Source organism: Hyperolius riggenbachi, chromosome 1, assembly GCF_040937935.1.
Source record: "Hyperolius riggenbachi isolate aHypRig1 chromosome 1, aHypRig1.pri, whole genome shotgun sequence".
In the NCBI taxonomy this organism is placed as follows: Eukaryota; Metazoa; Chordata; class Amphibia; order Anura; family Hyperoliidae; genus Hyperolius; species Hyperolius riggenbachi.
Genome location: NC_090646.1, coordinates 1,324,943 through 1,467,976, shown reverse-complemented (window position 1 = coordinate 1,467,976; position 143,034 = coordinate 1,324,943). Strand labels below are relative to the sequence as shown.

The window sequence follows — 143,034 nt, the reverse complement described above, 5'->3', positions numbered from 1 at the left end:
TCACAGAACAGGTATACAGTGGCGGGTCCACTGAACAGAACAGGTATACAGTGGCGGCCCTGGCGGGTTCACAGAACAGGTATACAGTGGCGGGTCCACTGAACAGAACAGGTATACAGTGGCGGGTTCACAGAACAGGTATACAGTGGCGGGTCCACTGAACAGAACAGGTATACAGTGGCGGCCCTGGCGGGTTCACAGAACAGGTATACAGTGGCGGGTCCACTGAACAGAACAGGTATACAGTGGCGGGTTCACAGAACAGGTATACAGTGGCGGGTCCACTGAACAGAACAGGTATACAGTGGCGGGTTCACAGAACAGGTATGCAGTGGCAGGTTCACTGAACTGAACAGGTATGCAGTGGCGTGTTCACTAAACAGGTATACAGTGGCAGGTCCACTGAACAGAACAGGTATACAGTGGCGGGTCCACTGAACAGAACAGGTATACAGTGGCGGCCCTGGCGGGTTCACAGAACAGGTATACAGTGGCGGGTCCACTGAACAGAACAGGTATACAGTGGCGGGTTCACAGAACAGGTATACAGTGGCGGGTCCACTGAACAGAACAGGTATACAGTGGCGGGTTCACAGAACAGGTATACAGTGGCAGGATCACTGAACAGGTATGCAGTGGGCTGAGGGCTCACTGAACAGAACAGGTATGCTGTGGCAGGATCACTGAACAGGTATGCAGTGGCAGGATCACAGTACAGGTATGCAGTGGGCTGAGGGCTCACTGAACAGAACAGGTATGCTGTGGCAGGATCACTGAACAGGTATGCAGTGGCAGGATCACTGAACAGGTATGCAGTGGGCTGAGGGCTCACTGAACAGAACAGGTATGCTGTGGCAGGATCAATGAACAGGTATGCAGTGGCAGGATCACTGAACAGGTATGCAGTGGGCTGAGGGCTCACTGAACAGAACAGGTATGCTGTGGCAGGATCACTGAACAGGTATGCAGTGGCAGGATCACAGTACAGGTATGCAGTGGGCTGAGGGCTCACTGAACAGAACAGGTATGCTGTGGCAGGATCACTGAACAGGTATGCAGTGGCAGGATCACTGAACAGGTATGCAGTGGGCTGAGGGCTCACTGAACAGAACAGGTATGCTGTGGCAGGATCACTGAACAGGTATGCAGTGGCAGGATCACTGAACAGGTATGCAGTGGGCTGAGGGCTCACTGAACAGAACAGGTATGCTGTGGCAGGATCACTGAACAGGTATGCAGTGGCAGGATCACAGTACAGGTATGCAGTGGGCTGAGGGCTCACTGAACAGAACAGGTATGCTGTGGCAGGATCACTGAACAGGTATGCAGTGGCAGGATCACTGAACAGGTATGCAGTGGGCTGAGGGCTCACTGAACAGAACAGGTATGCAGCCAGGAAGAAGTTAAGCCTAACTAATCTTTCCCTATATGAGAGACTGCAGCAGCTCGCCCTACTCTCACTAATGCAGGCACACGAGTGGCCGTAATGGCCGCCGCTGCCTGCCTTATATAAGGGGGGGTGGGGCTCCAGGGGCTAGTGTAGCCTAATTGGCTACACTGGGCCTGCTGACTGTGATGTAGAGGGTCAAAGTTGACCCTCAGGTGCATTATGGGGCGAACCGAACTTCTTCCGCAAAAGGTTCGCGTGCGGTACCCGCACGCGAACCACCTAAGTTCGCGCGAACCACGTTCGCCGGCGAACCGTTCGGCCCAACTCTAGTCACAGGAAGCGAGATCAGAGGAGATCCCGGTACGCAGTGGAGAGGCAGTGATAAGACTTACTGCCCGCTCCGACCGCTGCCCATATTACTCTGCGGGGGGGGGGACGCTGGGGGGCATATTAGGAGGGAGGGAGGGAGAAGTGTAATGGCGGCGGCCATCCATGCCGCATACGCTTCCCAGGCTGGTGCCTCGATCGTTTTTTTTCCCCCCCTCACTCCCCAGTGGCCGGGATCAGGGGGGGGGGGGGGGGGGGGGGCATCGGGGCGGTTGGGGCCCCTGCTACACTGGAGCCTCTCTGCCTGGCCCTGTACAGTATTATGGTGTGTGATGTTATTGGGAGGGAGGAGACAAGACAAGACAAATAACATTTATATTGCGCTTTTCTCCTTGCGGACTCAAAGCGCCAGAGCAGAGCAGCAGCCACTAGGGCGCGCTCTATAGGCAGTAGCAGTGTTAGGGAGACTTGCCAAAGGTCTCCTACTGAATTAGTGCTGGCTTACTGAACAGGCAGAGCCGAGAATCGAACCCAGGTCTCCTGTGTCAGAGGCAGAGCCCTTAACCATTACACCATCAGCCAACTGCTGAGTGTGATGGGAGTGATAGCTGAGTGAGTCGTGTGCCCCCTGCTACACTGCGCCCTGAGGCTGGAGCCTCTCTGCCTGGCCCTGTACAGTATTATGGTGTGTGATGTTATTGGGAGGGAGGAGGGTGATGGGAGTGATAGCTGAGTGAGCTGTGCGCCCCCTCCTACAGTGTGCCCTGAGGCTGGAGCCTCTCTGCCTGGCCCTGTACAGTATTATGGTGTGTGATGTTATTGGGAGGGAGGAGAGTAATAGCTGAGTGAGCTGTGTGCCCCTCCTACACTGTGCCCTGAGGCTGGAGCCTCTCTGCCTGGCTCTGTACAGTATTATGGTGTGTGATGCTATTGGGAGGGAGGAGGATGATGGGAATAATAGCTGAGTGAGTTGTGTGCCCCCTTACACTGCGGCCTGATGCTGGAGCCTCTCTCGCCTCTGCCTCGCCCCTTCCTACACTGCGCCGAGGCTGGAGCCTCTCTCGCCTCAGCCCCGCCCCTTCCTACACTGCGCTGAGGCTGGAGCCTCTCTCGCCTCTGCCCCGCCCCTTCCTACACTGCGCCGAGGCTGGAGCCTCTCTCTCCTCTGCCTCAGCCCCGCCCTTTCCTACACTGCGCCCTGAGCCTGGAGCCTCTCTCGCCTCTGCCTCGGCCCTGGTGAGGGGCACAGGATGAGGTGGGTAGTGAGGGATATCGGTGGGGTGGGCAGTGAGGGACATAGGACAGGGTGGGCACAGTACAGGGCCCTACAGTCTTCATGTGTGGTATGGCCTCATACACTGCAGTATTGATATAGTCGGGCACAGGACACGCTCTGTACAGAACATGGAGGAGCCATCAGGAAGCATCAGCCACAGAACTGCAGACGCCTCCACTACAAACACACAGGAACTGCTCACAGCAATTAAACACTGACAATCTGGCCGCTTGCCACATCCAGATGGTCACAAGACAAGGAGTACCGACAAAGCAGCCCGCCTCTGCCAGCTAAACACAGCACAGTAACCCTATAATTGCCGGGGAGATCACCTGATCACTACACAGTAACCCTATAACTGCCGGGGAGATCACCTGATCACTACACAGTAACCCTATCCCTGCCGGGGAGATCACCAGATCACTAAACAGTAACCCTATCCCTGCCAGGGAGATCACCAGATCACTACACAGTAACCCTATCCCTGCCGGGGGATCACCAGATCACTACACAGTAACCCTATCCCTGCCAGGGAGATCACCAGATCACTACACAGTAACCCTATCCCTGCCGGGGATCACCTGATCACTACACAGTAACCCTATAACTGCTGGGGAGATCACCTGATCACTACACAGTAACCCTATAACTGCTGGAGTGGGGAGATGACCAGATCACTACACAGTAACCCTATCCCTGCCGGGAGATCACCAGATCACTACACCGTAACCCTATCCCTGCCGGGGAGATCACCAGATCACTACACAGTAACTCTATAACTGCTGGGGAGATCACCTGATCACTACACAGTAACCCTATAACTGCTGGGGAGATCACCAGATCACTACACAGCAACCCTATCCCTGTTGGGGGATCACCAGATCACTACACAGTAACCCTATCCCTGCCAGGGAGATCACCAGATCACTACACAGTAACCCTATCCCTGCCAGGGAGATCACCTGATCACTACACAGTAACCCTATCCCTGCCGGGGAGATCACCAGATCACTACACAGTAACCCTATAACTGCTGGGGAGATCACCTGATCACTACACAGTAACCCTATAACTGCTGGGGAGATCACCAGACCACTACACAGTAACCCTATCCCTGCAAGGGAGATCACCAGATCACTACACAGTAACCCTATAACTGCCGGGGAGATCACCAGATCACTACACAGTAACCCTATCCCTGCCGGGGGATCACCAGATCACTACACAGTAACCCTATCCCTGCCAGGGAGATCACCAGATCACTACACAGTAACCCTATCCCTGCCGGGGAGATCACCTGATCACTACACAGTAACCCTATAACTGCCGGGGAGATCACCAGATCACTACACAGTAACCCTATCCCTGCCAGGGAGATCACCAGATTACTACACAGTAACCCTATCCTTGCCGGGGGATCACCAGATCACTACACAGTAACCCTATAACTGCTGGGGAGATCACCTGATCACTACACAGTAACCCTATAACTGCTGGAGTGGGGAGATGACCAGATCACTACACAGTAACCCTATCCCTGCCGGGAGATCACCAGATCACTACACCGTAACCCTATCCCTGCCGGGGAGATCACCTGATCACTACACAGTAACCCTATCCCTGCCGGGGAGATCACCAGATCACTACACAGTAACACTATCCCTGCCAGGGAGATCACCAGATCACTACACAGTAACCCTATCCCTGCCAGGGAGATCACCTGATCACTACACAGCAACCCTATCCCTGCCGGGGGATCACCAGATCACTACACAGTAACCCTATCCCTGCCAGGGAGATCACCAGATCACTACACAGTAACCCTATCCCTGCCGGGGAGATCACCTGATCACTACACAGTAACCCTATAACTGCCGGGGAGATCACCAGATCACTACACAGTAACCCTATCCCTGCCAGGGAGATCACCAGATTACTACACAGTAACCCTATTCTTGCCGGGGGATCACCAGATCACTACACAGTAACCCTATAACTGCTGGGGAGATCACCTGATCACTACACAGTAACCCTATAACTGCTGGAGTGGGGAGATGACCAGATCACTACACAGTAACCCTATCCCTGCCGGGAGATCACCAGATCACTACACCGTAACCCTATCCCTGCCGGGGAGATCACCAGATCACTACACAGTAACTCTATAACTGCTGGGGAGATCACCTGATCACTACACAGTAACCCTATAACTGCTGGGGAGATCACCAGATCACTACACAGCAACCCTATCCCTGTTGGGGGATCACCAGATCACTACACAGTAACCCTATCCCTGCCAGGGAGATCACCAAATCACTACACAATAACCCTATCCCTGCCAGGGAGATCACCTGATCACTACACAGTAACCCTATCCCTGCCGGGGAGATCACCAGATCACTACACAGTAACCCTATAACTGCTGGGGAGATCACCTGATCACTACACAGTAATCCTATAACTGCTGGGGAGATCACCAGACCACTACACAGTAACCCTATCCCTGCAAGGGAGATCATCAGATCACTACACAGTAACCCTATCACTGCCGGGGAGATCACCAGATCACTACACAGTAACCCTATCCCTGCCAGGGAGATCACCAGATCACTACACAGTAACCCTATCCCTGCCGGGGAGATCACCTGATCACTACACAGTAACCCTATCCCTGCCAGGGAGATCACCAGATTACTACACAGTAACCCTATCCTTGCCGGGGGATCACCAGATCACTACACAGTAACCCTATCCCTGCCGGGGGATCACCAGATCACTACACAGTAACCCTATCCCTGCCAGGGAGATCACCTGATCACTACACAGTAACCCTATCCCTGCCAGGGAGATCACCAGATCACTACACAGTAACCTTATAACTGCTGGGGAGATCACCTGATCACTACACAGTAACCCTATAACTGCTGGGGAGATCACCAGACCACTACACAGTAACCCTATCCCTGCAAGGGAGATCACCAGATCACTACACAGTAACCCTATCACTGCCGGGGAGATCACCAGATCACTACACAGTAACCCTATCCCTGCCAGGGAGATCACCAGATCACTACACAGTAACCCTATCCCTGCTGGGGAGATCACCAGATCACTACACAGTAACCCTATCCCTGCCGGGGGATCACCAGATCACTACACAGTAACCCTATCCCTGCCAGGGAGATCACCTGATCACTACACAGTAACCCTATCCCTGCCAGGGAGATCACCAGATCACTACACAGTAACCTTATAACTGCTGGGGAGATCACCTGATCACTACACAGTAACCCTATAACTGCTGGGGAGATCACCTGATCACTACACAGTAACCCTATAACTGCTGGGGAGATCACCTGATCACTACACAGTAACCCTATAACTGCTGGGGAGATCACCTGATCACGACACAGTAACCCTATAACTGCTGGGGAGATGACCAGATCACTACACAGTAACCCTATCCCTGCCGGGAGATCACCAGATCACTACACAGTAACCCTATCCCTGCCAGGGAGATCACCAGATCACTACACAGTAACCCTATCCCTGCCGGGGAGATCACCTGATCACTACACAGTAACCCTATCCCTGCCAGGGAGATCACCAGATCACTACACAGTAACCCTATCCCTGCCGGGGAGATCACTTGATCACTAAACAGTAACCCTATCCCTGCCAGGGAGATCACCGGATCACTACACAGTAACCCTATCCCTGCCGGGGGATCACCAGATCACTACACAGTAACCCTATCCCTGCCGGGGAGATCACCTGATCACTACACAGTAACCCTATCCCTGCCAGGGAGATCACCAGATCACTACACAGTAACCCTATCCCTGCCGTGGATCACCTGATCACTACACAGTAACCCTATAACTGCTGGGGAGATCACCTGATCACTACACAGTAACCCTATAACTGCTGGGGAGATGACCAGATCACTACACAGTAACCCTATCCCTGCCAGGAGATCACCAGATCACTACACAGTAACCCTATCCCTGCCGTGGATCACCTGATCACTACACAGTAACCCTATAACTGCTGGGGAGATCACCTGATCACTACACAGTAACCCTATAACTGCTGGGGAGATGACCAGATCACTGCACAGTAACCCTATCCCTGCCAGGAGATCACCAGATCACTACACAGTAACCCTATCCCTGCCGGGGAGATCACCAGATCACTACACAGTAACCCTATAACTGCTGGGGAGATCACCTGATCACTACACAGTAACCCTATAACTGCCGGGGAGATCACCAGATCACTACACAGCAACCCTATCCCTGTCGGGGGATCACCAGATCACTACACAGTAACCCTATCCCTGCCAGGAGATCACCAGATCACTACACAGTAACCCTATCCCTGCCGGGGAGATCACCAGATCACTACACAGTAACCCTATAACTGCTGGGGAGATCACCTGATCACTACACAGTAACCCTATAACTGCCGGGGAGATCACCAGATCACTACACAGCAACCCTATCCCTGTCGGGGGATCACCAGATCACTACACAGTAACCCTATCCCTGCCAGGGAGATCACCAGATCACTACACAGTAACCCTATCCCTGCCAGGGAGATCACCAGATCACTACACAGTAACCCTATCCCTGCCGGGGAGATCACCAGATCACTACACAGTAACCCTATCCCTGCCGGGGAGATCACCAGATCACTACACAGTAACCCTATCCCTGCCAGGGAGATCACCAGATCACTACACAGTAACCCTATCCCTGCTGGGGAGATCACCAGATCACTACACAGTAACCCTATCCCTGCCGGGGAGATCACCTGATCACTACACAGTAACCCTATCCCTGCTGGGGAGATCACCTGATCACTACACAGTAACCCTATCTCTGCCAGGGAGATCACCAGATCACTACACAGTAACCCTATCCCTGCCAGGGAGATCACCAGATCACTACACAGTAACCCTATCCCTGCTGGGGAGATCACCAGATCACTACACAGTAACCCTATCCCTGCCGGGGAGATCACCTGATCACTACACAGTAACCCTATCCCTGCTGGGGAGATCACCTGATCACTACACAGTAACCCTATCTCTGCCAGGGAGATCACCTGATCACTACACAGTAACCCTATCCCTGCCAGGGAGATCACCTGATCACTACACAGTAACCCTATCCCTGCCAGGGAGATCACCAGATCACTACATAGTAACCCTATCCCTGCTGGGGAGATCACCTGATCACTACACAGTAATCCTATCCCTGCCGGGGAGATCACCTGAAAGGGTCACTACAGCCACGATGTATGTATCTGAGCTCTGTAACGGCTGGAGAATCAGAATCATTTATTTCGCCGTGTACAGACAGGTGGTTGTAGCCGGAATTGGTTTTGGCTCATACAGCTTCTGGAAGGATGGGGGGATAATGTCTGAAAGCCAAGCGCTTAGGCTGCCATACTGCAGCGCCACCATGTGTTATCTGGGGGGGGGGGGGGGGGGTTGCAGGTGGTGAAGGTCCAGCAGTGATGGCCCAGTTCTTCATAAAGCAGGGGGCACACTGTAAATTGGTAGTGGTTGCTGGAGGGGAGCCAGGGGCATAGCAATAGGGGGTGCAGAGGTTGCGACCGCATTGGGGCCCAGAGGGGCTCTCCCTACACTGCAGTATCAGCTCTCTGTTGGTCCTGTGCTGGTAATAATCACTTCTATAGACACTTTCAATAGTGGTAATCGTTAACACACTGTACCCAATCCCCTTCTTGCACCTCTGACACTGTAGTTGCCATTGGCAGGGATTGCTATGTATAGAGTGCTTGGGGGTAATCAGTAACAAGCTGCTCCCCATCCCCTTCTTGCACCTCTGACACTGTAGTTGCCACTTGCAGGGACTGCTATATATAGAGTGCTTGGGGGTAATCAGTAACAAGCTGCTCCCCATCCTCTTCTTGCTCCTCTAACACTGTAGTTGCCATTGGCAGGGATTGCTATGTATAGAGTGCTTGGGGGTAATCAGTAACAAGCTATTTCCCATCCCCTTCTTGCACCTCTGACACTGTAGTTGCCATTGGCAGGGATTGCTATGTATAGAGTGCTTGGGGGTAATCAGTAACAAGCTGCCCCCCATCCCCTTCTTGCACCTCTGACACTGTATTTGCCATTGGCAGGGATTGCTATGTATAGAGTGCTTGGGGGTAATCAGTAACAAGCTGCTCCCCCATCCCCTTCTTGCTCCTCTGACACTGTAGTTGCCATTGGCAGGGATTGCTATGTATAGAGTGCTTGGGGGTAATCAGTAACAAGCTGCTCCCCATCCCCTTCTTGCACCTCTGACACTGTAGTTGCCATTGGCAGGGATTGCTATGTATAGAGTGCTTGGGGGTAATCAGTAACAAGCTGCTCCCCCATCCCCTTCTTGCTCCTCTGACACTGTAGTTGCCATTGGCAGGGATTGCTATGTATAGAGTGCTTGGGGGTAATCAGTAACAAGCTGCTCCCCATCCCCTTCTTGCACCTCTGACACTGTAGTTGCCATTGGCAGGGATTGCTATGTATAGAGTGCTTGGGGTAATCAGTAACAAGCTGCTCCCCATCCCCTTCTTGCACCTCTGACACTGTAGTTGCCACTTGCAGGGACTGCTATATATAGAGTGCTTGGGGGTAATCAGTAACAAGCTGCTCCCCATCCTCTTCTTGCTCCTCTGACACTGTAGTTGCCATTGGCAGGGATTGCTATATATAGAGTGCTTGGGGGTAATCAGTAACAAGCTGTTCCCCATCCCCTTCTTGCACCTCTGACACTGTAGTTGCCATTGGCAGGGATTGCTATGTATAGAGTGCTTGGGGGTAATCAGTAACAAGCTGCTCCCCATCCCCTTCTTGCACCTCTGACACTGTAGTTGCCACTTGCAGGGACTGCTATATATAGAATGCTTGGGGGTAATCAGTAACAAGCTGCTCCCCATCCCCTTCTTGCACCTCTGACACTGTAGTTGCCATTGACAGGGATTGCTATGTATAGAGTGCTTGGGGGTAATCAGTAACAAGCTGCTCCCCATCCCCTTCTTGCACCTCAGTAGTTGCCATTGGCAGGAATTGCTATGTATAGAGTGCTTGGGGGTAATCAGTAACAAGCTGTTCCCCATGCCCTGCTTGCACCTCTGACACTGTAGTTGCCATTGGCAGGGATTGCTATGTATAGAGTGCTTGGGGGTAATCAGTAACAAGCTGCTCCCCATCCCCTTCTTGCACCTCAGTAGTTGCCATTGGCAGGAATTGCTATGTATAGAGTGCTTGGGGGTAATCAGTAACAAGCTGCTCCCCACCCCCTTCTTGCACCTCTGACACTGTAGTTGCCATTGGCAGGGATTGCTATGTATAGAGTGCTTGGGGGTAATCAGTAACAAGCTGCTCCCCATCCCCTTCTTGCACCTCTGACACTGTAGTTGCCACTTGCAGGGACTGCTATATATAGAGTGCTTGGGGGTAATCAGTAACAAGCTGCTCCCCATCCTCTTCTTGCTCCTCTGACACTGTAGTTGCCATTGGCAGGGATTGCTATGTATAGAGTGCTTGGGGGTAATCAGTAACAAGCTATTTCCCATCCCCTTCTTGCACCTCTGACACTGTAGTTGCCATTGGCAGGGATTGCTATGTATAGAGTGCTTGGGGGTAATCAGTAACAAGCTGCTCCCCCATCCCCTTCTTGCTCCTCTGACACTGTAGTTGCCATTGGCAGGGATTGCTATGTATAGAGTGCTTGGGGGTAATCAGTAACAAGCTGCTCCCCATCCCCTTCTTGCACCTCTGACACTGTAGTTGCCATTGGCAGGGATTGCTATGTATAGAGTGCTTGGGGGTAATCAGTAACAAGCTGCTCCCCCATCCCCTTCTTGCTCCTCTGACACTGTAGTTGCCATTGGCAGGGATTGCTATGTATAGAGTGCTTGGGGGTAATCAGTAACAAGCTGCTCCCCATCCCCTTCTTGCACCTCTGACACTGTAGTTGCCATTGGCAGGGATTGCTATGTATAGAGTGCTTGGGGTAATCAGTAACAAGCTGCTCCCCATCCCCTTCTTGCACCTCTGACACTGTAGTTGCCACTTGCAGGGACTGCTATATATAGAGTGCTTGGGGGTAATCAGTAACAAGCTGCTCCCCATCCTCTTCTTGCTCCTCTGACACTGTAGTTGCCATTGGCAGGGATTGCTATGTATAGAGTGCTTGGGGGTAATCAGTAACAAGCTGTTCCCCATCCCCTTCTTGCACCTCTGACACTGTAGTTGCCATTGGCAGGGATTGCTATGTATAGAGTGCTTGGGTGGTAATCAGTAACAAGCTGCTCCCCATCCCCTTCTTGTACCTCTGACACTGTAGTTGCCATTGGCAGGGATTGCTATGTATAGAGTGCTTGGGGGTAATCAGTAACAAGCTGCTCCCCATCCCCTTCTTGCACCTCAGTAGTTGCCATTGGCAGGAATTGCTATGTATAGAGTGCTTGGGGGTAATCAGTAACAAGCTGTTCCCCATCCCCTGCTTGCACCTCTGACACTGTAGTTACCATTGGCAGGAATTGCTATGTATAGAGTGCTTGGGGGTAATCAGTAACAAGCTGCTTCCCATCCCCTTCTTGCACCTCTGACACTGTAGTTGCCATTGGCAGGGATTGCTATGTATAGAGTGCTTGGGGGTAATCAGTAACAAGCTGCTCCCCATCCCCCTCTTGCACCTCTGACACTGTAGTTGCCATTGGCAGGGATTGCTATGTATAGAGTGCTTGGGGGTAATCAGTAACAAGCTGCTCCCCATCCCCTTCTTGCTTCTCTGATACTGTAGTTGCCATTGGCAGGGATTGCTATGTATAGAGTGCTTGGGGGTAATCAGTAACAAGCTGCTCCCCATCCCCTTCTTGCACCTCTGACACTGTAGTTGCCATTGGCAGGGATTGCTATGTATAGAGTGCTTGGGGTAATCAGTAACAAGCTGCTCCCCATCCCCTTCTTGCACCTCTGACACTGTAGTTGCCACTTGCAGGGACTGCTATATATAGAGTGCTTGGGGGTAATCAGTAACAAGCTGCTCCCCATCCTCTTCTTGCTCCTCTGACACTGTAGTTGCCATTGGCAGGGATTGCTATGTATAGAGTGCTTGGGGGTAATCAGTAACAAGCTGTTCCCCATCCCCTTCTTGCACCTCTGACACTGTAGTTGCCATTGGCAGGGATTGCTATGTATAGAGTGCTTGGGTGGTGATCAGTAACAAGCTGCTCCCCATCCCCTTCTTGTACCTCTGACACTGTAGTTGCCATTGGCAGGGATTGCTATGTATAGAGTGCTTGGGGGTAATCAGTAACAAGCTGCTCCCCATCCCCTTCTTGCACCTCAGTAGTTGCCATTGGCAGGAATTGCTATGTATAGAGTGCTTGGGGGTAATCAGTAACAAGCTGTTCCCCATCCCCTGCTTGCACCTCTGACACTGTAGTTACCATTGGCAGGAATTGCTATGTATAGAGTGCTTGGGGGTAATCAGTAACAAGCTGCTTCCCATCCCCTTCTTGCACCTCTGACACTGTAGTTGCCATTGGCAGGGATTGCTATGTATAGAGTGCTTGGGGGTAATCAGTAACAAGCTGCTCCCCATCCCCCTCTTGCACCTCTGACACTGTAGTTGCCATTGGCAGGGATTGCTATGTATAGAGTGCTTGGGGGTAATCAGTAACAAGCTGCTCCCCATCCCCTTCCTGCTTCTCTGATACTGTAGTTGCCATTGGCAGGTTTTGGTGCGCCGTATGAATTGTTATGTATAGAGTGCTTGGGGGGCCCCATTGTAAAACTTGCATCGGGGCCCACAGCTCCTTAGCTATGCCACTGGAGCAGAGGGCACACTGTAGTGTTGCCCGGATCATGAACGATTCGGATCTTTGATCCGAATCTGTTTTGTGAGTCGAATCCGAATCATCACGGCAGGGGGTGTCCTGGAAGCAGAGCAGAGATGGATCGCTCAGTTGGAGGGGAGCCAGCCTTGGAGGGACAGCAGGTAGATGAGAGAGAGGGGACATGGGTGCCACTGCCAGATATGTGTAGAGCACACATACTGGCTGCAATGTGCTGCTGATTTTAGGCTGTCTGTTCCGTAGTTGTGCTCAGTGAACAAATGGGAAAGTTTTGGCTCAGCACAGCTCAGTAACTCTGCAGACAGTGTGCTGGGCTAGGACAGGACAGGCACTGTGATTGCTGTGCAATATGATCCTCCTGCACTGCTCTAAACAGCTTCTCCCTAAATTTATGATGAGTGTTGGAGGTGAGAAAAGGACACATTGGGGAATGCTTTCTTTCACTGTGCGACGTTTGCATTCAAAGTATACAGATGAACATATAGGTGAAATACATGTAAAGCATATGATTGCAGCATGTGGGTAGTGTGTGCAAACATTTCTGCTCTCTGCTCGTCCCTTCTCCCTTCTCTGTCCACTCCCTGCCCTCTGTCCATCTTCTCCCCTTCTCTGTGTGGCCACCCCCCCTCCCCTTCTCTGTCCACTCCCTGCCCTCTGTCCATCTTCTCCCCTTCTCTGTGTGGCCACCCCCTCCCCTTCTCTGTCCTGCCCCTCCCCTTCTCTGTCCACTCCCTGCCCTCTGTCCATCTTCTCCCCTTCTCTGTGAGGCCACCCCCCCTCCCCTTCTCTGTCCACTCCCTGCCCTCTGACCATCTTCTCCCCTTCTCTGTCTGTCCACCCCCCTCCCCTTCTCTGTCCTGCCCCTCCCCTTCTCTGTCCACTCCCTGCCCTCTGTCCATCTTCTCCCCTTCTCTGTGAGGCCACCCCCCTCCCCTTCTCTGTCCACTCCCTGCCCTCTGTCCATCTTCTCCCCTTCTCTGTGAGGCCACCCCCCTCCCCTTCTCTGTCCTGCTAGTCCTTTCACCCCCGAATGCTTCCCTTGTAAAATGATCCGAGATTCAGATCAAAGATCCGGATCTTTTCAATGATCCGATTCGAATCATCCGGATCATTGAAAAGATCCGGACTTCCCATCTCTACTTCACACTGGGGTGGGAGGGGGGCCCCGCCCACTTACAATGCGTTCCTCCATCTCCGCTCTCCTCCCCTCATACACCTCACAAATATGCTGCAGTGACGCCTCCTCACCACCAGGGGGACACATCTCCCGCCATCCATCCAGCAGCGCCTCAGGAGAGGGCGGGGACACCTGACGTCATCATCTGCAGCTCTTAGGAGAAGGCGGGGCAAAAGAAACACCGGAAGAAAGGAGCTGTGCAGCAGGAATGACTTCCCTCCGGAAACAGGTACACAAGTGAAGGTTCCGGAGGAGGACAGTGTATCCGGCAGAGGAGGCATGGACGGCTCAGGTACGCCTTACACTATTATCCAATATATACAATATATAATAATCATCACACAGAGCTCCTCCCAGCCAGAGACCCCAACACCAGCCCCAGCCAGCCAGCCAGCCACAGGAGCCCAGCATCCAGCCCCAGCCAGCCAGACAGACACAGGAGCCCAGCATTCAGCCCCAGCCAGCCAGACACAGGAGCCCAGCATCCAGCCAGCCAGACACAGGAGCCCAGCAGCCTGCCCCAGCCAGCCAGACACAGGAGCCCAGCATCCAGCCCCAGCCAGCCACAGGAGCCCAGCATCCAGCCCCAGCCAGACACAGGAGCCCAGCATCCAGCCCCAGCCAGCCAGACACAGGAGCCCAGCATCCAGCCAGCCAGACACAGGAGCCCAGCAGCCTGCCCCAGCCAGCCAGACACAGGAGCCCAGCAGCCAGCCCCAGCCAGCCAGACACAGGAGCCCAGCAGCCAGCCCCAGCCAGCCAGACACAGGAGCCCAGCATCCAGCCCCAGCCAGCCACAGGAGCCCAGCATCCAGCCCCAGCCAGACACAGGAGCCCAGCATCCAGCCAGCCAGACACAGGAGCCCAGCATCCAGCCAGCCAGACACAGGAGCCCAGCATCCAGCCCCAGCCAGCCAGACACAGGAGCCCAGCAGCCAGCCCCAGCCAGCCAGACACAGGAGCCCAGCAGCCAGCCCCAGCCAGCCAGACACAGGAGCCCAGCATCCAGCCCCAGCCAGCCACAGGAGCCCAGCATCCAGCCCCAGCCAGACACAGGAGCCCAGCATCCAGCCAGCCAGACACAGGAGCCCAGCATCCAGCCCCAGCCAGCCAGACACAGGAGCCCAGCATCCAGCCGCAGCCAGCCAGACACAGGAGCCCAGCATCCAGCCCCAGCCAGCCAGACACAGGAGCCCAGCATCCAGCCCCAGCCAGCCAAACACAGGAGCCCAGCATCCAGCCCCAGCCAGCCAGCCAGACACAGGAGCCCAGCATCCAGCCCCAGCCAGCCAGACACAGGAGCCCAGCATCCAGCCCCAGCCAGCCAAACACAGGAGCCCAGCATCCAGCCCCAGCCAGCCAGCCAGACACAGGAGCCCAGCATCCAGCCCCAGCCAGCCAGCCAGACACAGGAGCCCAGCATCCAGCCCCAGCCAGCCAGACACAGGAGCCCAGCATCCAGCCCCAGCCAGACACAGGAGCCCAGCCCCAGCCAGCCAGACACAGGAGCCCAGCATCCAGCCCCAGCCAGCCAGACACAGGAGCCCAGCATCCAGCCCCAGCCAGCCAGCCACAGGAGCCCAGCATCCAGCCCCAGCCAGCCAGACACAGGAGCCCAGCATCCAGCCCCAGCCAGCCAGACACAGGAGCCCAGCATCCAGCCCCAGCCAGCCAGACACAGGAGCCCAGCATCCAGCCCCAGCCAGCCAGACACAGGAGCCCAGCATCCAGCCCCAGCCAGCCAGACACAGGAGCCCAGCACCCAGCCCCAGCCAGCCAGACACAGGAGCCCAGCATCCAGCCCCAGCCAGACACAGGAGCCCAGCATCCAGCCCCAGCCAGCCAGCCACAGGAGCCCAGCATCCAGCCCCAGCCAGCCAGACACAGGAGCCCAGCATCCAGCCAGCCAGACACAGGAGCCCAGCATCCAGCCCCAGCCAGCCAGACACAGGAGCCCAGCATCCAGCCAGCCAGACACAGGAGCCCAGCATCCAGCCCCAGCCAGCCAGACACAGGAGCCCAGCATCCAGCCCCAGCCAGCCAGACACAGGAGCCCAACATCCAGCCAGCCAGACACAGGAGCCCAGCAGCCAGCCAGCCAGACACAGGAGCCCAGCATCCAGCCCCAACCAGACACAGGAGCCCAGCATCCAGCCCCAGCCAGCCAGACACAGGAGCCCAGCATCCAGCCCCAGCCAGCCAGACACAGGAGCCCAGCATCCAGCCCCAGCCAGCCAGACACAGGAGCCCAGCATCCAGCCCCAGCCAGCCAGACACAGGAGCCCAGCATCCAGCCCCAGCCAGCCAGACACAGGAGCCCAGCATCCAGCCCCAGCCCCAGCCAGCCAGACACACGAGCCCAGCATCCAGCCGCAGCCAGCCAGCCACAGGAGCCCAGCATCCAGCCAGCCAGCCAGACACACGAGCCCAGCATCCAGCCAGCCAGCCAGACACAGGAGCCCAGCCCCAGCCAGCCAGACACAGGAGCCCAGCCCCAGCCAGCCAGACACAGGAGCCCAGCCCCAGCCAGCCAGACACAGGAGCCCAGCCCCAGCCAGCCAGACACAGGAGCCCAGCCCCAGCCAGCCAGACACAGGAGCCCAGCCCCAGCCAGCCAGACACAGGAGCCCAGCCCCAGCCAGCCAGACACAGGAGCCCAGCCCCAGCCAGCCAGACACAGGAGCCCATCCCCAGCCAGCCAGCCACAGGAGCCCAGCATCAAGCCCCAGCCAGCCAGCCACAGGAGCCCAGCATCCAGCCCCAGCCAGCCAGACACAGGAGCCCAGCATCCAGCCAGCCACAGGAGCCCAGCATCCAGCCCCAGCCAGCCAGCCACAGGAGCCCAGCATCCAGCCCCAGCCAGCCAGACACAGGAGCCCAGCATCCAGCCCCAGCCAGCCAGACACAGGAGCCCAGCATCCAGCCCCAGCCAGCCAGACACAGGAGCCCAGCATCCAGCCCCAGCCAGCCAGACACAGGAGCCCAGCATCCAGCCAGACACAGGAGCCCAGCCTCCAGCCCCAGCCAGCCAGACACAGGAGCCCAGCCTCCAGCCCCACCCAGACACAGGAGCCCAGCCAGCCAGCCACAGAAGCCCAGCCACAGGAGCCCAGCCCCAGCCAGCCAGCCACAGGAGCCCAGCCCCAGCCAGCCAGCCACAGGAACCCAGCATCCAGCCCCAGCCAGCCAGCCACAGGAGCCCAGCATCCAGCCCCAGCCAGCCAGCCACAGGAGCCCAGCATCCAGCCCCAGCCAGCCAGACACAGGAGCCCAGCATCCAGCCCCAGCCAGCCAGCCACAGGAGCCCAGCATCCAGCCCCAGCCAGCCAGCCACAGGAGCCCAGCATCCAGCCCCAGCCAGCCAGACACCGGAGCCCAGCATCCAGCCCCAGCCAGCCAGACACAGGAGCCCAGCATCCAGCCCCAGCCAGCCAGACACAGGAGCCCAGCATCCAGCACCAGCCAGCCAAACACAGGAGCCCAGCATCCAGCCCCAGCCAGCCAGACACAGGAGCCCAGCATCCAGCCCCAGCCAGCCAGACACAGGAGCCCAGCATCCAGCCCCAGCCAGCCAGACACAGGAGCCCAGCATCCAGCCAGCCAGACACAGGAGCCCAGCATCCAGCCAGCCAGACACAGGAGCCCAGCATCCAGCCAGCCAGACACAGGAGCCCAGCATCCAGCCAGCCAGACTCAGGAGCCCAGCATCCAGCCAGCCAGACTCAGGAGCCCAGCATCCAGCCAGCCAGACACAGGAGCCCAGCATCCAGCCAGCCAGACACAGGAGCCCAGCAGCCAGCCAGACACAGGAGCCCAGCATCCAGCCAGCCAGCCACAGGAGCCCAGCATCCAGCCAGCCAGCCACAGGAGCCCAGGAGCCCAGCATCCAGCCCCAGCCAGCCAGCCACAGGAGCCCAGCATCCAGCCCCAGCCAGCCAGCCACAGGAGCCCAGCATCCAGCCCCAGCCAGCCAGCCACAGGAGCCCAGCATCCAGCCCCAGCCAGCCAGCCACAGGAGCCCAGCATCCAGCCCCAGCCAGCCAGCCACAGGAGCCCAGCATCCAGCCCCAGCCAGCCAGCCACAGGAGCCCAGCATCCAGCCCCAGCCAGCCAGCCACAGGAGCCCAGCATCCAGCCCCAGCCAGCCAGACACAGGAGCCCAGCATCCAGCCAGCCAGACACAGGAGCCCAGCATCCAGCCCCAGCCAGCCAGACACAGGAGCCCAGCATCCAGCCCCAGCCAGCCAGACACAGGAGCCCAGCATCCAGCCCCAGCCAGCCAGACACAGGAGCCCAGCATCCAGCCCCAGCCAGCCAGACACAGGAGCCCAGCATCCAGCCAGCCAGCCACAGGAGCCCAGCCCCAGCCAGCCAGCCACAGGAGCCCAGCCCCAGCCAGCCAGCCACAGGAGCCCAGCCCCAGCCAGCCAGCCACAGGAGCCCAGCCCCAGCCAGCCAGCCACAGGAGCCCAGCATCCAGCCCCAGCCAGCCAGCCACAGGAGCCCAGCATCCAGCCCCAGCCAGCCAGCCACAGGAGCCCAGCATCCAGCCCCAGCCAGCCAGCCACAGGAGCCCAGCATCCAGCCAGCCAGCCACAGGAGCCCAGCATCCAGCCCCAGCCAGCCAGCCACAGGAGCCCAGCATCCAGCCCCAGCCAGCCAGCCACAGGAGCCCAGCATCCAGCCCCAGCCAGCCAGCCACAGGAGCCCAGCATCCAGCCCCAGCCAGCCAGACACAGGAGCCCAGCATCCAGCCCCAGCCAGCCAGACACAGGAGCCCAGCATCCAGCCCCAGCCAGCCAGACACAGGAGCCCAGCATCCAGCCCCAGCCAGCCAGACACAGGAGCCCAGCATCCAGCCCCAGCCAGCCAGACACAGGAGCCCAGCATCCAGCCCCAGCCAGCCAGACACAGGAGCCCAGCATCCAGCCCCAGCCAGCCAGACACAGGAGCCCAGCATCCAGCCCCAGCCAGCCAAACACAGGAGCCCAGCATCCAGCCCCAGCCAGCCAGACACAGGAGCCCAGCATCCAGCCAGCCAGACACAGGAGCCCAGCATCCAGCCAGCCAGACACAGGAGCCCAGCATCCAGCCAGCCAGACACAGGAGCCCAGCATCCAGCCAGCCAGACACAGGAGCCCAGCATCCAGCCAGCCAGACACAGGAGCCCAGCATCCAGCCAGCCAGACACAGGAGCCCAGCATCCAGCCAGCCAGACACAGGAGCCCAGCATCCAGCCAGCCAGACACAGGAGCCCAGCATCCAGCCAGCCAGACACAGGAGCCCAGCATCCAGCCCCAGCCAGACACAGGAGCCCAGCATCCAGCCCCAGCCAGACACAGGAGCCCAGCATCCAGCCCCAGCCAGACACAGGAGCCCAGCATCCAGCCCCAGCCAGACACAGGAGCCCAGCATCCTGCCCCAGCCAGCCAGACACAGGAGTCCAGCATCCAGCCCCAGCCAGCCAGACACAGGAGCCCAGCATCCAGCCCCAGCCAGCCAGACACAGGAGCCCAGCATCCAGCCCCAGCCAGCCAGACACAGGAGCCCAGCATCCAGCCCCAGCCAGCCAGACACAGGAGCCCAGCATCCAGCCCCAGCCAGCCAGACACAGGAGCCCAGCATCCAGCCCCAGCCAGCCAGACACAGGAGCCCAGCATCCAGCCCCAGCCAGCCAGACACAGGAGCCCAGCATCCAGCCCCAGCCAGCCAGACACAGGAGCCCAGCATCCAGCCCCAGCCAGCCAGCCACAGGAGCCCAGCATCCAGCCCCAGCCAGCCAGCCACAGGAGCCCAGCATCCAGCCCCAGCCAGCCAGCCACAGGAGCCCAGCATCCAGCCCCAGCCAGCCAGCCACAGGAGCCCAGCATCCAGCCCCAGCCAGCCAGCCACAGGAGCCCAGCATCCAGCCCCAGCCAGCCAGCCACAGGAGCCCAGCATCCAGCCCCAGCCAGCCAAACACAGGAGCCCAGCATCCAGCCCCAGCCAGCCAGACACAGGAGCCCAGCATCCAGCCCCAGCCAGCCAGACACAGGAGCCCAGCATCCAGCCCCAGCCAGCCAGACACAGGAGCCCAGCATCCAGCCCCAGCCAGCCAGACACAGGAGCCCAGCATCCAGCCCCAGCCAGCCAGACACAGGAGCCCAGCATCCAGCCCCAGCCAGCCAGACACAGGAGCCCAGCATCCAGCCCCAGCCAGCCAGACACAGGAGCCCAGCATCCAGCCCCAGCCAGCCAGACACAGGAGCCCAGCATCCAGCCAGCCAGACACAGGAGCCCAGCATCCAGCCAGCCAGACACAGGAGCCCAGCATCCAGCCCCAGCCAGCCAGCCACAGGAGCCCAGCATCCAGCCCCAGCCAGCCAGCCACAGGAGCCCAGCATCCAGCCCCAGCCAGCCAGCCAGCCACAGGAGCCCAGCATCCAGCCAGCCAGCCACAGGAGCCCAGCATCCAGCCCCAGCCAGCCAAACACAGGAGCCCAGCATCCAGCCCCAGCCAGCCAGACACAGGAGCCCAGCATCCAGCCCCAGCCAGCCAAACACAGGAGCCCAGCATCCAGCCAGCCAGACACAGGAGCCCAGCATCTAGCCAGCCAGACACAGGAGCCCAGCATCTAGCCAGCCAGCCAGACACAGGAGCCCAGCATCTAGCCAGCCAGCCAGACACAGGAGCCCAGCATCTAGCCAGCCAGCCAGACACAGGAGCCCAGCATCTAGCCAGCCAGCCAGACACAGGAGCCCAGCATCTAGCCAGCCAGCCAGACACAGGTGCCCAGCATCCAGCCAGCCAGACACAGGAGCCCAGCATCCAACCCCAGCCAGCCAGACACAGGAGCCCAGCATCCAGCCCCAGCCAGCCAGACACAGGAGCCCAGCATCCAGCCCCAGCCAGCCAGACACAGGAGCCCAGCATCCAGCCCCAGCCAGCCAGACACAGGAGCCCAGCATCCAGCCCCACCCAGACACAGGAGCCCAGCCCCAGCCAGCCAGCCACAGGAGCCCAGCCAGCCAGCCACAGGAGCCCAGCCCCAGCCAGCCAGCCACAGGAACCCAGCATCCAGCCCCAGCCAGCCAGCCACAGGAGCCCAGCATCCAGCCCCAGCCAGCCAGCCACAGGAGCCCAGCATCCAGCCCCAGCCAGCCAGCCACAGGAGCCCAGCATCCAGCCCCAGCCAGCCAGCCACAGGAGCCCAGCATCCAGCCCCAGCCAGCCAGCCACAGGAGCCCAGCATCCAGCCCCAGCCAGCCAGACACAGGAGCCCAGCATCCAGCCGCAGCCAGCCAGACACAGGAGCCCAGCATCCAGCCGCAGCCAGCCAGACACAGGAGCCCAGCATCCAGCCCCAGCCAGCCAGACACAGGAGCCCAGCATCCAGCCCCAGCCAGCCAGACACAGGAGCCCAGCATCCAGCCCCAGCCAGCCAGCCACAGGAGCCCAGCATCCAGCCCCAGCCAGACACAGGAGCCCAGCATCCAGCCCCAGCCAGCCAGACACAGGAGCCCAGCATCCAGCCCCAGCCAGCCAGACACAGGAGCCCAGCATCCAGCCCCAGCCAGCCAGACACAGGAGCCCAGCATCCAGCCCCAGCCAGCCAGACACAGGAGCCCAGCATCCAGCCCCAGCCAGCCAGACACAGGAGCCCAGCATCCAGCCCCAGCCAGCCAGACACAGGAGCCCAGCATCCAGCCCCAGCCAGCCAGACACAGGAGCCCAGCATCCAGCCCCAGCCAGCCAGACACAGGAGCCCAGCATCCAGCCGCAGCCAGCCAGACACAGGAGCCCAGCATCCAGCCGCAGCCAGCCAGACACAGGAGCCCAGCATCCAGCCGCAGCCAGCCAGACACAGGAGCCCAGCATCCAGCCGCAGCCAGCCAGACACAGGAGCCCAGCATCCAGCCCCAGCCAGCCAGCCACAGGAGCCCAGCATCCAGCCCCAGCCAGCCAGACACAGGAGCCCAGCCTCCAGCCCCAGCCAGCCAGACACAGGAGCCCAGCCTCCAGCCCCACCCAGACACAGGAGCCCAGCCAGCCAGCCACAGAAGCCCAGCCACAGGAGCCCAGCCCCAGCCAGCCAGCCACAGGAGCCCAGCCCCAGCCAGCCAGCCACAGGAACCCAGCATCCAGCCCCAGCCAGCCAGCCACAGGAGCCCAGCATCCAGCCCCAGCCAGCCAGCCACAGGAGCCCAGCATCCAGCCCCAGCCAGCCAGACACAGGAGCCCAGCATCCAGCCCCAGCCAGCCAGCCACAGGAGCCCAGCATCCAGCCCCAGCCAGCCAGCCACAGGAGCCCAGCATCCAGCCCCAGCCAGCCAGACACCGGAGCCCAGCATCCAGCCCCAGCCAGCCAGACACAGGAGCCCAGCATCCAGCCCCAGCCAGCCAGACACAGGAGCCCAGCATCCAGCACCAGCCAGCCAAACACAGGAGCCCAGCATCCAGCCCCAGCCAGCCAGACACAGGAGCCCAGCATCCAGCCCCAGCCAGCCAGACACAGGAGCCCAGCATCCAGCCCCAGCCAGCCAGACACAGGAGCCCAGCATCCAGCCAGCCAGACACAGGAGCCCAGCATCCAGCCAGCCAGACACAGGAGCCCAGCATCCAGCCAGCCAGACACAGGAGCCCAGCATCCAGCCAGCCAGACTCAGGAGCCCAGCATCCAGCCAGCCAGACACAGGAGCCCAGCATCCAGCCAGCCAGACACAGGAGCCCAGCAGCCAGCCAGACACAGGAGCCCAGCATCCAGCCAGCCAGCCACAGGAGCCCAGCATCCAGCCAGCCAGCCACAGGAGCCCAGGAGCCCAGCATCCAGCCCCAGCCAGCCAGCCACAGGAGCCCAGCATCCAGCCCCAGCCAGCCAGCCACAGGAGCCCAGCATCCAGCCCCAGCCAGCCAGCCACAGGAGCCCAGCATCCAGCCCCAGCCAGCCAGCCACAGGAGCCCAGCATCCAGCCCCAGCCAGCCAGCCACAGGAGCCCAGCATCCAGCCCCAGCCAGCCAGCCACAGGAGCCCAGCATCCAGCCCCAGCCAGCCAGCCACAGGAGCCCAGCATCCAGCCCCAGCCAGCCAGACACAGGAGCCCAGCATCCAGCCAGCCAGACACAGGAGCCCAGCATCCAGCCCCAGCCAGCCAGACACAGGAGCCCAGCATCCAGCCCCAGCCAGCCAGACACAGGAGCCCAGCATCCAGCCCCAGCCAGCCAGACACAGGAGCCCAGCATCCAGCCCCAGCCAGCCAGCCAGACACAGGAGCCCAGCATCCAGCCAGCCAGCCACAGGAGCCCAGCATCCAGCCAGCCACAGGAGCCCAGCCCCAGCCAGCCAGCCACAGGAGCCCAGCCAGCCAGCCACAGGAGCCCAGCCCCAGCCAGCCAGCCACAGGAGCCCAGCCCCAGCCAGCCAGCCACAGGAGCCCAGCATCCAGCCCCAGCCAGCCAGCCACAGGAGCCCAGCATCCAGCCCCAGCCAGCCAGCCACAGGAGCCCAGCATCCAGCCCCAGCCAGCCAGCCACAGGAGCCCAGCATCCAGCCCCAGCCAGCCAGCCACAGGAGCCCAGCATCCAGCCCCAGCCAGCCAGCCACAGGAGCCCAGCATCCAGCCCCAGCCAGCCAGACACAGGAGCCCAGCATCCAGCCCCAGCCAGCCAGACACAGGAGCCCAGCATCCAGCCCCAGCCAGCCAGACACAGGAGCCCAGCATCCAGCCCCAGCCAGCCAGACACAGGAGCCCAGCATCCAGCCCCAGCCAGCCAGACACAGGAGCCCAGCATCCAGCCCCAGCCAGCCAGACACAGGAGCCCAGCATCCAGCCCCAGCCAGCCAGACACAGGAGCCCAGCATCCAGCCCCAGCCAGCCAGACACAGGAGCCCAGCATCCAGCCCCAGCCAGCCAAACACAGGAGCCCAGCATCCAGCCCCAGCCAGCCAGACACAGGAGCCCAGCATCCAGCCAGCCAGACACAGGAGCCCAGCATCCAGCCAGCCAGACACAGGAGCCCAGCATCCAGCCAGCCAGACACAGGAGCCCAGCATCCAGCCAGCCAGACACAGGAGCCCAGCATCCAGCCAGCCAGACACAGGAGCCCAGCATCCAGCCAGCCAGACACAGGAGCCCAGCATCCAGCCAGCCAGACACAGGAGCCCAGCATCCAGCCAGCCAGACACAGGAGCCCAGCATCCAGCCCCAGCCAGACACAGGAGCCCAGCATCCAGCCCCAGCCAGACACAGGAGCCCAGCATCCAGCCCCAGCCAGACACAGGAGCCCAGCATCCAGCCCCAGCCAGACACAGGAGCCCAGCATCCAGCCCCAGCCAGACACAGGAGCCCAGCATCCTGCCCCAGCCAGCCAGACACAGGAGTCCAGCATCCAGCCCCAGCCAGCCAGACACAGGAGCCCAGCATCCAGCCCCAGCCAGCCAGACACAGGAGCCCAGCATCCAGCCCCAGCCAGCCAGACACAGGAGCCCAGCATCCAGCCCCAGCCAGCCAGACACAGGAGCCCAGCATCCAGCCCCAGCCAGCCAGACACAGGAGCCCAGCATCCAGCCCCAGCCAGCCAGACACAGGAGCCCAGCATCCAGCCCCAGCCAGCCAGACACAGGAGCCCAGCATCCAGCCCCAGCCAGCCAGCCACAGGAGCCCAGCATCCAGCCCCAGCCAGCCAGCCACAGGAGCCCAGCATCCAGCCCCAGCCAGCCAGCCACAGGAGCCCAGCATCCAGCCCCAGCCAGCCAGCCACAGGAGCCCAGCATCCAGCCCCAGCCAGCCAGCCACAGGAGCCCAGCATCCAGCCCCAGCCAGCCAGCCACAGGAGCCCAGCATCCAGCCCCAGCCAGCCAGCCACAGGAGCCCAGCATCCAGCCCCAGCCAGCCAAACACAGGAGCCCAGCATCCAGCCCCAGCCAGCCAGACACAGGAGCCCAGCATCCAGCCCCAGCCAGCCAGACACAGGAGCCCAGCATCCAGCCCCAGCCAGCCAGACACAGGAGCCCAGCATCCAGCCCCAGCCAGCCAGACACAGGAGCCCAGCATCCAGCCCCAGCCAGCCAGACACAGGAGCCCAGCATCCAGCCCCAGCCAGCCAGACACAGGAGCCCAGCATCCAGCCCCAGCCAGCCAGACACAGGAGCCCAGCATCCAGCCAGCCAGACACAGGAGCCCAGCATCCAGCCAGCCAGACACAGGAGCCCAGCATCCAGCCCCAGCCAGCCAGCCACAGGAGCCCAGCATCCAGCCCCAGCCAGCCAGCCACAGGAGCCCAGCATCCAGCCCCAGCCAGCCAGCCAGCCACAGGAGCCCAGCATCCAGCCAGCCAGCCACAGGAGCCCAGCATCCAGCCCCAGCCAGCCAAACACAGGAGCCCAGCATCCAGCCCCAGCCAGCCAGACACAGGAGCCCAGCATCCAGCCCCAGCCAGCCAAACACAGGAGCCCAGCATCCAGCCAGCCAGACACAGGAGCCCAGCATCTAGCCAGCCAGACACAGGAGCCCAGCATCTAGCCAGCCAGCCAGACACAGGAGCCCAGCATCTAGCCAGCCAGCCAGACACAGGAGCCCAGCATCTAGCCAGCCAGCCAGACACAGGAGCCCAGCATCTAGCCAGCCAGCCAGACACAGGAGCCCAGCATCTAGCCAGCCAGCCAGACACAGGTGCCCAGCATCCAGCCAGCCAGACACAGGAGCCCAGCATCCAACCCCAGCCAGCCAGACACAGGAGCCCAGCATCCAGCCCCAGCCAGCCAGACACAGGAGCCCAGCATCCAGCCCCAGCCAGCCAGACACAGGAGCCCAGCATCCAGCCCCAGCCAGCCAGACACAGGAGCCCAGCATCCAGCCCCACCCAGACACAGGAGCCCAGCCCCAGCCAGCCAGCCACAGGAGCCCAGCCAGCCAGCCACAGGAGCCCAGCCCCAGCCAGCCAGCCACAGGAACCCAGCATCCAGCCCCAGCCAGCCAGCCACAGGAGCCCAGCATCCAGCCCCAGCCAGCCAGCCACAGGAGCCCAGCATCCAGCCCCAGCCAGCCAGCCACAGGAGCCCAGCATCCAGCCCCAGCCAGCCAGCCACAGGAGCCCAGCATCCAGCCCCAGCCAGCCAGACACAGGAGCCCAGCATCCAGCCCCAGCCAGCCAGACACAGGAGCCCAGCATCCAGCCGCAGCCAGCCAGACACAGGAGCCCAGCATCCAGCCGCAGCCAGCCAGACACAGGAGCCCAGCATCCAGCCCCAGCCAGCCAGACACAGGAGCCCAGCATCCAGCCCCAGCCAGCCAGACACAGGAGCCCAGCATCCAGCCCCAGCCAGCCAGCCACAGGAGCCCAGCATCCAGCCCCAGCCAGACACAGGAGCCCAGCATCCAGCCCCAGCCAGCCAGACACAGGAGCCCAGCATCCAGCCCCAGCCAGCCAGACACAGGAGCCCAGCATCCAGCCCCAGCCAGCCAGACACAGGAGCCCAGCATCCAGCCCCAGCCAGCCAGACACAGGAGCCCAGCATCCAGCCCCAGCCAGCCAGACACAGGAGCCCAGCATCCAGCCCCAGCCAGCCAGACACAGGAGCCCAGCATCCAGCCCCAGCCAGCCAGACACAGGAGCCCAGCATCCAGCCCCAGCCAGCCAGACACAGGAGCCCAGCATCCAGCCGCAGCCAGCCAGACACAGGAGCCCAGCATCCAGCCGCAGCCAGCCAGACACAGGAGCCCAGCATCCAGCCGCAGCCAGCCAGACACAGGAGCCCAGCATCCAGCCGCAGCCAGCCAGACACAGGAGCCCAGCATCCAGCCCCAGCCAGCCAGCCACAGGAGCCCAGCATCCAGCCCCAGCCAGCCAGCCACAGGAGCCCAGCATCCAGCCCCAGCCAGCCAGCCACAGGAGCCCAGCATCCAGCCCCAGCCAGCCAGCCACAGGAGCCCAGCATCCAGCCCCAGCCAGCCAGCCACAGGAGCCCAGCATCCAGCCCCAGCCAGCCACAGGAGCCCAGCATCCAGCCCCAGCCAGCGAGCCACAGGAGCCCAGCATCCAGCCCCAGCCAGCCAGCCACAGGAGCCCAGCATCCAGCCCCAGCCAGCCAGCCACAGGAGCCCAGCATCCAGCCCCAGCCAGCCAGCCACAGGAGCCCAGCATCCAGCCCCAGCCAGCCAGCCACAGGAGCCCAGCATCCAGCCCCAGCCAGCCAGACACAGGAGCCCAGCATCCAGCCCCAGCCAGCCAGACACAGGAGCCCAGCATCCAGCCCCAGCCAGCCAGACACAGGAGCCCAGCATCCAGCCCCAGCCAGCCAGACACAGGAGCCCAGCATCCAGCCCCAGCCAGCCAGACACAGGAGCCCAGCATCCAGCCCCAGCCAGCCAGACACAGGAGCCCAGCATCCAGCCCCAGCCAGCCAGACACAGGAGCCCAGCATCCAGCCCCACCCAGACACAGGAGCCCAGCCCCAGCCAGCCAGCCACAGGAGCCCAGCCCCAGCCAGCTAGCCACAGGAGCCCAGCCCCAGCCAGCCAGCCACAGGAACCCAGCATCCAGCCCCAGCCAGCCAGCCACAGGAGCCCAGCATCCAGCCTCAGCCAGCCAGCCACAGGAGCCCAGCATCCAGCCCCAGCCAGCCAGCCACAGGAGCCCAGCATCCAGCCCCAGCCAGCCAGCCACAGGAGCCCAGCATCCAGCCCCAGCCAGCCAGACACAGGAGCCCAGCATCCAGCCCCAGCCAGCCAGACACAGGAGCCCAGCATCCAGCCGCAGCCAGCCAGACACAGGAGCCCAGCATCCAGCCGCAGCCAGCCAGACACAGGAGCCCAGCATCCAGCCCCAGCCAGCCAGACACAGGAGCCCAGCATCCAGCCCCAGCCAGCCAGCCAGCCACAGGAGCCCAGCATCCAGCCCCAGCCAGCCAGCCACAGGAGCCCAGCATCCAGCCCCAGCCAGCCAGCCACAGGAGCCCAGCATCCAGCCCCAGCCAGCCAGACACAGGAGCCCAGCATCCAGCCCCAGCCAGCCAGACACAGGAGCCCAGCATCCAGCCCCAGCCAGCCAGACACAGGAGCCCAGCATCCAGCCCCAGACACAGGAGCCCAGCATCCAGCCCCAGCCAGCCAGACACAGGAGCCCAGCATCCAGCCCCAGCCAGCCAGACACAGGAGCCCAGCATCCAGCCCCAGCCAGCCAGCCACAGGAGCCCAGCCCCAGCCAGCCAGCCACAGGAGCCCAGCCCCAGCCAGCCAGCCACAGGAGCCCAGCCCCAGCCAGCCAGCCACAGGAGCCCAGCCAGCCAGCCACAGGAGCCCAGCCCCAGCCAGCCAGCCACAGGAGCCCAGCCCCAGCCAGCCAGCCACAGGAGCCCAGCCCCAGCCAGCCAGCCAGCCACAGGAGCCCAGCATCCAGCCCCAGCCAGCCAGCCACAGGAGCCCAGCATCCAGCCCCAGCCAGCCACAGGAGCCCAGCATCCAGCCCCAGCCAGCCAGCCACAGGAGCCCAGCATCCAGCCAGCCAGCCACAGGAGCCCAGCATCCAGCCCCAGCCAGCCAGCCACAGGAGCCCAGCATCCAGCCAGCCAGACACAGGAGCCCAGCATCCAGCCGCAGCCAGCCAGACACAGGAGCCCAGCATCCAGCCGCAGCCAGCCAGACACAGGAGCCCAGCATCCAGCCGCAGCCAGCCAGACACAGGAGCCCAGCATCCAGCCGCAGCCAGCCAGACACAGGAGCCCAGCATCCAGCCGCAGCCAGCCAGACACAGGAGCCCAGCATCCAGCCGCAGCCAGCCAGACACAGGAGCCCAGCATCCAGCCCCAGCCAGCCAGACACAGGAGCCCAGCATCCAGCCCCAGCCAGCCAGACACAGGAGCCCAGCATCCAGCCCCAGCCAGCCAGACACAGGAGCCCAGCATCCAGCCCCAGCCAGCCAGACACAGGAGCCCAGCATCCAGCCCCAGCCAGCCAGACACAGGAGCCCAGCATCCAGCCCCAGCCAGCCAGACACAGGAGCCCAGCATCCAGCCCCAGCCAGCCAGACACAGGAGCCCAGCATCCAGCCCCAGCCAGCCAGACACAGGAGCCCAGCATCCAGCCCCAGCCAGCCAGACACAGGAGCCCAGCATCCAGCCCCAGCCAGCCAGACACAGGAGCCCAGCATCCAGCCCCAGCCAGCCAGACACAGGAGCCCAGCATCCTGCCCCAGCCAGCCAGACACAGGAGCCCAGCATCCAGCCCCAGCCAGCCAGCCACAGGAGCCCAGCATCCAGCCCCAGCCAGCCAGACACAGGAGCCCAGCATCCAGCCCCAGCCAGCCAGACACAGGAGCCCAGCATCCAGCCCCAGCCAGCCAGACACAGGAGCCCAGCATCCAGCCGCAGCCAGCCAGACACAGGAGCCCAGCATCCAGCCGCAGCCAGCCAGACACAGGAGCCCAGCATCCAGCCGCAGCCAGCCAGACACAGGAGCCCAGCATCCAGCCGCAGCCAGCCAGACACAGGAGCCCAGCATCCAGCCGCAGCCAGCCAGACACAGGAGCCCAGCATCCAGCCGCAGCCAGCCAGACACAGGAGCCCAGCATCCAGCCGCAGCCAGCCAGACACAGGAGCCCAGCATCCAGCCGCAGCCAGCCAGACACAGGAGCCCAGCATCCAGCCGCAGCCAGCCAGACACAGGAACCCAGCATCCAGCCCCAGCCAGCCAGCCACAGGAGCCCAGCATCCAGCCCCAGCCAGCCAGCCACAGGAGCCCAGCATCCAGCCCCAGCCAGCCAGCCACAGGAGCCCAGCATCCAGCCCCAGCCAGCCAGCCACAGGAGCCCAGCATCCAGCCCCAGCCAGCCAGACACAGGAGCCCAGCATCCAGCCCCAGCCAGCCAGACACAGGAGCCCAGCATCCAGCCGCAGCCAGCCAGACACAGGAGCCCAGCATCCAGCCGCAGCCAGCCAGACACAGGAGCCCAGCATCCAGCCCCAGCCAGCCAGACACAGGAGCCCAGCATCCAGCCCCAGCCAGCCAGACACAGGAGCCCAGCATCCAGCCCCAGCCAGCCAGCCACAGGAGCCCAGCATCCAGCCCCAGCCAGACACAGGAGCCCAGCATCCAGCCCCAGCCAGCCAGACACAGGAGCCCAGCATCCAGCCCCAGCCAGCCAGACACAGGAGCCCAGCATCCAGCCCCAGCCAGCCAGACACAGGAGCCCAGCATCCAGCCCCAGCCAGCCAGACACAGGAGCCCAGCATCCAGCCCCAGCCAGCCAGACACAGGAGCCCAGCATCCAGCCCCAGCCAGCCAGACACAGGAGCCCAGCATCCAGCCCCAGCCAGCCAGACACAGGAGCCCAGCATCCAGCCCCAGCCAGCCAGACACAGGAGCCCAGCATCCAGCCGCAGCCAGCCAGACACAGGAGCCCAGCATCCAGCCGCAGCCAGCCAGACACAGGAGCCCAGCATCCAGCCGCAGCCAGCCAGACACAGGAGCCCAGCATCCAGCCGCAGCCAGCCAGACACAGGAGCCCAGCATCCAGCCCCAGCCAGCCAGCCACAGGAGCCCAGCATCCAGCCCCAGCCAGCCAGCCACAGGAGCCCAGCATCCAGCCCCAGCCAGCCAGCCACAGGAGCCCAGCATCCAGCCCCAGCCAGCCAGCCACAGGAGCCCAGCATCCAGCCCCAGCCAGCCACAGGAGCCCAGCATCCAGCCCCAGCCAGCCAGCCACAGGAGCCCAGCATCCAGCCCCAGCCAGCCAGCCACAGGAGCCCAGCATCCAGCCCCAGCCAGCCAGCCACAGGAGCCCAGCATCCAGCCCCAGCCAGCCAGCCACAGGAGCCCAGCATCCAGCCCCAGCCAGCCAGCCACAGGAGCCCAGCATCCAGCCCCAGCCAGCCAGACACAGGAGCCCAGCATCCAGCCCCAGCCAGCCAGACACAGGAGCCCAGCATCCAGCCCCAGCCAGCCAGACACAGGAGCCCAGCATCCAGCCCCAGCCAGCCAGACACAGGAGCCCAGCATCCAGCCCCAGCCAGCCAGACACAGGAGCCCAGCATCCAGCCCCAGCCAGCCAGACACAGGAGCCCAGCATCCAGCCCCAGCCAGCCAGACACAGGAGCCCAGCATCCAGCCCCACCCAGACACAGGAGCCCAGCCCCAGCCAGCCAGCCACAGGAGCCCAGCCCCAGCCAGCCAGCCACAGGAGCCCAGCCCCAGCCAGCCAGCCACAGGAACCCAGCATCCAGCCCCAGCCAGCCAGCCACAGGAGCCCAGCATCCAGCCTCAGCCAGCCAGCCACAGGAGCCCAGCATCCAGCCCCAGCCAGCCAGCCACAGGAGCCCAGCATCCAGCCCCAGCCAGCCAGCCACAGGAGCCCAGCATCCAGCCCCAGCCAGCCAGACACAGGAGCCCAGCATCCAGCCCCAGCCAGCCAGACACAGGAGCCCAGCATCCAGCCGCAGCCAGCCAGACACAGGAGCCCAGCATCCAGCCGCAGCCAGCCAGACACAGGAGCCCAGCATCCAGCCCCAGCCAGCCAGACACAGGAGCCCAGCATCCAGCCCCAGCCAGCCAGCCAGCCACAGGAGCCCAGCATCCAGCCCCAGCCAGCCAGCCACAGGAGCCCAGCATCCAGCCCCAGCCAGCCAGCCACAGGAGCCCAGCATCCAGCCCCAGCCAGCCAGACACAGGAGCCCAGCATCCAGCCCCAGCCAGCCAGACACAGGAGCCCAGCATCCAGCCCCAGCCAGCCAGACACAGGAGCCCAGCATCCAGCCCCAGACACAGGAGCCCAGCATCCAGCCCCAGCCAGCCAGACACAGGAGCCCAGCATCCAGCCCCAGCCAGCCAGACACAGGAGCCCAGCATCCAGCCCCAGCCAGCCAGCCACAGGAGCCCAGCCCCAGCCAGCCAGCCACAGGAGCCCAGCCCCAGCCAGCCAGCCACAGGAGCCCAGCCCCAGCCAGCCAGCCACAGGAGCCCAGCCAGCCAGCCACAGGAGCCCAGCCCCAGCCAGCCAGCCACAGGAGCCCAGCCCCAGCCAGCCAGCCACAGGAGCCCAGCCCCAGCCAGCCAGCCAGCCACAGGAGCCCAGCATCCAGCCCCAGCCAGCCAGCCACAGGAGCCCAGCATCCAGCCCCAGCCAGCCACAGGAGCCCAGCATCCAGCCCCAGCCAGCCAGCCACAGGAGCCCAGCATCCAGCCAGCCAGCCACAGGAGCCCAGCATCCAGCCCCAGCCAGCCAGCCACAGGAGCCCAGCATCCAGCCAGCCAGACACAGGAGCCCAGCATCCAGCCGCAGCCAGCCAGACACAGGAGCCCAGCATCCAGCCGCAGCCAGCCAGACACAGGAGCCCAGCATCCAGCCGCAGCCAGCCAGACACAGGAGCCCAGCATCCAGCCGCAGCCAGCCAGACACAGGAGCCCAGCATCCAGCCGCAGCCAGCCAGACACAGGAGCCCAGCATCCAGCCGCAGCCAGCCAGACACAGGAGCCCAGCATCCAGCCCCAGCCAGCCAGACACAGGAGCCCAGCATCCAGCCCCAGCCAGCCAGACACAGGAGCCCAGCATCCAGCCCCAGCCAGCCAGACACAGGAGCCCAGCATCCAGCCCCAGCCAGCCAGACACAGGAGCCCAGCATCCAGCCCCAGCCAGCCAGACACAGGAGCCCAGCATCCAGCCCCAGCCAGCCAGACACAGGAGCCCAGCATCCAGCCCCAGCCAGCCAGACACAGGAGCCCAGCATCCAGCCCCAGCCAGCCAGACACAGGAGCCCAGCATCCAGCCCCAGCCAGCCAGACACAGGAGCCCAGCATCCAGCCCCAGCCAGCCAGACACAGGAGCCCAGCATCCTGCCCCAGCCAGCCAGACACAGGAGCCCAGCATCCAGCCCCAGCCAGCCAGCCACAGGAGCCCAGCATCCAGCCCCAGCCAGCCAGACACAGGAGCCCAGCATCCAGCCCCAGCCAGCCAGACACAGGAGCCCAGCATCCAGCCCCAGCCAGCCAGACACAGGAGCCCAGCATCCAGCCGCAGCCAGCCAGACACAGGAGCCCAGCATCCAGCCGCAGCCAGCCAGACACAGGAGCCCAGCATCCAGCCGCAGCCAGCCAGACACAGGAGCCCAGCATCCAGCCGCAGCCAGCCAGACACAGGAGCCCAGCATCCAGCCGCAGCCAGCCAGACACAGGAGCCCAGCATCCAGCCGCAGCCAGCCAGACACAGGAGCCCAGCATCCAGCCGCAGCCAGCCAGACACAGGAGCCCAGCATCCAGCCGCAGCCAGCCAGACACAGGAGCCCAGCATCCAGCCGCAGCCAGCCAGACACAGGAGCCCAGCATCCAGCCCCAGCCAGCCAGACACAGGAGCCCAGCATCCAGCCCCAGCCAGCCAGACACAGGAGCCCAGCATCCAGCCCCAGCCAGCCAGACACAGGAGCCCAGCATCCAGCCCCAGCCAGCCAGACACAGGAGCCCAGCATCCAGCCCCAGCCAGCCAGACACAGGAGCCCAGCATCCAGCCCCAGCCAGCCAGACACAGGAGCCCAGCATCCAGCCCCAGCCAGCCAGACACAGGAGCCCAGCATCCAGCCCCAGCCAGCCAGACACAGGAGCCCAGCATCCAGCCGCAGCCAGCCAGACACAGGAGCCCAGCATCCAGCCCCAGCCAGCCAGACACAGGAGCCCAGCATCCAGCCCCAGCCAGCCAGACACAGGAGCCCAGCATCCAGCCCCAGCCAGCCAGACACAGGAGCCCAGCATCCAGCCCCAGCCAGCCACAGGAGCCCAGCATCCAGCCCCAGCCAGCCAGCCACAGGAGCCCAGCATCCAGCCCCAGCCAGCCAGCCACAGGAGCCCAGCATCCAGCCCCAGCCAGCCAGCCACAGGAGCCCAGCATCCAGCCCCAGCCAGCCAGCCACAGGAGCCCAGCATCCAGCCCCAGCCAGCCAGCCACAGGAGCCCAGCATCCAGCCCCAGCCAGCCAGCCTCAGGAGCCCAGCATCCAGCCCCAGCCAGCCAGACACAGGAGCCCAGCATCCAGCCCCAGCCAGCCAGACACAGGAGCCCAGCATCCAGCCCCAGCCAGCCAGACACAGGAGCCCAGCATCCAGCCCCAGCCAGCCAGACACAGGAGCCCAGCATCCAGCCCCAGCCAGCCAGACACAGGAGCCCAGCATCCAGCCCCAGCCAGCCAGACACAGGAGCCCAGCATCCAGCCCCAGCCAGCCAGACACAGGAGCCCAGCAAGTATTAGAGACACAGGATCAGCAGGAGAGTCAGGCAACGGGTATTATTTTAAAAGGAAAGATCCACATCCTTCTCAGTTTAGGTTCCATTTGAACAATACCAGTTGCCTGGCAGCCCTGCTGATCTATTTGGCTTCAGTAGTGTCTGAATTGCACCAGAAACAGTTGAGGTATGCGTTGGGTTGCAATATCCCACCTGTCGCAATGCACAGCACACCGACGGTCATTTGCATAGTGCCGCTGCCCTGCGCCCTGGACAGATCACATCACTGGGATTTCCCGGGAATTTCTGCACAAAGTTAAGCGTCCCCCTTTGACTTACATTACCTCCCGGGGCTGCAGCACGCTGTTCTCTCTGCGTCGGACGAGGGGGGATCGGAACCTTTCCAGAGCACCATGACGGCCCGCAATAAGTGCAAGGCTCCCTAGCCTTCCATTGCCTTTGCGACCCCTCGCATCAGTTTAGGTTTCCCTTTAAACAATACCAGTTGCCTGGCAGTCCTGCTGATCTATTTGGCTGCAGTAGTGTCTGAATAATGCCAGAAACAAGCATGCATTTCCCGCTCGATCGGCGGGATCGATTATTTCTGACATGTTTGATCGGGTTTCGATTGATACAGCTGTCGATTTTGCATACTTAACATGAGTAAATTGAAGGCTGTATCGATCGAGACCCGATCGAACATGTCAGAAATAATCGATCGACCAATCGTTCAAGTGGGAAATCGCATCGTGTGTAGTCAGCATAAAATTGATTGCATCATCAGGAACAATTTCAACGTCAGCACATGATGCAACTTCCTATCAGATCACCTGTCGGTCTGAGGGAAAATTGTACATTGTGTACCAGGCTTTACGGCCAGAGGATCAGCAGGACTGCCAGGAAACTGGTGAATTCAGTGCATTCATGTTTTTATCTGTGTCTCTCACTCTCTCATCACCTATCTCTGTCCCTATTGGTCGTTCTCAGTATGTGTTGGCGCAGGAAGCCTGCCGAGCAGTGTCTTCCTGTAGATTGTCAGCTCCTCAGACCACGGCTCACCCATCTCTCTCCGCAGGTGATGGGGAGGACCTGTCCTCGCACAGCGCTCATAAGAAGAAGCATAAGAAGCATAAAAAACACAAGAAGAAGCATCACCAGGACGGCAACAACAGCAGCGCCACCATCTACTCGCAGCACCGCCACACTGACCCCGCCCACCACCGCCTCCCAGAGCCCTCCCTCCAATCACCGCACAAACCACAGCTGAAACTCAAGATCAAACTGGGAGGGCAGGTGCTGGGAACCAAAAAGTGAGTGACGCCCCTCCCCCCCCATGACTCTCAGCCCCCGTCTGTGGCCGGCCTCTGTCGCCCCCCCCCCCCCCCCCCCGGTCTGTGGCCGGCCTCTGTCGCCCCCCCGTCTGTGGCCCCCTAGTGGTCGGACCGCACAATGCCTTCCAATCGGTTTTAGCACACAAACCATGCAATCTGTGGTCGCAATCAGTGCACAGAAACCGCTGGAATTTTGGCAGCGAACAGACCAGAGGGAGGCGTGCGATCTATAAAACACAAAATACTAGGCTGCCACCATCTCTGTTACCATGGGACAGAGAATCCCACTGACTGGCTGACTCTAGACCTGCAAATAAAACGGTTAAACACACTCCTTTATCTAGCTATCAACAATAGTAGCAACTCTTCAGAAGCTAGGGTACCGGTGGTGCGGCTGAATAGCAGGGTAGCTGAACAAATAAAATGACTTTTTAGAAGTCTTTATTATAAATGCAATAAAAAATAATTAATATATACAGAAATTAATTAAAATCAACAATTATAGAGACATTAGTAGCGCAGTATGAAAATAAAAATAGGGGTAGAAATACATGGATACTTAAGCTCAGGTGAAATATGTCCTTTCTGGGAAATCTGAGCACATGGAAAATGTCCTTTGTTTCAGTTCAGGCAATGGCCGCCAGCCACATGGTCCTCTGCCTGGCCTTATCAGGTGATGCTACACAGGGGAGGACTGCCCCTCCTTGTTTGCTTCCTGGTTTTATGGAAGCTAGTTTTGGGGTGGGACCAAGCCCGCCCCTCTGGTGTACAAACCAATCACAGTTAAAGTCCTTGGAGAGAGATTTAGGTTTAAACGTATAAAACGCTGTAATTCAGAACCGATAAATGCCACATGTGCGCTGATAACAGATTAATACACAGTGGATTCTGGGAATCATACAGAGACCAAAAATCCTGAGTCTAGCCCAAGTGGTTGCACCAAAATTAATAACTCTGCTTAGGAATGGGCTAAGAACTCCCACGCTCTCTTAAAACGTGCGCAATTTCAACTGCACCTAAATGTGTTATTTTAGTAGAGATAGTCAGTGGCATGCTGCTACAAGCTTACCAAAAAATGACTGGCTATATTTTCACTTTGGGCTGTCCATATGACAAAGTCATGCTGTGTTGCTGCCCTTCCGTCTGGGGGACTGCAGTTTCTGAATAGGCCCCCTGCTGTGGCTTTTCCTGACTATTTCTGTGTATGCTGTCATTCACAGGTAACTGTGATGAGGTAATTACCTGGCCAGAGTTGTGACAGGTACGTGTGAACTGTCTTCTGGGCTCCCTGCATTCTGAAGTAGCTTAGGCCAAATGGTGCTGAAACACACTCAGCTGTAAGTTTCTTTTGAACCAGCTAATTACACCAACATTAACTTCACTGGGCAACAAACATACTTCAGGAAAATAAAAAATGTCATTCTAATCGCTGAAATGACTGCGCGAATCTTCCCGATTCGCCTGCGTTTCTCATGGCCGTTCCTCTGTCGCCCCTGTCCGTGGCTTTCCTCTGTCACCCACCATCTGTGGCCGTTCCTCTGTCGCCCCTGTCCTCCCTGCCTCCCTCTGTCACCCACCATCTGTGGCCGCCCTCTGTCGCCCCGTCCGTGGCTTTCCTCTGTCACCCACCATCTGTGGCCGCCCTCTGTCGCCCCGTCCGTGGCCTCGCTCTGTCACCCACCATCTGTGGCAGTCCTCTGTCGCCCCTGTCCTCCCTGCCGCCCTCTGTCACCCACCATCTGTGGCCGCCCTCTGTCGCCCCGTCCGTGGCCTTGCTCTGTCACCCACCATCTGTGGCAGTCCTCTGTCGCCCCTGTCTGAGGCCGCCCTCTGTCACCCACCATCTGTGGCCACCCTCTGTCGCTTCGTCCGTGGCCTCCCTCTGTCACCCACCATCTGTGGCTGCCCTCTGTTGCCCCGTCCCTGGCCTCCCTCTGTCACCCACCATCTGTGGCCGCCCTCTGTTGCCCCGTCCCTGGCCTCCCTCTGTCACCCACCATCTGTGGCCGCCCTCTGTTGCCCCGTCCGTGGCCTCCATCTGTCACCCACCATCTGTGGCCGCCCTCGGTCACCCCCCTGTCCGAGGCCGCCCTCTGTAACCCCCCCCCCCCCCCCGCGTCCGAGGCCGCCCTCTGTCACCCCCCCGTCCGAGGCCGCCCTCTGTCACCCCCCCCCCCCGTCCGAGGCAGCCCTCTGTCACCCCCCCCCCCCCCCCCCGTCCGAGGCCGCCCTCTGTCACCCCCCTGTCCGAGGCCGCCCTCTGTCACCCCCCCGTCCGAGGCCGCCCTCTGTTGCTCCCATCCGTGGCTGCCCTCTGTGGCCTCCTTCGGTATCCCCCCCCCCAGTCTGTGGCCGCCCTCTGTCACCCCGCCTGTGGCCGCCCTCTGTCACCCCGCCTGTGGCCGCCCTCTGTCACCCCGCCTGTGGCCGCCCTCTGTCACCCCGCCTGTGGCCGCCCTCTGTCACCCCTGTCTGTGGCCGCCCTCTGTCTCTCCACCATCTGCCCCCCCCCAGTGGACTCCCTTTGTCACCCCCCCCCCCCCCCAGTCTTTGACCGCCCTCTGTCACCTCATGTTTCTGTATGTGGCCGCCCTTTCTCTCACCCCCGTCTGTGGCCGCTCTCTGTTCCCCCCCCCCCAGTCTGTGGCCGCCCTTTCTCTCACCCCAGTCTGTGGCCGCTCTGTCCCCCCCCCCCCCCCCCAGTCTGTGGCCGCCCTTTCTCTCACCCCCGTCTGTGACCGCCCTCTGTCTCCCCCATCTGTGGGCGGCCTGTTACCTGTCTGTGACCGCCCTCTGTCCCCTCATGTTTCTGTATGTGGCCTTTCTCTCAGTGGTCACTCCTTGTCACACTACACTGCTGGTTCTCCTGACCTGTGTTTGCTCTGGTCCCGCAGTGTCCCCACCTTCACTGTGGTGCCGCAGGTTCCGCAGTCTCCCCTGATGGTGGACGATGAAGATGAGGAGCCACTGGAAGGAGTCCCGATCGAGCAGTACCGAGCCTGGCTGGGTAAGATGCTGATGCCACTGAAGGGAAATGCCTCAGGAGAGGAAGCCCCTCATTTCTCTACCCAGCTGTTCCTGCACCCCCCAAAGCCAATTACGCAGGCAATACTTGTAGAGGGACCCCGCAGGGGAAGAGCCTTGAGTGGTGACAGATATCGGGGGAGCACCCTCCTGTGGTGACAGATATAGGGGGAGGGGCCTCCTGTGGTGACAGATATAGGGGGAGGGGCCTCCTGTGGTGATGGATATAAGGGAGGGACATTCTGTGGCGATGTATATAGGGGAGGGGCCTCCTGTGGTGACGGATATAGGGGAGGGGCCTCCTGTGGTGACGGATATAGGGGAGGGGCCTCATGTGGTGACGGATATAGGGGAGGGGCCTCATGTGGTGACGGATATAGGGAGAGTTGCCTCCTGTGGTGATGAATATAGGGGAGGGGCCTCCTGTGGTGATGGATATAGGGGAGGGGCCTCCTGTGGCGATGAATATAGGGGGAGGGGTCTTCTGTGGTGACGGATATAGGGGGAGCGGCCTCCTGTGGTGATGGATATAAGGGAGGGACCTCCTGTGGTGACAGATATAGGGGGAGGGGCCTCCTGTGGTGACGGATATAGGGGAAGGGGCCTCCTGTGGTGATGGATATAAGGGAGGGACATTCTGTGGCGATGTATATAGGGGAGGGGCCTCCTGTGGTGACGGATATAGGGGAGGGGCCTCCTGTGGTGACGGATATAGGGGAGGGGCCTCATGTGGTGACGGATATAGGGGAGGGGCCTCATGTGGTGACGGATATAGGGGAGGGGCCTCATGTGGTGACGGATATAGGGAGAGTTGCCTCCTGTGGTGATGAATATAGGGGGAGGGGCCTTCTGTGGTGACGGATATAGGGGGAGCGGCCTCCTGTGGTGATGGATATAAGGGAGGAACCTCATGTGGTGACGGATATAGGGAGAGTTGCCTCCTGTGGTGATGGATATAGGGGAGGGGCCTCCTGTGGCGATGAATATAGGGGGAGGATCCTTCTGTGGTGACGGATGTAGGGGGAGCGGCCTCCTGTGGTGATGGATATAAGGGAGGGACCTTCTGTGGTGATGTATATAGGGGAGGGGCCTCCTGTGGTGAAGGATATAGGGGAGGGGCCTCCTGTGGTGATGGATATAAGGGAGGGGCCTCATGTGGTGACGGATATAGGGAGAGTTGCCTCCTGTGGTGATGGATATAGGGGAGGGGCCTCCTGTGGCGATGAATATAGGGGGAGGGGCCTTCTGTGGTGACGGATATAGGGGGAGCGGCCTCCTGTGGTGATGGATATAAGGGAGGGACCTTCTGTGGTGATGTATATAGGGGAGGGGCCTCCTGTGGTGAAGGATATAGGGGAGGGGCCTCCTGTGGTGACGGATATAGAGGGGCCTCATGTGGTGACGGATATAGGGAGAGTTGCCTCCTGTGGTGACAGATATAGGGGTAGGGGCCTCCTGTGGTGACGGATATAAGGGAGGGACCTTCTGTGGTGATGTATATAGGGGAGGAGCCTCCTGTGGTGACGGATATAGGGTAGGGGCCTCATGTGGTGACGGATATAAGGAGAGTTGCCTCCTGTGGTGATGGATATAGGGGGAGGGGCCTCCTGTGGTGACGGATATAGGGGGGGGCCTCCTGTGGTGACGGATATAAGGGGAGCGGCCTCCTGTGGTGATGGATATAAGGGTGGGACCTTCTGTGATGTATATAGGGGAGGGGCCTCCTGTGGTGACGGATATAGGGGAGGGGCCTCATGTGGTGACGGAAATAGGGGAGGGGCCTCATGTGGTAACGGATATAGGGAGAGTTGCCTCCTGTGGTGATGGATATAGGGGAGGGGGCCTCCTGTGGCGATGAATATAGGGGGAGGGGCCTTCTGTGGTGACGGATATAGGGGGAGCGGCCTCCTGTGGTGATGGATATAAGGGAGGGGCCTCATGTGGTGACGGATATAGGGAGAGTTGCCTCCTGTGGCGATGGATATAGGGGAGGGGCCTCCTGTGGCGATAAATATAGGGGGAGGGGCCTTCTGTGGTGACGGATGTAGGGGGAGCGGCCTCCTGTGGTGATGGATATAAGGGAGGGGCCTCATGTGGTGAAGGATATAGGGGAAGGGCCTCCTGTGGTGATGGATATAAGGGAGGGGCCTCATGTGGTGACGGATATAGGGAGAGTTGCCCCCTGTGGTGATGGATATAGGGGAGGGGCCTCCTGTGGCGATGAATATAGGGGGAGGGGTCTTCTGTGGTGACGGATATAGGGGGAGCGGCCTCCTGTGGTGATGGATATAAGGGAGGGACCTTCTGTGGTGATGTATATAGGGGAGGGGCCTCCTGTGGTGAAGGATATAGGGGAGGGGCCTCCTGTGGTGACAGATATAGAGGGGCCTCATGTGGTGATGGATATAGGGGGAGGGGCCTCCTGTGGTGATGGATATAAGGGAGGGGCCTCATGTGGTGAAGGATATAGGGGAAGGGCCTCCTGTGGTGATGGATATAAGGGAGGGGCCTCATGTGGTGACGGATATAGGGAGAGTTGCCCCCTGTGGTGATGGATATAGGGGAGGGGCCTCCTGTGGCGATGAATATAGGGGGAGGGGTCTTCTGTGGTGACGGATATAGGGGGAGCGGCCTCCTGTGGTGATGGATATAAGGGAGGGACCTTCTGTGGTGATGTATATAGGGGAGGGGCCTCCTGTGGTGACGGATATAGGGGAGGGGCCTCATGTGGTGACGGATATAGGGAGAGTTGCCTCCTGTGGTGATGGATATAGGGGGAGGGGCCTCCTGTGGTGACAGATATAGGGGAGGGGCCTCCTGTGGTGACGGATATAGGGGGAGGGGCCTCCTGTGGTGACGGATATAAGGGGAGCGGCCTCCTGTGGTGATGGATATAAGGGTGGGACCTTCTGTGATGTATATAGGGGAGGGGCCTCCTGTGGTGACGGATATAGGGGAGGGGCCTCATGTGGTGACGGATATAGGGGAGGGGCCTGTCACAGGAGCCCTAGTGGCTGACCGCAATTGGCCTTCTAAACGGTGCCAGCGCACAGATCGTGCGAACTCTGGTCGCAGTCAATGCGCAGGAACCGCTAAGAATTAGCCGCAGACAAACCAGAAGGGAGCCTGTGAGATATGGGTAATTACAACGTACACACGATTCCAGGGTATCTGCCACCACCACTGGTATGGGCCAGTGGACCCGATTTACTGACTGACTAGTCCTGCGAATAAAACGGTTACACACACGGTATTCTGTCTAGCCAACAACAAACAAACAGTAGCGTCTCTTCAGAGACCCGGGATCAGTTCTGTGTGTGCTGATAAGCAGGGTAGCGGACAGTGAATGACTTGGATAAAGTCGTTTATTCACAGCAATATAAATAATTAATATATACAGACAATTATTAAAATCAACAATTATTAAAACAGTAATAGCCAGTATAAAAAATAAAAGAAGGGAGAAAAATACTTAGTTCCTGGAAAGATGTCCTTTTTGTGGGAAAAATCAGAGTTCTGGGTTTCAATCAAAGTTCAGAGTTCAGACCAGGTGGATGCCAGCATATCCTCAAGCTGGCACCGATGAGTTCAAGATGTTTTCAGGGTGGAGGACACTGAGTTTCCTCCGTTTTGAAGTGTGTCGCTCAGTCTCGGCCATATTGGAGGGGGCGTTTTGTTCCATTTATATGAAGCCTTTGTAGCTGTGGATGTGACAGTTTGAGTGTCTGCCGGTGAGATTGGGATATTCCCGTTTATTAATTGAATGTGATTCCACCAACAGACGAGGACAGTAACCTAGACCCCCTGCCCTCCCCTGTGGGGGTCCGAGAGGCCGAGCAGGATGAGGAGAGCCGCTGGCTGGATGCTCTGGAGAGAGGAGACCTCGATGTCAACGGAGATCTGAAGAGGGAGATCGATGAGAGTCTGCTAACAGCCCGACAGGTGAGAGCGCTGTACAAATCTGGTCTGTGCTGTACAAATCCCTCCCCCAACACACAAGAGCGGGGTCTGTGCTGTACACATCCCTCCCCCATCACATGACAGGTGAGGAGAGTGCTGTACAAATCCCTCCCCCATCACATGACAGGTGAGGAGAGTGCTGTACAAATCCCTCCCCCATCACATGACAGGTGAGGAGAGTGCTGTACAAATCCCTCCCCCATCACATGACAGGTGAGGAGAGTGCTGTACAAATCCCTCCCCCATCACATGACCATTGAGGAGAGCGCTGTACAAATCCCTCCCCCATCACATGACAGGTGAGGAGAGTGCTGTTCAAATCCCTCCCCTATCACATCACAGATGAGGAGAATGCTGTACAAATCCCTCCCCCATCACATGACAGGTGAGGAGAATGCTGTACAAATCCCTCCCCCATCACATGACAGGTGAGGAGAGTGCTGTACAAATCCCTCCCCCATCACATGACAGGTGAGGAGAGTGCTGTACAAATCCCTCCCCCATCACATGACAGGTGAGGAGAGTGCTGTACAAATCCCTCCCCCATCACATGACAGGTGAGGAGAGTGCTGTACAAATCCCTCCCCCATCACATGACCATTGAGGAGAGCGCTGTACAAATCCCTCCCCCATCACATGACAGGTGAGGAGAGTGCTGTACAAATCCCTCCCCTATCACATCACAGATGAGGAGAATGCTGTACAAATCCCTCCCCCATCACATGACAGGTGAGGAGAGTGCTGTACAAATCCCTCCCCCATCACATGACAGGTGAGGAGAGTGCTGTACAAATCCCTCCCCCATCACATGACAGGTGAGGAGAGCGCTGTACAAATCCCTCCCCCATCACATGACAGGTGAGGAGAGCGCTGTACAAATCCCTCCCCCATCACATGACAGGTGTAACAGCTCCTTATAGGCTGAGAAGGGTGTGTCCTGTATGAAATATATTTATACATTTATTAGGGTGGACCGGGGTTCTCTACCACAGGAATAATGTTTTGTAGGTTTTCTTTTGTACTTGGAGAATCTGTACTGTAAAATTCTTACAATAAAAAGCACACCATTCTCTTCATGATGTTCTCCTGGGCCCTCTGTGCTGTTTCTGCCACTCCCTGCTGCAATCCTGGCTTGTAATTGCCAGTTTTAGGCAGTGTTTACAAACAAAAGACATAGATGCCAACAGCTTGTGATAGGCTGAGAGGAGCTCAGTCTGTGACTCACACAGAGCCTGCAGGGGTGTGGAGAGGGTGTGTATAGCTTCTACCCTATCACAGCAGAGCTGCACATTCCTGCCTGAGTGCCTAAGCCCGACAAAGCCGTCAGAGGAAAGAAGATTAGATTATACAACAGAGATAATACAGCCACTGTGCAACTAGGAAAGGCTGCAGTTAGACAGCACATTAGAACAGGTATAGGAACTTATAGGATGGAAGAAATAAGGCTGAACATTGTGTTACAGAGTCTCTTCAAGCAGATTGAAGTTTAGGGAGCATTTGTCCAGATTTTAGACCACGAGTCCATTGAGGTGACTGCTTAAGTCTTAATCCCAAAACTGCATGTATTCATGTACTTACGCTGAACATGGCTATTTTGTGGGTAAAGTGGGTGGACAGATCAGTGGCTGAGAGGGCAGAGGTAGGGGGAGGAGCGGTGGGGTTAAGGAGGGAGTTGAAGGTGGCGAAGAGGCGCCGAGGGTTGGAGGCTTGGGATCCGATCAGGGCAGCAAAGTCATTTTGTTTAGCATCAGTTAATGCGGAATAGAACAGCTGCAGGTTGGCCTTGTACTCCAAGAAGTCGGAGTTGAGGCGGGATCTCCTCCATTTGCGATCATAGGCGCGTGTCTGTTTTTGGAGGTTGCGAGTGTGTGCGTTGTGCCAGGGCTGGGGGTTGATGGGGCGGCTGGGGCGGAATGTGGGGGGTGCAGCAATGTCTAGGGCTCCTGAAAGGGCCTGGCTGTATTGGGCCACAGCTTGGTTTAGGCAGGTAAGGTTGGGGAGGGAGTGGAGGGGGTTGGCTAGTGTAGCTGGGTCGGGGTTACGCAGATCTCTCTGCCAATGACCTGCGGGTGGTGGAGGGTGGGAGGAGCATGATGGGGAGATGGAGAAAGTGAGAAGGTGATGGTCTGAGAGGGGGAAGGGTGTGAGGTCCAGGTTGGGGAGGGTGGCGGATTTTGAGAAAATGAGGTCTAGAGTGTGGCCAGTGTGGTGGGTGGGGGCATTGGTGTGTTGGCCAGCGTGGTGGGTGGGGGCATTGGTGTGTTGGCCAGTGTGGTGGGTGGGGGCATTGGTGTGTTGGCCAGCGTGGTGGGGGCATTGGTGTGTTGGGAGAGGCCAAGGGAACTAGTGAGGGAGAGCAGTTGAGAGGCTGCGGGGGAGTAAGGATTGTCCATGGGGATGTTGAAGTCCCCAAGTATGATAATGGGGAGGTCAGAGGAGAGGATGTGTGGGAGCCAAGAGGCCAGGTTGTCCAGGAATTGTGTAGTGGGGGTGGATGGGGGGCGGTAAAGGACTGCGATGACTGCCGGAAGGGGATGGTAGAGGCAGATAACATGGGTCTCAAAGGAGGTAAAGTGTAAGGAAGGGGGTGGCGTGAGGAAAGTGCAGGATGGGGGGAGGAGCAGCCTAAGAGAACAATATAATCAGAATACAATAAGCTGAAGTCATCATACACATATATACAGTGTATACTACACTGCTGTATTAGGGCCTGTTTCCACTTAAAGTGGATCCAGGATAAACTTTTACTCATTGCATAATTGTGTTCCTTTCATATAGTTTAGGGCATTCCTCAAGCCAAATACTTTTTTTTATACCCTAATTCCCTATAAACTAAACAAGCCTCGCCCACAGCTTCTCCAGTGCCTTGGCACTCTGAGACCCATGTAGCAAGTGCTCATGGGAGCTCAGTCTGGGCAGGAGGTGTTACTAGCCAGAGATCTCGGATCCGCTATAAGTAAGTGTAATACGCAGTGTTCTCTGCATCTGAGTCAGGCGGGGAAACGCTGCCCATTCCAGCCGGTGCAATTCTGCACGGCCCTAAACCACTAAAACTTTCTATGCTGAATAGGTGGAAGGGGGGTAGTTTTGGAAGTGGGTGGAGCTTATTGTGGGTGGGGCCTAACATGCTTGCCTGCCATATGTACAGCTGTTATGTGTTGCTGTTCAGTTTGGAGCCTTCTTATAGATGGAATGATCTCTATTCTGCATAGGACAGTCTGTCGGTGTGGATTGTGGACTGACATTCTCTCTTCTCCCTCCAGAGGGCGCTCCTCCAGAAACAACAGACTCCGACCATCCCTCTCTACACGCCCCCCGCTTATGCCCGCCCCTCACCAGAGCTCTCCCAGGAGATGATTGTGAAGCGGGAAGAGAAGGCGCGGAAGAGGCGTCTGCAGGCAGCAAAGAAGGCTGAAGAGAGCAAGAAACAGACCATCGAGAGACTGACTAAGACCTCCAAATCCCGAGGCGCTAAACCCAGCCAGGGGAGGAGAGGACGGCAGCCACCCTGTCCCACCATCCGCTACAAGCACACCCTGCACATGATCACCGTGTCCTACCCTGTGGGCGTTCCATGCCCCGCCCCTGCGGAACCTCCACCAGCACTGCCCGCCCCACAGCTCTGTGGAGTCCCCGGCTGCGGCAACCTCAAGAAGTACGCCTGTTCTAAGACTCTTGTCCCGCTCTGTAGCTTAGAGTGCTACCGCAAGAACCTGCAGAGCCTCAGCCGGCCAGAGAGTGGCGCACTGGCAGAGGACACCGGGTCCACACAGACAACCATAAAGAGCACAGCATGACAAATACAGAGCTGGGTACAGCGGACAGTTACTATAGACATGCAGGTCTCCAGCCGCGGGAATAGTTATTACTGCGGTGGAGGATGCGGGCCCACAAGGACACCGGCAGAGAGAAGGGCATGTTGTGGACACTTACAGACTGCTATATGGATATAAAGCTGTACAAATCCAGAGATGTACAGGATCACGGGGAGGACACGGACACATGCAGAGAGCAGGGCGTGTTGTGGATATAAACGTGTACAGAACCACGGCCGGATGGGGGGAGGACACGGACACATGCAGAGAGCACGGCATGATGGGGATGTGTACAGACTAGTACTACGAAGGGGGGACATGCAGAGAGCACGGCATGATGAGGACGTGTACAGACTAGTACCACGGGGAGAAGGGGGACATGCAGGGAGCAGGGCGTGATGGAGACGTGTACAGACTAATACTACGGGGGGAGGGGGGACATGCAGAGAGCAGGGCATGATGGGGACGTGTAAAGACTAGTACCACGGAGGGGGCAGACATGCAGAGAGCAGGGCGTGATGGAGACGTGTACAGACTAGTACCACGGAGGGGGCAGACATGCAGAGAGCAGGGCGTGATGGAGACGTGTACAGACTAGTACCACGGAGGGGGCAGACATGCAGAGAGCAGGGCGTGATGGAGACGTGTACAGACTAGTACCACGGAATGGGCAGACATGCAGAGAGCAGGGCGTGATGGAGAAGTGTATAGACTAGTACCACGGAGGGGAAGGGGGGGCAGAGAGCAGGGCGTGATGGAGACATGTACAGACTAGTACCACGGGGGGGGGGGGGGGGGGCAGACATGCAGAGAGAAGGGGCGTGATGGAGACGTGTACAGACTAGTACCACGGAGGGGGCAGACATGCAGAGAGCAGGGCGTTATGGAGACGTGTACAGACTAGTACCACAGGGGGGGCAGACATGCAGAGAGCAGGGCGTGATGGAGACGTGTACAGACTAGTACCACAGGGGGGGGGGGCAGACATGCAGAGAGCAGGGCGTGATGGGGACGTGTACAGAGCTGTTAGATACAGGACGATATGCAGCTGCCTGCGTTCTGCCACATCTCCAGGACTTCGGACATTACGCAGGTCACATGACCACAGCAGCTGGAGTCCCGCCCTCAGTAGACAGTTGGCTCAGCTCTTGTGACTGAGACAAAAATGGTATTTATTTTATTTTTTTATTGCACATAATAAAATGGGACATTGATCGCCACATGTAAGTGCTTTCTGAGTCATCAACCATTAGCTTATAATTCCAATGATAATGGTATGTTTTTCAAAAGTAAAAAATGAAATAAAATGCACTTGTTCCATATTATTACACACAGAGTTTCAAAAACATTTATAGGCTGTTAAGGGCTGAAAATGTCATTTGTTGAATTTGCAGCATTCGGAGGTCAGAATTACTGAAATCAAAAGCTATTTTAAGCAAAAACATCTTAACTGGTCGTTATGTAGTAACATACATAAACCCCTTATTTGTTAGCAGCTGCACAATTCTTGCATCCATTGCACTTGTGAGTTTTTTGAGATTCTGCTTGAATTTTTTTGCAGGATGTCAGAATAGCCTCTCAAAGCTGCCGTTTGGATGTAAACTGCCTCCCACCCTCATAGATATTTTTTTGCTACAGGTTGCTCCAAAGATTCTCAGTAGGATTGAGGTCAGGGGAGATGGGGGCCATTCAAGGAGTTTCTCTCCTTTAATGCCGATAGCAGTCACTGATGCAGAGGTAATGCTTGCATATGAAATGGCACACTGTCACGCATGAAGAGGATTTTATCACAGAAAATATGGTTCTTCTTTAACTACTTTCACCTCCTGGACGTAGAAGCTACGTCCAGGAGGCCATGTGCGCTTCCGGCCGTGGATCGTTAGCCCAGGAATCAATGAATCGGGCCTTGGTGCCCGATCACTGATTCCTCTCCCCCGCAGAAAAAGCGACGGCTTTTCTTGGAAGCCTTGCTTTTTCTGCCTTCTATGTCCCCCTAAGCGTACATGTTACACTTAGAATGACGTTATGTAAACAAACCTAAGGTTGCTATCTTGTGGCCAAAAAGTAAAACTACATCTACATTAAAAAAAATGAATATATATTTACATTAAAAAAATTACTATTTACATCCCACCCTCCCAAAAATACCCAAATAAAATGTTAATTAAAAAAAAAACATTACAATAAAAAAAAAACATAAATATTTACCTAAGGGTCTAAACTTTTTAAATATCCATGTAAAGATGAAATATTTCTATTTTTTTTATTATAAGCTTGTAAATAGTGATGGATGCAAAACAGAAAAAATGCACCTTTATTTCCAAATAAAATATTGTCGCCATACATTGTGATAGGGACATAATTTAAACGGTGTAATAACCGGGACAAATGGGCAAATACAATACGTGGGTTTTAATTATGGAGGCATGTATTATTTTAAAACTATAATTTTTAATTTTTTCCGTTTTTTTTCTTAATCTTACTGTTAAAATGCATTTACAGTAAAGTGGCTCTTAGCAAAATGTACCACCCAAAGAAAGCCTAATTGGTGGCGGAAGAAACAAGATCTAGATCAGTTCATTGTGATAAGTAGTGATAAAGTTAGAGGCTAATGAATGGGAGGTGAACATTGCTCGGATGCATAAAGTGAAAACTACTGAGAGCTGAAGTGGTTTAAGTACCATGGAATAAAGTGGTCAGTCAGATACTCTACATACTTTTCAGAAGTCATTTTCACACCTTCAGGGACCTTAAAGAGAATCTGAACTGAAAATAAAAAGTCGAAATAACAATACACAGGTCATACTTACCTCCTGTGTTGTCTACTCCCCAATCTCTTTCTCCTCTCCTGTGTCCCATTTGTCCACTGTGAACAAAGGAATTCTCCGTCCTCCATTTTGAAAATGGCCATTACCCCATAACAGCTGTTACACTGTAATATCACCCACTTGAGTCATAGGGAAACATGGACATTACCTTGCACATTCAGTTGTAACTGACAGCAGCTGATATATAACTAACAGAAACTGGTATATTTCAGTTCTGACAAAATATTGTCAGAACTGGAAGGGATCACTTTAAGAAGAAAATGGTGAGCTACTGAGAGAAACTGACGGCGAGGTAAGTATGCAATATTCATTTGCAGCTACGTCGTGTTTATTTTAAATAATTTTACTTGCTGCAGGTATCCTTTAACCTTTTCAGGACCACAGGCTTTACCTCCCCCCCTCCCCCCCCCCCCCTTCCCCAAAGACCAATCCATTTTTCCATTTATTGTTAAATAGGCCACTACAGCTTTAAGGCCTCGCTGCAGGGTCGCTCAACACAGCTCACTAGTGATCCCCCCCCCTTTTTCTCCCCACCAACAGAGCTGTCTGTTGGTGGGGTCTGATCGCCCCCAGGTTTGTTTGTTTTAAATTAATATTGTATTTTTTTCAATTAAATTTCAGGTTTTTTTTTATTATTTAAATTAAGCTCTTTTCCCCCATCTGCCTATCACAGCGATCACAGCGAGTGGCTTAGCGCCCATTTTTTTTTTACTAGTACCGTGTATATCTCTTGCTGTTTCTATAGAAACTCAGCTGAAGTGTGATAATTGTCAGGAACATAAACCCAGGAATATGACTGACACACATGCATCTGCTCTGGAGGAGTAGCCCAGGGGCGGAGCCAATGCTGGTCAGGGGTGGGGACAGAAATTACACACATCTGGAGAAGCCCAGGGGCGGAGCCAGCAATGTGGTGACATTTCTACGTTAGAATTCTTCACACAGGCTGCACAATGGCCTCAGTTCACTAAGGACAGTTCGGGAAAATATTTTAGGTCGGTAAAATACAGAATTCTGTATTTTACACTTTTTTTTCCCATATTTACTAAGATTTCCCCCATGCAGTAGTAGTACTTCAATAATTTACTGAACAACAATACCTGAATTGACTAAGCCCTGCTCAGTGTCTTTTACCAGCTGTGGAGCAGGGCAGCAGCCAGCTGTGAGCCTGTGTGTAGGAGTCGGTGGGTTTCCTGTCCTATGCATCCCCGCCATCCCTTTAGATGTGCTGCAGCCACCAGGGGGAGCTCTTCTGTATAAACAGTATACTGATTTTCACATCCAAAGGGATGCAGAAAAGCCTCCTGTCTGAGATGTCACCTTCCCTTGCTCTACCAGAATGAAGTCTTGCCCTCCAGGGTATCGGACCAAATCAGGTGGGAAACAGGGCTGTGCAGGGTTGCCACCTCATCCCTTTAAATACAGACACATCTAAGTTATACAGGTTCTGGGGCTACTCACACACATAATCAGTGTGTAAACTGCATCTAACTAGCCACAAGGCATGAATAATTCATATGTGTCGGTATTTAACCTCCCTGGCGGTGCATTTCTGTCTGGAATTATGAGTCAAAAACGCTACATTTTTTCCAAGCATGTTAGGCCTCCATAACCCTAACTCACCAAAATATGTCAGAATAAAACAACAGACAAATGACGGCGCTCATAGGCTGCAACTGAAATGTGACCAACAGAGGCATGCAGAGCCCCACAGGGCTAACTACATGCCTTGAATGCAAATCAGATGCAAATCATGTACTAGTCCTAATCTATAATTTGAATGCAAATTGAAGCACATGGATGCAGCTAGCCATAAGTATACTTACAGGAGTTTTTTACAGCAGGAGACATTGACAGCGCTTCCAAACAGAGGCTGCACCCGAATTGACTACCTGCAATAGATGTGCAGAGCTCCACAATGGGCTCTATTCATAGAACATTTGCGGGGGGGAAAAAATCTTGGAGGGAAAACACCGCATGGGTATTTTAGACTTTTGTGTGGTAATTCATAGAAATGTTTACACTTGTGATAATAGGCCGGGGAATTCCCGCACTAAACTGGCGGTACTGCTGAGTTGTTACATTTTCTCTGTGCAGAGACAGAGTTACAATAGAAGAGGCAGCCCCAGCATCCCTTTACATGTGCATTTTTTTAAAAACTGCCTCTCTTTGCCCTGAATCTTCTCTGAATCTGTCTCTGTACACACTGCTGCGCTTGCGTTGCGTTTTTAAAAACGCAAGGTCTTTTGAAAAAGAATGAAAATCGTGATGACTTGTACACACTGGTGCGATGCGTTTTTAGAAAAACGCAATCGCAGTGCCTGCTGCGCTTTTTTAAGCGCAACGCATGAAAAACGCATTAAAAACGCATGCGCTTGCGTTTTTGCCTGCGTTTTTCAGAAGTCAGTATCCCAGAAGACTCTGCAATCTCCTGATTCCTGTTGAAATGTAAACTAGAAAAAAAACAAAGGATTCTTTAGCCAATCAGCAATTACAAGAAAAACGCAAACGCATCAAAAACGCAGGCAAAAGCGCATGCGTTTTTAAAACTACATGCACTTTAAAAACGCATGCGCTTGCGATTTTGCTTGCGTTTTTCAGTGTGTACAGGCCCTTATGCTGGGCATACACTATACCTTTCTACGGCTCGATTAGCCGCCGGATCAACTCCCGCCGCGTTCCCGCTCCTCCCCGCGCGCCTGGATCGATTCCCGCTCGTCCCCACGGGCGCTTCATTATCTTGCGCTCGTTTGGTTCCACTGTCCTGCCCGCGGGTATCGAGCGCGGAATCGATCCGGCGGGCAATCGGACATGCCAGAACTTATCAATCAAGCCATCAGCGGCTCGATTGATAAGAAAAAACGTATATTGTATGCCCAGCATAATAGTCTTTCTAAACAATCTATTTAATTGCTGCAGCTTAGAAGAACTTCAAGAAATGTTACACATGCAGGCTTTCTGATGTGACATGTATCTGAAAACAGGTACCCAACAGGTTAAAAAACACAGCCTTGGTATTCCAGGATGCCTTGTTTGTTCTGCTTTCTAGGGATGATCGGAAAGAGCAAATTCCGTTCCACCGGAAATCGCGGATTCCGTCAGCGTTAAATTCCGTCGCTATGAAAATTCCGCCGGATTTTTACGAAGTTCCGCGAAATTCTGGATTCCGCCGGAAAAATTAAAATAATTGCAAAAGTAACCTTGTTTATTCTATATGGTAGCCCATAGACCCTATTGACTGTTCCCTTAGTCCTTTTCCTCCTCCCGGAGGGAGGGGGGTCTCGTCTTCCAGGGAATTGTAGTATTTCAAAAGCCAGCTTACATACCTTGGCTGGGAATTTAACCCAGGTTTGAGTGCGTGGTAGGTAGCTCACTTCACCACTATACCACCACCAACACTACATGCTGAAGCCAGCCTAGCATGTACCATTATGATCAATCCAAGAGAAAAATGAGCTTGCTTAAGGATTTGTAGCATGTCAAAAGCCAACTCACATTGGCCAGGAATAGAACCCAGGCCTACCGCTCTGTAGGCTGCTATCCTAACCATTATACCACCAACACAACACACTACAATGCATCATGCTGAAGCCAGCCTAGCATGTACCATTATGATATATCCAAGAGAAAAATAAGCTTGCTTAAGGATTTGTAGCATGTCAAAAGCCAACCCACATTGGCCAGGAATAGAACCCAGGCCTACCGCTCTGTAGGCTGCTATCCTAACCATTATACCACCAACACAACACACTACAATGCTACATGCTGAAGCCAGCCTAGCATGTACCATTATGATCAATCCAAGAGAAAAATGAGCTTGCTTAAGGATTTGTAGCATGTCAAAAGCCAACTCACATTGGCCGGGAATAGAACCCAGGCCTACTGCTCTGTAGGCTGCTATCCTAACCATTTTACCACCAACACAACACACTACAATGCTACATGCTGAAGCCAGCCTAGCATGTACCATTATGATATATCCAAGAGAAAAATGAGCTTGCTTAAGGATTTGTAGCATGTCAAAAGCCAACTCACATTGGCCGGGAATAGAACCCAGGCCTACTGCTCTGTAGGCTGCTATCCTAACCATTATACCGCCAACTCTACATGCTGAAACATAGGGGATGGTAGGGATGGTCACCGCTTTCCGCGGAATTGTATTTTCTGCAATTTTAGGCGGAAATTGGTCATTCCGTTCCATTTGGTCGGAACGGAATTGCTTTTTCAATCTGGCGGAATTCCGAAATTGCCTGTGAAATTCTGCCGGTATCCGTTGATGGTTTCAAGCTGAAAATTCAGTTCAATGGCATCAAGTCCTAGAGAGAGAGAGAGAGAGCTAATTTTTCTCTTGGGTATATCACAATGGTACATGCTAGGCTGGCTTCAGCATGTAGCATTGTAGTGTGTTGTGTTGGCGGTATAATGGTTAGGATAGCAGCCTACAGAGCACTAGACCTGGGTTCAATTCCCGGCCAATGTGAGTTGGCTTTTGACATGCTACAAATCCTTAAGCAAGCTCATTTTTCTCTTGGATATATCATAATGGTACATGCTAGGCTGGCTTCAGCACGTAGTGTTGGTGGTGGTATAGTGGTGAAGTGAGCTACCTACCACACACTTAGACCTGGGTTCAATTCCTGGCCAAGGTATGTAAGCTGGATTTTGACATACTACAAATCCTTAAGCAAGCTCATTTTTCTCTTGGATATATCATAATGGTACATGCTAGGCTGGCTTCAGCACGTAGTGTTGGTGGTGGTATAGTGGTGAAGTGAGCTACCTACCACACACTCAGACCTGGGTTCAATTCCTGGCCAAGGTATGTAAGCTGGCTTTTGACATGCTACAAATAAATAAAGAGACACTTAAGCCAGAAAAAAAAATGAGTTTTACTCACCTGGGGCTTCTACCAGCCCCCTGCAGCAGTGCCCTCGCAGCCACTCACTAATCCTCTGGTCCCCTGCTGCCAGCTAGTTTCGTTTTTGCCGACAGGCCTGTCAGGACTGGCCACGCGTAGCTTTTTCAGCATTCCCGACTGTAATTAGCACTATTGCGGGCCGCAACGCGTACAAAAATACGCTTTGCCGCATTACGCACGCATAGATATGCGGCAACGCGTATTTTTGTACACGTTGCGGCCCGCAATAGCGCTAATTACAGTCGGGAATGCGGACAAAGCTATGCTAGGCTGGCTTCAGCATGTAGTGTTGGTGGTGGTATAGTGGTGAAGTGAACTACCTACCACGCACTCAGACCTGGGTTCAATTCCCAGCCAAGGTATGTAAGCTGGCTTTTGAAATACTACAATTCCCTGGAAGACGAGACCCTCCGGGAGGATACAGGTAGGAATTAGTTAGGTGTGGAAATAAATTTAAATTCCGTAAAACTCTGCGGAATTTAAAAATTTTCCGCGGAATTCCGTTTTAGAGCTATAGCAATTCCGTTCCGTCATATCGGAACCGGAATCACCAAATTCCGGCCGGCGCGGAATCCAGCGACCATCCCTACTGCTTTCACTGCTGCTGCCTGGGAGGTCTGTCCACATTAGCTTGCCTGTTATCCGCTGGCTTATAGCATTATCTAAACAGCCGGTATTCTCCGTTCCCATTCCGCCTGCTCTTATCTTTATGAATTAACCTTCAGTGACATGTGTTGTGATAATCTCCGCACAAGGCAGTAATTTCCAGCACTGCTCAGGAATTGTAGCTTTTCATGCGGAAACAGCTTTTATGAATAGAAACTTTGCTAAATGTGGCTAATGTGGACTAAAATACACAACTTGCATTGAAAACAAGCACAGCAAAGGAGGATGTTAGCTTCAGTATAAATAATATGTGCACAAATTATTCCCTACTAGACTCCCCCACGGTGATGACGGGTCCTCTCAGGGAAGACCTACTGCTAGTCTAACGATACATTTATATATATATTTATCGATAGACTAGCGGTAGGTGTTCCCTGAGAGGACCCATCATCGCCGTGGGGGAGTCTAGTAGGGAATAATTTGTGCACATATTATTTATACTGAAGCTAACGTCCTCCTTTGCTGTGCCTGTTTTCAATGCACGTTGTGGATTTTTGTCCACAGTGTGGAACTCTGCACATCTATTGCAGGTAGTCAATTCGGGTGCAGCCTCTGTTTGGAAGTGCTGTGTGATGGATTGCGGAGAAGCCGCCGCGCGTTCTGACAGTGAGGCGGCGGTATCCGCGCACAGAGCGCCGGTTTCCTTGCAGCAACATGCGTCTGACTCGTCTGGACCTAGTAGTGCACACAGATGGAGAGCTACGCGCGCGCGCGCCGCAAGACAGGCTCTTTATGCCAATAGGAGAAGGGTTAGCTGATCGAGGCGGTCAGCTGATCCCAGCTCAGCAGGTGATTGGTTGATGGGAGCTGGGCGGCGCTGGGGAGCGCTTCACTATATATATCTCTTGCTGTTCAGTTGTAGAGATGGGAAGTTCGGATCTTTTCAATGATCCGGATGATTCGAATCGGATCATTGAAGAGATCCGGATCTTTGATCCGAATCTCGGATCATTTTACTACCGGAAGCATTCGGGGGTGAAATGAACAGCAGGACAGGTCTGTGGACAGGAGAAGGGGAGGGGGGTGGACACACAGAGAAGGGGCGAAGATGGACAGAGGGCAGGGAGTGGACAGAGATGGGAGGAGGGACGAGCAGAGAGCAGAAATGTTTGCACGTAATACCCACATACTGAAGTCATATGCTTTACATATATTTTCACCTATATGCTCATCTGTGTACTTTGAAAGAAAAGGTCGCACAGTGAAAGAAAGCATTCCCCAAAGCATTCCCAGAAGATAAGTGCAGCTGTATAGAGCGAGTGCAGGGGGATCATATTGCGCAGCAATCACAGTGCCTGCAAAGTTACTGAGCTGTGCTGAGCCAAAAGCTTCCAATGTGATCACTGTGCAGCACTACGGAACAGCCAGCCTATAATGGGCAGCAGTTACAGCCAGTATGTGTGCTCTACACATATCTGGCAGTGGCACCCATGTCCCCTCTCTCTCATCTACCTGCTGTCCCTGCAAGGCTGCCTCCCCTCCAACAGAGCGATCCATCTCTGCTCTGCTTCCAAGACCCCGCTGCCCGCTGAGAGGGGGCGTGTCGCTCCTGGCCCCGCCCCTTTTGCGATCCGAATCACTCATTTTGATGATTCGGATGATCGACTCATAAAATAGATTCGGATCAAAGATCCGAATCGTTCATGATCCGGACAACACTATTCAGTTGCTGGTTGTCTGGTGTTGTGAATACCTATGTGTTAGCACTCAGACCTTAGTCAGATCCTTCAGTGTGGTGGAACCAGGTGGACCTGGGAATCCACACTTAGCCAGTTTACTGTGTATCATCTGTGTTATTCTCTAGCATAGTTCCAGGGTGTAGAGACCACGGACCTCACACCCCAGACTAGGAATACTGTGTATCATCTGCGCTATTCCTTAGACCAGTTCCAGGGTGTAGAGACCACGGACCTCACACCCCAGACTAGGAATACTGTATATCATCTGTGTTATTCCTTAGACCAGTTCCAGGGTGTAGAGACCACAGACCTTACACCCCAGACTAGGAATACTGTATAACATCTGTGTTACTCCTTAGACCAGTTCCTGGGTGTGGGACCACGGATCTCACACCCTAGACCAGGCATTATTGGTTATCTGTTTATGAATATACCCTGCCTGTCCCTGGTTACCAAATCAGTCTCCTGTCTCTGTACTTTATCTGCTTGTGTGTGGCCGACCCGGCCTGCCCGACCTGTCTGGCTGTCACCCTCTCCTGGGGTGCTCAGCCCTCCTGCAGGGGTCCCCTGCTCCTCAGAGGGGGCGCTGCTGCAAAACAGTCAGGGACTCCCCCTCCTGGAGTCCTTGACCACAGTAGTGTCTCTCTCTACTTATTGGACCACCTGCTACCCCGGTGGTCCAATTTCTACCGTTACACCAAACACTTACACGCTTCAGGTGTCCAGAGGTTAGCAATATATCTGTATTATCGGTGATACTGCAGATCATCAATAATCAGGTATATATCTGTATTCTTGGTGATACTGTAGATCACCAATAATCAGATTCTCTCTGCGTGCTGACACCGATCGTTACACGCTGCCAAGGTCTCCTGCTGTACAAATGCCAGAATAAAAACCTAGTAGACATTCTGCATATAAATAAAAGACTGGAACACAAATTTGTTGATTTAATTAAATTTATGAGTAAACTTTAAAAATTGTGAAACCGTACAAATAAGGCAGGCAGAGAGAAGTCAAAATCCTGGCAGACGTTGGTAACAGTAATTGGCTATATTGTCATCCTGTGCTTTCAAATGTCAGGTGACACAGGGGAGAGATTGAATTATAACTTGTGATTAGAGACAAATGAGGAGAAATTAGAAACACTAATGTATATACACATGTATATGTATGTACATATGTGTGTGTATATATATATATATATATATATATGTATATATATATGTATATATATATATATGTGTATATATACATATATATATATATATATATATATAATTTGTATATATACAAATGCCCTGATGGCCCGGGTATGTATTTGGCCGCTGTTGGCTCCGCCCACTTTTCCTAACCCTAACACACAATTACTTAATGACCAAGTTTGTGAGCTTTGCGGTCTTTGGTATCAATAATCTGCATTGAAATAAAATAAATCTGATTGGCTGTGGCTCCACCCCTTTTCTGAATTTGAACCCCAATCACCCAATGGCCAACTGTACCAGGTACAGGTGATTAACAGCGCAAGATGCTTGTGCCATTAACAGTGCAAGAATGGCATCAATTACATATTCCCCTTAAAAATCAATAGGTAATTTTTGATTGGCTTTTGTAGGCTCCACCCACTTTTCTGAATATTAATCCCAGTCACCCAGTGACCAACTGTGCAAAGTATGAGAACCCTACCATTACCAGTGTAAGAATGGCTGCAGTTTACATTTTCCAGTGAAATTTGTATTTGTCTCCGCCCACTTTTTGGTTATGGGAATAAGAAGCATCCTATATGTTATACCAGGTCATGTACTGTTACTTCTGTTGTGTTGTGAAACTGGGAAAGCCATCAGCTGCAGCCTCACTTCCGGCATACATGCCCCGCCCTCAGCCCCACCCCGTGTGGGCGGAGATGTAGCGGGAGGATTTGGGAGTCGCTTATTCCCGCTGAGAAGAAGGGATGTGACGTCACACAAGCAGCAGCGGTTGGTGTAGAGGCGGTTGCCAGGGGTGACGGCTGTGTGAGGTGGGCGGGGATAACGCGGCGTGGCTCTCGCCGAATCAGCTGTCAGCCCCCACAGGCCGGTGGTCACGTGATGCATCCCCGCGCATTGATTGTCCCGCAGACACGTCACTCAGAGGTCACGGGGTGAGTTAGCTCCGCCCCACCGCGTCATTGGCCGGCAGATTTGTGAGAGACGAAGCGGCCAATCAGCGCACGCGTCCTCTAACGGACGTCCGTGATTGGCGGAGGGGCGGGGCCGGCGCTGTTGCTATGCGAGCGGTCGCCGGGCGGAATAAGATGGCGGCGCTGGAGCCGGAGGCCGGGGAGATGGGCGGCTGCGGCCCGTGGTGACAGCATGGAGGAGGCCGGGAGCAGCGCCGGCTTGTGGGAGAGGAGGGGAGCCGCCACCCCGGTGAGGAGAGGGGGAGGAGGGGAGATCAGTGTCGGCTCTGAGCCTGACCTGAGGCTGCGCCACAGACCCCGCCCGCTCATACAGGAGGCCCCGCCCACCACACCCACCTGAGGCTGCACACCATGACAGGAGAGCTCATACTCCCTTATTACAGGAGGCCCCGCCCACTATTCATGAGACCCCGCCCCTCATACAGGAGGCCCCGCCCACCACACCCACCTGAGGCTGCATACTGACAGGAGAGCTCATACTCCCTTATTATAGGAGGCCCCGCCCCCTCACACGCCTGACACCCCGCCCACCACACAGGAGGCCCCACACCCACCTGAGGCTGCACACCATAACAGGAGAGCTCATACTCCCTTATTACACGAGGTCCCTCCCACCAGACAGGAGGCCCCGCCCACCAGACAGGAGGCCCCGCCCACCACACTTACCTGAGGCTTCCCACCACGAAAGGAGAGCTCATACTCCCTTATCACAGGAGGCCCCTCCCACCATTCATGCGACTTTGCCCACCACACACCTGAGACCCCTCCCCCTACACAGGAGGCTCCCCTTCACACACCTGAGACTCCACACACCTGAGACTCCGCCCACCACTCCTGAAACCCCTCCCCCTTCACCTACCTAAGACTCCCTGCCATAACAGGAGAGGAGAGCTAATACTCTCCTATAACAGGAGTCCCTGCCCACCACTCCTGAGGCCCCACCCACCTGAGTCTTCCCACCATGGCAGGAGAGTGGTGCTAATGCTCTCCTACAAGGCCGTTTTTAACCACGTCACCCCCAAGTGGTTTTTAACCTAACGGACAAGCAATTTTTACCTGTCGGTGCTCCTCCTTTTTGTTTCCTAATAACTTTATTACTACTTATCACAACAAAATGATCTATACCTCTCTTTTTGCCATCAATTAGGCTTTCTGTGGGTAGTACATTTTGCTAAGAATGTTTTTTATTCTAAATGCAGTTTAACGGGAAACATAAAAAGAAAATGGAAAAAATTTATTATTTCTCAGTTTTCGGCCATTATAGTTTTAAAATTAAACGTAGATAAAACTGACACATTTTATTTGCCCAGTTGTCCCGATTATTAAACTGTGTAAATTATGTCCCTATCACAATGCATGGCGACAATACATTATTTGGAAATATAGGTGTTATTTTTCTGTTTTTTGTTTTGGTCCGGTCCATAATTACAAGCCCCACATAATGAAGTTATAGTAATATTTGTTCATAAAATATACATTAAAAAAGAGGAGTCCCTAAGACAACTATTTATGTATTTTTCCTGTTTTAAACTGATTTTTTTTTTTCCTTGGGGGGGGGGGGGGGGGGGGGGGGGCTTTGGAAGTGTAAGTTGTTAACCTTTTATAGATATTTAATAAGTGTATGTGCCTGTATGTGTTATTTTACTTTTTGGCCACAAGATGGCGCTAGTGAACACTCTCCTGTTTTATAAGTGTACTGTCACTGAACTGTGACTGTTTCCTGTTTTGTGAATGGACGTGGCCGCTGATGTCCATTCATTCCAGGCATTGCGATTGGGTAGCTCGGTCCTCTTCCCCAATCACGGAATACGGAGTACCGACGGTAAAGGCGGGGGGGGGGAGGCACACGTGCGGAGCGAGCGACTTATTAAAACATCCTGTTGCCGTTGACAGGCTCGAACAGGACGTTTTAATAAGTCAGTTTGCCATTAACTTGTTAAGCAAAGACATTCCAGGCCATTGCTATTGGTCTGCAGGACTCCCTCTGTCCTCCTTTGTGCCTCCCTCTAACCTCCTTTATGCCTCCCTCTAACCTCCTTTATGCCTCCCTCTGTCCTCCTTTATGCCTCCCTCTGTCCTCCTTTGTGCCTCCCTCTGTCCTCCTTTGTGCCTCCCTCTGTCCTCCTTTGTGCCTCCCTCTGTCCTCCTTTGTGCCTCCCTCTGTCCTCCTTTGTGCCTCCCTCTGTCCTCCTTAATGCCTCCCTCTGTCCTCCTTTGTGCCTCCCTCTGTCCTCCTTTGTGCCTCCCTCTGTCCTCCTTTGTGCCTCCCTCTGTCCTCCTTTGTGCCTCCCTCTGTCCTCCTTTGTGCCTCCCTCTGTCCTCCTTTGTGCCTCCCTCTGTCCCCCTTTGTGCCTCCCTCTGTCCCCCTTTGTGCCTCCCTCTGTCCCCCTTTGTGCCTCCCTCTGTCCCCCTTTGTGCCTCCCTCTGTCCTCCTTTTGTTCTCCTTTTGTCCTCCTTTGTGCCTCCCTCTGTGCTCCTTTGTGCCTCCCTCTGTCCTCCTTTGTGCCTCCCTCTGTCCTCCTTTGTGCCTCCCTCTGTCCCCCTTTGTACCTCCCTCTCTCCCCCTTTGTGCCTCTCTCTGTCCCCCTTTGACATGGGACTTTTTGTCTGGGATGACAAAAATGCTAGAAATGGCCCTTCTCCCCAATTACAGGATAATTCTCTTATTACACCAGAGACTCCTCCCTATTACAGGAGGCTTTTTTTCATAGAGGGCTCCTCCCACCACAACAGAGCCTGGTTTGGTCAGGCAGGTGGGTGGGCTCTGGGTAGGGTGGTGTCACATTGTGTGAGCTGGTTTGGTCAGGCAGGTGGGCTCTTGGTTGGGTGGTGTCACTCGGTGTGTGATGGTTTGGTCAGGCAGGTGGGTGGGCTCTGGGTTGGGTGGTGTCACTCGATGTGTGCTGGTTTGGTCAGGCAGGTGGGTTTCGGATCTGCTGGCTCTGGTTGGCTGATGTCGCATGGTGTGTGATGGTTTGGTCAGGCAGGTGGGCCCTGGGTTGGGTGATGTTGCATGGTGTGTGATGGTTTGGTCAGGCAGGTGGACTCTGGGTTGGGCGGTGTCACTGGGTGTGTGCTGGTTTGGTCAGGCAGGTGGGATGAGGTGGGTTTCGGGTCGGCTGGCTCTGGTTGGGTGGTGTCGCATGGTGTGTGATGGTTTGGTCAGGCAGGTGTGCTCTGGGTTGGGCGGTGTCACTGGGTGTGTGCTGGTTTGGTCAGGCAGGTGGGATGAGGTGGGTTTCGGTGCGGCTGGCTCTGGTTGGGTGATGTCGCATGGTGTGTGAAGGTTTGGTCAGGCAGGTGGGCTCTGGGTTGGGCGGTGTCACTGGGTGTGTGCTGGTTTGGTCAGGCAGGTGGGATGAGGTGGGTTTCGGTGCGGCTGGCTCTGGTTGGGTGATGTCGCATGGTGTGTGAAGGTTTGGTCAGGCAGGTGGGCTCTGGGTTGGGCGGTGTCACTGGGTGTGTGCTGGTTTGGTCAGGCAGGTGGGATGAGGTGGGTTTCGGGTCGGCTGGCTCTGGTTGGGTGGTGTCGCATGGTGTGTGATGGTTTGGTCAGGCAGGTGGGCTCTGGGTTGGGCGGTGTCACTGGGTGTGTGCTGGTTTGGTCAGGCAGGTGGGATGAGGTGGGTTTCGGGTCGGCTGGCTCTGGTTGGGTGGTGTCGCATGGTGTGTGATGGTTTGGTCAGGCAGGTGGGCTCTGGTTGGGCGGTGTCACTCGATGTGTGCTGGTTTGGTCAGGCAGGTGGGCTCTGGGTTGGGCGGTGTCACTCGATGTGTGCTGGTTTGGTCAGGCAGGTGGGCTCTGGGTTGGGCGGTGTCACTCGATGTGTGCTGGTTTGGTCAGGCAGGTGGGATGAGGTGGGTTTCGGGGCGGCTGGCTCTGGTTGGGTGATGTTGCATGGTGTGTTATGGTTTGGTCAGGCAGGTGGGCTCTGGTTGGGCGGTGTCACTCGATGTGTGCTGGTTTGGTCAGGCAGGTGGGCTCTGGGTTGGGCGGTGTCACTCGATGTGTGCTGGTTTGGTCAGGCAGGTGGGCTCTGGGTTGGGCGGTGTCACTCGGTGTGTGCTGGTTTGGTCAGGCAGGTGGGCTCTGGGTTGGGTGGTGTCACTGGGTGTGTGCTGGTTTGGTCAGGCAAGTGGGCTCTGGGTTGGGTGATGTTGCATGGTGTGTGATGGTTTGGTCAGGCAGGTGGGCTCTGGGTTGGGCGGTGTCACTGGGTGTGTGCTGGTTTGGTCAGGCAGGTGGGCTCTGGGTTGGGCGGTGTCACTCGATGTGTGCTGGTTTGGTCAGGCAGGTGGGCTCTGGGTTGGGCGGTGTCACTCGATGTGTGCTGGTTTGGTCAGGCAGGTGGGCTCTGGGTTGGGCGGTGTTACTCGATGTGTGCTGGTTTGGTCAGGCAGGTGGGCTCTGGGTTGGGCGGTGTCACTCGGTGTGTGCTGGTTTGGTCAGGCAGGTGGGTTGAGGTGGGTTTCAGGGCGGCTGGCTCTGGTTGGGTGTTGGTGAGAAGACTGTAGAATGTTACTTTGTGTTGACAGTAAATAGATGAGGGAGGGTGACATTCTATTGCGCGTGTCACTGTGTGTTAGTTGGCTGGGTGGAGATGGCTTTACCAGGACTGTACGACGTTCACATGCTGTCTGCTGAGCACTACTTGCCCCTCGTTCCCTCCAGCGCTTCGGTGAGTCCCCCTCTACAATCATACTACTTAATAATCTGCTTTTCTCCAGTGATTCCTCATTGTACAAGGTCCCGGCTTTCTGCCCATATTTTCGCATGTCCATTTGTGGCGTCTCCAGGTCGGGCACAGAACTCACCGGAACTCTGCCGGCTGTAGAGTAATAGGCTCAGAGTAGATCGTAGCTGCCAGTATTTGTTATGAGTTGAGGTTATAAGTGAACGCTGCAGTTATTATAACTGTTGTGTATGTGTATTACTATAATCAGGGGTTAATGATTAGCGGTTAGGCAGGAGGGATGGTGAACTGCTTAGTATTGATGGTTAGGTTGTGGATTTGTGGGGAGGTCGGAGGTAAGAGGCAGGGCTGTGGAGTCAGAGCAATTTCTGGGTATCTGGAGACTGAGTCATACAAAAATGCACAGACTCCGACTCCTAAAAAATGTACACTGTAATTAACCTCCATGGCGTTTAGTTTCTGCTGGATTTCTGTGCAAAAAGTGATTCAATTCATTTTCATAACCTTTTTTCCTGTAACTTACCACAATGTGTCAAGCAAGGCTCTAGTGTACACTTGGAGTTTAAAGGAGTTGTTAGGGGAAATATAAAATGAATGGTACTTACCGGGGGCTTCCTCCAGCCCCAAGCTCCCAGGACCTCCCTTGCCGCAGCTCAGCCCGCAGCTGTTTGCCGGAGCTCCGACCCGGTCCCCGGCGATGACGTCAGAGCGACCTGGAGGTCGCTCTGTACTGCGCCTGCGCGATCGGCGCTGTCAATCACCGCCACGTGGGCTGGAGTGGACTGCGCAGGCGCATTAGTTCTGCGCCTGCGAGTCCGCTCCGGCCCACGTGGCAGCGGCGAGGGAGGTCCTTGGAGCTTGGGGCTGGAGGAAGCCCCCGGTAAGTACCATTCATTTTACTATATTTCCCCTGACAACTCCTTTAAATTTACCAGGGCTGTGGAGTCGGTACAAAAATCCTCAGACTCCTTAGGTTAGGATTCCGCCGGTTCTGACTCCTTTAATTTGCATATTACAATTTTGTTGATTAAAAGTATGGAACATGAAATGCATCTCTTAACTGCCAACGCTTCGGAACTTTAAAAGGCAACAGAATATGGAGGCTGCCATATTAATTTCTTTTTAAATAATACCAGTTACCTGGCTAGCCGGCTGATCTTCTGCCTCTAATACTTTTAGTCACAGACTAAAACGAATCCTTCATAAGAGTACTTGTAGAAGACAGTAACAAAGAACATCTATCAGGCCCTAGGCAATGTAACTGTGGGTACATGTAAGAGTGATGTGCAGGTACTCTGCAGGGGAATGAGGGGATTCTTCCTCTATTACACATTCTTCATGCACAATCTGAACATGGATCAGGCCCTAGGCAATGTAACTGTGGGTACATGTAAGAGTGATGTGCAGGTACTCTGCAGGGGAATGAGGGGATTCTTCCTCTATTACACATTCTTCATGCACAATCTGAACATGGATCAGGCCCTAGGCAATGTAACTGTGGGTACATGTAAGAGTGATGTGCAGGTACTCTGCAGGGGAATGAGGAGATTCTACCTCTATTACACATTCTTCATGTACAATCTGAACATGGATCAGGCTCTAGGCAATGTAACTGTGGGTACATGTAAGAGTGATGTGCAGGTACTCTGCAGGGGAATGAGGAGATTCTTCCTCTATTACACATTCTTCATGCACAATCTGAACATGGATCAGGCCCTAGGCAATGTAACTGTAGGTAGATGTAAGAGGGATGTGCAGGTACTCTGCAGGAGAATGAGGAGATTCTTCCTCTATTACACATTCTTCATGCACAATCTGAACCAGGTTTATGGGTGACAGACAACACCTCTGTGTTCAATGGGCACAACATTCTCAGTGGAGTCCCTGCAGCTCTGTGGGGAGTGCATATGTAGAGTATAGTACTACTGTGTAACAAAGTAAACCTGAGACAGATGAAATTAAAGTTTTATACATACCTGGGGCTTCCTCCAGCCGCCTTCAGGATAATCAGTCCCTTGTTGTCCTCCTCCACCACCTGGATCTTCTGCTATGAGTCCAGGTACTTGAGCGAGTCGGGCGTAGTGCGCATGCACACACTCCGCCGCCAGGAACGTACTACACCTGTGCAGCACTATTGCGCAGGTGCAGAATGTTCCTGGCTGTGGGAGCGCCATGCGGCCGGACAGCGCTGACTGGCTGAATTACCAGGACTCATAGCAGAAGATCCGGGTGGTGGAGGACAGAGAGGGACTGATTAGCCTGAAGGGGGCTGGAAGAAGCCCCAGGTATGTATAAAACTTTTCTTTTCATCCGTCTTAGTTAGCCTTTAATTTGTAGTCACCAAACCAAATTTTAACATACCAAATGATTTGGTTTCATGAGCAAAAGGAGTGCATACATTTGCATTTATGGGTAGCCAGTGTAGTGAGCAAAGGATTGGTGTTATGTGGCAATAGCGGGATTGACTTGTTAGCAGTCTGGCGGTGGCATTCTGTACTGGCTGCAGGAGATGTAGGTGTTTGTTTGGAAGGCCTGCATAAGACAGCATTGCAATAGTCCACCTGTGATGTGATGAAGGCATGAACTATGTTTGGAAGATCCTCTGGAGGTGTGAGGTGTTTAATCCTTGCAATATTCCTTAGGTGAAAGAAATAATGTTTCACCACAGCTGAGATTTGATCCCTGAAGTATAATTCCCCATCAGTCAGTACACCCAGGCTGTGCACAGTGTTGGAGGCAGTAAGGTCGGAGTTCCCTGCTCTCAGTGGTGGTGACTGTGTCTGGGGCTGCTTTGCTGTTAGGCTCTGACCTCAGATGACAAGGACCTCAGTTTTCTCAGCATTCAGTGTAAGGCAGTTGTCCTTCATCCACTCCTGAAGCTCAGCTAAGCACGTGTTTATTTTTGGGATGGGGTCTGTCTCATATAGCTGGGTCTCATCTGCATAGCAGTGTTTTTGGATGATTTTTTTTTTTTCTAGTGGCAGCATGTGTATGGTAAACAACAAAGGGGATAGTATCAAGCCCTGGGGCTTACACAGGAAGCATGTCTTACCAGTAGATGCAGTACAAAGGCCTAGTGCACACCAGAGCGTTTCCGCTGCGGTTTGCGATCCGCCTGCGGGTGCGGATCCGCTAGGGTAATGTATTTCAATGGGCTGGTGCACACCAGAGCGGGAGGCGTTTTGCAGAAACGCATACTCCCGGGCTGCTGCAGATTTTGGATTGCTGAGGCGTTTCTGCCTCAATGTTAAGTATAGGAAAACCGCAAACCGCTCTGAAAAACGGCACTTCAGAGCGGTTTGCCAGGCGGTTTTTGTTACAGTAGCTGTTCAGTAACAGCTTTACTGTAACAATACAGGAAATCTACTACACCAAAACCGCTAGACAAAACCGCAAAACGCTAGCCGAAACGCTACAGAAAAATAAGAAAAAGCGTTTCAAAATCTGCTAGCATTTTGCGGATCTGTTTTGGTGTGCACCAGGCCTGATAGTGTGCTCATCTGTCCACATGTCTGTGCAGCTTGGATGGTGCTGTAGCGTTGCAGCCATGCACTAGCAAGTTACAGATGACAGGCAATTCCCTCAGTAATCAGGCAGCAGCTTACACAGGAAACATATGCCTCACCAGGTAATGCAGGTACAGTACTGATAGTGTGCTCATCTGTACACATGTCTGTGCAGCTTGGATGATGCTGTAGCATTGCAGCCATGCACAAGCCAGTCACGGATGACAGGCAATTCCCTCAGTAATCGGGCAGCAGCTTACACAGGAAGAATAGGCCTCACCAGCTAGTGCTTATGAGGTGATCCACGTGAGCCCAGAGTAGTGTGGCTGCCAGCCCCAATCCCCCCCCACACACACACACACACACACACACTGATCACGACTTACGGGTCTCTGACTGACGTATGGTGCATGCCCCGCCCACTTTCCATTATACACAAATACAGAATCCCGCAGGAACCAAAAAAACAGGTTTCCTGTAACAGAAGTTATGATTATTTATTCCGTAGCTCTGCACAAGGTAGGAAAACAAACCAGGGATACATAATGATACAGACAATGCTGTACATCAGATATGGACACTAATACACAATACAGCACTGCTGATTACACTGACAGAAGTAATATGATGACTAAAATGTCTAACAGAGTGCAAGCTATGAAATGTATAACATTCCAAGACACAAAAGGGTGAGAGCCCTGCCCTTGTGAGCTTACACTCTAAAGAAGTTCTATTATATCAGAGTTTACGATACCAGGCGTTACTCCCATATATGTATAATGGTGCTTGGCCGAGACCTGGACATTTAGATTACTATACCTGAATGTTTACTATATAAGCGTTTACTATGACAACATTATCCTGTAATGAGTTACCCAGCAAGCTCATGGTGAACCACAACTCCCAGCAGTGTGTAATTCTAGGAGAACACAGCTGGCCGTGTCACAGGAAGGAGCTCTCTGGACCTCTCTTTGGCTTTATTCAGTTTTGTTGTGCAGTGCAGATAAGCTTGCTATGGTGCAGCCTATCCTGCTAACATGTGCCTTGTGTCCGCAGGTGCGGGAGGTGTGTCCGGGGGTCAACAACAAGCCGTACGTGTGTGAGAGCGGTCACTGCTGCGGGGAGACCGGCTGCTGCACCTACTACTACGAGCTGTGGTGTGAGTATATCTGCGCTGCCACGTGTCCTGGGGTCCGCCCACTCTGTGCCCAGGGGGTTCTCCCACTCTGTGTCCGTGGGTCCTCCCACTCTGCACCCTGGGGTCCGCCCACGGTCCACCCACTCTGTGTGCCTGCTGGGACTGCTTTGTGTCCCGGGGTGCGGTCACTGGGACCCCCCCCCGTGTCCCGGGGTGCGGTCACTGGGACCCCCCTGTGTCCTGGGGTCCTCCCACTGGAACCGCCCTGTGACCTGGGGTCCTCCCACTGGGACTGCCTTGTGTCCCGGGGTGCGGTCACTGGGACTGCCTTGTGTCCCGGGGTGCGGTCACTGGGACTGCCTTGTGTCCCGGGGTGCGGTCACTGGGACCGTCCCGGGGTGCGGTCACTGGGACCGCCTTGTGTCCCGGGGTGCGGTCACTGGGACCGTCCCGGGGTCCTCCCACTGGGACCGCCCCGTGTCCTGGGGTCCTCCCACTGGGACCGCCCCGTGTCCTGGGGTCCTCCCACTGGGACCGCCCCGTGTCCTGGGGTCCTCCCACTGGGACCGCCCCGTGTCCTGGGGTCCTCCCACTGGGACCGCCCCGTGTCCTGGGGTCCTCCCACTGGGACCGCCCCGTGTCCTGGGGTCCTCCCACTGGGACCGCCCCGTGTCCTGGGGTGCGGTCACTGGGAGGGGGCGGCCTGGTGTGCTGTGATATAATGCATGTATTATATTGGTAAGGTCAGGTGAGGAGTGGTCATGTGACAGAAGGGGGAGGGACAGTATGGTGTGCTGTGATTGGTAAGCTGTGGCTGTCTCTGCCCCCTGCAGGGTTCTGGCTTCTCTGGACGGTTCTCATCCTCCTGAGCTGCTGTTGTGCCTATCGCCACCGCCGGGCCAAACTACGGCTGCAACACCAACAGAGGCAGCGAGAGATCAACCTCATCGCATACCACCGTGCCTGCCAGCAGCCCCCCTCCATGCTGGACCTGAGTAAGTGAGCAAGCCCCTCCCCCTGTACTGCAGACTCCTCCCCAACCTCATCACATACCACCGTGCCTGCCAGCAGACCCCCTCCATGCTGGACCTGAGTAAGTGAGCAAGCCCCTCCCCCGTACTGCAGACTTCTCCCCAACCTCATCACATACCACCGTGCCTGCCAGCAGACCCCCTCCATGCTGGACCTGAGTAAGTGAGCAAGCCCCTCCCCCGTACTGCAGACTTCTCCCCAACCTCATCACATACCACCGTGCCTGCCAGCAGCCCCTCTCCATGCTGGACCTGAGTAAGTGTTCTGAGCGAGCCCCTCCCCCTGTACTGCAGACTCCTCCCCAACCTCATCACATACCACCGTGCCTGCCAGCAGCCCCCCTCCATGCTGGACCTGAGTAAGTGTTCTGAGCGAGCCCCTCCCCCGTACTGCAGACTCCTCCCCAACCTCATCACATACCACTGTGCCTGCCAGCAGCCCCCCTCCATGCTGGAAAAATCTATTAACCCTTCGCACTCTTGCATGCAAATGTTCAAACAAATGCATTCACAGATTCACTCATCCAGGCACAACTGTTATCCCTACAGCTAAGTTAAAAGCCGGGGTCTTAGTTCACAGAAGAATGCATTCTTATGCTTAGTCACCTATACTGCGCAGATGTACCCAGGTAAAGGTAGGTGTCCTAACTCTGGCCCTGTAACATGCATAGTGCAGACATGCAAACATTCATTGCATCAAACCTATCAATGGATTAGGAGCACACATCCTGACGTCCTCTCCTGGGACAGACAGTGCATCTTACCAATCGCACAAGGAAGCTAACGTAACGTAACGTAACGCCCCTCTATGCTGGACCTGAGTAAGTGAGCGAGCCCCTCCCCCCCCCCCCCCCGTACTGCAGACTCCTCCCCAATTTCATCACATACTACCGTGCCTGCCAGCAGCCCCCCTCCATGCTGGACCTGAGTAAGTGTCCTGAGTGAGCATCCCCCCCCCCTCCCCCTCCATACTGCCGAAGTATACTGCTTCCCAACACTCTCCCTCTAAATAAGTGTCCAGCCCCTCCTCTCCCCCACCCAAATACCCACATACAGATTACAGTAGAGCCAAGCAATGTTTTCTTTTATAATTGCGGAAGAACATGCATGTGTGGTCAGACTTTTCTAAAGTTACAATCAATCATGTTTGCCCGCCTTTACACTAGTTTTTATTATATAGAAGTCCCTAGTTTCCTGTCCCCAAGGTTTCATATTAAAGCCACAAAGCCTCATGACCAAGAGATGTGAGGTGATATGTCTAGTGGGGGCATCAGACCTGGAAATGAGCATACATTGCATCAGCTTCTGAGTCAGGGAGGTGGGTGAGGGCCAGAGGGGCATCAGACCCCATTTCATGTACTGTGAAGTCTGTTTTTTGCTCTCTGTTTTGACTGTATGTGCCCTTTGAACATGAAAGGTTTTGCAAAAGTTTCTGATTTCTCCCAGTTCTAGAATACAATGATATAATAGTGACAGCATTGTGTCTTTTATTCCTCAGGGGCGGTATCATCCTTCAAACTCCCAGCCTACGAGGAAGTGGCATACCGACCCACAACTCCTCCTCCTCCATATAGTTCCATCCTCACCCAGCTGGGCCTCCCATCTTCATCCCCTCCTCCTCCATCAGACCCACCCTCTCTCACCCCCAGCTCAGATCACACCAGCAGCTGCTCCTGTACATCTGGCTGCATGCTGTCTGGCAGCAGCTCCTTCTCTGTCCAGCTGACTGATGAGACCGGGACCAGCCTTGCCAGTTCTGCCAGCGGTGAGGTTGGGAGTTGGGAGGCCAGCCTTGAAGACGATGAGGAGGAAGGGGCTGCTTGTGGTCAGGAGCAGCAGCGTGGCTTCCAGAAGCAGACGGCCTTCTCCTCCTATGTGGACTTCTTCGACAGTCACCACTGCTGGGACATTGAGGAGGTGGATGAGGAGGATGAAGAGGAGCATTATAGACAGCGGAGGCTGACTGGAGACTCTGGTATAGAGGTTTGCCTCTGCCAGGTGAAGGAAGAGGAAGCAGCAGCAGCAGAAGACACCGGACAGGTCCATGATAACCCAGACTGTGTCCAGAGGAGCCAATCATTAGAATCACCTGCAGAGAAAACAGACAGCGAACCAGATTCCAGACTTCAGATGGTGTGACTGACAGACTGACTGAGTGGAGACAGGGCAGCTGGACACCTCCCTGGGCCCTGTACTCTACCAGCCTGTGTGCGAAGACAGGGCAGCTGGGCCCGTCCATCAGAGGAGATCTCCAGGGCCTTCATCTACACCTGTCTGTATGAAGAGATGGGGCAGCTGGACAACTTGGGCCTTCACCTATTCTAATCCATCTGAGAAGACCATTCCTGGTCCATCCGGTGTGAGGGATTATTGGACAACCTAGACTCTTCGTGCTGTGGAAGATCTTCATCAGTGTCACGATTGGATCTGTGAGGACTTCATTGTGCCACTAGGGTCCTCGACTCTACCAATCCATCTGCTGTGAGGGGCATCTTGACCACCGAGGCCTTAATCTCCACCACCATATGGTGTAACAGCGTGTTGGGGCAGGCCAGGCTGAGTCTTTGTTAGTCCATGTGACTTAGGCAGACCAAGTGGACCAAGGCTGGGAGGTTCTAGAAGCTGCCATTGTTGACCTGGGTATGATCAGACTTATGGTAAACCAGGTGATAGTTTAGGCACTGGTCAGCCAGAATATCTGATCCCTACAGAAGTGGCTGCTTAATGAGATGCACATAATTCAGAGTTGATAAAGGATTATGCAAATTTTGCAGCTTGACCATTAGACCAGTGTAAAGTCCCATACACGTGCTCGGCAAACGTCATTTCAATCCGACAAACAGATTTGTAGACCATGCCCAATCTGTCCAGTGAATCAACTCTGATAACTGTTGGGCAGATATTATTTAAAGGACTTTGTTCTACAGTGTGTGCGTGTCATGCATAATGTCACTTCCGGGGTGCGTGATGTCACTTCCGGGTGCGTGGTGTCAGTTCCGGGTGCGTAATGTTACTTCCGCTTGCTCACGCAGTATTTAAATTAGTTGTTTGCACCATCAGTGTTCGGAGAAAGTCGTTTGTCGCCAGTAGTTTTCATGACGCCAATTGTTTGTTTGCTGCGACTTTTGTTGAGCGTGTGTGCGGACCTTAGTTCTCCCTTGACGGGGATAAATTGGTCCATAGTCAAGCTGCATTTGCATCTCGTTGGCAATCCCTGAGCGTAAGCAGCAGTTTTAGATGAAGGTCGGCTATGGTAGCTTCTGCAATCTCCCAGAGAAGATGAGCATAAAGATATCACCTGAGGGCATCGGGCCTCCTCCCCTCCATCTGCTGTGTATGACTGGAGGAGACAGGAGTACAGGGTGAGGTTATGGCAAGGACTACTCCACCTCCATCTTCTGTGTATGACTGGTGGAGACAGGAGAATGGGGTGGGGTTATGACGAGGGCATTGAGTCTCCTCGGCCTCCATCTGCTGTGTATGACTGGAGGAGACAGGAGAATGGGGTGGGGTTATGACGAGGGCATTGTCTCCTCCCCCTCCATCTGCTGTGTATGACTGGTGGCGACAGGAGAATGGGGTGGGGTCATGACGAGGGCATCGAGTCTCCTCCTCCTCCATCTGCTGTGTATGACTGGTGGAGACAGAAGAATGGGGTGGGGTTATGACGAGGGCATTGAGTTTCCTCGCCCTCCATCTGCTGTGTGTGACTGGAGGAGACAGGAGAATGGGGTGGGGTTATGACGAGGGCATTGTCTCCTCCCCCTCCATCTGCTGTGTATGACTGGTGGCGACAGGAGAATGGGGTGGGGTCATGACAAGGGCATCGAGTCTCCTCCTCCTCACTCTGCTGTGTATGACTGGTGGAGACAGGAGAATGGGGTGGGGTCATGACGAGGGCATCGAGTCTTCTCCATCTGCTGTGTATGACTGGTGGAGACAGGAGAATGGGGTGGGGTCATGACAAGGGCATCGAGTCTCCTCCTCCTCCATCTGCTGTGTATGATTGGTGGAGACAGGAGAATATGGGGGGGGGGGTCATGACGAGGGCCAGCCATAGAGATGGATCATGTGACTTGTGTCTTGGGACACCATGGATGGACATCCCTCTGCCAATGCTGCACATTCTCTTAGTGATGGAGGCGGGTCCATGTTACCAGCTGGGGGAATATATACCATAACACCAAATAAAATCTGTTTACAATAACGTGTGTGTGTGTGTGTGTGTGTGCTGGATGTCAGATGAGGGACATTATCTCGTCTGTCAGATGGTTGTAGAACGTAGATCAGAAGCCACACACAGGCAGTATTCCAGTTCTGTCCGTAGCCGGGCACCCGATCCCGTTCAGAAGCCTGTTCCCTTTGTGTGGTGCTCCTGCCAGGACTATGTATGTTTCTGGGAAGTAAAGCCCTGCCTGGTATTTCATGAGTTTGTGTCCATCCAGGAAACATTTCCCCTGGCTACCTCTTGTTCAGGGCGCATTTCCACTTGTTTTTTTTTTTATTAGCACACAAATTTGCACATCAATTAATTCCTATGTGCCGGTTTCCATTCGATGCAAAATTTGCATGTTTGTAGTGGAAAGCTATGGCAAGAGTCACTGAGGAAGGAGGAAAACCGAAGACATAAGAACAAAAGTAGATTAGGCAACACCTTTAATGACTAGCTGAACAAGGTTCTCTGCAAGCTTTCAAAATGAAGTTTCTTCTTCAGGCATGATACAGAGCTGGATCAGAACCGTGTGAAGCGATTTCTTACACAAACTGTGCTTAAGTCCCCCTTCCTTGGATAGGAAAGAAGGTGCCTGGACCTATAATGACTCCGTTATCAATATGGACTGGTAGGCCGGGGGACAGCCAGAGATTAGGGTGAAAGATTGACCAGTTTATAACTTTCACACGTCAATCTAAGTAATGTATAAACCACTTCCCCTCCCAAGGGACGAGTCTCTACTTCCCTGAAAACGTCACTTTACCTCCCAGGTATGTAGATAAGACAAAATAGACAAGACAAATAACATTTATATTGCGCTTTTCTCCTTGCAGACTCAAAGCGCCAGAGCAGAGCAGCAGCCACTAGGGCGCGCTCTATTGGCAGTAGCAGTGTAAGGGAGACTTGCCAAAGGTCTCCTACTGAATTAGTGCTGGCTTACTGAACAGGCAGAGCCGAGATTCAAACCCAGGTCTCCTGTGTCAGAGGCAGAGCCCTTAACCATTACACCATCCGCCTCGTCACTTCCTTCTCATGGCATCATGCGGGAATGCACAGATTGGTGAATGGGAGCATATGTTCCCAAAGCCAATCAAGGGCCCATATGCATGGTGAATGGGAGCATATGTTCCCAAAGCCAATCAAGGGCCCATATGCAATTCATTTTTTTTTTTTTTCCTAGGTGATCATTTTCATCGCTTTAAAATAACTTTTCAGCATTTTACAATTGATAAACTACCCAAAAGTTGGTGAAAAACTACTGCCAAATTTATTTTGAGCATTTTCTTGCTTGCTGGTTGTCTTAAGGGCATTTTATTGACAAATTTGAAGAAAACTGAGGTGAAACAGTTAATTGCATACAGGCTAAAGAGTCTAATGTATGACTGATCACGGCTGCATTACGCAATAGTGATCATTCCATTGTAAACAAACTGTCACTTCCTGCTAGCTGAAATGCAGCGATTCAGCATTCCAGACAGATAGGAGACTGTGGGGACATCTAGTGGCCCCCCAAAAATATTACAATAAAACATATTACAAAATAAATTCCATCCCTTCTTCCTCCTCCTTTCCCTCATATAACTCAACTGTATAAAAAAAAAAAAAAAAAAAAAGTGACAGAATTGAAAAGACAATACATAAATTGTTACCTTCGGGAATCGGCTTTTCTAATATGTATGCCATGAGGGTATATTATGGTTATTTTTGCAAATAAGTGTAATTGCTACTAGGGTGTTAGGAGAAAACCAAAAACATTATAGTAAGGACATCATTTAAATGTTGTAATAAATTGGGCAAATATAATGTGTGGGTTTTATCCACAGTTGCACATTTTATTTTAAATCTATAATGGCTGAAAAATGAGAAAATGATTTTTTTTCTTATTTTGTTTAAATGGCATATCAAATAATTCTTAGCAAAAAGTACCACCCAAAGAAAGCCTAATTTGTTAAGGTGTGATGAAGTTATTGCTGAATGAATCGAAGCAGCTCTGAAAGGTGAAAATTGCTGTGGATTTTAAAGGATTTTCGAGATGAAATGAAAAATGTAAGCTGACCTCGCCAACGGGTCGCCTTTATAGCGAGTGGCCAGAGGGGACACCGAGGAGGAGCGGGGCTGCGGCGAGGGAATGAGACGGCTGTCAGGGGCTGGAAGAAGACCCAGGTAAGTAAAACATCGATTTTTCATTTGGCCTCGGAAGCCCTGAAAGGAAAAAAAAACGTTATGCCTGTACACACCATGCAATTTCCTGTCACATAGATGGTTCAGTCGAATATTTCTGACAGGTCCGATCTGATTGAATTTTGTATAGAAGTGATCGGAAATCAAATCGGACCTGTTGGAAATGATCTATTCGACCGTCTATCTGACGGGAGATTGCATGGTGTGTACTAGGCAATAGTGGTGAAGTGGTTAATCGATGGCGTTTAGTCTCATTGATGCAGTCATTAGATCCAGGCATCATTTTTACATTTCAAAGAAAGTGGGACGGTCTTGAACTGGATTGTGTACACCCAGAAAATCCTGTATAAGTTTATGCATGTAAGAAATGGCTTTATACGTTTCTGATCCAGTCCTGTGTCATGCAGGAAGAAGCAGTAGAGTGTTGTGCTGTGTTGGCCATCAGGGAAAGCAAGAAGCTTTAATGCCATTTATTGGCTAACTTAGAGATGAATAAACAGTGAGCTTTCGGCTTATAGTAAGCCTTCATCAGACTTGGTTCCTGACAATGTACAAAACACAGCTTATATATACTGACATACAGAGGAGAAACATTCCTTAGCAAACTTAGACACTGAACTAATTTTGCCCATTTTTACCTTATAATTCGCTTCAGTGCTCTCATGACAAGTAATCCGCCGCGTCCCCGCTGCAAAACGAGGGCTGCAGAGCCCCCAAATCCCTGGGGGGCAATCCAACCGGCATTTCCTGGAAGGGACAGAGCTTTCAGCTTCAGCTCTGCCCCTCCTGATGTCAATCGCGGCGGATCGCCGCCTCTCCCCGCCCCCTCTCACTCTTCCTTCACAGAGAGAGGCGGCGATTGATGGCAAGAGAGGCAGAGCTACAAGCTCTGCCTCTCAGAGTAGCAAAATCCACCACCAAGTTGGTCATGGATGTTTGCAGAGGGATTTGGGGGCTCTGCAGCCCTCGTTTTGTGGCAGGGACGCAGCGGTTTACTTGTCATGAGAGCACTGAAGCGAATTATAAGGTGAAATGGGCAAAACTAGTTTGCTTCAGTGTCTCTTTAACAGGAAAGTTAAAGCACACCTGAGGTGAGAGGTGTATGGAGGCTGCCATATTTATTTTCCTTTATAAACAATACCGGTTACCTGGCTGTCCTGCTGATCCTCTGCCTCTAAAGGTATGTACACATCTGTAATTGATGTCACTCCATCAGGGATCAAGGCCTGACATCGCTGGGCTGGGTTCACACATGCGTGTCAGCTGTGTAGCTTACAATGCACAGTGTTGCTATGTGGTGGGAGGGGGTGGAGCTGCAGGTGTGTGATGTCATGGTGGGTGGGGGAAAGGCATGAACAATAGAATCGGCCGTTGCTGGGAGTGAGTAGATCCGCCGGGCACTTGGAGGCCGCTGTGCACACGCCTGATAACAACCGCCTCACTGCACAGAGTTGTGTGTACCAGGCTTTACACTTTAAAGGAAACTGTAGTGAGAGGTATATGGAGGCTGCCATAGTTATTTCCTTTTAAGCAATATTGCCTGGCAGCCCTGCTGGTCTATTTGGCTGCAGTCGTGTCTGAATCACACCACAAACAAGCATGCAGCTAATCTTGTCAGATTTGACAAGAATGTCAGAAACACCTGAGCTGCTGCATGCTTGTTCAGGGGCTGTGGCTAAAAGTATTAGAGGCAGAGGATCAGCAGGACAGCCAGGCAACTGGTATTTCTCAAAAGGAAATAAATATGACAGCCTCCATATACCTCTCACTACAGTTGTCCTTTAAGCCACAGCCCCTGAGCAAGCATGCAGCAGATCGGGTACTTTGACTGAAGTGTGGCTGGATTAGCTGCATGCTTGTTTCAGGTGAGTGATTTAGACACTACTGCAGCCAGAGAGATCAGCAGGACAGCCAGGCAACTGGTATTGTATAACGGAATAAATATGGCAGCCTCCATATTTTCTCACTACAGTTGTGCTATAAAGTTTTGTAAGCTTGCAAGGAAGTGAGAGCCTTGTCAGGTGTGGCTGGAGTCCCAGGTGACCACTGACAGATAAAGAGAACTCCACCCAGCATCATGTGACTGGATGGAGGCAGATGTGGATACCATGCCAATGGCTTCCTCCGTATTGCAGGTGTGCAACCGACACTTCCCTCACCAGTACCTGCCTCACTATCCTTGTGAGAGTCCAGACATGTGGTCTCAGATATGGTGTCAGCTCTCGCCCATGTTGTGCACTCTCTCCGTAGGGTCATCAGGCTTGTCTAGAGGAAGTATGTGCACCAATCTAATGATGGACGAGGACAGCCAGCTGGGCAATCACACACTGGGATATTCTAAACCAAATACAGAGGAGGCCTTCAGGTACAGTACACCTGCCACCCCGGAACATGGCGATGGGTAGAGAGAGGCCTTCAGGTACGGTACACCTGCCACCCCGGAACATGGCGATAGGTAGAGAGAGGCCTTCAGGTACAGTACACCTGCCACCCCAGGTCATGGCGATGGGTAGAGAGGTATTCAGGTACAGTACACCTGCCACCCCGGAACATGGCGATGGGTAGAGAGAGGCCTTCAGGTACGGTACACCTGCCACCCCGGAACATGGCGATAGGTAGAGAGAGGCCTTCAGGTACAGTACACCTGCCACCCCGGAACATGGCGATGGGTAGAGAGAGGCCTTCAGGTACGGTACACCTGCCACCCTGGAACATGGCGATAGGTAGAGAGAGGCCTTCAGGTACAGTACACCTGCCACCCCAGGTCATGGCGATGGGTAGAGAGGTATTCAGGTACAGTACACCTGCCACCCCAGGTCATGGCGATGGGTAGAGAGGTATTCAGGTACAGTACACCTGCCACCCCGGAACATGGCGATGGGTAGAGAGAGGCCTTCAGGTACGGTACACCTGCCACCCCGGAACATGGCGATAGGTAGAGAGAGGCCTTCAGGTACAGTACACCTGCCACCCCGGAACATGGCGATGGGTAGAGAGAGGCCTTCAGGTACGGTACACCTGCCACCCTGGAACATGGCGATAGGTAGAGAGAGGCCTTCAGGTACAGTACACCTGCCACCCCAGGTCATGGCGATGGGTAGAGAGGTATTCAGGTACAGTACACCTGCCACCCCAGGTCATGGCGATGGGTAGAGAGGTATTCAGGTACAGTACACCTGCCACCCCAGGTCATGGCGATGGGTAGAGAGGTATTCAGGTACAGTACACCTGCCACCCCAGGTCATGGCGATGGGTAAAGAGAGGCCTTCATGTACAGTACACCTGCCACCCCAGGACATGGCGATGGGTAGAGAGGCCTTCAGGTACAGTACACTTGCCACCCCGGAACATGGCGATGGGTAGAGAGAGGCCTTCAGGTACAGTACACCTGCCACCCCAGGACATGGCGATGGGTAGAGAGGTATTCAGGTACAGTACACCTGCCACCCCAGGTCATGGCGATGGGTAGAGAGGTATTCAGGTACAGTACACCTGCCACCCCAGGTCATGGCGATGGGTAAAGAGAGGCCTTCATGTACAGTACACCTGCCACCCCAGGACATGGCGATGGGTAGAGAGGCCTTCAGGTACAGTACACCTGCCACCCCGGAACATGGCGATGGGTAGAGAGGCCTTCAGGTACAGTATACACCTGCCACCCCGGAACATGGCGATGGGTAGAGAGGTATTCAGGTACAGTACACCTGCCACCCCAGGTCATGGCGATGGGTAGAGAGGTATTCAGGTACAGTACACCTGCCACCCCAGGTCATGGCGATGGGTAAAGAGAGGCCTTCATGTACAGTACACCTGCCACCCCAGGACATGGCGATGGGTAGAGAGGCCTTCAGGTACAGTACACCTGCCACCCCGGAACATGGCGATGGGTAGAGAGAGGCCTTCAGGTACAGTACACCTGCCACCCCAGGACATGGCGATAGGTAGAGAGAGGCCTTCATGTACGGTACACCTGCCACCCCGGAACATGGCGATAGGTAGATAGAGGCCTTCAGGTACGGTACACCTGCCACCCCAGGTCATGGCGATGGGTAGAGAGACATTCAGGTACAGTACACCTGCCACCTCAGGTCATGGCGATGGGTAGAGAGGCATTCAGGTACAGTACACCTGCCACCCCAGGTCATGGCGATGGGTAGAGAGGCATTCAGGTACAGTACACCTGCCACCCCAGGTCATGGCGATGGGTAGAGAGAGGCCTTCAGGTACAGTACACCTGCCACCCCAGGTCATGGCGATGGGTAGAGAGGCCTTCATGTACAGTACACCTGCCACCCCAGGACATGGCGATGGGTAGAGAGAGGCATTCAGGACCCCAGGACATTGCATTGGGTAGAGAGAGGCCTTCAGGTACGGTACACCTGCCACCCCAGGACATGGCGATGGGTAGAGAGGCCTTCAGGCATGGTACACCTGCCACCTCAGGACATGGCGATGGGTAGAGAGAGGCCTTCAGGACCCAAGGACATTGCATTGGGTAGAGAGAGGCCTTCAGGTACGGTACACCTGCCACCCCAGGACATGGCGATGGGTAGAGAGGCCTTCAGGCATGGTACACCTGCCACCTCAGGACATGGCGATGGGTAGAGAGAGGCCTTCAGGTACGGTACACCTGCCACCCCAGGACATGGCGATGGGTAGAGAGGTCTTTAGGCATAGTACACCTGCCACCTCAGGACATGGCAATGGGTAGAGAGAAGGCCTTCAGGCATGGTACACCTGCCACCCCAGGACATGGCGATGGGTAGAGAGAAGGCCTTCAGGCATGGTACACCTGCTACCCCAGGACATGGCTATGGGTAGAGAGAGGCCTTCAGGTACAGTACAGCTGCCACCCCAGGACATGGCGATGGGTAGAGAGAGGCCTTCACGTACAGTACAGCTGCCATCCCAGGACATGGCGATGGGTAGAGAGAGGCCTTCAGGCATGGTACACCTGCTACCCCAGGACATGGCGATGGGTAGAGAGAGGCCTTCAGGACCCCAGGACATTGCATTGGGTAGAGAGAGGCCTTCAGGTGCAGTACACCTGCCACCCCAGGACATGGCGATGGGTAGAAAGAGGCCTTCAGGACCCTAGGACATTGCATTGGGTAGAGAGAGGCCTTCAGGTGCAGTACACCTGCCACCCCAGGACATGGCGATGGGTAGAGAGAAGTCTTGAGGCATGGTAAACTTGCCGCCCCTGGGACGGTAAAATACACACACACCTTCATCTGCACCCCGACACCCTCACCCCACATTGCAGAGTAGTGTAGTGGAGCAATGTTAAGCCCCCTCTACACCATTCAATTCCAGGCGCGATCGTTTTTGACTAGTTTTCAATGCAAATTGATCACACGATCGATCAAATCCCGATCGGACATGTTGGATTTAATCGATTTAATTGAATTTAAACCAATCGAAATTCAATCAATTGCGCCTGGAATTGAATGGTGTAGAGGGGGCTTAATGTCTACCTCCTCTAGCGATGCATCAGTCTCTTCTGTTCTTCTCGGCAGCTGCACGCTCTGTGCTTCCATACCTCCTTCTCCTGATCACGACCTGCAATCAGAGGTGTGCAGCATAGAGCGTGTAACATTTCCCTGCTCCAGCGATGAGTCAGTCTCTTCTGTTCTTCCCAGCAGCTGCACGCTCTGTGCTTCCATACCTCCTTCTCCTAATCACATGATATGCATTCAGAGGTGTGCAGCATAGAGCGTGTAACATTTCCCTGCTCCAGCGATGCGTCAGTCTCCTCTGTTCTTCTCAGCAGCTCCACGCTCTGTGCTTCCATACCTCCTTCTCCTGATCACGACCTGCAATCAGAGATGTGCAGCATAGAGGGTGTAACATTTCCCTGCTCCAGCGATGCGTCAGTCTCTTCTGTTCTTCCCAGCAGCTGCACACTCTGTGCTTCCATACCTCCTACTCCTGATCACATGACCTGCATTCAGAGGTGTGCAGCATAGAGGGTGTGATATTCACCTGCTCCCGAGATGCGTTGTGCCTCCTCTTCCCAGCAGCTGCACGCTCTGTGCTTCCATACCTCCTTCTCCTGATCACATGACCTGCATTCAGAGGTGTGCAGCATAGAGTGTGTAACATTTCCCTGCTCCAACGATGCGTCAGTCTCCTCTGTTCTTCTCAGCAGCTCCAAGCTCTGTGCTTCCATACCTCCTCCTGATCACATGACCTGCATTCAGAGGTGTGCAGCATAGAGTGTGTAACATTTCCCTGCTCCAGCGATGCGTCAGTCTCCTCTGTTATTCCCAGCAGCTGCACGCTCTGTGCTTCCATACCTCCTTCTCCTGATCACATGACATGCATTCAGAGGTGTGCAGCATAGAGCGTGTAACATTTCCCTGCTCCAGCGATGCGTCATTCTCTTCTGTTCTTCCCAGCAGCTGCACGCTCTGTGCTTCCATACCTCCGTCTCCTGATCACGACCTGCAATCAGAGGTGTGCAGCATAGAGTGTGTAAAATTTCCCTGCTCCAGCGATGCGTCAGTCTCTTCTGTTCTTCCCAGCAGCTGCACGCCCAGTGCTTCCATACCTCCAGCTCCTGATCACATGACATGCATTCAGAGGTGTGCAGCATAGAGGGTGTAACATTTCCCTGCTCCAGCGATGCGTCAGTCTCTTCTGTTCTTCCCAGCAGCTGCACACTCTGTGCTTCCATACCTCCTACTCCTGATCACATGACCTGCATTCAGAGGTGTGCAGCATAGAGGGTGTGATATTCACCTGCTCCCGAGATGCGTTGTGCCTCCTCTTCCCAGCAGCTGCACGCTCTGTGCTTCCATACCTCCTTCTCCTGATCACATGACCTGCATTCAGAGGTGTGCAGCATAGAGTGTGTAACATTTCCCTGCTCCAACGATGCGTCAGTCTCCTCTGTTCTTCTCAGCAGCTCCACGCTCTGTGCTTCCATACCTCCTCCTGATCACATGACCTGCATTCAGAGGTGTGCAGCATAGAGTGTGTAACATTTCCCTGCTCCAGCGATGCGTCAGTCTCCTCTGTTATTCCCAGCAGCTGCACGCTCTGTGCTTCCATACCTCCTTCTCTTGATCACGACCTGCATTCAGAGGTGTGCAGCATAGAGGGTGTAACATTTCCCTGCTCCAGCGATGCGTCAGTCTCTTCTGTTCTTCTCAGCAGCTGCACGCTCTGTGCTTCCATACCTCCTTCTCCTGATCACATGACATGCATTCAGAGGTGTGCAGCATAGAGCGTGTAACATTTCCCTGCTCCAGCGATGCGTCATTCTCTTCTGTTCTTCCCAGCAGCTGCACGCTCTGTGCTTCCATACCTCCTTCTCCTGATCACGACCTGCAATCAGAGGTGTGCAGCATAGAGTGTGTAACATTTCCCTGCTCCAGCGATGCGTCAGTCTCTTCTGTTCTTCCCAGCAGCTGCACGCCCAGTGCTTCCATACCTCCAGCTCCTGATCACATGACATGCATTCAGAGGGGTGCAGCATAGAGCGTGTAACATTTCCCTGCTCCAGCGATGTGTCAGTCTCTTCTGATCTTCCCAGCAGCTGCACGCTCTGTGCTCCCATACCTCCAGCTCCTGATCACATGACCTGCATTCAGAGGTGTGCAGCATAGAGGGTGTAACATTTCCCTGCTCCAGCGATGCGTCAGTCTCTTCTGAGCTTCCCAGCAGCTGCACGCTCTGTGCCCCCATACCTCCAGCTCCTGATCACATGATATGCATTCAGAGGTGTGCAGCATAGAGCGCATAACATTTCCCTGCTCCAGCAATGCGTCAGTTTCTTCTGTTCTTCCCAGCAGCTGCACGCTCTGTGCTTCCATACCTCCTCCTCCTGATCACATGACCTGCATTCAGAGGTGTGCAGCATAGTGTGTGGCTGTCGGGAAGATCAGAGGAGACTGGAAGTAGCACCAGAGCAGGTAAATATTAGACTCCTCCACTGCGCTACTCTGCAGAAGGGGGAGGAGCAGCCCTACTTCCATGGTTGCCATAGTTACATCACCTTGTTTGAGACTTTAATAAATGTTAAATCTTAATAAAAAAACATTTGGCACGTGACTCATGCCGGGATTACACAACGGGTTTTTTCGGAAAATTTACTGGACGATCGATTTTCCTGATAGATTTCCATTCACTTCTATGAGAAAATTGATAAGAAAAACGATCAAACTCAGATCGGAAATTATCTATCCAGCCATCTGTCTGCCCAAAAATCTCATTGTGTATTCCCAGCATTAGACTAGGTGATAGTTTCACTCCCCTGCCCTAGAGTGTTGGGAGACACAGCAACCTTCTGGCCAAGGCACGTATTGATGATGTCATCCTGCAGGTGATGGGACTTCCTCTGTAGGGTCCTGCTACCACATCTACAGTGCTGGGAGACACAGCAACCTTCTGGCCATGGCACGTATTGATGATGTCATCCTGCAGGTGATGGGACTTCCTCTGTAGGGTCCTGCTACCACATCTAGAGTGCTGGGAGACACAGCAACCTTCTGGCCATGGCACGTATTGATGATGTCATCCTGCAGGTGATGGGACTTCCTCTGTAGGGTCCTGCTACAACATCTAGAGTGCTGGGAGACACAGCAACCTTCTGGCCATGGCACGTATTGATGATGTCATCCTGCAGGTGATGGGACTTCCTCTGTAGGGTCCTGCTACCACATCTAGAGTGCTGGGAAACACAGCAAACTTCTGGCCATGGCACGCATTGATGATGTCATCCTGCAGGTGATGTGATTTCCTCTGTAGGGTCCTGCTACCACATCTAGAATGTTGGGAGACACAGCAACCTTCGGGCCATGGCTCGTATTGATGATGTCATCCTGCAGGTGATGGGACTTCCTCTGTAGGGTCCTGCTACCACATCTAGAATGTTGGGAGACACAGCAACCTTCTGGCTATGGCACGTATTGGTGAGGTCATCCTGCAGGTGATGGGACTTCCTCTGTAGGGTCCTGCTACCACATCTAGAGTGCTGGGAGACACAGCAACCTTCTAGCCATGGCACGTATTGATGATGTCATCCTGCAGGTGATGGGACTTCCTCTGTAGGGTCCTGCTACCACATCTAGAGTGCTGGGAGACACAGCAACCTTCTGGCCATGGCACGTATTGATGTCATCCTGCAGGTGATGAAACTTCCTCTGTAGGGTCCTGCTACCACATCTAGAGTGTTGGGAGACACAGCAACCTTCTGGCTATGGCACGTATTGGTGATGTCATCCTGCAGGTGATGGGACTTCCTCTGTAGGGTCCTGCTACCACATCTAGAGTGCTGGGAGACACAGCAACCTTCTAGCCATGGCACGTATTGATGATGTCATCCTGCAGGTGATGGGACTTCCTCTGTAGGGTCCTGCTACCACATCTAGAGTGCTGGGAGACACAGCAACCTTCTGGCCATGGCACGTATTGATGTCATCCTGCAGGTGATGGGACTTCCTCTGTAGGGTCCTGCTACCACATCTAGAGTGCTGTGAGACACAGCAACCTTCTGGCCATGGCACGTATTGATGATGTCATCCTGCAGGTGATGGGATTTCCTCTGTAGGGTCCTGCTACCACATCTAGAGTGCTGGGAGACACAGCAACCTTCTGGCCATGGCACGTATTGACAGAGGGCCCAACCGTCCCGATCTCGTCGGGACTGTCACGATTTGGGGGGGCTCTCCCGCTGTCACGGTATGAGCCCCCCAAGTCCCGGCGGCAGTGGGCAGCAGTAAAAAAAAAAAATGATCGAGGCGCCAGCCGCGCGTGGTATGCGGGATGCGGCCATATCATTACTACCTCCCTCCCTCCTTCCCTTGAGATCTGCCCCCCCTGTGTCCCCCGTTAGCAGAGTGCGCAGCGAGCGGAGCGGGCTGTCATTACCTGTGTTCATGCACGCATACCGATGTCCGGCTTCACTCTGCTTCCTGTGACGTCACAGGAAGCAGGAAGCTGGATGAAGACATCGGTACCCGTGCATGGACACAGGTAATGACAGCTCGCTGCGCACTCTGCTAACGGGGACACAGGGGGGGCAGATCTCAAGGGAACGAGGGAGGGAGGTAGTAATGATATGGCCGCATCCCGCATACCACGCGCGGCTGGCGCCTCGATCATTTTTTTTTGTGTGCAGTGGCACCCATCCTCCCCACCCACGGGCACCCTTACCCTCCTCCCCACCCACGGGCAGGGTGAGGGTATATTAATTAAAACAAAATAAGGGCATAAATATTATTTAAAAAAAAATTTCAAAAAACGATGGTGGGCGTGTGTAGGGGGGTGTGGTAGGGGGTGTGGTTAGGGGTGTGCCCAGTGTCCTGGTTTCAAAGTTTAAAATCTTGGGAGGTATGCGTATTGATGTCATCCTGCAGGTGATGGGACTTCCTCTGTAGGGTCCTGCTACCACATCTAGAGTGTTGGGAGACACAGCAACCTTCTGGCCATGGCACGTATTGATGATGTCATCCTGCAGGTGATGGGACTTCCTCTGTATGTGTTATGATCACTTCTGCAGCATGTACTGCTGGCTGCAGTTGTACTGTAGACAAGCAGTTTTTTGTTTCTTTACATGCATTTGCTCGCATAGTTTTGCTTGCACTCACACTAAGTGTTGATTCCATTTGCAGTCGCTCTGCAGTTCATGACAGTTTGGGATGCTCTTGTGAAATCAAACATTGTGTGTTGCAGTGGAGCTGCAATCCCTTTCATGCAGGTTGCATAGTTTTGTCTGCCTTTTCCTGCTGCCAGCTTGTGACTGATTATCATTCACCTGTGTGGGAATCTGCATGTCTGCTCCCATTGGATGACGTCAATATAAAGAGCTGCTTCCTGCAGTGCTCCACGGGCTATCATAGCTTCAGTCTCAGCCTGTTACTCTGGGCCCGTTCCTGGTTCTCGTGTTATCCCGTGTGGACTGCACTGACTCCTGCGTAGGAGTCAGTGAGTCCTTCTAGTCCTGTTCCTGTTTATCAGTATTTGTTACTCTGCTGGTCTTGCATCATATATTGGTTCATCGCCAATATATACGCATACTAGCGTGTTTGTTATTTTCCTTGTATTCGTGTTACGTTAATATATCAGTGCTGCTGGTATATACGTACTCGAACTGTTGACATCCTGTGTTCAGTCAGTTTTAGCACGTTTCGGTAGATTGCGCTTATCGTGATCACCCGTGCTTAGATAGCTCAGTCCTGTTTTTGCGAAGTAGACCATCCCTGCGTTCGCGATTGGCTACCTCGCTTCAGTCAGTCCTGTTTATGGGCGCTTGCTGTTACTGAGTCAGTGACTAGTTTAGCAAGCGTTCATTCTATCTACCTGTCCTGATCTTTCTGAGTTCTGGTTAATGCGCTCAGCGCTACCTTGCACTGAGCCACTATTGTTAAGTAATGTTTGTCGTTGCTCTGATCTACGCCTGCTCTGTGCGCCACATCTCCTACTGGAGTCAGTCCTCTCCTCCACTAGTGCGTTCGCACTATAACTGGGGATATCCTGGTTCCTTGTGCTTGCGTGTGTGTCTCCTTCACGTCAGGTTATGCATTACGTGCTGACTGTGGAGAATATACCACCGAGCGTGACAGTAGGGTCCTGCTACCACATCTAGAGTGCTGGGAGACACAGCAACCTTCTGGCCATGGCACGTATTGTAGGGTGACCATATTTTGATTTCCAGAAAAGAGGACGATCACAACAGCATGTGGGCGTGGTCATGGGTGGGGCCAAATATACAAGAGCTTAGCAGTGAGCTGTCCAACTTCGCGGGCATGGAGGGTTTTTCCAGACCACATGGTGGAGGGCCGGCCGACCACAAAATGCAATCAGATTCGCAGAAGATTTCCCCACAAATTGCAATGAGATTGGCAACAGATTTCCCCACAAATGGAATCAGATTGACAGCAGATTTCTAAACAAATGCAATGAGATTGGCAGCATATTTCCAAACAAATGCAATCAGATTGGCAGATTTCCCCACAAATGCAATGAGATTGCCAGCAGATTTCCCCACAAATGCTATGAGATTGGCAGCAGATTTCCCCACAAATGCTATGAGATTGGCAGCACATTTCCACACAAATGCAATCTTATCGGCAGCACATTTCCTCACAAATGCAATCTTATTGGCAGCAGATTTCCCCACAAATGCAATGAGATTGCCAGCAGATTTCCCCACAAATGCTATGAGATTGGCAGCAGATTTCCCCACAAATGCTATGAGATTGGCAGCACATTTCCACACAAATGCAGTGAGATTGGCAGCAGATTTCCCCACAAATGCAATCTTATTGGCAGCACATTTCTTAACAAATGCAATCTTATTGGCAGCAGATTTCCCCACAAATGCAATCTTATTGGCAGCAGATTTCCCCACAAATGCAATCTTATTGGCAGCACATTTCCCCACAAAATGCAATTAAATTGTCACCAGATTTCCCCACAAAATGCAATCAGATTGTTGCCAGATTTCCCCACAAAATGCAATCAGATTGTCGCCAGATTTCCTTACAAAATGCAGTATACGTAGCCAGGTCTATAGTGGGCTAACATTAATTACCTGGAGGGAGGGTGGTTGGGCAGGCTGGGACGCTATTTGTGGTGCAGGCACTGCACTGGGTAGGCAGTTAGGTAGCCGGGTGGGAGGGTAGGCAGTTAGGTAGCCGGGTGGGCAGTTAGGTAGACAGGTGGAAGGATAGGCCGATAGGTAGACGGGTGGAAGGGTAGGCCGATAGGTAAATGGGTGGGCAGTTAGGTAGCTGGGTGGCAGTGTAGGCAGATAGGTAGATGGGTAGGCAGATAGGTAGCCAGGTGGGCAGTTAGGTAGCTGGGTAGCAGGGTAGGCAGATAGGTAGACGGGTGGAAGGGTAGGCAGATAGGTAGCCGGGTAGGCAGTTAGGTAGCAGGGTAGGCAGATAGGTAGCTGGGTGGCAGGGTAGGCAGTTAGGTAGCTGGGTGGCCGGTTAGGCAGATAGGTAGACGGGTAGGCAGTTAGGTAGCAGGGTAGGCAGATAGGTAGCTGGGTGGCAGGGTAGGCAGTTAGGTAGCCGGTTGGGAGGGTAGGCAGTTAGGTAGCCTACAGTTAGGTAGCCGGATGGGAGGGTAGGCAGTTAGGCAGCCGGGTGGGAGGGTAGGCAGTTAGGCAGCCAGGTGGGAGGGTGGGCAGTAAGGTAGCCAGGTGGGAGGGTAGGCAGTTAGGCATCCGGGTGGGCAGTTAGGTATCCGGGTGGGAGGGTAGGCAGTTAGGCAGCCGGGTGGGAGGGTAGGCAGTTAGGTAGCCGGGTGGAAGGGTAGGCAGATAGGAAGCTGTGTGGCAGGGTAGGCCGATAGGTAGCCGGGTGGTCAGTTAGGTAGCTGGGTGGGAAGTTAGGTAGCCGGGTGGGCAGATAGGTAGCCGGGTGGGAGGGTAGGCAGTTAGGTAGCCAGGTGGGAGGGTAGGCAGTTAGGAAGCCGGGTGGGAGGGTAGGCAGTTAGGTTGCCGGGTGGGAGGGTAGGCAGTTAGGTAGCCGGGTGGGAGGGTAGGCAGATAGGTAGCTGGGTGGCAGGGTAGGCAGGCAGTTAGGTAGCCGGGTGGGAAGTTAGGTAGCCGGGTGGGAGGGTGGACAGTTTGGTAGCCCGGTGGGAAGATAGGTAGCCGGGTGGGAGGGTGGACAGTTAGGCAGCCGGGTGGGAGGGTAGGCAGTTAGGTAGCCGGGTGGGAGGGTAGGCAGATAGGTAGCCGGGTGGGAAGTTAGATAGCCGGGTGGGAAGTTAGATAGCCGGGTGGGAAGTTAGGTAGCCGGGTGGGAAGTTAGGTAGCCGGGTGGGAAGTTAGGTAACCGGGTGGGAAGTTAGGTAGCCGGGTGGGAGGGTGGACAGTTAGGCAGCCGGGTGGGAGGGTAGGCAGTTAGGTAGCCGGGTGGGAGGGTAGGTAGACAGGTAGTTTAGTGGGGTAGGGGCCCGACTCCGATCCTCCTCGCCCCTCCTGGGGGTCCCCCCTCCTTTTATGAGCGGCGGGAAAGCGGCATATACAGCAGGCTCCGGCGGGGTAATCAGACGCTAGAGGTCCAGCTCCCTCCCGGGTTACGGTGTCTCCTCTGTATGCCGCTCGCAATAAACCAGGAAGCAGTGCAAGCAGCATACAGAGGAGACAGCGTAGCCCGGGAGGCAGCTGGACCTCTAGCGTCTGATTACCCCGCCGAAGCCTGCTGTATATGCCGCTCTCCCTCCGCTCATGATAGGAGGGGGGACCCCGAGGTGAGGGACGGGGTTGATCGGATTCGGGCCCCGGGGGTGAGGGGAAAAAAAATGTGGTGAACCCCGGCCCCGGACATTTCAAAAACCCGGGAGGACAGTAAGATACCAGGCAGCCTCCCTACTCACTTGCACACTATTCTGTCAGATAGACTCTGCAACTGCTGTGCAGGAAATGCTGTAGAAAACAAAGGAAACCCTGAGAATTCCCCATGAGGAGATGTGCTGGCCCAAAACCTGTTGGTTCTGTCAGATTTTAACTGCCTACTTTTTCCGCGATAGTGCTCCTGTAAAGGCTAGTTCCCCAACCCTGTCCTCAAGGCCCACCAACAGTGCACGTTTTGCAGAAAACCACAAACATTCACAGGTGAGATAATTGGTGTCTCAGCAGATGTCATTACCTTCCTGTGGATTTCCACAAAACATGCACTGCTGGTGGGCCTTGAGGACAGGGTTGGGGAACACTGCGAAAGCTGCAAGCTGATGCTGACCTGGCGAGGTTGGCATCTGCACTGGAGAGGACCGGAAGGCACCAGAGCTGCGGCGAGGGCACAGAACGACTGCCAGGGGCTGGAGGAAGCCCCAGATAAGTCGATTTTTATTTTTTTTTAATAGATCGGACCTTCTCTTTAAATGACTTCCGAGGCCAAATGTAGAAAAAAAATGAAAAAAGTTATATACCTGCATCAGTTTGGAAGGCACGGAGGATGCCGTCCGTGCCGTTCCCCCGCCGCTCAGTAGACCCCCGAACGGCTCCCGACCCGGGTTGGGCTCTCCTGCCTGTACAAAGATGGCCGCCGGAGCTGGCCGCGGCTGCGCAGTCCGCATAGCCTCGAGTGTACAGGCAGAAGAGCCCGACCCGGGGGGCTACTGAGCGGCGGGGACCCGGCGGGACGGCATCCTCCGTGCCTTCCAAACTGATGCAGGTATATAACTTTTTTCATTTTTTTTTCTAAATTTGGCCTCGGAAGTCCTTTAAAGTGCACCTAAAGCAAAGAAAAGAATGTTTACCCTGGGCCTCTACCAGCCCCCTGCAGCCATCCTGTACCCGCACCATCGGTAAGCGATGCTCCAGTCCCCCCGCAGCATCTGATGACCGCTGTGCATGTGCAGGCCTGCACGTCCTTGATCCCGGGAGAATTCTGCACATGCGCAGTAGAGATTTTCCTGGAGGCGTGTGGACCGAGGCCATGCATCCGGTTGAAAGAGTGATGGCGGGCACAGGACGGCTGCAGGGGCCTGCTACAAGCCCCAGGTAAGTTAAACCTTTTTTGTTTAGTTTTAGGTTGCCTTTAAAGTGGATCTGAACTCTTGCTCAGGACAGAAGGAAAACAGAGAAATGTGCCCTGTATGCACGTAGAGAGTTTAGCCTGTCTAATTCCCCCTCATCTGTGTCTAATCATAAATTGTAATTTGATCTCTCCCGTGTCACATGACTGCCATTTCAGATAAGCTCATTTGAAAGCATAGTAGGTTAACACTATGTCTGCTTTTATGAAAGCAGGAAGTAGACACACTGCAGATTTATTGCAGGATTTTTATCAGCTGTAACAAAGAGGTTTCTGTAAGACCAAAGCAGCGGACACTGATAACCCTTCCTCTCCTACTTACCTGTGCAGATCAGTATCCCAGAAGTTTACTGGCTTGATGCCATACTCAGTGTTGCTGTCATTTCTGGATTAGATTCAGCCTCATGATGACCAGGAACAATATATGTGTGGATGTTGTGCTGGAGAACTGTATACATCATCTGCTGTCTTTATTGAACAGAAACACTGAGCAGTGCTTGGAGGGTAGAGGGAGCTTTTATTTCACAAGTACAGGAGAGACATGCCCCAGATCCAGCAGGGGACAGTAGTGAGCTCACCCCCAACACATCTCACCTGCAGGAGAGAAACACCCCAGATCCAGCAGGGGACAGTAGTGAGCTCACCCCAAACATCTCACTTGCAGGAGAGACATGCCCCAGATCCAGCAGGGGACACAGTAGTGAGCTCACCCCCAACACATCTCACCTGCAGGAGAGAAATGCCCCAGATCCAGCAGGGGACAGTAGTGAGCTCACCCCAAACATCTCACTTGCAGGAGAGACATGCCCCAGATCCAGCAGGGGACACAGTAGTGAGCTCACCCCCAACACATCTCACCTGCAGGAGAGAAACGCCCCAGATCCAGCAGGGGACAGTAGTGAGCTCACCCCAAACACATCTCACCTGCAGGAGAGAAACGCCCCAGATCCAGCAGGGGACAGTAGTGAGCTCACCCCAAACACATCTCACCTGCAGGAGAGAAATGCCCCAGATCCAGCAGGGGACAGTAGTGAGCTCACCCCAAACACATCTCACCTGCAGGAGAGAAACGCCCCAGATCCAGCAGGGGACAGTAGTGAGCTCACCCCAAACACATCTCACATGTACAGGAGAGACACGCCCCAGATCCAGCAGGGGACACAGTAGTGAGCTCACCCCAAACACATCTCACCTGCAGGAGAGAAACACCCCAGATCCAGCAGGGGACAGTAGTGAGCTCACCCCAAACACATCTCACCTGCAGGAGAGAAACGGCCCAGATCCAGCAGGGGACACAGTAGTGAGCTCACCCCAAACACATCTCACCTGCAGGAGAGAAATGCCCCAGATCCAGCAGGGGACAGTAGTGAGCTCACCCCCAACACATCTCACCTGCAGGAGAGAAATGCCCCAGATCCAGCAGGGGACAGTAGTGAGCTCACCCCCAACACATCTCACCTGCAGGAGAGACACGCCCCAGATCCAGCAGGGGACACAGTAGTGAGCTCACCCTAAACACATCTCACCTGCAGGAGAGAAACGCCCCAGATCCAGCAGGGGACAGTAGTGAGCTCACCCCCAACACATCTCACCTGCAGGAGAGACACGCCCCAGATCCAGCAGGGGACACAGTAGTGAGCTCACCCTAAACACATCTCACCTGCAGGAGAGAAACACCCCAGATCCAGCAGGGGACACACTAGTGAGCTTACCCCAAACACATCTCACCTGCAGGAGAGACATGCCCCAGATCCAGCAGGGGACAGTAGTGAGCTCACCCCCAACACATCTCACCTGCAGGAGAGAAACGCCCCAGATCCAGCAGGGGACAGTAGTGAGCTCACCCCCAACACATCTCACCTGCAGGAGAGACACGCCCCAGATCCAGCAGGGGACACAGTAGTGAGCTCACCCTAAACACATTTCACCTGCAGGAGAGAAACACCCCAGATCCAGCAGGGGACACACTAGTGAGCTTACCCCAAACACATCTCACCTGCAGGAGAGACATGCCCCAGATCCAGCAGGGGACAGTAGTGAGCTCACCCCCAACACATCTCACCTGCAGGAGAGAAACGCCCCAGATCCAGCAGGGGACAGTAGTGAGCTCACCCCAAACACCTCTCACCTGCAGGAGGAAATGCCCCAGATCCAGCAGGGGACACACTAGTGAGCTTACCCCAAACACATCTCACCTGCAGGAGAGAAATGCCCCAGATCCAGCAGGGGACACAGTAGTGAGCTCACCCCAACACATCTCACCTGCAGGAGAGAAATGCCCCAGATCCAGCAGGGGACAGTAGTGAGCTCACCCCAAACACATCTCACCTGCAGGAGAGAAATGCCCCAGATCCAGCAGGGGACACAGTAGTGAGCTCACCCCAACACATCTCACCTGCAGGAGAGACACGCCCCAGATCCAGCAGGGGACAGTAGTGAGCTCACCCCAAACACATCTCACCTGCAGGAGAGAAACACCCCAGATCCAGCAGGGGACAGTAGTGAGCTCACCCCCAACACATCTCACCTGCAGGAGAGAAATGCCCCAGATCCAGCAGGGGACAGTAGTGAGCTCACCCCAAACACATCTCACCTGAAGGAGAGACACGCCCCAGATCCAGCAGGGGACACAGTAGTGAGCTCACCCCCAACACATCTCACCTGCAGGAGAGAAACACCCCAGATCCAGCAGGGGACAGTAGTGAGCTCACCCCCAACACATCTCACCTGCAGGAGAGAAATGCCCCAGATCCAGCAGGGGACAGTAGTGAGCTCACCCCAAAAACATCTCACCTGCAGGAGAGACACGCCCCAGATCCAACAGGGGACACAGTAGTGAGCTCACCCCCAACACATCTCACCTGCAGGAGAGAAACGCCCCAGATCCAGCAGGGGACAGTAGTGAGCTCACTCCAAACACATCTCACCTGCAGGAGAGAAACGCCCCAGATCCAGCAGGGGACACAGTAGTGAGCTCACCCCCAACACATCTCACCTGCAGGAGAGAAACGCCCCAGATCCAACAGGGGACACAGTAGTGAGCTCACCCCAAACACATCTCACCTGCAGGAGAGACACGCCCCAGATCCAGCAGGGGACACAGTAGTGAGCTCACCCCAAACACATCTCACCTGCAGGAGAGAAACGCCCCAGATCCAGCAGGGGACAGTAGTGAGCTCACCCCCAACACATCTCACCTGCAGGAGAGAAACGCCCCAGATCCAGCAGGGGACACAGTAGTGAGCTCACCCCAAACACATCTCACCTGCAGGAGAGACATGCCCCAGATCCAGCAGGGGACAGTAGTGAGCTCACCCCAACACATCTCACCTGCAGGAGAGACACGCCCCAGATCCAGCAGGGGACAGTAGTGAGCTCACCCCAAACACATCTCACCTGCAGGAGAGAAACACCCCAGATCCAGCAGGGGACACAGTAGTAAGCTCACCCCAAACACATCTCACCTGCAGGAGAGAAATGCCCCAGATCCAGCAGGGGACAGTAGTGAGCTCACCCCAACACATCTCACCTGCAGGAGAGAAATGCCCCAGATCCAGCAGGGGACAGTAGTGAGCTCACCCCAACACATCTCACCTGCAGGAGAGAAACGCCCCAGATCCAGCAGGGGACACAGTAGTGAGCTCACCCCCAACACATCTCACCTGCAGGAGAGAAACGCCCCAGATCCAGCAGGGGACAGTAGTGAGCTCACCCCAAACACATCTCACTTGCAGGAGGAAATGCAGGAGGCTAGGTTTACCGACTGATATTCCTACATTAGGCTACTACATATGGGGAAGAGTAGTAGTGAGAAACAGGAGGGCGGAGATGGTAGAAATAAATGTGGGTGGAGCTGGCTAGCTATAAGCGGGTGGAGCCGAGACACAACAGTGCTTAAAAGTTTGCGAGCCCCTTTAAAACTCCTTATATTTTTATATGTGATTTTAACATCATAGGATTTTAAAACACGTCCTAAAAGTAGATTGAAACTTTAAACAAAGGAAAAAATGATTATATTTGTTTACAGGTTTATTGAAAAAAAAAAGATGAAATAGCACATCCCTGTGTAGTAAAAGTCAGTGAATGCTGAGGATTATCATATACAGTACTACTGTGCAGAACGCTGCCAGGGACAGCAGCACAACGTGAGAAACAGCCTGGCCACGCATGCGCGACTCGGCCAGACTACCGGGCTTTACTGCAGGGGACAGAAGCCACCCGGGGAGATGGCCAGGGACGAGCGGCATCAAGGGGATTAAGGAAGCCACAGGTAAGTATAGAACCTCAGATGTCTTTCATCTCAGGTACACTTTAAATAAGTTTTACATTTAGAGAAATAAAAACACTGTATTTCGGGTATAAGAACCTTATGCCACATGTGAAACATGGTGGTGGGAGTAGAGTTCAAACACTTTTGCCACATGCAGACCTGTTATTAGATCAGATTTTAATAAATACACGACCAAACTTAATACTTTTTGTTTTATTTGTTTAACTTCGTTTTCTTCATGTTCTTTTAGATTTTTTTTTTTAAATAAGAGGTTTTACAGCAAGGAGAAGTGGGTGGAGTTAAGACATGTGGGTGGAACTGTGAGAAATAAGAAGGCGGAGTTAGAAGATATAAGGGTGATGCTGGGATAAATAAGTGGGTGGGACGAGGAGAAATATGTGTGCAGAGTTAGATGATATGTGGATGGAACTGGGAGTGGGTGGAGTTAGAAGATATATGGGTGGGATTGGGAGAAATAGGAGGAGTTAGAAAATGTGTGTGGGACTGAGAGAAATAAATGGATGGAGTTAGAAAATATGTGGGTGGAACTGTGAGAAATAAGTGGGTGGAGCTAGAAAATATGTGGGTGGATTTAGAAGAAATGTGGGTGGAGCTGGGTGAGACAAGTGCATGGTTCAGCAGAATTCCTGCAAGGAGATCTCAGATTTGGGTGAAGCAGGATATGTAGAATGTAGCTGCCCTGGAATTAGCATAGTGGTTTGTGAGGCTGCAGATCCTCACTACTCCCCATTAGTAGACTCATCAGAGATGACCACACTGGCCGGCCAGCACGGTCTGATGTCCCAGCACCATCCTCAGAATATCTGAGTTCTTATAGCCTCCCTCATCCCGACCATCTGAGAACAGTGCAGACCTTCTGCCGGAGTTCCCTCACTCAGCGAGACCCTCAATACTCTTCAGCCATGACGAGGACAATCAGTGCGCTCCACCCAGTGAAAGGGTGGCAGCCCTGCCCCCGGCCTGTCTGGTCGTTATACTGCTCCCAGAGGAAGCCCGATTCCTTGTACTGCCTGTACAGATTGGCTAGGAGGTTGATCCGTAGCTCACGATAGATGCTCCCTGCTCTCTCTTGGTAGGGTCCCTCCAGCTGGCTATAGTGGTGAAGAGCTCTCACCACCAGAAAGTTCACATTGACCCAGATGGGGCCTCGCCAGTAAGGAGGGTCATGTTCTGTGTTGTGCTTCATGTACATAGGACTGCTCTTGGACAGGGAGCGGATGCCATATGGGGTCCAGAGCTTATCAGGGTCCCTGATCTGCTCCAACAAGCGCCCCAGTTTGGGGGAGTCTGGCTGCAGAAGCTGGAGGAGGAGTGGAAACAGGGAGACGTAGCCCAAAGCACCAATAAACTGTAATTTCGGGGCTTTCTTCACCACTCGTATCAGCCTCGGAGGCGGGACACTACGAGGATCTTGCCCCGGAGCGAGTCGCGGTTTTTCCCATTCCAGTACTGTGTTCTGTGTGTGGTTACCATAATCGGCATAAGCTCCGAGTCTTTCAAACCAGTGGAGCCGATCCAGGAGGGAATTATCAGAAAGCGCCAAGTAAGACTCCTTATACCGACTACCATCTTCTCCTAAGAGATTACAGATATTGGCCATCACTTCTGAAGCTAAAGCCATCCAACACCTCAGGTCCACATGACGCTCATCATCAGAGGGGTGAGAGGCCCGCGGATAATCGTCCAGACCAGAGGTCAGAGTCTTGGGGTTCAAAAATCGTAAGGTGTCTCTGTCTCGGCCACGCCAACGGTAAGAATATGGAAGAGGTCCATTCTGTGTCTCATTAAACCAATTATACCAGGTCTGGAGACGAGGGAACGCCCGACGCAAAAACTGCAGACCTTCTGGAGCAATATCTTTACTGGCCAGCAGCTGGCGTAGTGCCAGGAAAAGCGTGGGAGGGTTGGCATTTTCATCCCATTGAACTACAAACTCTGATGGCACTTTGCTTCGAGCTTCAGGTCCAAGGATCTGTTCCCGTGGGATCCAGCCATCCGCGTTCATCAAGTCCAGCCAGTGGCCTAGCGACTGCCAGGCTAGAGATGGATTCCACTGGGCAATTAGCAGCAAATGGAAACCCTCATCCCACAGAAAACCCCGGGGGAAGAAAGAGCGAGATGGGACAGCCGTGTACAGGGGTGCCACAGGATAGGCCACAGGTTCAGGATTGTAACGTGACTGGACTAATGAGCTACCATAGAAATAGCCTATCCCACCCAACATGTTGGACAGTGCGGCTTGAGCAAACGCTATTTGTTCTGGGATGAACCCCTTCTTCTCCAGCTGGAACATCTGCCGGAACTTCTCCTCCATATGAGTCTTGTGCTTCTCCAGCTCGGTAGTCAGAGCTGCTCCAGACAGTGTTCCTGGCCTCTCCCAGAAACTTCCCGACTCGAAGATGACCTCGGCCTGGAAGGGCAGCTGCAGGGTGACCTGCTGGATGATGAGCTGAGAATGGTCGGAGCCTGGCTGTGGAGGAGGATTGTAAACATCTACTCCGAAGTAACGTCTCTTGTTACCGCCGGGACCTCCGGAGGGGTGGCTGAAGCGATCCCTCAGACTGGTGCGCACCACCTCCGTGATGTGATGGAGTCCAGGGCATGTCGTCACCAGATGGTTATAGCTGCAGAGAAAATAGAGGATTAATAACAGAGATACAATGAGTGGTAGGAATCCTATTCCATGGTAAACAAGAGCAGTAAACACAGAGTTTACATACGGAAGACCACAAAGGAAGCAAATGTTATGTGCCAGAGCCGGGGGAGGGTTCAGTAACAGCTCAAGACACCCTCTGGTGGCTGGAGGAGTCAATCTTTATTTCTTTATTTTATGCGAAAAATAGGGCTGTTGTAGAGACTTTGACACCCAACTAACCTCAGAATGAAAGATAATTCTTCAAGCACTAGAGTAAATGATAAGTATTCTTCTGCCACTGCCATTACTGGTGTAGAGATTTATGTTATAGCTGTGGTTACCTGCAGCTGAGCACCTATTCATACAAAGAAACAAGGGCGTTGCTAGGATCCAAAGAGATCCCGGGCACTCCAGACGGAAAATGGGTGTGACCGTGCACCAGAATGTGGGTGTGGTCATGGGTGGAGCTAAATTTACATGAACTTAAAAGCAGTCTAAGTGGGCCTGCCCAACAAACTGTTAAATGAAGCGCGCCCCCCTCACATAAATAGGCAGTGTCACTTAAACATAACTAGGCAGTTACCTGTCTTCTGTGCTGGCTGGTCTGGCTTTCTGCTAGGCAGGCTGGCAGTCTCCACATAGCATTCCCTGACCTTCTAATGGACCCCTTCCCATGCTCCCACGGGCCTCCCATTCAGGCACCACAACTCCCAGCATGCCTCCATAGAAGAACCATAGCTCTCTGCATGCGGCACCCAGCATACCTCAGATTAGATCCAGGGCATGTACCACTGATCTTTGGGCTAGCAACACCCCTGCAAAGAGAAGACCGCTCCACCGAGAAGCATATCAGAACATTACAAATCTACCACCCGATCAGAGTACCCGCATGCTTCTCCACATGCATATACATTAACAAGACGGAGATTCATATACCTGATGGCTCCGCCTCCAGCTTCTGGTCGCGGGAAATTAATGGTGAAAGCTCCCAGTTCCTCTGAGGTTCCGGTCACATGACTCAAGCGTCTTCCATCCAGGTGAGGTGTCAGCATACCCTGACCATCCGTGGCCACATAGAAGAAGATGGACAGCAACTGCCCTGGAGAAGGTGGAGCCTGCAGGACAAGGGAGGAGTCAGCAAGATCTGGTGTGTCTCTGCCCATTTATATAGAGAGAAGGGGAGGAGACTCCAGTGTATCTGTCCACCCCCCACACTCCCCCCCCCCTTACCTCTGGGGTCCCAGTGATCCTCCAACTCCAGTCTCCACCATGCTGGCCTCCCGGCCTCTTCACAAACTCTGTCATCAATGTGAAGCCTTTATCTCCAATCTCCTGAATCCCAAAACTGACTCCATCATGCAGCAGCCACCCATAGCGTGCCAGACCATCGCTCTGCTCACACGTGTGACGGAGGGAAGAGGAGCCCGACTGGGATACCCACATCAACCCTGCAAAGAGAAGAGGAGGATCAGGAGAGGAGACACAGGAGGGGGGTCAGGAGAAAGTAGAGAAGACACAGGAGGGGGTCAGGAGAAAGTAGAGGAAACACAGGAGCAGGGTCAGGAGAAAGTACAGGAGACACAGGAGGGAGGTCAGGAGAAAGCAGAGGAGACACAGGAGTGGGGTCAGGAGAAAGTAGAGGAGACACAGGATGGGGGTCAGGAGAAAGTAGAGGAGACACAGGAGCAGGGTCAGGAGAAAGCAGAGGAAACACAGGAGGGGGGTCAGGAGAAAGTAGAGGAGACACAGGAGGGGGGTCAGGAGAAAGTAGAGGAGACACAGGAGGGGGGTCAGGAGAAAGTAGAGGAGACACAGGATGGGGGTCAGGAGAAAGCAGAGGAGACACAGGATCGGGGTCAGGAGAAAGCAGAGGAAACACAGGAGGGGGGTCAGGAGAAAGTAGAGGAGACACAGGAGGGGGGTCAGGAGAAAGTAGAGGAGACACAGGAGGGGGGTCAGGAGAAAGTAGAGGAGACACAGGATGGGGGTCAGGAGAAAGCAGAGGAGACACAGGATCGGGGTCAGGAGAAAGTAGAGGAGACACAGGATGGGGGTCAGGAGAAAGTAGAAGAGACACAGGAGCGGGGTCAGGAGAAAGCAGAGGAGACACAGGAGGGGGGTCAGGAGAAAGTAGAAGAGACACAGGAGGGGGGTCAGGAGAAAGTAGAGGAGACACAGGAGGGGGGTCAAGCGAAAGTAGAGGAGACACAGGAGGGGGGTCAGGAGAAAGTAGAGGAGACACAGGAGGGGGGTCAGGAGAAAGTAGAGGAGACACAGGAGGGGGGTCAGGAGAAAGTAGAGAAGACACAGGAGGGGGGTCAGGAGAAAGTAGAGGAGACACAGGATGGGGGTCAGGAGAAAGTAGAGGAGACACAGGAGCAGGGTCAGGAGAAAGCAGAGGAGACACATCAACCCTGCAAAGAGAAGAGGAGGATCAGGAGAGCATCTAGGAGACACAGGAGGGGTTCAGGAGAAAGCAGAGGAGATACAGGAGGGGGGTCAGGAGAAAGTAGAGGAAAAACAGGAGCGGGGTCAGGAGAAAGCAAAGGAGACACAGGAGGGGGGTCAGGAGAAAGCAGAAGAGACACAGGAGGGGGGTCAGGAGAAAGTAGAGGAGACACAGGAGGGGGGGGGGGTCAGGAGAAAGTAGAGGAGACACAGGAGGGAGGTCAGGAGAAAGTAGAGGAGACACAGGATGGGGGTCAGGAGAAAGTAGAGGAGACACAGGAGCGGGGTCAGGAGAAAGCAGAGGAGACACAGGAGGGGGGTCAGGAGAAAGTAGAGGAGACACAGGAGGGGGGTCAGGAGAAAGTAGAGGAGACACAGGAGGGGGGTCAGGAGAAAGTAGAGGAGACACAGGAGGGGGGTCAGGAGAAAGTAGAGGAGACAGCGGGGGGGGGGGGGGGTCAGGAGAAAGTAGAGGAGACACAGGAGGGGGGTCAGGAGAAAGTAGAGGAGACACAGGAGGGGGGTCAGGAGAAAGTAGAGGAGACACCGGGGGGGGGGGGGGTCAGGAGAAAGTAGAGGAGACACAGGAGGGGGGTCAGGAGAAAGTAGAGGAGAAGAAGGAGGGGGGTCAGGACAGGAGAAAGTAGAGGAGACACAGGAGGGGGGTCAGGAGAAAGTAGAGGAGACACAGGAGGGGGGTCAGGAGAAAGTAGAGGAGACACAGGAGGGGGGTCAGGAGAAAGTAGAGGAGACACAGGAGGGGGGTCAGGAGAAAGTATTGAAGACACAGGAGGGGGGAGTCAGGAGACACACAGGAGGGGGGATCAGGACAGCATAGAGACAGTAGAGGAGACACAGGAGGGGGGTCAGGAGAAAGTAGAGGAGACACCGGGGGGGGGGGGGGGGGGTCAGGAGACACACAGGAGGGGGGGATCAGGACAGCATAGAGGAGACAGTAGAGAAGATACAGGAATGAATGCTGTAGGGAACAGGGGGAGAGCACACACAGGTTGGTGATTGTAATACGATTATGTCGGGCCAGCGTGATATACTGGTTTTCACAGTGTGCTGCTTCAGTGTTTTTAGATGTAAAGTCCTTCAGCCGCTCATGGTGGCGGAATGCCGAGACCCATGCTGAGGTACAAGCCTCTCGGCAGCGCTCTGACGTCACTGGAGCGCATCGCTCAGCTCCCATTGGATAAGCGGCGGATGCATTCCCAGTACGCGCTCCGTCGCTGTAAACAGTAGCCACATGCTTACTTTGCGCGTCAGCTGACATGCTGTAACTTGATTGGTTCTTTTGGATTCTTTTACTTGCTGATTGGTTAGTCCTTGTATAAAAGAGAGGCGAGTGCCCTTAGTTATTGCCCGTGATAGCCTTTACTGGGCTTGTTGCTATGATTGCACTCACACAAGTGTTTGTCTTGCTGCGGACTTCTGTCTCTTGACCAAGCTTCTTGCAGATTGGATTACCTGTTATCGACCCGGCTTGCACCTGACCTCACATCTTACTGGACTTCCCATTACCAACCTCGGTTTGTTTAAGGACATTGCATGAACGCTGCCTGGTCTGATCTCGGCCTGTAAGACCACGCACCTGTATTGTGATTATACTATCTTCTGGATTGCCTCAGCCCATAGGCCTCAGGTGACTATTCTAGTACACTGTGTCTGCATTACCTTGCTGTGTTTGGTGAATGCTATGTGGCAGGTTGTATGCTACATCTGCCTGCAGGGTTGTGTAGTTTGTTAGGTAGGAGTGTACGGAGGTGTTAGTGCTGGGTTATAGGTCAGTCATATGAGCATACAGTCTGTCCTATAGCGAGTAGCCAGACAAGCCTGACATTAGATCTTTCTGACAGTTTTACCTGTGCTGCATTGAACTATAATTACAAGCATTTCATAAATTCCAAAGCTTACAGATTACATGACGTTTGCAGTGTTGGTTCTTTTTTATGGAGACTTCTGCAATTTGCCCCAGCATGCTGTCACTGCACATCTGGGCCTTGTCCTGACTGATGGCAGCCCGTTCTTTCATCATCAATGCTAGGAGTCTGTCAGAAGTTGTCCTGACTGATGGCAGCCCGTTCTTTCATCAGCAATGCTAGGAGTCTGTCAGAAGTTGTCCTGACTGATGGCAGCCCGTTCTTTCATCATCAATGCTAGGAGTCTGTCAGAAGTTGTCCTGACTGATGGCAGCTCGTTCTTTCATCAATGCTAGGAGTCTGTCAGAAGTTGTCCTGACTGATGGCAGCCCGTTCTTTCATCAATGCTAGGAGTCTGTCAGAGGTTGTCCTGACTGATGTCAGCCCGTTCTTTCATCAATGCTAGGAGTCTGTCAGAAGTTGTCCTGACTGATGGCAGCCCGTTCTTTCATCAATGCTAGGAGTCTGTCAGAAGTTGTCCTGACTGATAGCAGCCCGTTCTTTCATCAATGCTAGGAGTCTGTCAGAAGTTGTCCTGACTGATGGCAGCCCGTTCTTTCATCATCAATGCTAGGAGTCTGTCAGAAGTTGTCCTGACTGATGGAAGCCCGTTCTTTCATCAGCAATGCTAGGAGTCTGTCAGAAGTTGTCCTGACTGATGGCAGCCCGTTCTTTCATCAATGCTAGGAGTCTGTCAGAAGTTGTCCTGACTGGTGGTAGCCTGTTCTTTCATCATCAATGCTAGGAGTCTGTCAGAAGTTGTCCTGACTGATGGCAGCCCGTTCTTTCATCAATGCTAGGAGTCTGTCAGAAGTTGTCCTGACTGATGGCAGCCCGTTCTTTCATCATCAATGCTAGGAGTCTGTCAGAAGTTGTCCTGACTGATGGCAGCCCGTTCTTTCATCATCAATGCTATGAGTCTGTCAGAAGTTGTCCTGACTGATGGCAGCCCGTTCTTTCATCATCAATGCTAGGAGTCTGTCAGAAGTTGTCCTGACTGATGGCAGCCCGTTCTTTCATCAATGCTAGGAGTCTGTCAGAAGTTGTCCTGACTGATGGCAGCCCGTTCTTTCATCATCAATGCTAGGAGTCTGTCAGAAGTTGTCCTGACTGATGGCAACCCGTTCTTTCATCAATGCTAGGAGTCTGTCAGAAGTTGTCCTGACTGATGGCAGCCCGTTCTTTCATCATCAATGCTAGGAGTCTGTCAGAAGTTGTCCTGACTGATAGCAGCCCGTTCTTTCATCATCAATGCTAGGAGTCTGTCAGAAGTTGTCCTGACTGATAGCAGCCCGTTCTTTCATCATCAATACTAGGAGTCTGTCAGAAGTTGTCCTGACTGATAGCAGCCCGTTCTTTCATCAATGCTAGGAGTCTGTCAGTTGTCCTGACTGATGGCAGCCCGTTCTTTCATCAATGCTAGGAGTCTGTCAGAAGTTGTCCTGACTGATGGCAGCCCGTTCTTTCATCATCAATGCTAGGAGTCTGTCAGAAGTTGTCCTGACTGATGGCAGCCCATTCTTTCATCAATGCTAGGAGTCTGTCAGAAGTTGTCCTGACTGATGGCAGCTCGTTCTTTCATCATCAATGCTAGGAGTCTGTCAGAAGTTGTCCTGACTGATGGCAGCCCGTTCTTTCATCATCAATGCTAGGAGTCTGTCAGAAGTTGTCCTGACTGATGGCAGCCCGTTCTTTCATCAATGCTAGGAGTCTGTCAGAAGTTGTCCTGACTGATGGCAGCCCGTTCTTTCATCAATGCTAGGAGTCTGTCAGAAGTTGTCCTGACTGATGGCAGCCCGTTCTTTCATCAATGCTAGGAGTCTGTCAGAAGTTGTCCTGACTGATGGCAGCCCGTTCTTTCATCAATGCTAGGAGTCTGTCAGAAGTTGTCCTGACTGATGGCAGCCCGTTCTTTCATCAGCAATGCTAGGAGTCTGTCAGAAGTTGTCCTGACTGATAGCAGCCCGTTCTTTCATCATCAATGCTAGGAGTCTGTCAGAAGTTGTCGTGACTGATAGCAGCCCGTTCTTTCATCATCAATGCTAGGAGTCTGTCAGTTGTCCTGACTGATGGCAGCCCGTTCTTTCATCAATGCTAGGAGTCTGTCAGAAGTTGTCCTGACTGATGGCAGCCCGTTCTTTCATCATCAATGCTAGGAGTCTGTCAGAAGTTGTCCTGACTGATGGCAGCCCATTCTTTCATCAATGCTAGGAGTCTGTCAGAAGTTGTCCTGACTGATGGCAGCTCGTTCTTTCATCATCAATGCTAGGAGTCTGTCGGAAGTTGTCCTGACTGATGGCAGCCCGTTCTTTCATCATCAATGCTAGGAGTCTGTCAGAAGTTGTCCTGACTGATGGCAGCCCGTTCTTTCATCAATGCTAGGAGTCTGTCAGAAGTTGTCCTGACTGATGGCAGCCCGTTCTTTCATCAATGCTAGGAGTCTGTCAGAAGTTGTCCTGACTGATGGCAGCCCGTTCTTTCATCAGCAATGCTAGGAGTCTGTCAGAAGTTGTCCTGACTGATGGCAGCCCGTTCTTTCATCAGCAATGCTAGGAGTCTGTCAGAAGTTGTCCTGACTGATGGCAGCTCGTTCTTTCATCAGCAATGCTAGGAATCTGTCAGAAGTTGTCCTGACTGATGGCAGCCCGTTCTTTCATCAGCAATGCTAGGAGTCTGTCAGAAGTTGTCCTGACTGATGGCAGCCCGTTCTTTCATCATCAATGCTAGGAGTCTGTCAGAAGTTGTCCTGACTGATGGCAGCCCGTTGTTTCATCAGCAATGCTAGGAGTCTGTCAGAAGTTGTCCTGACTGATGGCAGCTCGTTCTTTCATCATCAATGCTAGAAATCTGTCAGAAGTTGTCCTGACTGATGGCAGCCCGTTCTTTCATCAGCAATGCTAGGAGTCTGTCAGAAGTTGTCCTGACTGATGGCAGCTCGTTCTTTCATCATCAATGCTAGGAATCTGTCAGAAGTTGTCCTGACTGATGGCAGCTCGTTCTTTCATCATCAATCCTAGGAGTCTGTCAGAAGTTGTCCTGACTGATGGCAGCCCGTTCTTTCATCAGCAATGCTAGGAGTCTGTCAGAAGTTGTCCTGACTGATGGCAGCCCGTTCTTTCATCAGCAATGCTAGGAGTCTGTCAGAAGTTGTCCTGACTGATGGCAGCTCGTTCTTTCATCAGCAATGCTAGGAGTCTGTCAGAAGTTGTCCTGACTGATGGCAGCTCGTTCTTTCATCAATGCTAGGAGTCTGTCAGAAGTTGTCCTGACTGATGGCAGCCCGTTCTTTCATCAGCAATGCTAGGAGTCTGTCAGAAGTTGTCCTGACTGATGGCAGCCCGTTCTTTCATCAATGCTAGGAGTCTGTCAGAAGTTGTCCTGACTGATGGCAGCCCGTTCTTTCATCAATGCTAGGAGTCTGTCAGAAGTTGTCCTGACTGATGGCAGCCCGTTCTTTCATCAATGCTAGGAGTCTGACAGAAGTTGTCCTGACTGATGGCAGCCCGTTCTTTCATCAATGCTAGGAGTCTGACAGAAGTTGTCCTGACTGATGGCAGCCCGTTCTTTCATCAGCAATGCTAGGAGTCTGTCAGAAGTTGTCCTGACTGATGGCAGCCCGTTCTTTCAGCATCAATGCTAGGAGTCTGTCAGAAGTTGTCCTGACTGATGGCAGCTCGTTCTTTCATCATCAATGCAAGGAGTCTGTCAGAAGTTGTCCCGACTGATGGCAGCCCGTTCTTTCATCATCAATGCTAGGAGTCTGTCAGAAGTTGTCCTGAATGATGGCAGCCCGTTCTTTCATCATCAATGCTAGGAATCTGTCAGAAGTTGTCCTGACTGATGGCAGCCCGTTCTTTCATCAATGCTAGGAGTCTGTCAGAAGTTGTCCTGACTGATGGCAGCCCGTTCTTTCATCATCAATGCTAGGAGTCTGTCAGAAGTTGTCCTGACTGATGGCAGCCGGTTCTTTCATCAATGCTAGGAATCTGTCAGAAGTTGTCCTGACTGATGGCAGCCCGTTCTTTCATCAGCAATGCTAGGAGTCTGTCAGAAGTTGTCCTGACTGATGGCAGCTCGTTCTTTCATCATCAATGCTAGGAATCTGTCAGAAGTTGTCCTGACTGATGGCAGCTCGTTCTTTCATCATCAATGCTAGGAGTCAGTCAGAAGTTGTCCTGACTGATGGCAGCCCGTTCTTTCATCATCAATGCTAGGAGTCTGTCAAAAGTTGTCCAGACTGATGGCAGCCCGTTCTTTCATCAGCAATGCTAGGAGTCTGTCAGAAGTTGTCCTGACTGATGGCAGCTCGTTCTTTCATCATCAAAGCTAGGAGTCTGTCAGAAGTTGTCCTGACTGATGGCAGCTCGTTCTTTCATCATCAATGCTAGGAATCTGTCAGAAGTTGTCCTGACTGATGGCAGCCCGTTCTTTCATCAGCAATGCTAGGAGTCTGTCAGAAGTTGTCCTGACTGATGGCAGCTCGTTCTTTCATCATCAATGCTAGAAGTCTGTCAGAAGTTGTCCTGACTGATGGCAGCCCGTTCTTTCATCATCAATGCTAGGAGTCTGTCAGAAGTTGTCCTGACTGATGGCAGCTCGTTCTTTCATCATCAATGCAAGGAGTCTGTCAGAAGTTGTCCTGACTGATGGCAGCCCGTTCTTTCATCATCAATGCTAGGAATCTGTCAGAAGTTGTCCTGACTGATGGCAGCCCGTTCTTTCATCAATGCTAGGAGTCTGTCAGAAGTTGTCCTGACTGATGGCAGCCCGTTCTTTCATCATCAATGCTAGGAGTCTGTCAGAAGTTGTCCTGACTGATGGCAGCCCGTTCTTTCATCAATGCTAGGAATCTGTCAGAAGTTGTCCTGACTGATGGCAGCCCGTTCTTTCATCATCAATGCTAGGAGTCTGTCAGAAGTTGTCCTGACTGATGGCAGCCCGTTCTTTCATCATCAATGCTATGAGTCTGTCAGAAGTTGTCCTGACTGATGGCAGCCCGTTCTTTCATCAGCAATGCTAGGAGTCTGTCAGAAGTTGTCCTGACTGATGGCAGCTCGTTCTTTCATCATCAATGCTAGGAATCTGTCAGAAGTTGTCCTGACTGATGGCAGCCCGTTCTTTCATCAGCAATGCTAGGAGTCTGTCAGAAGTTGTCCTGACTGATGGCAGCTCGTTCTTTCATCATCAATGCTAGGAATCTGTCAGAAGTTGTCCTGACTGATGGCAGCTCGTTCTTTCATCATCAATGCTAGGAGTCTGTCAGAAGTTGTCCTGACTGATGGCAGCCCGTTCTTTCATCATCAATGCTAGGAGTCTGTCAGAAGTTGTCCTGACTGATGGCAGCCCGTTCTTTCATCAGCAATGCTAGGAGTCTGTCAGAAGTTGTCCTGACTGATGGCAGCTCGTTCTTTCATCATCAATGCTAGGAATCTGTCAGAAGTTGTCCTGACTGATGGCAGCTCGTTCTTTCATCATCAATGCTAGGAGTCTGTCAGAAGTTGTCCTGACTGATGGCAGCCCGTTCTTTCATCATCAATGCTAGGAGTCTGTCAGAAGTTGTCCTGACTGATGGCAGCTCGTTCTTTCATCAGCAATGCTAGGAGTCTGTCAGAAGTTGTCCTGACTGATGGCAGCCCGTTCTTTCATCAATGCTAGGAGTCTGTCAGAAGTTGTCCTGACTGATGGCAGCCCGTTCTTTCATCAATGCTAGGAGTCTGTCAGAAGTTGTCCTGACTGATGGCAGCCCGTTCTTTCATCAGCAATGCTAGGATTCTGTCAGAAGTTGTCCTGACTGATGGCAGCCCGTTCTTTCAGCATCAATGCTAGGCGTCTGTCAGAAGTTGTACTGACTGATGGCAGCTCGTTCTTTCATCATCAATGCTAGGAGTCTGTCAGAAGTTGTCCTGACTGATGGCAGCCCGTTCTTTCATCATCAATGCTAGGAGTCTGTCAGAAGTTGTCCTGACTGATGGCAGCCCGTTCTTTCATCATCAATGCTAGGAGTCTGTCAGAAGTTGTCCTGACTGATGGCAGCCCGTTCTTTCATGAATGCTAGGAGTCTGTCAGAAGTTGTCCTGACTGATGGCAGCCCGTTCTTTCATCATCAATGCTAGGAGTCTGTCAGAAGTTGTCCTGACTGATGGCAGCCCGTTCTTTCATCAATGCTAGGAATCTGTCAGAAGTTGTCCTGACTGATGGCAGCCCGTTCTTTCATCATCAATGCTATGAGTCTGTCAGAAGTTGTCCTGACTGATGGCAGCCCGTTCTTTCATGAATGCTAGGAGTCTGTCAGAAGTTGTCCTGACTGATGGCAGCCCGTTCTTTCATCATCAATGCTAGGAGTCTGTCAGAAGTTGTCCTGACTGATGGCAGCCCGTTCTTTCATCAATGCTAGGAATCTGTCAGAAGTTGTCCTGACTGATGGCAGCCCGTTCTTTCATCATCAATGCTATGAGTCTGTCAGAAGTTGTCCTGACTGATGGCAGCCCGTTCTTTCATCATCAATGCTAGGAGTCTGTCAGAAGTTGTCCTGACTGATGGCAGCCCGTTCTTTCATCAGCAATGCTAGGAGTCTGTCAGAAGTTGTCCTGACTGATGGCAGCCCGTTCTTTCATCATCAATGCTAGAAGTCTGTCAGAAGTTGTCCTGACTGATAGCAGCCCGTTCTTTCATCAATGCTAGGAGTCTGTCAGAGGTTGTCCTGACTGATGGCAGCCCGTTCTTTCATCATCAATGCTAGGAGTCTGTCAGAAGTTGTCCTGACTGATGGCAGCCCGTTCTTTCATCATCAATGCTAGGAGTCTGTCAGAGGTTGTCCTGACTGATGGCAGCCCGTTCTTTCATCATCAATGCTAGGAGTCTGTCAGAGGTTGTCCTGACTGATGGCAGCCCGTTCTTTCCTCATTAATGCTAGGAGTCTGTCAGAAGTTGTCCTAACTGATGGCAGCCCGTTCTTTCATTAATGCTAGGAGTCTGTCAGAAGTTGTCCTGACTGGTGGCAGCCCGTTCTTTCATCAGCAATGCTAGGAGTCTGTCAGAAGTTGTCCTGACTGATGGCAGCCCGTTCTTTCATCATCAATGCTAGAAGTCTGTCAGAAGTTGTCCTGACTGATAGCAGCCCGTTCTTTCATCAATGCTAGGAGTCTGTCAGAAGTTGTCCTGACTGATGGCAGCCCGTTCTTTCATCAATGCTAGGAGTCTGTCAGAAGTTGTCCTGACTGATGGCAGCCCGTTCTTTCATCATCAATGCTAGGAGTCTGTCAGAAGTTGTCCTGACTGATGGCAGCCCGTTCTTTCATCAATGCTAGGAGTCTGTCAGAAGTTGTCCTGACTGGTGGCAGCCCGTTCTTTCATCAGCAATGCTAGGAGTCTGTCAGAAGTTGTCCTGACTGGTGGCAGCCCGTCCTGACACCTAGCATTGCCCGTTCTTTCATCAATGCTAGGAGTCTTTCAGAAGTTGTCCTGACTGGTGGCAGCCCGTTCTTTCATCAGCAATGCTAGGAGTCTGTCAGAAGTTGTCCTGACTGATAGCAGCCCGTTCTTTCATCAATGCTAGGAGTCTGTCAGAAGTTGTCCTGACTGATAGCAGCCCGTTCTTTCATCAATGCTAGGAGTCTGTCAGAAGTTGTCCTGACTGATGGCAGCCCGTTCTTTCATCAATGCTAGGAGTCTGTCAGAGGTTGTCCTGACTGATGGCAGCCCGTTCTTTCATCATCAATGCTAGGAGTCTGTCAGAAGTTGTCCTGACTGATGGCAGCCCGTTCTTTCATCATCAATGCTAGGAGTCTGTCAGAAGTTGTCCTGACTGATGGCAGCCCGTTCTTTCATCATCAATGCTAGGAGTCTTGTCAGAAGTTGTCCTGACTGATGGCAGCCCGTTCTTTCATCAGCAATGCTAGGAGTCTGTCAGAAGTTGTCCTGACTGATGGCAGCCCGTTCTTTCATCATCAATGCTAGAAGTCTGTCAGAAGTTGTCCTGACTGATAGCAGCCCGTTCTTTCATCAATGCTAGGAGTCTGTCAGAGGTTGTCCTGACTGATGGCAGCCCGTTCTTTCATCATCAATGCTAGGAGTCTGTCAGAAGTTGTCCTGACTGATGGCAGCCCGTTCTTTCATCATCAATGCTAGGAGTCTGTCAGAGGTTGTCCTGACTGATGGCAGCCCGTTCTTTCATCATCAATGCTAGGAGTCTGTCAGAGGTTGTCCTGACTGATGGCAGCCCGTTCTTTCCTCATTAATGCTAGGAGTCTGTCAGAAGTTGTCCTGACTGATGGCAGCCCGTTCTTTCATCAATGCTAGGAGTCTGTCAGAAGTTGTCCTGACTGGTGGCAGCCCGTTCTTTCATCAGCAATGCTAGGAGTCTGTCAGAAGTTGTCCTGACTGATGGCAGCCCGTTCTTTCATCATCAATGCTAGAAGTCTGTCAGAAGTTGTCCTGACTGATAGCAGCCCGTTCTTTCATCAATGCTAGGAGTCTGTCAGAAGTTGTCCTGACTGATGGCAGCCCGTTCTTTCATCAATGCTAGGAGTCTGTCAGAAGTTGTCCTGACTGATGGCAGCCCGTTCTTTCATCATCAATGCTAGGAGTCTGTCAGAAGTTGTCCTGACTGATGGCAGCCCGTTCTTTCATCAATGCTAGGAGTCTGTCAGAAGTTGTCCTGACTGGTGGCAGCCCGTTCTTTCATCAGCAATGCTAGGAGTCTGTCAGAAGTTGTCCTGACTGGTGGCAGCCCGTCCTGACTCCTAGCATTGCCCGTTCTTTCATCAATGCTAGGAGTCTTTCAGAAGTTGTCCTGACTGGTGGCAGCCCGTTCTTTCATCAGCAATGCTAGGAGTCTGTCAGAAGTTGTCCTGACTGATAGCAGCCCGTTCTTTCATCAATGCTAGGAGTCTGTCAGAAGTTGTCCTGACTGATAGCAGCCCGTTCTTTCATCAATGCTAGGAGTCTGTCAGAAGTTGTCCTGACTGATGGCAGCCCGTTCTTTCATCAATGCTAGGAGTCTGTCAGAGGTTGTCCTGACTGATGGCAGCCCGTTCTTTCATCATCAATGCTAGGAGTCTGTCAGAAGTTGTGGGGTTTTGTTTGTCCACCCCTCCAGCCGAACTGGATTAAAGGACAACTGTAGTGAGAAGTATATGGAGGCTGCCATACTTATTTCCTTATAAGCAATACCAGTTGCCTGGCTGTCATACTGATCCACTGCCTATAATACTTTTATCTATAGCCCCTGAACAAGCATGCAGTAGATCAGGTGTTTCTGGCATTTTGTCAGATGTAACAAGATTAGCTGCATGCTTGTTTCTGGTTTGTTTCAGACACTACTGCAGCCAAATAGACCAGCAGGGATGCCAGGCAACTGGTATTGCTTAAAAGGAAAGAAATGTGGTGGCCTCCATATACCTCTCACTTCAGCTGTCCTTTAAGGTCTGGAACATGGACCCAAAATGTCAATATTTTGTTCCCCAAACCACTTAGGTATCACTTTGGCCCCATTTCCACTAGCCCCAGATTACAGGCGGTTTCTGATGACTGGGTGTGCGTGCTTGCAGGTCAACATGGTTAACAAAGGAAGATCAATAATTTCAAGCATCACCCTCCTGTTAAAGCATCCAGCCTGCTCAACTCAATCAGCAGGACAGAATGATCTCCAACCTTGTGCTCCTCAACCCTCTCACCTCTGTTATCGGGCAACTGAAGAGAGAGGTACATGGAGGCTGCCATATTTATTTCCTTTTCAGCAATACCAGTTGCCTGGCAGCCCTACAGATCATCTGCCTCTAATACTATAAGCCATAGCCCCTGAACAAGCATGCAGCAGATCAGGTGTATCTGACATTATCGTCAGATCTGACAAGATTACCTGCATGCTTGTTTCTGGTGTGTGATTCAGACACTACTGCAGGCAAATAGAACACCAGGGCTGCCAGGCAACTGGTATTGCTTAAAAGGAAATAAATATGGTAGCCTCCGTATACTTCGTACTTCAGTTGTCCTTTAACCACTTGAGGACCACAGTGCTAAACCCCTCTAAAGACCAGGCTTTTTTTTTAATAAAATGGCCACTGCAGCTTTAAGGCCAAGCTGCAGGGCCGCACAACTCAGCACACGAGTGATCCCTCCCCCCCCCCCCCCCTTTTCTCCAATAAAAATAAATACAAATAAATATTTGTTGAAAAAAAAAAAGGGGGTCGATCAGACCCCACCAACAGAGAGCTCTGTTGGTGGGGTCTTATCGACCCCCATTTTTTTTTAAAACAAATATGTATTTGTATTTATTTTTATTAAAAATATCTATTTTTTTATTTGTTTTCTTCCCTTCTGCCTATGAGAGCCGATCGCTCTCTTGTCCCCCCCCAGGGGGACAGCCGTGTCACACACAGTGCACCGCTGCTGCTGATCGCAATACTGTACTATGTAAACAGACGGGTATTACGCCCTTTAATAGTCTCCCGAGCGGCAATAGCTCGGAGACTGAAGGCGGGGTGGAGCTACGCCCCCCGAGATTAGCGCGCACCCTACGCGCAATCTCCTTCACTAGCTGGCTCCAGGACCTGACGCCAATTGGTGTGACGCGGTCGTTAGGTAGTTAAAGTGTACCCGAGCCATATTGAGGTCTCTCTCCATCCTCTAATGTGTCCTCCCCGACAATCATATCAGGGCTGGGCACCTCCTCTTCTATCAGCATGGCCACGCAGGAGCCGCTCATTTACGGCTGCGCTGGTAACAGGAGAGGAGCGTGGCCCCAATGTGGAGGGGGGATATCGTAGCACCGAGGGAAGCCACCATAGAATCCTGAGGCTGCCCTCTCTTTAGGCAAGTATCTCTCTATGAACCTCAGCTTTTGCTTGGGATCCCTTTAACATGAAGATTGCTGAAATGATCTCAGCAGGTCCTTCTTAGGCAGGGCTGAAATGCAGTGGAGATGGGATTCTGGAGGGAACAAGCTCAATTATATGGCAAAGTAGGACTTTATAATTCAGGTGATCTTTCCTCATAACATTCTGGAGTATTGCAGAATACCATCATAAACACTGAAGCAGCAAAGTGTGTGAGAAGCAGTATCTATGGCACTCTCTGATCTCCTGGTCACTGCTGTACATACATCAGTAACAATGCTTGTGTGAGAAGCAGTATATGTGGCACTCTCTGATCTCCTGGCCACGGCTGTACATACATCAGGGACAATGCTTGTGTGAGAAGCAGTATATGTGGCACTCTCTGATCTCCTGGCCACGGCTGTACATACATCAGGGACAAGGCTTGTGTGAGAAGCAGTATATGTGGCACTCTCTGATCTCCTGGCCACGGCTGTACATACATCAGTAACAATGCTTGTGTGAGAAGCAGTATATGTGGCACTCTCTGATCTCCTGGCCACGGCTGTACATACATCAGTAACAATGCTTGTGTGAGAAGCAGTATATGTGGCACTCTCTGATCTCCTGGCCACGGCTGTACATACATCAGTAACAAGGCTTGTGTGAGAAGCAGTATATGTGGCACTCTCTGATCTCCTGGCCACGGCTGTACATACATCAGTAACAATGCTTGTGTGAGAAGCAGTATACGTGGCACTCTCTGATCTCCTGGCCACAGCTTTACATACATCAGTAACAATGCTTGTGTGAGAAGCAGTATATGTGGCACTCTCTGATCTCCTGGCCACGGCTGTACATACATCAGTAACAAGGCTTGTGTGAGAAGCAGTATATGTGGCACTCTCTGATCTCCTGGCCACGGCTGTACATACATCAGTAACAATGCTTGTGTGAGAAGCAGTATATGTGGCACTCTCTGATCTCCTGGCCACGGCTGTACATACATCAGGGACAATGCTTGTGTGAGAAGCAGTATATGTGGCACTCTCTGATCTCCTGGCCACGGCTGTACATACATCAGGGACAATGCTTGTGTGAGAAGCAGTATATGTGGCACTCTCTGATCTCCTGGCCACGGCTGTACATACATCAGGGACAAGGCTTGTGTGAGAAGCAATATATGTGGCACTCTCTGATCTCCTGGCCACGGCTGTACATACATCAGGGACAAGGCTTGTGTGAGAAGCAGTATATGTGGCACTCTCTGATCTCCTGGCCACGGCTGTACATACATCAGTAACAATGCTTGTGTGAGAAGCAGTATATGTGGCACTCTCTGATCTCCTGGCCACGGCTGTACATACATCAGTAACAATGCTTGTGTGAGAAGCAGTATATGTGGCACTCTCTGATCTCCTGGCCACGGCTGTACATACATCAGTAACAATGGTTGTGTGAGAAGCAGTATATGTGGCACTCTCTGATCTCCTGGCCACGGCTGTACATACATCAGTAACAAGGCTTGTGTGAGAAGCAGTATATGTGGCACTCTCTGATCTCCTGGCCACGGCTGTACATACATCAGTAACAATGCTTGTGTGAGAAGCAGTATATGTGGCACTCTCTGATGATCTGGCCACGGCTGTACATACATCAGTAACAATGCTTGTGTGAGAAGCAGTATATGTGGCACTCTCTGATCTCCTGGCCACGGCTGTACATACATCAGGGACAATTCTTGTGTGAGAAGCAGTATACGTGGCACTCTCTGATCTCCTGGCCACGGATGTACATACATCAGGGACAATGCTTGTGTGAGAAGCAGTATATGTGGCACTCTCTGATCTCCTGGCCACGGCTGTACATACATCAGGGACAATACTTGTGTGAGAAGCAGTATATGCGGCACTCTCTGATCTCCTGGCCACGGCTGTACATACATCAGGGACAATGCTTGTGTGAAAAGCAGTATACGTGGCACTCTCTGATGATCTGGCCACGGCTGTACATACATCAGGGACAATGCTTGTGTGAGAAGCAGTATATGTGGCACTCTCTGATCTCCTGGCCACGGCTGTACATACATCAGTAACAATGCTTGTGTGAGAAGCAGTATATGTGGCACTCTCTGATCTCCTGGCCACGGCTGTACATACATCAGGGACAATGCTTGTGTGAGAAGCAGTATATGTGGCACTCTCTGATCTCCTGGCCATGGCTGTACATACATCAGGGACAAGGCTTGTGTGAGAAGCAGTATATGTGGCACTCTCTGATCTCCTGGCCACGGCTGTACATACATCAGTAACAATGCTTGTGTGAGAAGCAGTATATGTGGCACTCTCTGATCTCCTGGCCACGGCTGTACATACATCAGTAACAATGCTTGTGTGAGAAGCAGTATATGTGGCACTCTCTGATCTCCTGGCCACGGCTGTACATACATCAGTAACAAGGCTTGTGTGAGAAGCAGTATATGTGGCACTCTCTGATCTCCTGGCCACGGCTGTACATACATCAGTAACAATGCTTGTGTGAGAAGCAGTATACGTGGCACTCTCTGATCTCCTGGCCACAGCTTTACATACATCAGTAACAATGCTTGTGTGAGAAGCAGTATATGTGGCACTCTCTGATCTCCTGGCCACGGCTGTACATACATCAGGGACAATGCTTGTGTGAGAAGCAGTATCTGTGGCACTCTCTGATCTCCTGGCCACGGCTGTACATACATCAGGGACAATGCTTGTGTGAGAAGCAGTATATGTGGCACTCTCTGATCTCCTGGCCACGGCTGTACATACATCAGTAACAAGGCTTGTGTGAGAAGCAGTATATGTGGCACTCTCTGATCTCCTGGCCACGGCTGTACATACATCAGGGACAATGCTTGTGTGAGAAGCAGTATATGTGGCACTCTCTGATCTCCTGGCCACGGCTGTACATACATCAGGGACATGACTTGTGTGAGAAGCAGTATATGTGGCACTCTCTGATCTCCTGGCCACGGCTGTACATACATCAGGGACAATGCTTGTGTGAGAAGCAGTATATGTGGCACTCTCTGATCTCCTGGCCACGGCTGTACATACATCAGTAACAATGCTTGTGTGAGAAGCAGTATATGTGGCACTCTCTGATCTCCTGGCCACGGCTGTACATACATCAGGGACAATGCTTGTGTGAGAAGCAGTATATGTGGCACTCTCTGATCTCCTGGCCACGGCTGTACATACATCAGGGACAATGCTTGTGTGAGAAGCAGTATATGTGGCACTCTCTGATCTCCTGGCCACGGCTGTACATACATCAGGGACAAGGCTTGTGTGAGAAGCAATATATGTGGCACTCTCTGATCTCCTGGCCACGGCTGTACATACATCAGGGACAAGGCTTGTGTGAGAAGCAGTATATGTGGCACTCTCTGATCTCCTGGCCACGGCTGTACATACATCAGGGACAAGGCTTGTGTGAGAAGCAATATATGTGGCACTCTCTGATCTCCTGGCCACGGCTGTACATACATCAGGGACAAGGCTTGTGTGAGAAGCAGTATATGTGGCACTCTCTGATCTCCTGGCCACGGCTGTACATACATCAGTAACAATGCTTGTGTGAGAAGCAGTATATGTGGCACTCTCTGATCTCCTGGCCACGGCTGTACATACATCAGTAACAATGCTTGTGTGAGAAGCAGTATATGTGGCACTCTCTGATCTCCTGGCCACGGCTGTACATACATCAGTAACAATGCTTGTGTGAGAAGCAGTATATGTGGCACTCTCTGATCTCCTGGCCACGGCTGTACATACATCAGTAACAATGCTTGTGTGAGAAGCAGTATATGTGGCACTCTCTGATCTCCTGGCCACGGCTGTACATACATCAGGGACAATTCTTGTGTGAGAAGCAGTATACGTGGCACTCTCTGATCTCCTGGCCACGGCTGTACATACATCAGGGACAATGCTTGTGTGAGAAGCAGTATATGTGGCACTCTCTGATCTCCTGGCCACGGCTGTACATACATCAGGGACAATACTTGTGTGAGAAGCAGTATACGCGGCACTCTCTGATCTCCTGGCCACGGCTGTACATACATCAGGGACAATGCTTGTGTGAAAAGCAGTATACGTGGCACTCTCTGATCTCCTGGCCACGGCTGTACATACATCAGGGACAATGCTTGTGTGAGAAGCAGTATATGTGGCACTCTCTGATCTCCTGGCCACGGCTGTACATACATCAGGGACAATTCTTGTGTGAGAAGCAGTATACGTGGCACTCTCTGATCTCCTGGCCACGACTGTACATACATCAGTAACAATGCTTGTGTGAGAAGCAGTATATGTGGCACTCTCTGATCTCCTGGCCACGGCTGTACATACATCAGGGACAAGGCTTGTGTGAGAAGCAATATATGTGGCACTCTCTGATCTCCTGGCCACGGCTGTACATACATCAGGGACAATGCTTGTGTGAGAAGCAGTATATGTGGCACTCTCTGATCTCCTGGCCACGGCTGTACATACATCAGGGACAATGCTTGTGTGAGAAGCAGTATATGTGGCACTCTCTGATCTCCTGGCCACGGCTGTACATACATCAGGGACAATGCTTGTGTGAGAAGCAGTATACGTGGCACTCTCTGATCTCCTGGCCACAGCTTTACATACATCAGTAACAATGCTTGTGTGAGAAGCAGTATATGTGGCACTCTCTGATCTCCTGGCCACGGCTGTACATACATCAGGGACAATGCTTGTGTGAGAAGCAGTATCTGTGGCACTCTCTGATCTCCTGGCCACGGCTGTACATACATCAGGGACAATGCTTGTGTGAGAAGCAGTATATGTGGCACTCTCTGATCTCCTGGCCACGGCTGTACATACATCAGGGACAATGCTTGTGTGAGAAGCAGTATCTGTGGCACTCTCTGATCTCCTGGCCACGGCTGTACATACATCAGGAGCAATGCTTGTGTGAGAAGCAGTATATGTGGCACTCTCTGATCTCCTGGCCACGGCTGTACATACATCAGGGACAATGCTTGTGTGAGAAGCAGTATATGTGGCACTCTCTGATCTCCTGGCCACGGCTGTACATACATCAGTAACAATGCTTGTGTGAGAAGCAGTATACGTGGCACTCTCTGATCTCCTGGCCACGGCTGTACATACATCAGGAGCAATGCTTGTGTGAGAAGCAGTATATGTGGCACTCTCTGATCTCCTGGCCACGGCTGTACATACATCAGGGACAATGCTTGTGTGAGAAGCAGTATATGTGGCACTCTCTGATCTCCTGGCCACGGCTGTACATACATCAGTGACAATGCTTGTGTGAGAAGCAGTATATGTGGCACTCTCTGATCTCCTGGCCACAGCTGTACATACATCAGTAACAAGGCTTGTGTGAGAAGCAGTATATGTGGCACTCTCTGATCTCCTGGCCACAGCTGTACATACATCAGTAACAAGGCTTGTGTGAGAAGCAGTATATGTGGCACTCTCTGATCTCCTGGCCACAGCTGTACATACATCAGTAACAAGGCTTGTGTGAGAAGCAGTATATGTGGCACTCTCTGATCTCCTGGCCACGGCTGTACATACATCAGTAACAAGGCTTGTGTGAGAAGCAGTATATGTGGCACTCTCTGATTTCCTGGCCACGGCTGTACATACATCAGGGACAATGCTTGTGTGAGAAGCAGTATATGTGGCACTCTCTGATCTCCTGGCCACGGCTGTACATACATCAGTAACAATGCTTGTGTGAGAAGCAGTATATGTGGCACTCTCTGATCTCCTGGCCACGGCTGTACATACATCAGTAACAATGCTTGTGTGAGAAGCAGTATATGTGGCACTCTCTGATCTCCTGGCCACGGCTGTACATACATCAGTAACAATGCTTGTGTGAGAAGCAGTATATGTGGCACTCTCTGATCTCCTGGCCACGGCTGTACATACATCAGGGACAAGGCTTGTGTGAGAAGCAGTATACGTGGCACTCTCTGATCTCCTGGCCACGGCTGTACATACATCAGGGACAATGCTTGTGTGAGAAGCAGTATATGTGGCACTCTCTGATCTCCTGGCCACGGCTGTACATACATCAGGGACAATGCTTGTGTGAGAAGCAGTATATGTGGCACTCTCTGATCTCCTGGCCACGGCTGTACATACATCAGGGACAATGCTTGTGTGAGAAGCAGTATATGTGGCACTCTCTGATCTCCTGGCCACGGCTGTACATACATCAGGGACAATGCTTGTGTGAGAAGCAGTATATGTGGCACTCTCTGATCTCCTGGCCACGGCTGTACATACATCAGGGACAATGCTTGTGTGAGAAGCAGTATATGTGGCACTCTCTGATCTCCTGGCCACGGCTGTACATACATCAGGGACAATGCTTGTGTGAGAAGCAGTATATGTGGCACTCTCTGATCTCCTGGCCACGGCTGTACATACATCAGGGACAATGCTTGTGTGAGAAGCAGTATATGTGGCACTCTCTGATCTCCTGGCCACGGCTGTACATACATCAGTAACAATGCTTGTGTGAGAAGCAGTATATGTGGCACTCTCTGATCTCCTGGCCACGGCTGTACATACATCAGGAGCAATGCTTGTGTGAGAAGCAGTATACGTGGCACACACTGATCTCCTGGCCACGGCTGTACATACATCAGTAACAATGCTTGTGTGAGAAGCAGTATCTGTGGCACTCTCTGATCTCCTGGCCACGGCTGTACATACATCAGTAACAATGCTTGTGTGAGAAGCAGTATATGTGGCACTCTCTGATCTCCTGGCCACGGCTGTACATACATCAGGGACAATGCTTGTGTGAGAAGCAGTATATGTGGCACTCTCTGATCTCCTGGCCACGGCTGTACATACATCAGTAACAATGCTTGTGTGAGAAGCAGTATATGTGGCACTCTCTGATCTCCTGGCCACGGCTGTACATACATCAGGGACAATACTTGTGTGAGAAGCAGTATATGCGGCACTCTCTGATCTCCTGGCCACGGCTGTACATACATCAGGGACAATGCTTGTGTGAGAAGCAGTATATGTGGCACTCTCTGATCTCCTGGCCACGGCTGTACATACATCAGTAACAATGCTTGTGTGAGAAGCAGTATATGTGGCACTCTCTGATCTCCTGGCCACGGCTGTACATACATCAGTAACAATGCTTGTGTGAGAAGCAGTATATGTGGCACTCTCTGATCTCCTGACCACGGCTGTACATACATCAGGGACAATGCTTGTGTGAGAAGCAGTATATGTGGCACTCTCTGATCTCCTGGCCACGGCTGTACATACATCAGGGACAATGCTTGTGTGAGAAGCAGTATATGTGGCACTCTCTGATCTCCTGGCCACGGCTGTACATACATCAGGAGCAATGCTTGTGTGAGAAGCAGTATATGTGGCACTCTCTGATCTCCTGGCCACGGCTGTACATACATCAGGGACAACGCTTGTGTGAGAAGCACTATATGTGGCACTCTCTGATCTCCTGGCCACGGATGTACATACATCAGGGACAAGGCTTGTGTGAGAAGCAGTATATGTGGCACTCTCTGATCTCCTGGCCACGGCTGTACATACATCAGTAACAATGCTTGTGTGAGAAGCAGTATATGTGGCACTCTCTGATCTCCTGGCCACGGCTGTACATACATCAGGGACAATGCTTGTGTGAGAAGCAGTATATGTGGCACTCTCTGATCTCCTGGCCACGGCTGTACATACATCAGTAACAATGCTTGTGTGAGAAGCAGTATACGTGGCACTCTCTGATCTCCTGACCACGGCTGTACATACATTAGGGACAATGCTTGTGTGAGAAGCAGTATATGTGGCACTCTCTGATCTCCTGGCCACGGCTGTACATACATCAGGGACAATGGTGACTTCTGCAGAGCTGAGAACTCAGGCAAACAACTGCAGCTTCTGCCCACCAGGGAAATATCAGATGTGGGTGACCTTCCCGACCACACTCACCTGTGACCACAGAACGTGGGCTCCGTGTCTTCATGCCAAAGTAGACCTGTGGCCTGTAGGAACCCCAGAACATGTGTGGGGAAAGAGCGGGGGAGCTGCTGTTGGGGGAGATGATTGGGGGAGAGGGGTGCATGGTGACCACCCTTACGGCCAGACTCCACTTCCTGTAACCGCTGTAGGCAAAGGCTCCGAACCCAATAATACAGGACAAGAGGGCCACTAACACCACACGGCTCCACTCTCGCTGTGGGGGTGCAGCTCTCCGGGAAGACGGGGGAGGGCGTGCCTCAGATCCACCGTGACGCCTCCGATCTCGTGTCATCCTACAGCATGGGGAGAGAAGGAACAAGGCTTACATGGGGATATAATCCCTGCTACAACCTATCCAGATCCCCACCCACTGACCTATCCGTGCCCCAAACTCCACCCACTGACCTATCCATGCCCCAAACTCCACCCACTGACCTATCCATGCCCCAATCTCCACCCTCCACCCACTGCCCTATCCATGCCCCAAATGTCACCCACTAACCCATACACACCTAAACTCCACCCACTGACCTATCCACGCCCCAATATCCACCCACTGACCTATCCACGCCCCAATATTTACCCACTGACCTATCCATTCCCCAAACTCCACCCACTGAACTATCCATGCCCCAATCTCCACCCACTGACCTATCCATGCCCAACTCCACCCACTGACCTATCCATTCCCCAAACTCCACCCACTGACCTATCCACGCCCCAAACTCCACCCACTGACCTAAACACACCTAAACTCCACCCACTGACCTATACACACCTAAACTCCACCCACTGACCTATCCATGACCCAACCTCCACCCACTGACCTATCCATGACCCAAATGTCACCCACTGACCCATACACACCTAAACTCCACCCACTGACCTATCCACACCCCAAACTCCACCCACTGATGTATCCACGCCCCAAACACCACCCACTAAAGTGTACACACCCCAAACTCTACCCACTGACCTATACACACACCAAGCTCCACCCACTGACAAATACACACCCAAACTCCACCCACTGACCGAGATACACCCAAACTTCACCCACTGACCTATCCACGCCCCAAAATCCACCCAATGACCTATCAATGCTTTAAACTCCACCCACTGACCTATACACACTCCAAACTCCACCCAATGACCTATCCATGCCCCAAACGCCACCCACTGACCTATACACACCCCAAACTCCACCCACTGACCTATACACATCCCAAAACTCCACCCACTCACCTATACACACCCCAAACTCCACTCACTGACCTATACACACCCCAAACTCCACCCAATTACCTGTCCATGCCCTACATGCCACCCACTGACCTATACACACCCCAAACTCCACCCACTGACTTATACACACTCCAAACTCCACCCAATGACCTATACACACCCCCCAAACTCCACCCACTGACCAATACACACCCCAAACTCCACCCACTGACCTATACACACCTCAAACTCCACCCACTGACCTATACACACCCCAAACTCCACCCACTGACCTCCACCAATTACCTGTCCATGCCCCAAACGCCACCCACTGACCAATACACACCCCAAACTCCACCCACTGACCTATACACACCCCAAACTCCACCCACTGACCTATACACACCCCCAAACTCCACCCACTCACCTATACACACCCCAAACTCCACCCACTCACCTATACACACCCTAAACTCCACTCACTGACCTATACACACCCCAAACTCCACCCAATTACCTGTCCATGCCCTACATGCCACCCACTGACCTATACACACCCCCAAACTCCACCCACTGACCTATACACACCCCAAACTCCGCCCACTGACCTATACACACCCAAAACTCCACCCAATTACCTGTCCATGCCCTACATGCCACCCACTGACATATACACACCCCCAAACTCCACCCACTGACCTATACACACCCCAAACTCCACTCACTGACCTATACACACCCAAAACTCCACCCAATTACCTGTCCATGCCCTACATGCCACCCACTGACCTATACACACCCCAAACTCCACCCACTGACCCATACACACCCCTAACTCCTCCCACTGACACATACACACCCCAAACTCCACCCACTGACACATACACACCCCAAACTCCACCCACTGACCTATACACACCTCAAACTCCACCCAATTACCTGTCCATGCCCTACATGCCACCCACTGACTTATACACACCCCAAACTCCACTCACTGACCTATACACACCCAAAACTCCGCCCAATTACCTGTCCATGCCCTACATACCACCCACTGACCTATACACACCCCAAACTCCACCCACTGACCCATACACACCCCTAACTCCTCCCACTGACCTATACACACCCCAAACTCCACCCACTGACCTATACACACCCCAAACTCCATCCACTGACCTATACACACTTCAAACTCCACCCACACACCTATACAAACCTCAAACTCCACCCACTTACCTATACACACCCCAAACTCCACCCACTCACCTATACACACCCCAAACTCCACCTACTAACCTATACACACCCAAAACTCCACCTACTAACCTATACACACCCAAAACTCCCCCTACTGACACATCCATGCTCCATACCCTACTCACTCACCTCTACAAAGCACAAATCTTACCCCCTTACCTATCAACAACCCAAACTCCACCAACTCACCTACACACAACAAACTCTACCCACTGACCTACACACATACCCAAACTCCACCCATTGACCTACAGTGGTTTGCAAAAGTATTTGGCCCCCTTGAAATTTTCCACATTTTGTCACATTACTGCCACAAACATGAATCAATTTTATTGGCATTCCATGTGAAAGACCAACACAAAGTGGTGTACACGTGAGAAGTGGAACGAAAATCATACATGATTCCAAACATTTTTTACAAATCAATAACTGCAAAGTGGGATGTGCGTAATTATTCAGCCCCCTTTGGACTGAGTGCAGTCAGTTGCCCATAGACATTGCCTGATGAGTGCTAATGGCTAAACAGAGTGCACCTGTGTGTAATCTAATGTCAGTACAAATACAGCTGCTCTGTGACGGCCTCAGAGGTTGTCTAAGAGAATATTGGGAGCAACAACACTGTGAAGTCCAAAGAACACACCAGGCAGGTCAGGGATAAAGTTATTGAGAAATGTAAAGCAGGCTTAGGCTACAAAAAGATTTCCAAAGCCTTGAACATTCCATGGAGCACTGTTCAAGCGATCATTCAGAAATGGAAGGAGTATGGCACAACTGTAAACCTACCAAGACAAGGCCGTCCACCTAAACTCACAGGCCGAACAAGGAGAGCGCTGATCAGAAATGCAGTCAAGAGGCCCATGGTGACTCTGGACGAGCTGCAGAGATCTACAGCTCAGGTGGGAGACTCTGTCCATAGGACAACTATTAGTCGTGCACTGTACAAAGTTGGCCTTTATGGAAGAGTGGCAAGAAGAAAGCCATTGATAACAGAAAGCATAAGAAGTCCCGTTTGCAGTTTGCCACAATCCATGTGGGAGAGACAGCAACCATGTGGAAGAAGGTGATCTGGTCAGATGAGAGCAAAATAGAACGTTTTGGCCAAAATGCAAAACGCTATGTGTGTCGGAAACTAACACTGCACATCACTCTGAACACACCATCCCCACTGTCAAATATGGTGGTGGCAGCATCATGCTCGGGGGATACTTCTCTTCAGCAGGGACAGGGAAGCTGGTCAGAGTTGATGGGAAGTTGGATGAAGCCAAATACAGGGCAATCTTGGAAGAAAACCTCTCGGAGTCTGCAAAAGACTTGAGACTGGGGCGGAGGTTCACCTTCCAGCAGGACAATGACCCTAAAGATAAAGCCAGGGCAACAATGGAATGGTTTAAAACAAAACATATCTATGTGTTAGAATGGCCCAGTCAAAGTCCAGATCTAAATCCAATCGAGAATCTGTGGCAAGATCTGAAAACTGCTGTTCACAAACGCTGTCCATCTAATCTGACTGAGCTGGAGCTGTTTTGCAAAGAAGAATGGGCAAGGATTTCAGTCTCTAGATGTGCAAAGCTGGTAGAGACAAACCCTAAAAGACTGGCAGCTGTAATTGCAGCAAAAGGTGGTTCTACAAAGTATTGACTCAGGGGGCCGAATAATTACGCACACCCCACTTTGCAGTTATATATTTGTAAAAAATGTTTGGAATTATGTATGATTTTCGATCCACTTCTCACGTGTACACCACTTTGTATTGGTCTTTCACATGGAATTCCAATAAAATTGATTGATGTTTGTGGCAGTAATGTGACAAAATGTGGAAAACTTCAAGAAGGCTGAATACTTTTGCAAACCACTGTACATGTCCCTAAACTCCCAGCCTCCACAACCTATTTGAGCATAGCTCTAACAGCTCCCTCTCTACCCACTCTCCGACCAGGATTCACATGAGACCTCAGCTCCCGCTTTGACCCCTCTCCCCCACCTCAGGACTTCCCTGAGGTATTAGCTCGCTTTCTGCCCCCTCTACCCCCAGGATATCCCCTGAGCTCTCTCTGCCCCTCAGAACTCCTGTGAGGTCTCAGCTCTCTCTCTGCCCCTCAGGACTCCCCTGCCATCTCAGCTCTCTCTCTGCCCCTCAGGACTCCCCTGCCATCTCAGCTCTCTCTGCCCCTCAGGACTCCCCTGCCATCTCAGCTCTCTCTGCCCCCCAGAACTCCCCTGCCATCTCAGCTCTCTCTGCCCCTCAGGACTCCCCTGCCATCTCAGCTCTCTCTCTGCCCCTCAGGACTCCCCTGCCATCTCAGCTCTCTCTGCCCTCCTCAGGACTGCCCCGCCATCTCAGCTCTCTCTCTGCCCCTCAGGGCTCCCCTGCCATCTCAGCTCCCTCTCTGCCCCTCAGGACTCCCCTCCCATCTCAGCTCTCTCTGCCCCTCAGGACTCCCCTGCCATCTCAGCTCCCTCTCTGCCCCTCAGGACTCCCCTCCCATCTCAGCTCCCTCTCTGCCCCTCAGGACTCCCCTGCCATCTCAGCTCTCTCTCTGCCCCTCAGGACTCCCCTGCCATCTCAGCTCTCTCTGCCCCTCAGGACTCCCCTGCCAGCTCAGCTCTCTCTCTGCCCCTCAGGACTCCCGCCAGCCCAGCTCTCTATGCCCCTCAGGACTCCCCTGCCATCTCAGCTCCCTCTCTGCCCCTCAGGACTCCCCTGCCATCTCAGCTCCCTCTCTGCCCCCCTCAGGACTCCCCTGCCATCTCAGCTCTCTCTGCCCCTCAGGACTCCCCTGCCATCTCAGCTCTCTCTGCTCTTCAGGACTCCCCTGCCATCTCAGCTCTCCCTGCCCCTCAGGACTCCCCTGCCATCTCAGCTCCCTCTGCCCCTCAGGACTCCCCTGCCATCTCAGCTCTCTCTGCCCCTAAGGACTCCCCAGCCATCTCAGCTCCCTCTCTGCCCCTCAGGACTCTCCTGCCTTCTCAGCTCTCTCTCTTCCCCTCAGGACTCCCCTGCCATCTCAGCTCTCTCTCTGCCCCTCAGGACTCCCCTGCCATCTCATCTCTCTCTGCCCCTCAGGACTCCCCTGCCATCTCAGCTCCCTCTCTGCCCCCCTCAGGACTCCCCTGCCATCTCAGCTCTCTCTGCCCCTCAGGACTCCCCTGCCATCTCAGCTCTCTCTGCCCCTCAGGACTCCCCTGCCATCTCAGCTCTCTCTGCCCCTCAGGACTCCCCTGCCATCTCAGCTCCCTCTGCCCCTCAGGACTCCCCTGCCATCTCAGCTCCCTCTGCCCCTCAGGACTCCCCTGCCATCTCAGCTCCCTCTGCCCCTCAGGACTCCCCTGCCATCTCAGCTCTCTCTGCCCCTCAGGACTCCCCTGCCATCTCAGCTCTCTCTCTGCCCCTCAGGACTCCCCTGCCATCTCAGCTCCCTCTCTGCCCCTCAGGACTCCCCGGCCATCTCAGCGCTCTCTGCCCCTCAGGACTCCCCTGCCATCTCAGCTCCCTCTGCCCCTCAGGACTCCCCTGCCATCTCAGCTCCCTCTGCCCCTCAGGGCTCCCCTGCCATCTCAGCTCTCTCTGCCCCTCAGGACTCCCCTGCCATCTCAGCTCCCTCTCTGCCCCTCAGGAATTCCCTGCCATCTCAGCTCTCTCTGCCCCTCAGGGCTCCCCTGCCATCTCAGCTCTCTCTGCCCCTCAGGACTCCCCTGCCATCTCAGCTCTCTCTCTGTCCCCCTCAGGGCTCCCCTGCCATCTCAGCTCTCTCTGCCCCTTAGGACTCCCCTGCCATCTCAGCTCCCTCTCTGCCCCTCAGGGCTCCCCTGCCATCTCAGCTCTCTCTGCCCCTCAGGACTCCCCTGCCATCTCAGCTCTCTCTCTGCCCCTCAGGGCTCCCCTGCCATCTCAGCTCTCTCTGCCCCTCAGGACTCCCCTGCCATCTCAACTCTCTCTCTGCCCCTCAGGACTCCCCTGCCATCTCAGCCCCCTCTCTGCCCCTCAGGACTCCCCTGCCATCTCAGCTCCCACTCTGCCCCTCAGGACTCCCCTGCCATCTCAGCTCCCTCTCTGCCCCCCTCAAGACTCCACGGCCATCTCAGCTCTCTCTACCCCTCAGGGCTCCCCTGCCATCTCAGCTCTCTCTACCCCTCAGGGCTCCCCTGCCATCTCAGCTCTCTCTGCCCCGCAGGACTCCCCTGCCATCTCAGCTCTCTCTCTGACCATCAGGACTCCCCTGCCATCTCAGCTCTCTCTCTGCCCCTCAGGACTCCCCTGCCATCTCAGCTCTCTCTGCCCCTCAGGACTCCCCTGCCATCTCAGCTCCCTCTCTGCCCCTCAGGACTCCCCTGCCATCTCAGCTCCCTCTGCCCCTCAGGACTCCCCTGCCATCTCAGCTCCCTCTCTGCCCCTCAGGACTCCCCTGCCATCTCAGCTCCCTCTGCCCCTCAGGGCTCCCCTGCCATCTCAGCTCTCTCTCTGCCCCTCAGGACTCCCCTGCCATCTCAGCTCTCTCTGCCCCTAAGGACTCCCCTGCCATCTCAGCTCTCTCTGCCCCTCAGGACTCCCCTGCCATCTCAGCTCTCTCTGCCCCGCAGGACTCCCCTGCCATCTCAGCTCTCTCTCTGACTATCAGGACTCCCCTGCCATCTCAGCTCTCTCTGCCCCTCAGGACTCCCCTGCCATCTCAGCTCTCTCTGCCCCTCAGGACACCCCTGCCATCTCAGCTCGCTCCCTGCCCCTCAGGACTCCCCTGCCATCTCAGCTCCCTCTCTGCCCCTCAGGACTCCCCTGCCAACTCAGCTCTCTCTCTGCCCCTCAGGACTCCCCTGCCATCTCAGCTCCCTCTCTGCCCCTCAGGACTCCCCTGCCATCTCAGCTCCCTCTGCCCCTCAGGGCTCCCCTGCCATCTCAGCTCCCTCTGCCCCTCAGGACTCCCCTGCCATCTCAGCTCCCTCTCTGCCCCTCAGGGCTCCCCTGCCATCTCAGCTCTCTCTGCCCCTCAGGACTCCCCTGCCATCTCAGCTCCCTCTCTGCCCCTCAGGGCTCCTCTGCCATCTCAGCTCTCTCTGCCCCTCAGGGCTCCCCTGCCATCTCAGCTCTCTCTCTGCCCCTCAGGACTCCCCTGCCATCTCAGCTCCCTCTCTGCCCCTCAGGACTCCCCTGCCATCTCAGCTCACTCTCTGCCCCTCAGGACCCCCCTGCCATCTCAGCTCCCACTCTGCCCCTCAGGACTCCCCTGCCATCTCAGCTCCCTCTCTGCCCCCCTCAGGACTCCCATGCCATCTCAGCTCTCTCTGCCCCTCAGGACTCCCCTGCCATCTCAGCTCTCTCTCTGCCCCTCAGGACTCCCCTGCCATCTCAGCTCCCTCTCTGCCCCTCAGGACTCCCCTGCCATCTCAGCTCTCTCTGCCCCTCAGGACTCCCCAGCCACCTCAGCTCTCTCTCTGCCCCTCAGGACTCCCCTGCCATCTCAGCTCCCTCTCTGCCCCCCTCAGGACTCCCATGCCATCTCAGCTCTCTCTGCCCCTCAGGACTCCCCTGCCATCTCAGCTCTCTCTCTGCCCCTCAGGACTCCCCTGCCATCTCAACTCTCTCTGCCCCTCAGGACTCCCCTGCCATCTCAGCTCTCTCTGCCCCTCAGGACTCCCCTGCCATCTCAGCTCTCTCTGCCCCGCAGGACTCCCCTGCCATCTCAGCTCTCTCTCTGACCATTAGGACTCCCCTGCCATCTCAGCTCTCTCTGCCCCTCAGGACTCCCCTGCCATCTCAGCTCTCTCTGCCCCTCAGGACTCCCCTGCCATCTCAGCTCGCTCTCTGTCCCCCTCAGGACTCCCCTGCCATCTCAGCTCTCTCTGCCCCTCAGGACTCCCCTGCCATCTCAGCTATCTCTGCCCCTCAGGACTCCCCTGCCATCTCAGCTCCCTCTCTGCCCCTCAGGACTCCCCTGCCATCTCAGCTCCCTCTCTGCCCCTCAGGTCTCCCCTGCCATCTCAGCTCCCTCTGCCCCTCAGGGCTCCCCTGCCATCTCAGCTCTCTCTCTGCCCCTCAGGACTCCCCTGCCATCGCTGCCCCTCAGGACTCCCCTGCCATCTCAGCTCTCTCTGCCCCTCAGGACTCCCCTGCCATCTCAGCTCTCTCTGCCCCTCAGGACTCCCCTGCCATCTCAGCTCCCTCTCTGCCCCTCAGGACTCCCCTGCCATCTCAGCTCTCTCCGCCCCTCAGGACTCCCCTGCCATCTCAGCTCTCTCTGCCCCTCAGGACTCCCCTGCCATCTCAGCTCGCTCTCTGTCCCACTCAGGACCCCCCTGCCATCTCAGCTCTCTCTGCCCCTCAGGACTCCCCTGCCATCTCAGCTCTCTCTGCCCCTCAGGACTCCCCTGCCATCTCAGCTCCCTCTCTGCCCCTCAGGTCTCCCCTGCCATCTCAGCTCTCTCTGCCCCTCAGGACTCCCCTGCCATCTCAGCTCTCTCTGCCCCTCAGGGCTCCCCTGCCATCTCAGCTCTCTCTCTGCCCCTCAGGACTCCCCTGCCATCTCAGCTCCCTCTCTGCCCCTCAGGACTCCCCTGCCATCTCAGCTCTCTCTGCCCCTCAGGACTCCCCTGCCATCTCAGCTCTCTCTGCCCCTCAGGACTCCACTGCCATCTCAGCTCCCTCTGCCCCTCAGGGCTCCCCTGTCATCTCAGCTCTCTCTGCCCCTCAGGGCTCCCCTGCCATCTCAGCTCTCTCTGCCCCTCAGGACTCCCCTGCCATCTCAGCTCTCTCTGCCCCTCAGGACTCCCCTGCCATCTCATCTCTCTCTCTGCCCCTCAGGACTCCCCTGCCATCTCAGCTCTCTCTCTGCCCCTCAGGGCTCCCCTGCCATCTCAGCTCTCTCTCTGCCCCTCAGGACTCCCCTGCCATCTCAGCTCCCTCTCTGCCCCTCAGGGCTCCCCTGCCATCTCAGCTCTCTCTGCCCCTCAGGACTCCCCTGCCATCTCAGCTCTCTCTCTGCCCCTCAGGACTCCCCTGCCATCTCAGCTCCCTCTCTGATCCTCAGGGCTCCCCTGCCATCTCAGCTCTCTCTGCCCCTCAGGACTCCCCTGCCATCTCAGCTCTCTCTCTGCCCCTCAGGACTCCCCTGCCATCTTATCTCTCTCTCTGCCCCTCAGGGCTCCCCTGCCATCTCAGCTCTCTCTCTGCCCCTCAGGGCTCCCCTGCCATCTCAGCTCTCTCTCTGCCCCTCAGGACTCCCCTGCCATCTCAGCTCTCTCTGCCCCTCAGGACTCCCCTGCCATCTCAGCTCCCTCTCTGCCCCTCAGGACTCCCCTGCCATCTCAGCTCTCTCTCTGCCCCTCAGGACTCCCCTGCCATCTCAGCTCTCTCTCTGCCCCTCAGGACTCCCCTGCCATCTCAGCTCTCTCTGCCCCTCAGGACTCCCCTGCCATCTCAGCTCTCTCTCTGCCCCTCAGGACTCCCCTGCCATCTCAGCTCTCTCTCTGCCCCTCAGGACTCCCCTGCCATCTCAGCTCTCTCTCTGCCCCTCAGGACTCCCCTGCCATCTCAGCTCTCTCTGCCCCTCAGGACTCCCCTGCCATCTCAGCTCTCTCTCTGCCCCTCAGGCCTCCCCTGCCATCTCAGCTCTCTCTCTACCCCTCAGGACTCCCCTGCCATCTCAGCTGTCTCTCTGCCCCTCAAGACTCCCCTGCCATCTCAGCTCTCTCTCTGCCTCTCAGGACTCCCCTGCCATCTCAGCTCTCTCTCTGTCCCTCAGGACTCCCCTGCCATCTCAGCTCTTTCAGCCCCTCAGGACTCCCCTGCCATCTCAGCTCCCTCAGGACTCCCCTGCCATCTCAGCTCTCTCTCTGCCCCTCAGGACTCCCCTGCCATCGCTGCCCCTCAGGACTCCCCTGCCATCTCAGCTCCCTCTCTGCCCCTCAGGACTCCCCTACCATCTCAGCTCTCTCTCTGCCCCCCTCAGGACCCCCCTGCCATCTCAGCTCTCTCTCTGCCCCTCAGGACTCCCCTGCCATCGCTGCCCCTCAGGACTCCCCTGCCATCTCAGCTCCCTCTCTGCCCCTCAGGACTCCCCTACCATCTCAGCTCTCTCTCTGCCCCCCTCAGGACCCCCCTGCCATCTCAGCTCTCTCTCTGCCCCCCTCAGGACCCCCCTCCCATCTCAGCTCTCTCTGCCCCTCAGGACTCCCCTGCCATCTCAGCTCTCTCTGCCCCTCAGGACTCCCCTGCCATCTCAGCTCTCTCTCTGCCCCTCAGGACTCCCCTGCCATCTCAGCTCTCTCTGCCCCTCAGGACTCCCCTGCCATCTCAGCTCCCTCTGCCCCTCAGGACTCCCCTGCCATCTCAGCTCTCTCTCTGCCCCTCAGGACTCCCCTGCCATCGCTGCCCCTCAGGACTCCCCTGCCATCGCTGCCCCTCAGGACTCCCCTGCCATCTCAGCTCCCTCTCTGCCCCTCAGGACTCCCCTACCATCTCAGCTCTCTCTCTGCCCCCCTCAGGACCCCCCTGCCATCTCAGCTCTCTCTCTGCCCCCCTCAGGACCCCCCTCCCATCTCAGCTCTCTCTGCCCCTCAGGACTCCCCTGCCATCTCAGCTCTCTCTCTGCCCCCCTCAGGACCCCCCTCCCATCTCAGCTCTCTCTGCCCCTCAGGACTCCCCTGCCATCTCAGCTCCCTCTGCCCCTCAGGACTCCCCTGCCATCTCAGCTCTCTCTCTGCCCCCCTCAGGACCCCCCTCCCATCTCAGCTCTCTCTGCCCCTCAGGACTCCCCTGCCATCTCAGCTCCCTCTGCCCCTCAGGACTCCCCTGCCATCTCAGCTCTCTCTCTGCCCCTCAGGACTCCCCTCCCATCTCAGCTCCCTCTCTGCCCCTCAGGACTCCCCTCCCATCTCAGCTCCCTCTCTGCCCCTCAGGGCTCCCCTGCCATCTCAGCTCCCTCTCTGCCCCCCTCAGGACTCCCCTCCCATCTCAGCTCCCTCTGCCCCTCTCCTGGGCTCTCTCTCCTCCCCCTCCCCTCAGGACTCCCCGGGGGTCTCGGCTCCCCACATACCTGCGGCGCTCTCTGATTGGCTGCAGGAATAAGGAAGTGACACGTGTAGATCACCATCCACATCACAGAGCCGCCATCTTACTACACCCAGAGACATCAGGTGGCAGCCCCGCCCCTCCCGGAAGTGTGTGAACTGGCTGGGTGAACAAACATGGCGGCGCTTCCGCTCCCTGGTGCCAGCGGTTTCCGGTAGCTTTCATCTTGCGCGTGCGTACTACAATGTCTGTACGCTCTCCTCCGCCGGTGTAATGTCAGATTGGGCAGCCCGGAAGCTCCCTTACGCACTGAGTATCGCGCATGCTCAGTGGGAAGTTTGCCAGTATTTCCCTGAAATATCTCCGCTTCCGCAGCACGTGCACTCCCGACATTCTCAGGGGAGGGAGGGGAGCCCCAGATCCAGCTCTGTGCCGAATTACAGCCCCCGCTAGGTAGGTAGCTTTGCTGCAATCTGCATCCCTCCCAAATTTTTGAGATGAGAAAAAGAGACACTTAAGCCCCACCCCTGATTACGCCTCTAGTCACACAAACCATAAAGATTTCATAAGAGAAATATGTTGTTTTATAATTCAAACCACACTGGTCCTTTCTATCCTGGATCATTTTCCTTCATAGTAACATTTTACAATTAGTAATATATCAATTTACAGGATGAGAACAAAGCTTAGAGTCAATCACATTTTTAGTATAGAAATATATATATTTACATAAAAAGAGGGACACATGGGGAGGAAAGAGGGACAGCTGGGAGCTATGCAATCAGTCTCGGGAACTAGTGGGTCTGGGGGGCTGTAATTCGGCACAGAGCTAGATCTGGGGGTCCCCTCCCTCCCCTGAGAATTTCCGGGGTGTACGTGGTGCGGAAGCGGAGATATTTAGGACATTTTACGTGGCTGAACAATTTAATGGGACGCAGGTTCCTACTGCGCATGCGGGGCTGCCCAATCTGACACTACACTGGCAGGGCGCATGCGCAGTACAATCTGCGGGCTCAGATCAGGAGGCAGGGTGCATGCGCAGTACGATCTCTGCGGGCTCTGTGCTCAGGAGGCAGGGTGCATGCGCAGTACTATCTCTGCGGGCTCAGATCAGGAGGCAGGACGCATGCGCAGTACTATCTCTGCGGGTTCAGATCACGAGGCAGGGCACATGCGCAATACTATCTCTGCGGGCTCTGTGCTCAGGAGGCAGGACGCATGCGCATTACGATCTTGTGGGGGCTCAGAGCAGGAGGCAGGGTGCATGTGCAGTACTATCTCTGCGGGCTCTGCTCAGGAGGCAGGGCGCATGCACAGTGCTATCTCCGCGGGCTCTGTGCTCAGGAAGCAGGGCGCATGCGCAGTACTATCTCTGTGGGCTCTGCTCAGGAGGCAGGGTGCATGCGCAGTACTATCTCTGCGGGCTCGGATCAGGAGGCAGGGCGCATGCGCAGTACAATCTCTGCAGGCTCGGATCAGGAGGCAGGGCGCATGCGCAGTACGATCTCTGCGGGCTCGGATCAGGAGGCAGGGTGCATGCGCAGTACGATCTCTGCAGGCTCGGATCAGAAGACAGGACGCCTGCGCATTACGATCTCTGCGGGCTCGGATCAGGAGGCAGGGCGCATGCGCAGTACTATCTCTGCGGGATCGGATCAGGAGGCAGGACACATGCGCAGTACTATCTCTGCGGGTTCAGATCATGAGGCAGGGCGCATGCGCAATACTATCTCTGCGGGCTCGGCTCAGGAGGCAGAACGCATGCGCATTACGATCTTTTGGGGGCTCAGAGCAGGAGGCAGGGTGCATGCGCAGTACTATCTCTGCGGGCTCTGCTCAGGAGGCAGGGCGCATGCGCAGTGCTATCTCCGCGGGCTCTGTGCTCAGGAAGCAGGGCGCATGCGCAGTACTATCTCTGTGGGCTCTGCTCAGGAGGCAGGGTGCATGCGCAGTACTATCTCTGCGGGCTCTGCTCAGGAGGCAGGGCGCATGCGCAGTGCTATCTCCGCGGGCTCTGTGTTCAGGAAGCAGGGCGCATGCGCAGTACTATCTCTGTGGGCTCTGCTCAGGAGGCAGGGTGCATGCGCAGTACTATGTGCGGGCTCGGATCAGGAGGCAGGGTGCATGCGCAGTACGTTCTCTGCAGGCTCGGATCAGAAGACAGGTCGCCTGCGCATTACGATCTCTGCGGGCTCGGATCAGGAGGCAGGGCGCATGCGCAGTACTATCTCTGCGGGATCGGATCAGGAGGCAGGGCGCATGCGCAATACTATCTCTGCGGGTTCAGATCATGAGGCAGGGCGCATGCGCAATACTATCTCTGCGGGCTCGGATCAGGAGGCAGGACGCATGCGCAATACTATCTCTGCGGGTTCAGATCATGAGGCAGGGCGCATGCGCAATACTATCTCTGCGGGCTCGGCTCAGGAGGCAGGACGCATGCGCATTACGATCTTTTGGGGGCTCAGAGCAGGAGGCAGGGTGCATGCGCAGTACTATCTCTGCAGGATCGGATCAGGAGGCAGGACGCATGCGCAGTACTATCTCTGCGGGCTCGGATCAGGAGGCAGGACGCATGCGCAGTACTATCTCTGCGGATTCAGATCATGAGGCAGGGCGCATGCGCAATACTATCTCTGCGGGCTCGGCTCAGGAGGCAGGACGCATGCGCATTACGATCTTTTGGGGGCTCAGAGCAGGAGGCAGGGTGCATGCGCAGTACTATCTCTGCGGGCTCAGATCAGGAGGCAGGGCGCATGCGCAGTACTATCTATGCGGGCTCGGCTCAGGAGGCAGGGTGCATGCACAGTAAGATCTCTGTGGGCTCGGCTCAGGAGGCAGGGCGCATGCGCAGTACTATCTCTGCGGGCTCTGTGCTGAGGAGGCAGGGCGCATGCGCAGTACTATCTCTGCGGGCTCGGATCAGGAGGCAGGGCGCATGCGCAGTACTATCTCTGCGGGATCGGATCAGGAGGCAGGACGCATGCACAGTACTATCTCTGCGGGTTCAGATCATGAGGCAGGGCGCATGCGCAATACTATCTCTGCGGGCTCGGCTCAGGAGGCAGGACGCATGCGCATTACGATCTTTTGGGGGCTCAGAGCAGGAGGCAGGGCGCATGCGCAGTACTATCTCTGCGGGCTCAGATCAAGAGGCAGGGCGCATGCACAGTACTATCTCTGCGGGCTCGGCTCAGGAGGCAGGGCGCATGCGCAGTACTATCTCTGCTTGCTCGGATCAGGAGGCAGCGCTAATGCACAGTACTATCTCTGTGGGATCTGCTCAGGAGGCAGGGCGCATGCGCAGTACAATCTCTGCGGGCTCTGCTCAGGAGGCAGGGCGCATGCGCAGTACTATCTCTGCGGGCTCGGATCAGAAGGCAGGGCGCATGCGCCGCAGTACGATCTCTGCGGGCCCGGATCAGGAGGCAGAGCGCATGCGCAGTACTATCTCTACGGGCTCGGATTAGGAGGAAGGACGCATGCGCAGTGCTATCTCTGAGGGCTCTGCTCAGGAGGCAGGGCGCATTCACAGTACAATCTCTGCGGGCTCGGATCAGGAGGCAGGGCGCATGCACAGTACTATCTCTGCGGGCTCGGATCAGGAGGCAGGGCGCATGCACAGTACTATCTCGGCGGGCTCGGATCAGGAGGCAGGATGCATGCGCAGTACGCTCTCTGCGGGCTCGGATCAGGAGGCAGGGTGCATGCGCAGTACCATCTCTGTGGGCTCGGCTCAGGAGGCAGGGCGCATGCGCAGTACGATCTCTGTGGGCTCAGGAGGCAGGGCGCATGCGCAGTACAATCTCTGCGGGCTCGGATTAGGAGGCAGGGCGCATGCGCAGTACAATCTCTGTGGGCTTGGCTCAGGAGGCAGCGCGCATGCGCAGTACGATCTCTGCAGGCTCTGTTCTCAGGAGGCAGGGCGCATGCGCTGCTATACTATCTCTGCGGGCTCGGATCAGGAGGCAGGACGCATGCGCAGTACTATCTCTGTGAGCTCGGATCAGGAGGCAGGACGCATGCGCAGTGCTATATCTGCGGGCTCTGTGCTCAGGAAGCAGGGCGCATGCACTGTACGATCTCTGCGGGCTCTGTGCTCAGGAGGCAGGACGCATGCGCAGTACTATCTCTGCGGGCTCGGATCAGGAGGCAGGGCGCATGCACAGTACAATCTCTGCGGGCTCTGCTCAGGAGGCAGGGCGCATGCGCAGTACTATCTCTACGAGCTCGGATCAGGAGGAAGGACGCATGCGCAGTGCTATCTCTGAGAGCACTGCTCAGGAGGCAGGGCGCATGCGCAGTACAATCTCTGCGGGCTCGGCTCAGGAGGCAGGGCGCATGTGCAGTACTATCTCTGCGAGCTCGGATGAAGAGGTAGGGTGCATGCACAGTACTATCTCTGCGGGCTCCGCTCAGGAGGCAGGGCGCATGCGCAGTACTATCTCTGTGGGCTCTGTGTTCAGGAGGCAGGGCGCATGCGCAGTAAGATCTCTGCGGGCTCGGCTCAGGAGGCAGGGCGCATGCGCAGTACTATCTCTGCGGGTTTGGATCAGGAGGCAGGACGCATGCGCAGTGCTATCTCTGAGGGCTCTGCTCAGGAGGCAGGGCGCATGCGCAGTACAATCTCTGCGGGCTCGGCTCAGGAGGTTGGGCGCATGCGCAGGACTATCTCTGCGGGTTCGGATCAGGAGGCATGGCGCATGCGCAGTACTATCTCTGCGGGCTCGGATCAGGAGGCAGGGCGCATGCGCAGTACTATCTCTGCAGGATCTGTGCTCAGGAGGCAGGGCGCATGCGCATGCGCAGTACTATCTCTGCGGGCTCGGCTCAGGAGTCAGGGCACATACGCAGTACTATCTCTGCGGGCTCGGATCAGGAGGCAGGGCGCATGCGCGGTACTATCTCTGCAAGCTCTGTGCTCAGGAGACAGGGCGCATGCGCAGTACTATCTCTGCGGGCTCGGCTCAGGAGTCAGGGCACATACGCAGTACTATCTCTGAGGGCTCGGATCAGGAGGCAGGACGCATGCGCAGTACGATCTCTGTGGGCTTGGATCAGGAGGCAGGGCACATGCGCAGTACTATCTCTGCGGGCTCTGTGCTCAGGAGGCAGGGCGCATGCGCAGTACTATCTCTGCGGGCTCTGTGCTCAGGAGGCAGGGCGCATGCGCAGTACTATCTCTGCGGGCTCAGATCAGGAGGCAGGGCGCATGCGCAGTACTGTCTCTGCGGGCTCGGCTCAGGAGGCAGGGCGCATGCGCAGTACTATCTCTGCGGGCTCGGATCAGGAGGCAGGGCGCATGCACAGTACAATCTCTGCGGGCTCGGATCAGGAGGCAGGACACATGCGCAGTACTATCTCTGCGTGCTCTGTGCTCAGGAGGCAGGACGCATGCGCAGTACTATCTCTGCGGGCTCGGTTTAGGGAGCAGGGCGCATGCGCAGTACGATCTCTGAGGGCTTTGTGCACAGGAGGCAAGGCGCATGCGCAGTACTATCTCTGCAGGCTCTGTGCTCAGGAGGCAGGGCGCATGCGCAGTACTATCTCTGCGGGCTCGGATCAGGAGGCAGGGCGCAAGCGCAGTACTATCTCTGCGGGCTCGGATCAGGAGGCAGGGCGCATGCGCAGTACTATCTTTGCGGGCTCTGTGCTCAGGAGGCAGGGCGCATGCGCAGTACTATCTCTGCGGGCTCGGATCAGGAGGCAGGGTGCATGCGCAGTACTATCTCTGCGGGCTCTGTGCTCAGGAGACAGGGCGCATGCGCAGTACTATCTCTGCGGGCTCTGTGCTCAGGAGGCAGGGCGCATGCGCAGTACTATCTCTGAGGGCTCGGATCAGGAGGCAGGACGCATGCGCAGTACGATCTCTGTGGGCTCGGATCAGGAGGCAGGGCGCATGCGCAGTACTATCTCTGCGGGCTCTGTGCTCAGGAGGCAGGGCGCATGCGCAGTACTATCTCTGCGGGCTCTGTGCTCAGGAGGCAGGGCGCATGCGCAGTACTATCACTGCGGGCTCAGATCAGGAGGCAGGGCGCATGCGCAGTACTGTCTCTGCGGGCTCGGCTCAGGAGGCAGGGCGCATGCGCAATACTATCACTGTGGGCTCGGCTCAGGAGGCAGGGCGCATGCGCAGTACTATCTCTGCGGGCTCAGATCAGGAGGCAGGGAGCATGCACAGTACAATCTCTGCGGGCTCGGATCAGGAGGCAGGACACATGCGCAGTACTATCTCTGCGTGCTCGGATTAGGAGGCAGGACACATGCACAGTACTATCTCTGCGGGCTCTGTGCTCAGGAGGCAGGACGCATGCGCAGTACTATCTCTGCGGGCTCTGTGCTCAGGAGTCAGGGCGCATGCGCAGTACTATCTCTGCGGGCTCGGTTTAGGGAGCAGGGCGCATGCGCAGTACGATCTCTGAGGGCTCTGTGCTCAGGAGGCAGGGCGCATGCACTGTACGATCTCTGCAGGCTCGGTTAAGGAGGCAGGACACATGCGCAGTACTATCTTTGCGGGCACGGATCAGCAGGCAGGGCGCATGCGCAGTACTATCTCTGCGGGCTCGGATCAGGAGGCAGGGCGCATGCACAGTACTATCTCTGCAGGCTCGGATCAAGAGGCAGGACACATGCGCAGTACTATCTCTGCGGACTCGGATCAGGAGGCAGGACGCATGCGCAATACTATCTCTGCAGGCTCGACTCAGGAGGCAGGGCGCATGCACAGTACTATCTCTGCGGGCTCGGCTCAGGAGGCAGGGCGCATGCGCAGCAGGATGTTCCTGGGCCCCGCTCCGGAGGCAGGGCGCATGCGCAGTACTATCTCTGCGGGCTCTGTGCTCAGGAAGCAGGGCGCATGCACTGTATGATCTCTGCGGGCTCTGTGCTCAGGAGGCAGGACGCATGCGCAGTATTATCTCTGTGGGCTCTGTGCTCAGGAGGCAGGACGCATGCGCAGTACTATCTCTGCGGGCTCGGATCAGGAGGCAGGGCGCATGCGCAGTACAATCCCTGCGGGCTCGGATCAGGAGGCAGGACGCATGCGCAGTACAATCTCTGCGGGCTCCGCTCTGGAGGCAGGGCGCATGCACAGTGCTATCTCTGCGGGCTCTGTGCTCAGGAGGCAGGGCGCATGCTCCGCAGTACGATCTCTGCGGGCTCGGCTCAGGAGGCAGGGTGCATGCGCAGTACTATCTCTGCGGGCTCTGTGCTCAGGAGGCAGGGCACATGTGCAGTCCTATCTCTGCGGGCTTGGTTCAGGAGGCAGGGCGCATGCGCAGTACAATCTCTGCGGGCTCTGTGCTCAGGAGGCAGGGCGCATGTGCAGTACTATCTCTGCGGGCTCGGTTTAGGGGGCAAAGCGCATGCGCAGTACTATCTCTGCGGGCTTTGTGCTCAGGAGGCAGGGCGCATGCACTGTAGATCTCTGCAGGCTCTGTGCTCAGGAGGCAGGGCGCATGCGCAGTGCTATCTCTGCGGGCTATGTGCTCAGGAGGCAGGGCGCATGCACTGTACGATCTCTGCAGGCTCTGTGCTCAGGAGGCAGGGCGCATGTGCAGTACTATCTCTGCGGGCTCGGATCAGGAGGCAGGGCGCATGCGCAGTACAATCTCTGCGGGCTCTGTGCTCAGGAGGCAGGGCGCATGTGCAGTACTATCTCTGCGGGCTCGGTTTAGGGGGCAAAGCGCATGCGCAGTACTATCTCTGCGGGCTTTGTGCTCAGGAGGCAGGGCGCATGCACTGTAGATCTCTGCAGGCTCTGTGCTCAGGAGGCAGGGCGCATGCGCAGTGCTATCTCTGCGGGCTATGTGCTCAGGAGGCAGGGCGCATGCACTGTACGATCTCTGCAGGCTCTGTGCTCAGGAGGCAGGGCGCATGTGCAGTACTATCTCTGCAGGCTCGGCTCAGGAGGCAGGGCGCATGCGTAGTACAATCTCTGCAGGCTCGGCTCAGGAGGCAGGCCGCATGCGCAGTACTATCTCTGCAGGCTCGGATCAGGAGGCAGGACGCATGCGCAGTACTATCTCTGCGGGCTCGGATCAGGAGCCAGGGCGCATGTGCAGTACAATCTCTGCGGGCTGGGATCAGGAGGCAGGGCGCATGCGCAGTACGATGTTCGTGGGCCCCGCTCAGGAGGCAGGGCGCATGCACCGCAGTACGATCTCTGCAGGCTTGGCTCAGGAGGCAGGGCGCATGCGCCACAGTACTATCTCTGCGGGCTCGGATCAGGAGGCAGGGCGCATGCGTAGTACGATCTCTGCGGGCTCGGATCAGGAGGCAGGACGCATGTGCAGTACTATCTCTGCGGGCTCTGTGCTCAGGAGGCAGGGCGCATGCACAGTACTATCTCTGCGGGCTCTGTGCTCAGGAGGCAGGGTGCATGCGCAGTACTATCTCTGCAGGCTCGGATCAGGAGGCAGGGCGCATGCGCGGTACTATCTCTGCGGGCTCTGTGCTCAGGAGGCAGGACGCATGCGCAGTACGATCTCTGCGAGCTCTGTGCTCAGGAGGCAGGGCGCATGCGCAGTACTATCTCTGCGGGCTCTGTGCTCAGGAGTCAGGGCGCATGTGCAGTACTATCTCTGCGGGCTCGGTTTAGGGGGCAGGGCGCATGCGCAGTACTATCTCTGCGGGCTCTGTGCTCAGGAGGCAGGGCGCATGCACTGTACGATCTCTGCAGGCTCTGTGCTCAGGAGGCAGGACGCATGCGCAGTGCTATCTCTGCGGGCTATGTGCTCAGGAGGCAGGGCGCATGCACTGTACGATCTCTGCAGGCTCTGTGCTCAGGAGGCAGGGTGCATGTGCAGTACTATCTCTGCGGGCTCGGATCAGGAGGCAGGGCGCATGCGTAGTACAATCTCTGCGGGCTCGGATCAGGAGGCAGGGCGCATGTGCAGTACAATCTCTGCGGGCTGGGATCAGGAGGCAGGGCGCATGCGCAGTACGATGTTCGTGGGCCCCGCTCAGGAGGCAGGGCGCATGCGCCGCAGTACGATCTCTGCGGGCTTGGCTCAGGAGGCAGGGCGCATGTGCCAAAGTACTATCTCTGCGGGCTCGGTTCAGGAGGCAGGGTGCATGCGCAGTACTATCTCTGTGGGCTCTGTGCTCAGGAGGCAGGGCGCATGCGCAGTACTATCTCTGCGGGCTCTGTGCTCATGAGGCAGGGCGCATGCGCAGTACTATCTCTGCGGGCTCGGTTCAGGAGGCAGGGCGCATGTGCAGTACTATCTCTGCGGGCTCTGTGCTCAGGAGGCAGGGCGCATGCACTGTACGATCTCTGCAGGCTCTGTGCTCAGGAGGCAGGGCGCATGCGCCGCAGTACGATCTCTGCAGGCTCGCTCAGGAGGCAGGGCGCATGCGCAGTACTATCTCTGCGGGCTCTGTGCTCAGGAGGCAGGACGGATGCGCAGTACTATCTCTGCGGGCTAGGTTTAAGGGGCAGGGCGCATGCGCAGTACTATGTCTGCGGGCTCTGTACTCAGGAGGCAGGGCGCATGCGCAGTACTATCTCAGCGGGCTCTGCTCAGGAGGCAGGGCACATGTGCAGTCCTATCTCTGCGGGCTTGGTTCAGGAGGCAGGGCGCATGCGCAGTACGATCTCTGCGGGCTTTGTGCTGAGGAGGCAGGGCGCATGTGCCACAGTACTATGTCTGCGGGCTCTGTACTCAGGAGGCAGGGCGCATGCGCAGTACTATCTCTGCGGGCTCGGATCAGGAGGCAGGGCGCTTGCACAGTGATTATGTACACGCTGGCAGCAGATCTCCACCACCTGCAGAGCCCAGATAGAGGCTATTGAGGAGACCCCCCGCCCTATTGTTTCTTCCCTGCCAGACCCCCAACCCCACTGGTTACTGAGATGTCACACACTAACACCTCCAGCAATTCACCTGGGCTGGGGATCCGCAGAGGCGTGGCTGGGGTCTCCTCTCTGGGGTCAGCAGAGGCGTGGCTGGGGGTCTCCTCTCTGCGGTCAGCAGAGGCGTGGCTGGGGGTCTCCTCTCTGGGGTCAGCAGAGGCGTGGCTGGGGGGTCTCCTCTCTGGGGTCAGCAGAGGGGTGGCTGGGGGTCTCCTCTCTGGGGTCAGCAAAGACGTGGCTGGGGGGGAGGTCTCCTCTCTGGAGTCAGCAGAGGCGTGGCTGGGGGGTCTTCTCTCTGGGGTCAGCAAAGGCGTGGCTGGGGGGGGTCTCCTCTCTGGGGTCAGCAGAGGCGTGGCTGGGGGGTCTCCTCTCTGGGTTCAGCAGAGGCGTGGCTGGGGGGGGTCTCCTCTCTGGGTCCAGCAAAGACGTGGCTGGGGGGGAGGTCTCCTCTCTGGAGTCAGCAGAGGCGTGGCTGGGGGGTCTTCTCTCTGGGGTCAGCAAAGGCGTGGCTGGGGGGGGTCTCCTCTCTGGGGTCAGCAGAGGCGTGGCTGGGGGGTCTCCTCTCTGGGTTCAGCAAAGGCGTGGCTGGGGGGGGTCTCCTCTCTGGGTCCAGCAAAGGCGTGG

At 54.8% G+C, this 143,034-nt stretch overlaps 3 protein-coding genes across 3 annotated transcripts; 2 read left to right on the top strand and 1 right to left on the bottom strand.

Moving 5' to 3' along the window:
• The first annotated feature begins 14,217 nt into the window (after positions 1-14,217).
• Positions 14,218-47,118, top strand: INO80B (INO80 complex subunit B). Its single transcript, XM_068265940.1, has 5 exons — positions 14,218-14,347; positions 35,309-35,543; positions 38,459-38,571; positions 42,370-42,530; positions 45,812-47,118. The coding sequence occupies exons 1-5, from the start codon at positions 14,335-14,337 to the stop codon at positions 46,343-46,345; spliced, it is 1,056 nt and encodes a 351-aa protein (XP_068122041.1). The 5' UTR covers positions 14,218-14,334; the 3' UTR covers positions 46,346-47,118.
• Positions 47,119-58,695: 11,577 nt separating this feature from the next.
• WBP1 (WW domain binding protein 1) lies at positions 58,696-73,209 on the top strand. The gene is made up of 4 exons (XM_068273561.1): positions 58,696-58,862; positions 67,890-67,992; positions 68,805-68,966; positions 70,501-73,209. The coding sequence occupies exons 1-4, from the start codon at positions 58,806-58,808 to the stop codon at positions 71,139-71,141; spliced, it is 963 nt and encodes a 320-aa protein (XP_068129662.1). The 5' UTR covers positions 58,696-58,805; the 3' UTR covers positions 71,142-73,209.
• Positions 73,210-95,366: 22,157 nt separating this feature from the next.
• MOGS (mannosyl-oligosaccharide glucosidase) lies at positions 95,367-132,727 on the bottom strand. Its single transcript, XM_068273555.1, has 5 exons — positions 132,580-132,727; positions 121,040-121,362; positions 99,056-99,273; positions 98,762-98,940; positions 95,367-97,814 (listed from the first exon to the last, which is right to left on the bottom strand). The coding sequence occupies exons 2-5, from the start codon at positions 121,359-121,361 to the stop codon at positions 96,077-96,079; spliced, it is 2,457 nt and encodes an 818-aa protein (XP_068129656.1). The 5' UTR covers position 121,362; positions 132,580-132,727; the 3' UTR covers positions 95,367-96,076.
• Between the last annotated feature and the right edge of the window lie 10,307 nt (positions 132,728-143,034).

Excerpts from the sequence above, each read along its gene's own strand:
- INO80B (XM_068265940.1), top strand. Across the intron at positions 38,572-42,369 it reads GCAGTACCGAGCCTGGCTGG|ACGAGGACAGTAACCTAGAC; the intron begins GTAAGATGCTGA and ends TTCCACCAACAG. Across the intron at positions 42,531-45,811 it reads GTCTGCTAACAGCCCGACAG|AGGGCGCTCCTCCAGAAACA; the intron begins GTGAGAGCGCTG and ends TTCTCCCTCCAG.
- WBP1 (XM_068273561.1), top strand. The coding sequence starts at position 58,806 with ATGGAGGAGGCCGGGAGCAGCGCCGGCTTGTGGGAGAGGAGGGGAGCC. Across the intron at positions 58,863-67,889 it reads GGAGGGGAGCCGCCACCCCG|GTGCGGGAGGTGTGTCCGGG; the intron begins GTGAGGAGAGGG and ends TTGTGTCCGCAG. Across the intron at positions 67,993-68,804 it reads CTACTACTACGAGCTGTGGT|GGTTCTGGCTTCTCTGGACG; the intron begins GTGAGTATATCT and ends TGCCCCCTGCAG.
- MOGS (XM_068273555.1), bottom strand. The coding sequence starts at position 121,361 with ATGACACGAGATCGGAGGCGTCACGGTGGATCTGAGGCACGCCCTCCC. Across the intron at positions 99,274-121,039 it reads CCCACGTTCTGTGGTCACAG|GGTTGATGTGGGTATCCCAG; the intron begins GTGAGTGTGGTC and ends TTCTCTTTGCAG. Across the intron at positions 98,941-99,055 it reads GGATCACTGGGACCCCAGAG|GCTCCACCTTCTCCAGGGCA; the intron begins GTAAGGGGGGGG and ends CTTGTCCTGCAG.